We start from the raw sequence: 144,179 nt of genomic DNA on the forward strand, positions 1-144,179 counted from the left end.
GGATCTGCAGTCGCAGGTGCGAGGGTGGTCGGCGCAGAACGAATCCGCACCGGCTCGAGAAGCTCTCCAACTCCGTTGGCGTTGATGACCCATGTGATGGATCCGACTATGAAGATCTGGCCAGGCTACGGGAGGAACGAAGAGCCTGTGGAAAAAGCCATCTTGTTCGATGAGGAAACAGCACGCACACCCCTACCTGGCGCGCCAACTGTCGACAGAATATCATCGGTAGTCCACCGAGGGGTATCCCACGATGGTAGATTGATCGGCAGAGGAGCGTGTAATCAAGAATAAGAAGGCAACAGAGACACGAGTTATACAGGTTTAGGTCGTCAGTATGACGTAATACCTTACTCCTATGGTCTGTTGGTTTGTATTAGCTATCGTATGATTTACCGTGATTTTGTAGGGGGTCCCTGCCCGCCTTATATAGTCTAGGGGGCAAGGTTACAAGACGGTTAGATCTGAGAGATAACCGAAAAGTAATAACAGATTACAAGAAACACGGGATCGTGCATATCCTATCAGACTACGTGACATCTTCCGGATATCCTTCCCATGCCTTGCGGGAGGCGCCGAGTAGAATCATGCCCCGCAAGGCTCCTTCTCATGGGCTAGACCGCCCCTGGAGGCGTAGCCCATGTGGCCTGCCGTGGGTATCCGGGGTCATACCCCCCACAGTGGTCGTGGACCAGTGAACTTGGTTGAACTAATGGGACTAAGAAAGGTTCTTCAAAAAGCCTTAGAGAGCAAAAAGCCTCTCCTCCTTGGAGGGAGCGCACCCCCTTTTATAGATAAAGGGGATGGCTTTACAAGTGAGGGTACGTATGCTACAGAGCTTTGTTACCCACGCCGACAAGTACAAGATAATGGTAGGCGCCCACAACAGTGTTGATATCACTATAGAATGTCGGATGCATGTGGGAGGTTGCGCTGCCTTGTTTAGGAATGGTAGACATCGGTACCTGCAAATATTGTTTGATGTCTAGAGGCATGTGAGGAGTGTCACCATGTTCACCCCATACGGTAAATCTCGGCGCCAGTCAGAGAAGAGCGGTGAGCAGGGTTTCTGCGCACCCCGGTCGGAGACGTGGGGTCGGAGTCGGAAGTAGCGTTTTGGGCCAGGTCTTCCGATCGGAGAGGCCGTTCGGTGGCGGCTGGAGTCCGAAGCTAGCGCTCCGGTCGGAGAGGTGGGCCGAAGTAGTTGACGAGCGGGCGACGTTCCTCTTCGGCCAGACCTTCCAGTCGGTGACTAGACCATCCTTCCGGCCTGTTGTTTTAGACTTTCGGGCTAGCCCACGAGTTGTGTGATGCCTTCTTGGGACGAGCCTGGGCGTGGAAGCCGGTCCCCGAAGGACCCCGGGTTTATTAACCCGACACTATGCATCCAATTCGACAATCTTCACAATATTTTTGTTTTCCCAGGGTTATATGATTGAAGAGGATAGTTAAGCCTCAATACCATATCTAGTGATAGGAGAGGCTCTTCAGCCTTACTTTTTTTTTAATTTAGCTCCTCTTCCAAACTTCAATGACTGTAAAATTATAGTTGGGCTTTAGGAGGGCTCCATGCTTCTGCTAGTGGTAGGGGAGCTCGAGCCTCGGATGCCCTAGCTTTGGATCTACTCCTAAGTCTCATGATACCTGAGTATTTGTTTGGACTGTCAGTTCTAGTATGGATGGCACTTCTGGTGCTAGATTTGTTCGTTGATCATCTTTGACAATAAGGCATGCGACACTCTTTCAATGTGTCATATGCATGATGAAAAGTTTGAATGGTGTTAGCTCATATAGCTTTTCTAAGGTTTGAAGGCTCATCATCGTATATTATTAGAGGGGCGATGCTTAGAAGGTGCCGGTTAGCATCGCTGAGCTTCGATGTATCAGAGATATGTAATCGTTGATGAGTGCACCGGAGTTGAAGAATGTGAACGGAAAGGAGTTGAATATACTCTAATAATTGTTTTATTTTAATAAGATCGAATGCTTGGATGTAAATCATACTCTCAACTTAATACAATTCTTGTCCCCTTTAGAAAAATTGTTAAGGTTAATGATCACAAAGTCAGTTCTATTGTGATAGAGTCCCACCAGGATTATCTTAAGATATTTAGCAATAGAGTTAGAATCAATGGCCAATTTGAGATTTATTTTAAAGTAATGATTCTAAGAAATCCATGCTATTATTCATCGATTGAGGTGCTTAAAATCCTTCCGCCGTCTCAAAATAAATCAACCTTTATGTTTAATCAAATTATAAAAATGAGCTCTATAAAAATGTATTTCATAGTGTATCTACTGATGATAATTTGATATTATAAAGCTTGACATTTTTTCTATAAATTTAGATCCCCGTTTGGATCCAAAGAGATAGTAGGTTAGATGCTAATAATTAATTTCTTGGGTCCAAATAAGTCAGCTAATTGTTAGCTGAATACTTAACTAACAACTCTTTCACTACTTAAACCAAAGTAGCTAATAGCAACTAATAATAGTTGTGACCTATTAGTTAGCTAATTATCAGCCACTAACAATAGATCCAGATAGGCCTTTGGTATAACCTAAAAAAATTAACTTAGAATAACTTTTAAAATCAATTTATTTAGAGACGAGAGAAAATAGAAACAAACGGTATCATTTGAGAAAAGGAGTACCAATTTACTAGTCACATCAAACCGGGAGAGGGCGAGAGGAATTCGAAAGAAAGGCGTCGTTACCCGGTAATAATTGTGGCCTTGTGGGTCATCTCATCAGTGACCGGCGGGTCGCCGTCCATCCTTTTGCAGCACCAAACACTGCCACCTTGCCCCAGCTCTTGTGAACACCACGCTGTCAACGTGGGCCCCTCTATGATTTACTACTTAAACCTGTATCTTCTTACCACAAAAACCGGGGTCAATAATCGTAACCGCCCTGTACGACAGTCCAGGCCAGGCTGTTAACTACCAAACCTCCCCTCCCCACCTATAAATCCGACCCCATGGCCTCCGCCAGCCCCCATTCCTCCTCACGCCGCCTCCACGCCTCCCAGCAGAACCCTAGCAGCAGCTCCCGCTCCGGCGCCGCCGCCAACTCGTCGTCCGTCCGTCCGCATCGATTCGATGGCCCGCGTCTCCGCCGCCGTGATCGCCGCCTTCGTGGCCGTGGCCGCGCTGGCCACCGCCGCCTCCGCCGCCGAGGCGCCGGCCCCGGCCCCGGCCTCCGGCGCGGGCGCCCTCTCGGCGCCGATCTTCGTCTGCTTCCTCGCGGCGCTGCTCGCCGGCTTCCTCTGCCACCACCACTGAGGAGGTGGTGGTGGTGGGCCAGCTGCCCCCGTCTGCGTGCGCGTCTTCAGATCTAGTGGTACGGTGGTAGTGAGAGTCTGCAGCAGTCTAGTAGTGGTAGTAGCAGTAGCAGGTAGGTGGTGACAGTGTTACGAAGAGGAGGCATTTGTTTTGGTCCGCGTGGCGGATGGATCTGAGGGTTTGGAGAGGTTTTTTGATGGTGGATTTGATCTAGGCCTTGTTTAGATCACCTCCAAATTCAAGTTTTTTCACTCTCTCTCCATCACATCAATTTTTAGCCGCTTGCATGGAGTATTAAATATAGGTAAAAAAATAACTAATTGCACAGTTTAGTTGGAAATCACGAGATGAATCTTTTGAGCTTAGTTGGTCCACGATTGGACAATATTTACCAAATAAGACGAAAGTGCTACTATTCATCAGGTTAATATTTTTTGCAATCTAAACATGGCCCTAGTGTGTGTGATTGGTGTGAGATTATTATTACTATTATTTATTGTGTGCGTTTCTGTACCTACTGCTCACCGGCTCTGAGAGGATTATTATTATGGTGTTTTATGTTCGTCTTCTCTGTGCAGTACTCCTATGAAGTACTGGTAGATTTATGTTTGAAGTGCATTAATTTTACTGAAATCTCATACTTCGACCGTTCGTAGAAAATCGTCGCAGAATCTCATTCTCTCCACATGGCGAACGTGTGCAATATCTCAAGTTTGCTCTTCACCCTCCCCTGAGGGTGTGCAGTGTGCTTGGTTAATCATCGGCTCGACGTTTGATCTGCACAGCTAGCTCGGATCTGATAGGTTTGTCTTGCCTCTGTCCTGTTGAGGCACTGTGAGGTGTGTATGGCTAGAGTGATTTGTCTTGTTGAGCAGCATCTGAGCAGATGGGTTCGATTTGATATGGAATCTGTGCTGCGCGTAACGTGTGTTCCGGCAGGAAACGGGAATAGGCGCTAAGCAAGCGCACACACGCTGTGCGAGTGCGATGGTGATGCCTGTACGGCGGTTGTCCACCTGTTAGGACAGCACATGGTTGGGTTCGTTGTGACCACCTGGACACATGGTCCACGCCCCCGCCACCCACCTGTGCACCACCCGCATCGCGATCCAAGTGCGAGATTCTTCCAGAAATTTCTGATTAGTATACACTTGCCAAACGACGCTGCACTGATCCTGTCCTGGGAATAAAATAGAGATGTCAATGATGCCACGGACCCTAGGCTTCGTTTGGCACCGGGGACCAAAACTCACGTGAAAAGCAACTGATGTGAGCTAGTACTAGCATTTGAAAAAAGAAACAGAAAAATATCGAAAATGCTTAAGTACGGCCGTCTGATCTTTCAACGCTGATGTTGCTGTGGGCCACGATGCTAGACGGAACAGTCCAATAAGTGTGCTCCATTATGTATTATTGGGAAATCGTTCGGATGTTGTCCACTCTCCAGACAGAAACCCAGCACACCTGCCTGCGTATAGCGACCGCTCCGCCTCAGTGGCCGCCCACCTCCACCATCCTTCCTCTCCACGGGTGCTGCTCGCGCGCTACAGCTGGCGCTGATGCTGGGGTGCTCACTCCGCCCGTCGCCCGCGCTGCCAGACCTGGCCGAGCCAAGCACGATGCTAGTGGCGCTAGTGGTGGTGCTCACGCCGCCGCTGGTGCTGGTGGTGCTCGCGACTGGTGCTCGTCGCTGACTCCAACCAATGGCTGGATTCGACCAGCCCTGGCCTCCCCATGTTACAAAACACATGTTTCAAGTGTTTCAGATGTTTCATAGGTACGTTATAAGTGTTTCATATGGATGTCGCAAAAGTAGATAGGGATATTGCATAAGTTATAATGGTTATACACATATGTTGCAAGCTTTTATTCCCAATATTTCATCTGTTTTTTTTCACATATATGTTGCAAGTGTGCTTATCTGGTTGTTATATTTTTTCACACATGTGTTGCAAGTGTTTTAACTAGATGTTTCGTATGTTTACAATTGTTTCAAGTGCTTTTTTAGTGTTTTTGCAAGTGTTTCAGACGCATGTTTCAAGTGTTTCATCGATCTTAAGACATATGTTGCAAGTGTTGCATCTAGGTGTTTCGAAAGTAGATTGAGTGTTGCATCTTCCTCCTCGCCTTGATGTCTCATCCACCTCCAACACCGCCAACGAGGTCCGACATGGCCGTCTAGGTCCTTCCCCTTCCAGGTGCTCAAGTTGGGCGTAGGGCAGCGATGGAGGGCCAGTGTTGGCCTGGGGATGGGGATGGCCTACGGATGCGGATAGGCCACATTGGCTAGTAAGGCACTAGGCTTTTTTTAGATAGAGGCACGAGGCTGCGGATGAGTGCGACGTGGACTCTAGAGCAGTGTCCAGACGTGTCGTGCGATTGGACGTCTGGGCGCTGGCCCTTCCAGAAAAATATAGCAACCAAACAATATTTTTGTGAAATAAAAAATAAATAAAATAACTGAGATTTTCATTGAAAAATCTAAAAAAGGTGCAAACAAGGGACAGTGCATGATCTAAATCTGCAAAGACTCATCTTATCTACAATTTAATAGAGCATTTTATACAAAGTTACAAACTAGGTTCATAGCAAAATTAAATATCTTTGTTGATCTTCAAACCACATGCTAACACATAACCTTGCTTCCTTTTCCAGGGCAATATTGCAAAACAAATCTTTCATACCTTCAGCTCCTACAAAGCAAGAATCAAAGGAGACTTAGTGTCACAGAACCGTCCAATTTATAAGAGCACAAGTACAATAGAAATCATCGAAGCGATCAAACCGTCATACTTGAGCCCATATAAACCCGGTAGTCCGATAAAATCACGAAGGATCTCAAACAACCAACATACAAACCAAGATCGTAATGATTCAACATAACCAGTCACATATTACATCATAGTTCATAAATATCTCACATACATCGGAGTTCACATAGTTATTACAAACCAGGTTTAAAGTAGCGGAAGCAAAGTAGTTTGACATCAACATCACACGTAGTTTAATACATAGCCAGTTTCATAGTCATCTCCAACCAAAAGCATAAGGATGAGATGAAATACAAAATGACCATGCACATGGTCCTATTCCTCATCCACTGCAGGAGCAAAGCAGTTTTTGCAGTAGCCGTGATACATAACAGTATCTACAACAATGGGAATAAAACTTTGAGTACGAGAAGGTACTCAGCTAGACTTACCCGTCATCTACTAAAATATTAAGACACCAAGGAGTATGCAAGGCTTTTATCAGTAGAGCTGGTAGACTTTATTTGCATAAAAAGCATAAGTTGTCCAATATCTTTCAAAATATGAATCACCAATTATTAATCCTATCTCATACTACATTAGCAACTATCCTATGCCAAACATGTTGGTGCCATTAAGTCATCATAATAATAACCATATCCAGTTGAGTTCTTTCATAATCTCATAACCAACACTTCCATCAATTACTACGATGAAGCGTACTCCTGTCAAGTTCTCACTATCTAAGAGAGACGATGATTCGAATCGATTCCTACCCAGCTAGGGAAATTATTCCTAACACACACCCTTACTTCTCCCAACTCAAGAAATGTCTTCGTGTGCCCGAAGAAGCTATTGAGCCCGCGAATGTCAAGATTCAGTCGGATTTGACCTATGAAGAAAGACCTATTTGAGTGCTTGAAGAAATGGAAAGAGTAACTTATAGCAAAGTCATTAATTTCTACAAGATGATTTGGAATAATCATAGTGAGAAAGATGCTACAGTGGGAGCGTGAGGACTATCTTTGTGAGGTTTATCCGAGTTTCTACGAGGAATGGTAGGTCGTGCAATCTCGGGACAAGATTTCTTTAAGGGGGGAAGGGCTGTAACACCCTAGGTGTTAAGCATGCATTTAATCTCGACATTGCATGAGCACAAGCATCATTGAGCATGCATGAGCATGAGCATATCAAGTATTATCTCTATGTTAGCTTATATTGCATGTGTTGTTACTTAATTGCCTTACTTATGTTAGGGTTTACATGTAACCCATGTGTAAAATATTTGTGGAACCTTGGGAGTACCTTAAACATGTTTAGAATATCATAAGGAATAACTTTGGTATTCATGACTAAGGCTAGTTTGGTCTCTAAGTCATAGTATTGTGTAAGTCGTCAATTTCAAGTTGTATCTTTCACCTAGGTTGAACTATGTCATAGATTGTTTGCATGGTAGTGCACCATTAAGCAAAGTTGTAGTATTTGATTAGAGCAACAACTTTTATTTTAGGTCATGAGCTAATTCAGTGCCTAGCTTGGTCATTTTGAGCTCACAAAAATTAGCAAAACACTATTTTTCCACAATTAGAAATTTTCCAAGTCATGATGAGTTTACAGTTCGACGTGTGTGGGGGTATTAACCCCTATACCCTTATGGCTAGGCTTGGGCCGGCCCAGATCAGTGGGTTTGGTCCACCAAAAGACGACGTGTGGCCCGGCCAACCTGTTCGGAGTCCCGCGTAAGGAGTCAAAATAGATTTGGCGACCAAGCAAGATCCTGATCGGTTAGAATAGGAATCCTTATCCGGCCATGTATGGCAATTGTAATTGGCTAGGATTAGTTTCCAGATCTGTAACCCTGCCTTCCAGACTATATAAGGCAGGCAGGGGACCCTCTCTAAAAAACATCTCTCATTGACATACAGCAATACAATCAGACGCAGGACGTATGTATTACACCTTTTTGGCGGCCGAACCTGGATAAAACCTCGTGTCTGTCTTGCGTCACCAGTCTTGTTTGTGGCTTGCGTATCTGTCTGCCGACAATCTACTACCTTGGGCATACCCCTAGGTAGACTACCGACCATATTTCATCGATAGTGGTGCGCCAGGTAGGGGGTGTGCGTACTGCTCTCGAAGCGAACAAGACGGTCATCACCTCCGGCCCCATGGCTACGCCAAGCAGACTCACGTTCACCGTCAACCAGATCACCTAGACCACCGGCTCCAACAACTTCATCGCCATGGCCATGGAGGAGGCGCGGATTCAATCTGCGTCAACCACTACCTCACCTGCATTGGCTACAGCTCCGACCACGGTGGATGCGGCTCCGACCACGGTGGATACGGCTCCGACCACGATAGATCTAGCTCCAATCACGGTACATCTGGCTCCGACCACGCCTGCATCATCTTCAACCACGCCGACAACCCGTCATCCGCCTCCCCGCTACAAAGGGAAGCAGATCGACAACACCGACCTGCTTGATTCCATCGATCGGGTCGGCACCAAACTCGCTGAAACCCTAGCTCTGGTAAGTACAATTTAAAGTCAACCTAATGAGCAGGTAACCGCTCCCCACAATAGATCTACCCTGACAAGTTTGGGCCAGCCGCCCTGCACGGCTTGGTATAGATCTCGTGGTCATATCTACTCCTGAAGGGCGCTCCGCTCGTCACCGGCCAGCCTCCATGATGGGCCTCCGGCTCTCCAAGTATGAAGCCTCAATGGAGAACCACCAGGCCCAGCCCTACGGCCTACTAAACGCTGCCTCTAGCTACGCGTATAACCTACAATGTCCGCTTGAATCTGTGTTTTATGCACCGACCTCGACCGAAGCCGTGCAACTTCGTCAACATGATCCAGATCGAAGACTATCAAGAAGGATCCGTCCACACGGTCCAAGACGGCGACTCCAGCTCCTCGCCTGGCATCGTATCTAATACCTCCATCCAAACTGAGCTCTAGCATCACAACAATGAAGGCGTCGAATACGATCTGGATATCCCAGACCACGCCCCGCAGGCCCCACAATTCTCGTCTTTCCCGCCAAGGCGAAGGGATTTGATCAATGTTGTCAGCAATGACAAACCACCAGTAGTTGGCGAAATGGAGCAAGAAAGGACTGCGCGCGAGGCACGCAATATCGACCAGTTTAATCACCGGCAAATCGAAACTGAAGCAGAAGAGGAGGCATGACGCGTAAGGGTCCAGCCACGCGACCTCAACAATGCCTTCGACAGGGTCGGGGACAAATAAGTCTTCAAGACTCCAAGCACCAATGTAGCCATCGCCATGGCAACAATGCAGTGGCTACCCAACACTCCCGAAACCTAGGCAGTTCGCGATGATATACAAGCCTATCTGATGGCTGCTATGGCTCAGATCGTAGAGATGGTGAATCAAGCCCGGGCTCCATCCGTTTTAATCGAATCAAGCCACAACCGCCAATACTCAAGTCGCTCACAACCACTCAACCAACGTCGCTCGCGCAACAACGACCCATCAGACAACCGTCAAGGCGGAAATGGTGGTCATGATGGTGGTCGGGATGATAACCGCCGTCGGGAGGATAACCGCTGCGATGTTTGGGATGATAACCGCTGTGATAACCGTGACAATCGCCGCGATAACCATGGTCGCAGGGCTAATCCAGATGGCAATCGAGATCGCCGCGATGGCAATAACGATCTCCGCCATTACCTCGGTGGACGTGATCTACGCGCTCGCATCAACTAGAGAGCCAACGATCGTGCATCCCATGAAAGCTATCGCCGTATGGAATACGACACTGCCCATGGCCTGCCGGGTTTGAAGCAGTTTACTCCACACCTTCACCAAGTCATATGGCCCAAGAATTTCAAGCTCGAGAAACTTCAGAAGTACGACGGCAAGGAAAACCTAGAATTATGGGTCATGCTCTATGAAACTACGTGCAGATCAGCCATGGCTGATGAGCACGTCATGTCTAACTACTTCCTAGTTGTTGTTGGCCATGCAGGTCACCAATGGCTGGTCAGCTTGCCGGCGAACTACTTTGATTCTTGGCAGGAGCTCAAGTAAGCCTTCATCGACAATTTCATCACCACTTGTGAACAACCGAGCAACAAGTACGATCTGCAACGGATCTAAGATTGGAAAGATGAGCCACTGCATGAGTACGTCTGACGTTTCTTGGAGATGCGCATTAAGGTCCCATCAATCTCTAACAACGAGGCAATCGAGGCTTTCATCACTGGCCTCCGCTTCCATGATGCCCTAAGAGACAAGCTCCTTCGGAAGAGACCTGAATCGGTCACAGCGCTCCTGGCCACTACTAAGAAATATGCGGATGCCGACGACGCTAAGAAGATAATTATTGAAGAAGCAGCAAGGGTTCCACGCTCTGACCACCCCCCACACCGCGACGATTACCGCGGCAACCGTGGTCGGAACGACAATTTTGACTGCCGCAACCAGCGCAACGACTTCTATGACCACCGTGACCAACGTAATCAGCGGCGTAGCCGCCGTGACGATTACAGGAGCAAGCGTGCTCGGGAAGACGACGGCGAGGTCAATACTATTAAAAAGGGTGGCGGACGTCGTAATTATGAAGACGACTACGCCAAAGCATTGAAAGGGCCCTGCCAGCTCCATCCTAAGTCAAACCATACCATGGAGAATTGTCGCGTTCTCAAGTCTATCTATACGTGTTAATAGGCTCCGGATACATCCGACAAGCCTAACGACGCAGGAGAATAGCGCAACAAGGATAACGACGATGATGTAGACCCTCGTCACAAGTACGTCAAGCCAACCGATTGCATGCACACCATCATCAGAGGCAAAGTGTCCATTGAGACCAAGCAAGAACGCAAGCTGCTCGCCCATGCTTGCTTGAACGTGGCCAACGCCGACAACCTCCTCGCCGATCCACGGCTCCCTCAGTGGTCCCACCACAAAATCTCTTTCAGCAGAAAGGACCAATGGGTTGCAATACCTGAGCTAGGACGTTTTCCCCTAGTCCTTGATCCTTGTATCAACAAGGTCCAGTTCGATAGAGTACTGATCGACGGCGGCAGCTCCATCGATATACTATTCAAGAATAGTCTGCCTACCCTGAAGATAGCTCAAGCGGATCTCAAGCCATATGAGGCACAGTTCTAGGGTGTTCTCCCCGGATAGAGCTCTACACCTCTCGGGCAGATCACGCTACCTGTGTAGTTTGGGACCCCCAGACCACTTTCACACCGACTACGTCAACTTTGTGGTCGCTGACTTCGACAGCACCTACCATGCTATTCTTGGTCGACCGTCGCTCACCAAGTTCATGGCCATACCTCATTACAGGTATCTGGTGCTCAAGATGCCTACCTGAGAAAGGAGTTCTAACCCTTCGAGGCAACGTGTACGTAGCTTATACCTGTGAGGATGATAGTTTCAAAATAGCAAAGGCTCATGACCTCTCTATTCACATGGCCAAAACCATGCTCGACGCCAAGAAGACCTCGACCGACCACCTAGAGATCCTAGAGCTCGAGGCTCCTCGCAAGAACATCAAGTCCAAGGATCACAAGGTGATCCAGCTAGTCGACGGCGATCCTAGCAGAACGGCCCTTATCGGGGCCAACTTGGATCCCAAATAGGAAGATGTGCTCGTCAGGTTCCTAAGGAGCAACATGGATGTGTTCACATGGAAACCTACTGACATGCCCGGTGTACCTCGAAACTTGATCGAGCACTCCTTGAATGTCAACGGCAAGGCCAAACCTATCAAGCAGAAGCTACGACGGTTCGCTCGCGATAAAAAGGAGGTGATTAGGGTAGAAGTTACATGGCTTTTGGCAGCCAGATTTATTAAAGAAGTGTATCATCCGGAGTGGTTAGCCAACCCAGTTCTTGTACGCAAAAAGAATAATGAATGGAGAATGTGTGTTGATTACACTGATCTCAACAAACACTGTCCTAAGGACCCCTTCGGCTTACCTCGCATAGACGAGGTCATAGATTCAACCACCGGTTGCGAGCTCCTTTCCTTTCTCGATTGCTACTCTGGTTATCACCAGATCGCTCTCAAAAAGGATGACTAGATCAAGACATCTTTTATCACGCCTTTCGGCGCCTATTGCTACATGACCATGTTGTTCAGGCTTAAGAACGCCGGAGCTACCTACCAACGCGCTATACAAGCTTGCCTCAAAGACGAGATAAAAGACAACCTCGTCGAGGCTTATGTTGATGATATAGTCATCAAGACCAAGGAAGCACATACCCTTGTTGACAACCTGGAACGCACCTTTGTAGCCCTTAACACATTCCAGTGGAAATTAAACCCAGAGAAGTGCATCTTTGGTGTTCCTTCTGGCATACTACTTGGCAACGTCGTCAGTCACGACGGCATACGCCCTAACCCAGAGAAAGTCAAAGCTGTCTTGGACATGAAGAAGCTCACCGGGTGCATGGCCACCCTCAGCCGTTTCATATCAAGATTAGGCGAAAAAGGATTACCGTTCTTCAAACTACTCAAAGCATCCGAAAAATTTGAGTGGTCGGAGGAAGCAGACGCTGCCTTCACACAGTTGAAACAATACCTTACATCATCTCCGGTCCTCACTGCTCCAAGAGAAGACAAAACACTGCTTGCTTTACATTGCGGCTACTAATCGAGTAGTCTCCACGGCCATGGTGGTCGAGCAAGATGAGCCCAGCCACATCTACAAGGTACAGCAACCAATCTATTTCATTAGTGAGGTACTCAATGAGTCCAAGACTAGGTACCTGTAGATTCAGAAGTTGATCTACGCCATACTGATAACATCCCGAAAGTTGAAACACTACTTCGACGGATATCGTGTGGTGGTCATGACTGAGTACCCTCTACGAGACATCATTAGCAACAAGGATGCGAATGGGCGCATCGTCAAATGGGCAATGGAGATATGCCCCTTTTCCTTGGAGTTTGCAAGCCGCACTACAATCAAGTCTCAGGCACTTGTCGATTTCATCGTCGAATAGACAGACTTAAGCACGCCCACCTCTACCGAAACCGACGAGTATTGGACGATGTACTTCGATGGCTCTCTCAACATTGACGGTGCGGGAGCAGGAGTCCTTTTCATGTCACCATCCAAGGAGCAGCTCCGTTACGTCCTCAGGATTTATTTCCCAGCATCTAATAATGCCACCGAGTACGAAGCATGCCTACATGGTTTGCACATTGCGGTTGAGCTTGGCGTTAAATGTCTCTATGTCTACGGAGACTCTACTCTAGTCATCAACCAACTCAACAAGGACTAGGACACAACCAGCGAGAAGATGGATGCATACTGCAAATTGATCAGAAAGCTGGAAGGCAGGTTCTATGGCATCGAGTACATACATGTGGTCCGGGACAAGAATCAAGCAGCGGATGCATTGTCAAAGTTAGGATCATCCCAAGCAAAAATCTCACATGACGTATTCGTCCAAGACCTGCTCACGTCTTCCATCGAAGAGGAAGATTCCACGCCAGACAAGCTTCCAGACTAGCAATTGGTGGCTACGGTTCCTGGCATCAAGCACCGTCAAGCCCCCTTCGACCACCCGTGAGCCCGACTGGAGAATACCTTTCATCAAGTATCTAACATATGGCAGTGGTTACACTGATCGGACAGAGAACGAGCACCTAATGCATCGTAGTAAGCAGTACCTGCTCGTCGATGGCAAGCTATGGCGCAAGAACGCAAAGGAGGAAATCTTGATGAAGTGTATAACCCAGGAGGATGGCGAACATCTCCTAGACCAAATCCACTCTGGCTCCTGCGGCAACCACGCGGCCTCAAGAACGCTGGTTGGCAAGGCTTTCTGAGCAGGGTTCTATTATCCGTCAGCAGTAGCCGATGCAGAGAAGCTAGTCCACCACTGTGAGGGTTGTCAGTTCTTCGCCAAGAGGATCCACATACTAGCACATGAGATCTAGACAATACCAGCCTCTTGGCCTTTTGCATGCTAGGGACTGTATATGATCGGGCCCTTCAAACCGGCTCTAGGGAAATTTACATGTGTCTTTGTGCTGATCGATAAATTTTCTAAGTGGATAGAATACATGCCTCTGGTACAGGCATCCTCAGAAAAGGCTATCATGTTCCTCGACCAGGTCATCCACCATTTTGGCATACCCAACAGCATCATCACTGATCTGGGTACTCAATTCACTGGGAACGCTTTTTGGGACTTCTGCGATGAAAGGAGCATAGTAGTAAAATACGTCTCGGTAGCGCACCCTAGAGCTAATGGACGAGTCGAGCGAGCCAATGGCATGATCTTAGATGCATTGAAGAAGAGGATGTATAGAGAAAATGACAAAGCTCTCGGAAGATGGCTCAAAGAGTTACCAGCCGTGGTCTGAGGCCTCAGAACTTAGCCCAGTCATAACACCGGCGTCTCACCGTACTTTATGGTTTACGGTGCTGAGGCAGTCCTTCTAGCAGATATAGCTTTCAGATCACCACGGGTAGAGAACTGCGACGAAGGAAGGGTCAATGAAGTACGGGAACTAGAAGTGAACAGCACAGAAGAGAAGCAGCTCGATTCTTGTGTACGTACGGCCAAATACCTTGCTGTTTTGTGCAGGTATTACAACAAGAACGTTAAAGAGCGGTTCTTCATGGTTGGGGACCTATTCCTAAAGTGGAAGACGAACCAGGCTAGTGTCCATAAACTCGCAACCCCATGGGAGGGTCCTTTCATGATCAAGGAGGTCACACAACCAACTGTCTTATAGGTTAGCTCACATGGACGGTACTGACATACCAAACTCATGGCACATCGACAAGCTTAGACATTTCTATGCTTAACTACTGAGATATGTACCTCTCTTGTATTTTCGATTTACTTCAATAAAGCTATTATGATTTCTCCGACCACTCTAATGTGTCACTTCGAATTTTATGGTTATTCTAACTTAGCCAGTAAAAGCCGACCACCACTCATTCTATGGTTTTTCGGAGTAGGCCCTGTCTCTGGTTCCTCCCAACATGTGCATGGGATCCGTTCTCTACGTTATGGGTGATCAGCAGGTCCCCCTTGGTTTGACTTGTCCGTGTCTATGTGTGCACAGGTCACGAACCTCACACTCCGACCACATGGCAAACTAGGGCCGCACAAACTTTTCGGGATGATGTGTCGAGCAAAATGGTACAACTAAATAGAATGTTAACATGTTCTCACTTAGTTACACCAACATAAGTTTCAAGCTTAAAAATGTTTTATACAAAGCAAACAAGCTTATAATGATATACAGTTACGTTATTACAAGCTTGCCTGAAGAGGCCCAAGTTTACAATAACACAACTATTCCCTCCTTCTATAGCTCTAATCCTATTACATTGGCTGGTCGGGGGGCGCGACACCTACTACTCGCTGCTTACGATACCCTACTCGGGTCTTGGGGACTCTTGTGCTAGTCAAGCTAAAGGGGATGGCCCCGCCGATGCCTGGCTGGTCGAGACAGCAGGCTTCGTCGGTTGGCTTGCAACTGATGGCGTTTCCAGCTAACTTGTCGATGGCGTCCCCTGTATAGGTGCTGTCCCACCTCCACACAGGTTAATGTTGCCAATTATCTTTGACGACAGGTCTAGCTAGGCCATCCGAAGCTCCTCTGCCTTGTCGGGGTCTACCTCCTTTGAGTATCCAGCTTCCTAGGCGCTTGAGATCGATCAGGGGGTAGTGGGCATGCACCATGCTTAGCACATGGGCACCCGTGTACTCACCCGCCTCCTTCACTGAACTCTTGGAACCATCCCCATGCTTGTCTGCATCTCTTGACTAGTTCGAGCTGGGGCGTCCTTCGCTCTTCCTCTATGAGCGCCGGGTCGATAAGGTCGAGGACGGGCACAATGCCAGTTGCCACTTCCTGGCACCGGTTCTTCCATGTGTCCCGATCCTCGGTGGCCTCGAGGCATCTTGCTTTCCTAGCCGTCACGCTCTTTGATCATGGCTTCTAGATGCCTCTTGGCATTGACTTTTAAAACTGAACACCATACAAGACATCAAATGTAATGGCACAACAAGACAAGGCGGGCAACAAAATGAGAAAGGTGGTCTAGAATACATACTTTTCAGTTCCTCCTTCATTTTGGTGGTGTGGTCCTAGAGTTGAGACTGGTTGCGTGCCAGTTTCTCATTGTCCTCCTTTAGACGACCACACTTTACGGTCATGCGGCTATTCCCCTCTTGGAGGCGGGTTACTTCAGCTTCTAAGCCTGCATTACAGCCGTCACTACCAACAACGCAACAACACGCGTTACACACTTGCTGTAATAAAATGACAACTTACTTGTTTTTTCCCGCTCTTTGTTATTGAGCTGGCCAACCAAGTTCTGGTTCTATGCCTCTAGCTCTGTCCTCTCCTAGTCGGCTGGCTTCAAGTTGGCAGCGCAAGTGTTCCACCTCGGCCGCTAGTTCTTTATTGTTCGCCGTGATTCCCTCAATCTGGTCGAAGCACCTCTTTTGATACTTCACGGTCTTCATCAAGTCCTGCATATAAACAAGCTAAGTCAGATAGATTGACTACATAACAGGGTCAAGTGGTCAAGCCAAACATACCTGGACTTCTGTCACCAGACGCTTTGTCACCCGTTCAACTCTTAGGGTCTCTTCGACCTCTAGGGATTTCTTCATGCATAACCCACTCATCATTCTGCCAGCACGACACATATACATGTTGTCATTTATCTTGGGGACAGCCTAGGATTTCTTCTACTTCATCCTCTTCGACCTCTTGTTCAGGGGGCGGCGCTGGTCTAGAGTCTACAGTCTCCGCAACCACCATGGCTTTCCCACGAGCTATAGCATCGGCTAGCGTGCTCTGCGCCAACCCCCATTGCTGCTCCTTGGCTTGGACTGGTTCCCTTAGTGCCAAGGTACCTACTGTAGTAGGGTTTGTGCTTGGAGCACTTGTACTTTGCTCGGCTGTCTTCTTGACCATCTACTCGGGGATTGACGTCTGGTCGCCCATCTGCTCAGGTTCCGGTGGGATTTCTTCTTCAGGTTCCTCCACAACTGGCCGCTGAGTAGCTCTTTCCGCCAATACTAGCGAAGCCATGCCACATTCGGCTAGCTGGTCGAGATTTTCAGTGGACGCCGACCTGATACACCAGGGAAAAGTTCAGAAGACAATAATATTCAATACAAATTATAAGCTTACATCAAAGTTACAGATACTTACAGCTTGGAAGCATGGAATGATGTGGCAAAGGAGCGTCTCTTCGATCGTGCCTGCTCCACGTGCTCGGCGGGTTCCATCGGGTCTTTTCCGATGACTGATACTGGCGCTAGGGTTTGATGCTCGACACTTCCCTCGCTAGTCCTCTGTGTTACAGTGGTCGGTGATGCGATCACTGCTGGCACAGAGGAGCCACCCTGCTCCATCGACCCCATTTGCCTCCTCCTCTTTCGAGGGACGAGCCTAGAAGATGTCCGCATCCTCTGCTTCGTCGTCTGAAAGGGGGAAGATGGCTTGGCGCCGTTTGTTGGCAGCCGGTCGCTTGCTAGCAGCTCTGGTCGATGCATCCTCCACAACCTCGAGTGCCGCCCAGTGGACGGCTTCGGTCCTGGCGCTGGTCTGGACGGCTGGGCTGGCAACTTGCGGCCAATCCACAACAGGGGGTGGAGACACGAACACTGCTGCCCGGTCACGACCATTACTCTGAGAAACATAAAGGAGACAACAGTCAATTTCTTGTTACAACATGATTCTACAGGTACAAGGAAGTATCATTTACCTTTGGGGGAGGTCGGGCCAGCTTGAAGGTGTGCTCGATGTTGTTTAACCTAACATAATTAGGATCGGCCAGGTTGAATAGCTCCCCAATCCTGGCCTTGACTTCTATCTTGTCGAGCGCCTCTTTCCTAGTCCTTGTTGGATCTACGCTTCCCTGGTACTCGAAGCCAGGATGTATCCTCTTCTGGCAGGGCTGGATCCTTCGGCTGATGAAGTTCCCGACCACGCTTGGATCATCCAGCCTTCCCCACGGGATCATCCCGAGCAGTTCTGCGATCTGCTCCAAGTTCTTAGGCTTCTCCGACCAGCTGTTCTTCTTCTCCAAAATCAACCCCACATCGCATAGGGTGATTGTGTTTGGCTCTTCATGGATGTAGAACCACTTCTTGTACCATTCGTCCAGCGAGGTGTTCTAGGGGCAGTGCAAGTATTGGGCTTTCATACTGTCACACAGATTGAGGTAGACGCCTCCGGCTATCTTCGAGCCACCGCTCCCTTTCTTCTGCAGATAGAATAGGTGGCGAAAGAGGTCGAAATGGGGCTGGAAGCCACCATAGGCCTCGCAGAGATGGATGAAGGTGGAGACAAGAAGAATCGAGTTGGGATGCAGATTGCAAATCCCAATCTCGTAATACAAGCAGAGACCCTGAAGGAAAGGGTGCACTAGAACCCCAAAACCCCATTTGAAGAAATCCTCGAAAACCACAATCTCACTTGGTTGTGGATAGGGGAAGCTTTCTCCTTCCAATGCACGCCATCTCGTGAGTGCCTTGTTGTGGAGCACTCCCATGGCTGATGAGGTCTTCGATGGTCTGCTCATTGCTCCGCGACTTCCACCACTCCTTCGCCATGACTCCGCCTTTCTTTTGGGCGTCTCTCTTCACCATTAATCTGTCCTTACTAAGGGGGTGGATGCGGTGGCGGGGGGATTGGTGATGATTTTTGGAGGAATAGGGTTTGGCAAGGAGAAGAAGAAGGTTGTGGCGGCGAATGACGATGGGGATCGGTACAAGTAACTTACTAGGTCTATATTATAAATAATAAAGAGCTCCATCATTTCATCCGCCTGAGATTCTTGGGAGACGTGCGCACGCGCTGCAGACAGTTGTTCACACAACCTCGAGATCTACAGCCAATAAACGCGCCCCTTCATTACCAGTGTATGCACCTCTTCGTTGATAGTGTAAGAGGGCCCACACTAACGCACCTCCATACAGGTGCCAAGTGACTGTTTGCCAGAAAAGAGCAAGAAGACAGGGTGCCACACTATACCTGTCTGCTTTTTTAACCAGACATGTCAGACTGGACTTGACAGAGAAAGGAGATAAATAAATACACCAAATAATAATACAAGCGGCGTTCGTATTTTCGCTGCATGTCTTGTGCTCAAGGATGGATCAGACCACTGCCGTGCTCGGGGACAGCCTAAACCACTGCCATGTTCAGGGGACTACCCTAGACCACTGCCATGCTCGGGGATTGCTCCGACCACTGCCGTGCTCGGGGACTGCTCCGACTACTAATGTGCTCGAGGACTGTCCCGACCACTGCCCAGAGAATGGTTCTCCTTGGCTACATGTGATTTGTACTCACATACAGTTGAGAGACATTTATTTAGACCTTGCTACAAGGCTCCTACTTTGCCTTCCAGCAAGCTCGGGGACTACATCGGTACGATGCACCTACCGGTGCATCTCGTTTTGCTTGCACGACGATTGGATTCTTAACTTCAGTATAAATTCTTTTTAGACCCTAGCATCACATGCCTGCGTCACCTACTACCAGGCTCAGGGACTAAGTGGGCACACTTCACCTTGCGGTGAATGTGTTTATTTAATCGACCCCTATGCTTTGAATGATTGTAAGGATTACTAAAGTGCTCGGGGACTATCCCTGACCACTGCTCGGAGAATGGTTCTTCTCGGCTACATGTGGTTTGTACTCACATACAGTTGAGAGACATTTATTTAGACCTTGCTACAAGGCTCATACTTCGCCTTCCAGTAAGCTCAGGGACTACATCGGTACGATGCACCTGCCGGTGCATCTCGTATTGTCTATACAGCAATTGGGTTTTCAACTTAACTGGGAATTCTATTTAGACCCTGGCACCACGTGACTACGTCACCTACTACCAAGCTCGGGGACTAAGTGGGCACACTTCACCTTGTGGTAAATGTATTTGTTTTTCGACCCCTACGCCTCTGATGTTCAAGGACGCTACGCTTCAAGACCACTTACATTTCTTTTCAGAAATACAAGTGGGCACACTTCCCAGGATGGAAATCTTTTTCTTTTTTCTTAAGAGCACCATACATTCTTCAGACAACCTATTTCTCCGGCGATGATGATAGGTCAGAGATGTCAAGGACTCGAGCCTTACTTGTCGGAGAAGGTTAAAATGGTGTGTCGCAGCATAATACATGGTGCTCGGGGACTAGCTGTGGGGGTATTAACCCCTATACCCTTATGGCTAGGCTTAGGCCAGCCCAGATCAGTGGGTTCGGTCCACCAAAAGATGACACATGGCCCGGCCAACCTGTTCGGAGTCCCGCATAAGGAGTCAAAACAGATTTGGTGACCAAGCAAGATCCTGGTCGGTTAGCAATATGAATCCTTATCCGGCCATGTATGGCAATTGTAACTGGCTAGGATTAGTTTCCAGATCTGTAACCTTGCCTTTCGGACTATATAAGGCGGGCAGGGGACCCCTCTAAAAACATCTCTCATTGACATACAACAATACAATCAGACGCGGGACGTAGGTATTACGCCTTCTTGGCGGCCGAACCTGGATAAAACCTCGTGTCTGTCTTGCGTCACCGTCTTATTTGTGGCTTGCGCATCTAGTCTGCCGACAATCTACTACCTTGGGCATACCCCTAGGTAGACTGCTGACCATATTTCAGTCAACAACGTGCCTGACTTTGGAGTGATGTATCTTCCTAACCGTTGCGATTTAGACCTTGATCATTTAAGAGATGTTGGAGCTGGTATGTAGATCTTCAACTTTTGTTAAGAAAGTTTTCACTAATGAGCCATGGATTAGGAGCTTGGGCATCATCTTTTGCCGCTGTCAGTCACGAACATGAGCTCTAATGACTGTCGTCGCGTCACCGTGGGTGGCCGGCCATGGACAGAGTCTGGCTGCCGCGTGGCTATCGCTGGCCGACGTCAGCCCCCCATCGCTGTGTGCTGGCGCGCGCTTAAGGAGAACACGCGCGACTTAGTTCATTCAGTCCCTTGCGCTCTCTCCCTCTCTACTACTTCACTCGCTCATGCACCGCCCACAGCAGCAGCCCTCACCTCCAACGCCATTGTCGGCCGCTTGGCTTCGTGCTGTGCTCGCACCGCTCGCTCGCCGTAGTCATAGCTCCACCATGTTCCCATCACCTCAACGAACCCCTTGACTAGCTAGCAGTGCATGGTAAGCCTCCTATGCAACGCTGTGGACATCGGTCGTCTCGCCGCCGTGCCACGCCGCATGTGGCCGGGCCGCCTCCGACCACCGTTTGCCATGCTTGTGTGCGCGCTAGATTCGTCGTAGGATGTAGAATCTCGACCGAACCCTAATTTGGGCTATCTCGACCAACTCTGGTGGCTCACCATCTACCCACACCCGCTATGCCGCCATGAGCGCCGCTGTCACCCTTTGCGTCTGTAATCGACCTAGCTAGCTAGCCATGTGTGTGCGAAAGGTCTTGGGGAAAGTTGTGGTGCCGGTGCCGTCGCCGGAGAGCTCACCATCAGGCGAACTCCAGCTGGTCAGTGCCGGTGCTCTAATTTGTACCTATGATGCGTAGGCCCGGCTGACTCATGGGCCCCAGCTGTCAGCGGCTATAGATTTGAATGCTAGTTCATTTATTTCAGAAATGTATGCAAACCTTGAAAAATCATAAGTTGAGTTGTAGATGTCCAATTTTGGTGAACCAAATTTTGTTGTATTCCTCATGAAGTGTAGTATTTTATAAAAATATGAAATATACAGTTTCTAGTATTTTTTAAAGTGATTTAAATGTATCTAGATAAGTGCTTTTTGAATGTTTACAATCTTGTAAATTATATATCTTGAGCTAGAAAAGTGATAAAATTATGATTCTAATTTTGCTGGTCTTGTGTTGACATGCTCTAGCTAGAAAAAATAATAAACTTGCTGTAAACTTGTTTGGATTAGGGTCTTTCTAGTTATCTATTAATAAATGGTATTTTTTGAGGAAATTTGTAGGGATAAAAATAAGTAACATGTGGCCATGCAAATTTTTGTACAGTATGGCACTAGGATGAAGCTAAGAAAAATATATAATCTGTTGTTTGACACTTTTCTATAGGCTTAACTATTTTTACTAAAATAGACCTTGCTAGCTTGTCATTATTGTAGAGGGTGTTATACATATTCAAATGGTACGAAATTTTTACAGTAGTCTATTGGGAGCACTTGGAATCCACTGTAATTTTCTGAGAATTTATTGTGCACATTTGGTACATATTTGTTATTTCATCTAATTATCTAATTAAATTAATAAACACATTTAAATAAATAGATTGGGTTTTACCATTATGTTTTCTTGGGTGTATTTGATATTCCTGAACTGTTGGTATGCTTGGTTATGTCCAATTTTGAATGCTCACATGCAATGAAAATATTATTGCTCTATAATTCAATCTAAAGTTGTTTTAGGACAGATTCTGTTGTTGGGTATGTTATGTAGTCATAATGATGTTTATTGTAAAAATGGTTAATAACAAAGTTGTAGATAACTTCTTTATCTATCTTGTGTTAAAATTTTAGGGCAATAGACCAAATGGTTTAGGAGTTATAGCTGTTTAAAGTTGGTCTTCCGAAATGCTTATTTTCTAGACTTTCTGGACAGAGCCGATAAGATTGCCTATTTTAGTTAGGATAGAGTTTGAAATAGCTTTTTGTGATTGAATTAGAGTTGTAGGCAATTTTATAAGCTTTCCAGAAAGTCCAAGATCACAGCATTTGGATAGGTAGAACTTCAGTTATGATGTAAACTAGTAGCTGCTTTGTGTAGCTCTGAAATTGTCTTGTGTAGAATATCGGAAATGAATAGAGAAGAGATATGCACCTACTCAGTAAGCAAGGAGTTAGCATTATTATCATTGTGTAACTTAACATCATTATCGCAGTATATACATTCCCTTATCACATCATCCATGATCCTTCTCATGCATTCATGGGACTTACTTATGCATATGCATGCAATAGGTGCAATCGAGGAGATCACGTTGGTGGAACTCGATGTCGATCCACAGGAGGAGAACCAAGAGGTGCAGCACCAGGAGGTTCCCAGAGAAGAAGAGCCTGAAGCCGATCATCTTCCCGAGTGCTCGGATCACCAGCCTGCAACGTTCGTGAAAGGTAAGCCCCGGAGCATTATAAGTCTCCCTACTTTATTAGTGTCACCTAAAGTTATTCGTATTGATGCATTACGTGATAGGAGTTGTTTGGAAACATTTGCTGCATATTACCTTTTCTTGTCCAGAAATATCTACCATGAATCATATTTAAGTCCAGGAACGCTTATTATGCTTAGCTATGCTTAGACCGGTAGAAGTCGGGTGATTTCTTGTCACCTACGAGCTATAGGTGATAACTTAATCACGGTTGTCTATATTGTGCTATCGTGGAACATAAACTGATGATGTTGAATAATTGGAGACCGGGCGGAGTCTTATGTTGTGATAATCATAGTAATTCTGTCTGTGTCATTTAAGGACCGGTCGTTGGAGGTCATCTTGTCATGTTGAACGCATGCCTCTCACATAGTTGGCCGGATAAGTCGTTCTGACCGTGAAGCCGAGTAGCTCAGCTCAAGCCGGGGACATGAGCAGTTAAAGTGCGCACCCTAGAGATAGTAAGGATGTGCAGGAGAGCTAATGGCATAAGCCTAAGGGCGGGTTAGAGTTCCGAGCCTCCTGGCAGATTGGTTATATCTTTGAGGGTGCGGTGCTGGTCTTACCCGCGATTATATTTGAGTTGTCCCAAAGGTGACCTAATGCAACCCTGACGGGAGAAGTATGGATGTGTGTTAGGAATAATTTCCTAGCTGGGTAGGAATCGATTCGAATCGCCGTCTCTCTTGGATAGTGAGAACTTGACAGGAGTACGCTTCATCGTAGTAATTGATGGAAGTGTCGGTTATGAGATTATGAAAGAACTCAACTGGATATGGTTATTATTGTGATGACTTAATGGTACCAACATATTTGGCATAGGATAGTTGCTAATGTAGTATGAGATATGATTACTAATTGGTGATTCACATTTTGAAAGATATTGGACAACTTATGCTTTTTTATGCAAACAAAGTCTACCAGCTCTACTGATAAAAGCCTTGCATACTCCTTGGTGTCTTAGTATTTTAGTAGATGACGGGTAAGTCTAGCTGAGTACCTTCTCGTACTCAGAGTTTTATTCCCATTGTTGCAGATAATGTTATGTATCGCGGCTACTGCAAGAACTGCTTTGCTCCTGCAGTGGATGAGGAATAGTACCATGGGCATGGTCATTCTGTATTTCATCTCACCCTTATGCTTTTGGTTGAAGATGACTATAAAACTGGCTTTGTATTAAACTATGTGTGATGTTGATGTTAAACTAATTTGCTTTCGCTACTTTAAACCCAGTTTGTTATAACTATGTGAACTCCGATGTATGTGAGATATTTGTGAACTGTGATGTAACATGTGACTGGTTATATTGAATCATTACGATCTTGGTTTGTATGTTGGTTGTTTGAGATCCTTCGCGGTTTCATTAGACTACCGGGTTTATATGGGCTCAAGTATGACGGTTTGATCGCTTCGGTGATTGCTATTGTACTTGTGCTCTTATAAATTGAATGGTTCTGTGACACTTAGACCCTGTTTGGTTTCTCATGACTAAAATTTAGCTACTAAAATCAATGATTAAACTTTAGTCACTTCTATTTCGTTTTAGTGACTAAAAGTGACTAAAGACCATTAAAATAGTTCAATAAAGACCAAACTACCCCTAATGAATGCACAAATCAGGGTGGAGGACTAGTAATAATGAGGAGCAGCCCCTGTCCACTGGGCACTTTAGCATCTCCTTGGAGTACTAATGTGACTAAACTACTTTAGTCCCTTTTTAATCAGTTTGTTTGACAGTTTAGTAACTAAAGTGACTAAAGTTTAGCAGCTAAACTTTAGCAAGGGAAATCAAACAGGCACTAGATATGGCACTTGGATGAGACCGGGATAGGGATTGGGATAGGGATATCCCACCCTCGAAAGGGTAATATTGTATTTTAGCCATCTATTCTTTACGCCTCATTTAATCTTAGCCGTTCATTCATTTCCTTGTCCCTATCCTACCCCCTATATCTCTCCATTCAAACGCCACCTAACTTTCTTTACACAAACAAAAAGGAAGAAAATTCCCACTGTTAACTTTTCCTGTTTGTAGCCTTGTTAAGATTAAGATAAATAAAAAACAAACTAGCCTTACAGTTAACAAGAACTACAATTATTTAGAGTACAGTAATTGTGAAAACTAATTGATAGTGCACTTCATCCCAAACTTATCTTAAGCCCTACAGGTGTTACTACACACTACCAATGGCTGGCCACACGGCAATGACTACACAAAGCAGATGCCAGGCAGCGGAGAGCTGAGCCCTGCATTAGTACATGGCATGTCAACTGCCTACTATTGATCAGGAGCCTCTAAATCCTGTTTTGCGAAGCAAATAAAGTCGTCTCTGCTGATGTGATTGTGCCCCGTGGTCTGCAAACAAACAACACCGTCCAGCAAACCGTTTCAAAAAAAAATTACCGTCCAGCGAATCATTTCAAAAAAGAAAAAACATCCAACGAACACTCGCAGCAACAGAGCGGTTTCTGCAACTACAGAATAAACTGGGCTGATTCGCTTATGTTTGATAGTTTTTACCTTTTCATATGCTACTGCAAGCATTCAACATCTTATAGTTCCAAGCATTCAACATCTTATATGCATATCTGTGAAAGAAAGTCCCTGAGCATCCGTAACTCTGTTTCTACAATGTAAGTGTAGTGCATTTTTAGCTAGTAAGTCATAGACTAGTACATACACAATGATGAACTCACAAGAGAGGCTACCAACAGTGCACATGAAGATTTTTTCTAAAAAAAATAAGCAGGAACATTCAAAAGCTGAAAGGATAAGTAGGAGCTTCTGTTCAGACAAAGGATTTTTTTTCTTATGCTTTCCTCAGAAAATACATACAATGAAGTTAATTATAATACTATCTTTTCAACCAAGCAATGAGACATAGTACACAAGATGCTTAGAATTTGTTCTTCAATTGGCCGGCCTACATACAATGTGTCAAGTATGCAGGGATCTTAGATTTGGATAGTTGCCAGATTTGGACAGTTGCCACAATAGTACAGTGCAAAGAAAAACAGACATATGTGAAACATTTTTCACTTCATTAGACATATTGAATGCATCATCCACTGCGGCTGCCGTGTCCAACTGTACAAATGTACTAGCACATGGCAAAATAGACTACACATTTCAACTTCCATCATAAGGCATCAGTATATACAGCTTCCATCACACAAGAAAATACATTTCTGAATCTATGATCCTATCTTGTTCATGAAACACACAAGTCATAATAGGATAATCAGATCAATACCTTCTAAGGTTCAATTTATCTAAAACAGAGGATGGTGCCTAACCAATCAAGCACATAGATTTCACATTCCTGCTGTAACGTAACATCACTGTGCAACACATCCTAGTTACTCACAAAAAAAGACCCGCCTTCAGAACTCGCTTCTAGTAATAAGTACTGTACTGTAAAGTGGTTCACAGCCACCACCTAAGATTCATGTTTCCTTCTTTCCCCATCTGACGATGAGCAGAGCAGAGGCACCAATTAAAAAAATAGCAAAATATTAGAGAACATGGAGAAACTAGTTCTGCTAGCTACCTAAAAGTTTCTCCATGTTCTTCTTCCATTGCATCTGTGATATGTTATTAAATTGGCTTAAATCTTTCTTCATCCATGGACATGGCAACTCATGACATAAACGTGAATACATGGTTTCGTTTCAAAAAAAAACATGAGTACATGGGTTAGATCACTGCTGCTAGAGTTGAAAATAAGGGCAATAATACAATCATCCCAAAAAACAAAGAGTCGGTGCAAGTACCAAGTAGCAACTTTAATTTCGCGCCCAAAATAAAAATAGCTCTGAATCTAAAAGTAGCCCAAAAACAATATAAAGCGTCACGACGGTGAATTGCAACAGCTTTGGGCATGATTTGTTTGTGCGAAGTCATGGGGTAAGCCTTCGTGGGTCACGTGGGAAGAGCGAAGTCTTCCTGATGTTTTTCAGGGCGCAGAACAGCATCACAACCCTCTCCAGGCCCACCCCAAAACCCCCATGAGGAGGCGCACCATAACTACAATAGAAAGCAAATACTAGAATGAGTACCAGATACAGAAAGGGATCCAGAACATAACTGCGAGAATGCAACAATATTGTGCATCTGGGATAAGAAGACATATACCTGAATGATTCAAGGTACGCTGAGATAGTATTTACATCAACTCCACACTGTACTGCACGATTTACCAACAGGCCAGGTATATGTATTCTTTGTGCTCCAGAAATGATCTCCTCACCTATGACATTAGCACATTGCTAAGTTAAGTTTGGGCTTCGAAAGGAAAAACACATTTGCTTAACTCAACACTGGTCCCAAAAAAACAGCATCACATCTTTGATAATGAAATTATACAAGCATAATGCATACCTCGAATGAAGACATCAAAAGAATTGCTGTAAGCTGGGTTGTCATAACAAGGCATGGTGTAGAATGGACGGACAGCCAAAGGATATCGATAGAGAATGAAGAAATCTGTGCCATACCTACAAATAACACAGAAGGTTCGCTTACAAAATAAAGAAACATAGTATCTCCACTATAATTGAAAACTTGTCTCTATCAAAATCAAAGGGTTCATAATAGATCTACGTCAAATCCAAAGGCCCAGAAACGATGTTTGATGGAGGCTTCTCACACCCCCTCACCTCCGCACTCTCCCCGCCCGCATCCTCGTAGCTCTCGGCAATTAGGATCCAATCACCGATCATTCAACCATCAAAAAAGAAAGTCCGGGAAAAAAAGGCATGACAACCTCCGCACCGCAGCATCCTCCTGTTGACGCTAGACTCCGGACGACTCTCGCCACCATCGCCGACCTGTTGATGGTCGCCGCCTCCTGCTGACTCACTTGGCCGCCGCCGCCGATGGACTGCACTGCGACTACTGCTTCGAGCCCTGGACGCCGTGCTAGGGCCGCGTACGCGCGTACGTGGCACCGGCATCCTGCAAACGGCGGCGACCGGACGGCACAGCTCCGTCAGACCCGCAAACGACGGTGGACGACGACGTCGTACGCGGCGACCAGGACACAGAACCAGTGCCGCGAACGCCGTGGCGAGACCTGCCGAGCCTGGCATTCAGATCAGGCGTCGGCAGGAGGCTGCAGTCCGTTCGCGAGGGCACTTCTCCAGCCGACAAGGTCACGGTGCCCACGACGAACGCCGCTCACAGCCCGGCGACCGTCGAAGACACCTACATATGGCGAGGTCATTTTCCTCAATATAATAAACCTAAGAAGGCGAATAATGCAAAGGTCCTGCCTCAAGGTGAGTCATTTTCTTCAATAGTATCTTATTTTTTATATTTTTTTGAAATTAATTAATTAATAAAATTATTTTCAACGCAGACTGTGAGTGTACAGAAGAAGATGTCAAGGTAATTCACTACATGAAAGGAAAAAAGGAAAAAAGTTTACTTGTCCGAATTCACGATGCTTGGGTAATTAGAGATGACATGGATTGCCTATTAAATGGTGATGTGCAAGTGAATGGCGCTGTAAGCATTTTTACACTGCTTTTGCATTAGCTGATGTCCATGCAAAATATATGCCAATTTTTAATTGACAAATTACAAACCTGCAGGTCATAAGTGCGTACATCCAGTTGATGCGGCATGAAGAACACCTGCTCCATAGAGAAGGTGGAGATGTTTACTTAGAAAATACCTTTATTACTCAATTGCTACATCGTGATGGAGAGCCCCCTGCAACGACATGGAACTATAGCAGAAATGACGTGGTTGAAACATGGGTCCAAAATTATTTGAAGGCTGATATGGTACGCTTGACCACAAACTCTAATAGATGCTACTTTTTGTTGATTAAAAGAAATATAAATAAATTGGATAAAACTCTATTATTGCAGGTGTTCCTTCCTATAAACATTGTGAAGTTTCACTGGTACGTAGCGATTGTTAATGCTTCAATAGGCGAGATACATGTTTTGGACTCTTTCGGAGACCAAATGTCAAACTTTCAAGATCTCAAATATACGGTGTGGCTTATGATTGATATACATACATACATATTGTTTTTAAATTTTTTAATATTCCCTTTCTAAAACTTGGTGTTTCGGTAAGTTAATAGGAATGGAAAGAATGATAAAGCATGTAGCAGAGCATATCCAACTGGACTGACAAAAAATGGAAACACGGTATCGAAGTGTCATCTTGGCCAACTAAACATATGATCACTAAAAGAGCGCAAACAGATGGGTAAAAGATCAACTATACCTTGTAATATTGTCACACCAGCAACAGTACCTGTATCACTCATATTTTACTTGTAATATTTGCACAGTGTAAGTTGTGGTTTATGGATGCTTAATTATATGGAGTACTGGACTGGAACAACTTTATCTGACGCTGTGACCCAGGTAATTTCATAAGAATATTTCTAAATATTTTTTATTTTGGTTTGGTTAATAATCACGACTTGCTCATATTTTTAGGACGATATAAGTAACTTTAGGTTCAAGCTACCTGCGATCTTGTATAACTCCACGCTAAACACAGCGAGAGGGTTACAGGATGATGAGCAAGATATGGAAGACAACAATAATCTTGATAATGATGTTGTAATGCTCGATAATCCAGATGAAATAGATATGATACTGTCGGGTACAACAACATGGACAAACAAACAAGACCTATTGTCTGCATTTCGTGCATGCATCCTGTTGAATAATGACCCTGAATCTTTAGAGTAAGTCATTCTAAAGTAAATTATTTTGTTCTAATTTAAAGATTTTTCATCACCCCCGCTACAACTGCTACGATAATTCATTTGTTTGTTGTCCTGGTTTTTTAGCAAAGAATGGGTCCGAAGCACATGACCGTATCCGATTTCTTTAACTCGTAGAAAAATTGGCGATATTTTAAACGAGAATATGGAGATGGATCATAATTGCTTCAACCTTGCTGTTTGATGGCTGCATCCAATAACGCCTCTATGTTGGAGAAAGACAAATACCACTATATGGACCTCCAGTTTGCTGTAAGTTGATATAATTTTTCACTAATGTATATAAATCATTTGTTAGTTGTATCATTAATTAAATAGTGATAATTGTTGCAAAAAAAACAACAGTCGAGAACTCAGTTTGGACGAGATCCAAGGTGTTGCGACTGGATAGACTATGAAGAACTAGCAAAATTGCTTCAATGCGGGCCTGATAGGGACTACAAAATACAAAATTGCAGCACTGTAAGATATATGTTCATTAAACTCCTTTGAAAACTTATATTTTGTATTGCACTTATGGTTTTTTTTGTTTGTTTACAGATTCTATAGCCATATTTTCGAGATAGGAACTATATTTTATTCATATTTGACATGGGTAACAAAATTGTGCACATTCTAGATCCGCATTCTCCAAAACTATGGTACTCAAGTCTAGATCCAATCATGCCATATAATGGTATATTAGAGATAGTTTTGAATTATTTCAGTTTCTCCATGACATTGGTCAATCCTGCATGGAAAGAGAATGTTTACCTCTGGCGTCGTCAATTAAAACTATATCTTCCAAAAGCTATGGACTGGTAACAACTTATATTGTGTTTATCTTATCTTACCATCAAATAAATAGTGATTTGATTTAACTACAACAAATAAACACTTGGGCTCTTCTTCTCCAGGAAATTGGCAGGCTTCCTTGTCTACAACTACCTAAAGTTGTGGAATGGCGAAAGATTATCATCGTTTGTCAACATAGTAAGCGTAAAATATTTCTATGTATATTTTATATGTTATCTACCAAATCAGTAAGTTAACTTATTATATATTATCTATATCATTCGCAGAGGTCAGATTCACTGAGGACGGAATTTTTAGTTGACATTTTGAAGAGCAGCGCAAATGAATGTACATATGACATCCCTGGGGAACTGCAAGATCTACTTAAACTCATAAATTAGTAGGATAGATATGTCAGACATGACTTTATTATGCCTTGTTATGCATGCGTGTTTTCCAGATAAATACATCGTTATGTACCATTGCGTGTGACTTAAACTATCAAAAAATTTCGTTGTTTGGTTATTTTCATGTGATTTTCAGAATAAAGCCGTAGCGTTAGCACAGGCACTATACTAGTAGTTAATAAGCAATTGACTGGAAACAGATATATAACATAAAAGTAGGCGTCATCTTAGGCTGTGCAGCAAGGCAACAATAAAAGTGAATATAACTTATGCATATCAACAAGAATTAGTGGAGTATAAGTGGTGGAAAAATATAGGTCACCATGTTCGTTCTCAAAGTGGAGAAAAGATGATTCAGGACTTTAGCTGCAGATCTAATATCACTATACAAAGGGAAGAGGAGCAAAATATCAAATAGAATACCAGTCTTGGTACTTCCCAAATTGCACAGAACCAGATGGCCAAGCTGGCCCATGATAGCCCCTTGTTTAACCATGGGACAAGTTCACAACATGCCTACATAGACCTTCTGACCCAACATATATAGCGCACGTATATTTCAAGATTCAAACTTCTTTGACAAACAATTAGTCGAACAATATGAAAAGTTTGTGCGCGCTATAGAAGTGGCTACCAGGGCTGGACGAAAAACTGAAGCTCATCAGCTCAGCTAGTTCATGGCTGGCTAGACTTGGCTCGTTGCAATTACCTAAGCCAGGCTTAGCTTTCAGCTCATTAGAGATAATCTAGCAGGCTTGTGAACCTCTCCAGGGCCAAACTAGCAGGAGCATCTAGCAACGGCAAACCAAAAACAGGCCCACCCAAACAGCCCAATAGCCAGAAAGCCTAATCCTCCCCAAAACACTAAACTATCCGAGACCATGGGCCACCGCACGCGTGTGACGCAACCAGCTGCCAGCTCTAGTCGTTTCTATTACCCCTTTGGGCGTCCCACGGCTATCCTCAAGTCCTGCAAGTGGAGCATGCATCCACAGAGGACGATAAAAACGCACTTTTGATGCCACCAAATTAAAAATAGAGAAGCAAGCGCAAAGGCTGCAATTGAGGATATGCATCTGCAAATCGCACATCACCAGCTAGGACTCAATTGGCATCCTTGTCTCTATTCCCTGGCTCACGAGGTGGCTCAAGTTGGCAAACAAGCCGAACCAAGCAAAACTTCGCTCATTGGAGCGGAAGGAGCACTTGGCATAGGATGGATCGTCCCCACCTTGTCGTTAGAACCAAACACTACCTTACAGTGTTGCCCACGTTCTACCATCGCCAAACAGAACACTAAATTATCATTTCTAAAAGTGGGAGCAACAAGCAGCGTATGATAAACTTACTTTTCCTTGACAAGTTGACCAAGCTTTTTCTCAGCATCAGTATTGAGGTCACCCTGATAGGAGTCGTTTCTGTTCCAGCATCCTGTCAATTGGGACAAATTAGTCTACTTTTGTGTAGTCAAGTTGATATGTCAGGGAAAACAGGCCTAGAGTTTATACCTTCAACATTTGAATTCCTTCCTCATAAGTGAGCTTCAAGGTTTGATCCAGATACTGCACGAATGGTTAACGTATTTCAAGTCATTAGCTTGAGCAACAAAACCAGATGACTGCATCATGATGAGAACTATAAAATAAGCACGAATGTTTTACCTTCAGAGGTTCAAATGGATACTGCTTATTTATTGCCTCGAGTTCCTCCTTGCAGTTCTCATTCAAGTGTTTAAATATCGACAAGAATAATCCATCAACAATATCACAAACCTACATAAAGAACCAATACTTGTAGTAAAAAGAAACTTCAATAAATGAAATGGATCACTATTATTCTAATCTTACTTCAAAATAGTGCTCCTTAATCTCCATTTTAGCATCAAGACCAATAAACTCTGAGAGATGCCTGTATGTGCGAGAACTTTCTGCTCTAAACACAGGACCAACCTCGAATACACGTTCAAATCCACCACAAACAGCCATTTGCTTGTGTAACTGTGGAGATTGTGCTAGACAAACAGGCTGACCATTGTATAAAAGATTGAATACAGCAGCACCGCCCTCACTGGATCCTGCAATCAGTTTTGGGGTATGGATCCCAACAAAGCCCTTGGACAACAAAAATTCTCTGAATTTCTGCATATGAACAGAAAAAAAAAATAAGTTAACAGTCCAATGAAAAGATACATATACATAAATAAAAGCAAACTAAGGGCGCGTTTGCGACCCTGGCCCGACGGCCTGGCTGCGCCCTCCGTGTGCAGCTTCCCGTGTTTGCGAGCTAGGGCCCACCAGCGAGCCAGGCCCAAACGATGCAAATCGCACTCTCTCTCATGGCTCCCAGGAAACGCGACTTTCCTTCGTTTCTTCAGAGCCTGGCTTGTTGAAGCGCGTCTTGGGCTCGCGTGGGCTCGTGGTGGGGATGGATGTTAGATTGATCTCCTAACCAATAAGCCCAACGGCTTATTGGGCCTTAGTCACGCGCCCTGATCGGGGGCACCCAACCCTACATGGTTGGTGGGTCCCCGTCGCACTGCGCTATATAAAGAGGTGGGGGCCGGCGGCTCAAAGCACGAGGTTCACCATGAGCCGCAAACCCCACCGACAAAACCCTAGACCGATCTAAGAGGGCGCGCAGCCAGCGACGGGAAGCTCCGCTGACCCTCGTCGTCGTCACTGCTACGCCCCGTCTGCACTGCATCGATGTCCGTGCAACCTCTACTCCACCCGTCACTGCCTGTGTGCTGCCTCCATCACCAAACTAGCGATGGCCAGCACAACCGCGACTTCATCTGAAGGCTCAGGTTCATCACCAGCACCTCTCTACCCTATCTCCCTCTCGGTGTAGTGTTCTAGGTCTAAATGTGCATGTGCTTCACGGATCCAAGTGTTCATCCGCCTAGATCTACCCTAGTCGATCCACAGAATATTAACAATGGTATCAGAGCTTATTCTAGCGGTAGATCTGGCTCGGGGAAAGAAATTAAAAGTTACCCGAGAAGAAAGTTGATTAGATCCAGTGCGGATCTAAGCAGAAAAGGGTCGGCCGACGTTCGGTTGAACCCTAAACTCGATCCATCGGATCTGAGAAAAGATATGGTTCGGATGAACCCTAAACCTAATGAGGTTAAAGAAGAACCCGAAGGCGATTTGGGGAAAAACAAAAAAAGTGTCGTCCCCAACCCTAACCCTAATCAGGAAATCGTGCAAAATCCGAATCAAAGAAACCGAAAAAGGATGAAAAGGATCCCGATCTCGGATCGGATCAGAAAGAACCCTAACCCGAGAAATGAAACCCTAACCCTAGATCGGGTTTTGGGGAAGGAAAAGGATGAAGAGGGGAACCTACCCGGTCCTCCCGACACCGCCGTCGCGTGGAAAGCTACCACCGTGCGGGCGGTGATCACCGCCACCATGGTTGGCGCGCGGACAGAGGCCTGGCTCGGCCGTGGCTCAGGGCAGCGGTCCAAAGCCGCTCGACGGCGGCGCGCTCTGCCATGGGCGAGCGCGCGCACCGGCGAGGGGCTTGGCACCGGTGTCGTCCTCCCTTCTTCTCCGGTGACGAGGTGGCCGCGCGCTCCCTTCGTCTTCGCTAGCGTCGCCGTGGGAGAGGAGAGGAGAAAGCAAGCAGAGAAATGGGCTAGGGTTCAGGGAGCGACGGCGTTCGCTGGTTTTGATCCAGCGACATTGAAGGCCAACCGTCCGATCGACGTGAGCGGCTGAGATCAAATGGGCCAGCGCCGCAGCCCAGGCGGGAAAGGGCGCGAGGCCGAATTCCCGACCTAGGCCCAGGTTGCGGCCTGGGCGCGGGGGAGCGCTGGAGCGCGCGGCTGGGCCACAAGCGGCTGGGTCGGGAGAGCTGGCGCGCGCGGCTGGGCCGCGGGTAGCTGGGCCGAGTTTGCTGGCACACGCGCGCGTGAACAGGCCATGGGCCGTTTTCGTTGGGCCGCGCAAACTGATTGCTGGATCGGGCCGAAATGGCCAAATAAATAGTAAAGTCACAGTTTTGATTTTTCTTATTTTCCAGAAAACAATTTGATCAATTTAAATTGAATTTTTTTTGTGATAATTTTCTGTACAAAAATTTATCCAACGATAATTTTGTTCAGTAAATAGTAAAGTTGCTTCTGGAAAATAGGAAAATGATTATTGAATTTCCGCTGCGTATTTAAAGTAATTATGGACTTTTAATTAAATTCGAACCAACGGGAGAATTTGATTTTAAGAGCCAAGAGATTAAAAATGAGTTGATTATGATATTGTTATTTTCTGACCAACGTTGTTAATAGCAATATTATAATTTTAAATGATTATGCATTATTTCTATTTCTGCCCAACGGTGATGTAGATTTAATGTATAAAATAATTGTATGTTTTAATTTTGACCAACGTTAAACTAAGGCATGCAATTATTGTTGTTATTTCTGTTCTCACACTATTTGAATTGTGTTTTCAGGATGATACAACTTAATGAGTTGTATCAAAGAGATCCCCACTCTAAAAGGTGATAACTATATTGAGTGGAAAAAAAAGATAGACCTGGCTTTTATCCTTGCTGAGGTGGACTGGGTTGTCACCACACCGTGTCTCAAAGAACCTGTGGCACCGGTGAGGGAGACAGATGAGACTAATGCTGCATGGCAGAACAGAGAGCGGGATTTTGCTCCCGTAAAGATGTCCTATGACCTTGAGCATAGGAAATAGGTCACTGCCAACAAGAAGTGTTTGGCAGTGATAAAGAACACCATTGAGTCTGCTATTGTGGGCTCAATTCCAGACTGTGACACGGTCACAGAGTACCTAAATAGAATAAAGAGTCAGTTCACTGGCTCTTCAAAGACATATGCAACCCAGCTGATCAAGCAGCTGGTTACAGAAAGGTACTCTGGTGGCAGCAGTGGCATTAGAGAGCACATACTGAGAATGAGCAATCTGGCATCTAAGCTCAAACCAATGGATTTGACACTCAATGATGAGTTTCTTATTCATTTGATTTTTGCTTCTTTGCCCAAAGAATTTGACACCTTTGTTGTTAATTACAACATACAACCTGAAAAATGGGATAGAAAAGCTCATAGCCATGTGTGTGCAAGAGGAGGATAGAATAAAAGTTTCATAAGGTGGTTCTGTCAACTACCTAAAAGATAAGAAAAAGAACTATAATAACAGCTCTTCCTCTAAGTCATCTGGAAAAGGTCCCATGCAACAGTCTCAGAACCAGCAATTCCCAGTGGCTAAAGACCAGTGTCTCCACTGCAAGAAGACGGGACATTATAAAAAGAATTGTCCTGATTTCTTAAAGATGATTATGAAGAATAAAGGTGAGAACATTATTATGTTCGTAAATGAATCCTTGTATGTAAAGTTTTCAAAATCCACTTGGTAGATTGATTCAGGTGCAACTATTCATGTTGTTAATTCATTACAGGGATTCTGTTCGATGAGAACTTTGCAAAGAAGCGAAAGTTTCATTAAAGTCGCAAATGGAGTACAAGTAGATGTTGAGGCCATTGGAGATCTTCCTTTAGAGCTTCCAGATGGCTTCATACTTTTTCTTAGAGATGTTCTTTATGTACCTTCTTTGCAAAGAAACCTTATTAGTGTATCAAAGTTGGACTATGATGGTTATGATTGCCATTTTGGAAATGGCAAATGTCAGATATTGTTTAATAATAAATGTGTTGGTCTTGCCTTCTGACAAGACGAGCTTTATTTGTTATCACTTCGTGAAAATGTGAATTCCGTATGTGATGTGAATGAAAATGTATCCTTATCGAACAATGGAAACAGAAAATGAAAGAGAGCTCATGATGCGTTGTCGAAATTATGGCACTGTTATTTAGGCCATATTTCGAGGGGGAGAATAGAAAGACTAGTTAAGAATGATATTCTTCCTCCATTAGAGCTCTCAGAGTTAGAACAATGTAGAGATTGCATAAAAGGAAAGTATGTAAAGAAAATTAAGAAAGATGCCAAACGAAGCACAGGAATCCTACAGATTATTCACACAGACATATGTGGTCCTTTTCCTGTGAAAAGTGTGGATGGTTATGATTCATTCATAACATTCACAGACGATTACTCTTGGTTTGGCTACATTTATCCAATTAAAGAAAGAACAGAAGCGTTGGATAAATTTAAAATATTTAAAGCAGAAGTTGAAAATCAGCATGATTTAAAGATTAAGATAGTCAGGTCTGACCATGGAGGAGAGTACTACGGTCGGCATACCCTATATGGACAAGTTCCTGGACCTTTTGCAAGGATCTTACAGGAGAATGGTATAGTCGCCCAGTATTCAACACTAGGCGAACCTCAGCAGAATGGAGTAGCTGAAAGGCGTAACCGTACCATGATGGATATGGTGCGTAGTATGATAAGTTACTCCACTTTACCCATGAGTCTGTGGATGGAGGCGTTAAAACCGCCATTCATATTCTCAATAGAGTACCAAGTAAGTCGGTGCCCAAAACACTGTATGAGTTATGGACAAGAAGAGTACCCTCACTTAACCACTTGCGTGTGTGGGGGAGCCCTGCTGAGACTAAAGTTTTTAACCCAAACATTGGGAAGCTAGATCCCAAAATAGTGAGTTGCCATTTTATTAGCTACCCAGAAAAGTCAAAAGGTTTTCGTTTCTACTGTCCTAACAGATATACAAAGTTTGTGGAAACGAGACACGCTGTCTTCCTAAAGGATGAAATGATTAGGGGGAGCATGGTAGCTCAAGAAATTGACCTTGAAGAGAAGTGGGTGTATGCACCCACTCCGATCATTCATGAGCCATTTTTCTCACTACCTGTTGTTGCTGCACCAACAGTACAAGACACTGTGGTGCCAGCACCTGTTGTTATTCCGCCTGTGGCAACAATGAATAATGATGAGGAACCTGTGCCTCAGAATCCTATAGAACCTATTGCCACACATGAGGGGGAGTAACAACAGCCTCAAACAGAAAATGTGCCAATTGAGGAGGCCCCTAGAAGGTCTCAAAGAGTTAGAAAATCAGCTATTCCTGCTGATTATGAAGTGTACAACACTAAAGAATTTTAAATGAAGGATGATCCCACCTCATTTGAAGAAGTCATAAAAAGTGATCATTCATCAAAGTGGCTTAAGGCCATGGAAGATGAGATGAGATCAATGAATGTAAATAAAGTTTGGGATTTGGAGATAATTCCTAAAGAAGCCAAAACAGTAGGCTGTAAATGGGTCTACAAAACAAAACTTGACTCTCAAGGGAATATAGAGAGATATAAAGCCCGACTTGTGGCAAAAGGCTTTACACAAAGAGAAGGGATTAATTACAATGAGACCTTTTCTCCAGTCTCATGTAAGGATTCCTTTAGAATCATAATGGCATTAGTGGCACATTACGATTTGGAATTACATCAGATGGATGTAAAGACGGCATTTCTCAACGGAGACTTAGAGGAAAATGTTTACATGGCACAACCAAAAGGTTTTGTCATGGAAGGAAAAGAACGTTTGGGATGCCGCCTAAAGAAATCAATTTATGGATTAAAATAAGCTTCAAGACAGTGGTACTTGAAGTTTGATCAGATAATAAAGAATTTTGGGTTTAAAGATAATGTTGAGGACAATTGTGTCTACGCAAAGTTTAAAAATGGGAAGTTTATCTTCCTTGTCTTGTATGTGGATGATATCTTACTTGCTAGTAGTGATGTCAGTCTACTACTGGAGACAAAGAAGTTTTTGTCCTCAAAATTTGATATGAAAGATCTTGGTGAAGCTTCGTTCATTCTAGGGATCGAGATTCACCGAGATAGAAGTAAAGGGGTATTAGGACTGTCACAAAAGGCATACATAGAAAAAGTCTTAAAGAAATTCAGTATGCACAAATGTAGTCCCTCACCTGCTCCTATAGTCAAGGGCGACAGATATGGGGATTTTCAATGCCCAAGGAACCAATATGAGATCGATCAAATGAAAGTGGTTCCATATGCTTCAGCTGTCGAAAGCTTGCAATATGCTCAAGTGTGTACGCGCCCTGACTTGGCATTTGTTACCGGGTTATTTGGCAGATTCCAGAGCAATCCTGGAATAGAACACTGGAAATTAGTAAAGAAAGTCTTGCGTTATTTGCAAGGAACGAAAGGCCTCATGATGACATATAGAAGATCTGATTCACTCCATATAGTAGGATATTCAGATTCTGATTATGCGGGAGATAATAGAAAATCCACGTCTGGATATGTGTTTACTCTCGCAGGGGGAGCTATTTCATGGAAAAGCTCAAAGCAAACCGTCACTACATCATCCACAATGTATGCCGAGTTTGTAGCGTGTTATGAGGCAACGGGGCAGGTGAACTGGCTAAAGAAGTTCATACCCGGTTTGAAGGTGGTTGACGACATCAATAGACCACTGAAGTTATACTACGATAATAATCCAGCAGTACAGTATGCTCACAACAATAGGTCAAGTGGTGCTGCCAAACACATTGACATAAAGTTTTATGTTGTGAAGGATAAAGTCCGGGATCAAATGATAAGTCTTGAGCATATAAGTACCGAAAAGATGCTCGCGGATCCGCTTACAAAAGGCTTACCACCCAACGTGTTCAGAGAACATGTAGCCGGCATGGGTTTAAGGGAAAGCCTATGATTCCTAGACTATAAAGGGCCCAAAAGTTAAAGTAACTATTTCAGATCAGAGATGTGCATTGTAGCTGTTAAATCTATCGGCGATTGACCGTGACGATGAGACATGCTCTATGCATCATCTGTGAAGAAATGAGTAAGGATAAAAGGATTGAAGTTTAAAGTTTAAAGATAAAAGTAATAGTGAGATCAAGGGGGAGAATGTTAGATTGATCTCCTAACCAATAAGCCCAACGGCTTATTGGGCCTTGGTCACGCGCCCTGATCAGGGGCGCCCAACCCTACATGGTTGGTGGGCCCCTGTCACACTGCGCTATATAAAGAGGTGGGGGCCGGCGGCTCAAAGCACGAGGTTCGCCTTGAGCCGCAAACCCCACCGACAAAACCCTAGACCGATCTAAGAGGGCGCGCAGCCAGCGACGGGAAGCTCCGCTGACCCTCGCCGTCGTCACTGCTACGCCCCGTCTACACTGCATCGACGTCCGTGCAACCTCTACTCCACCCGTCGCTGCCCGTGTGCTGCCTCCATCACCGAACCAGCGATGGCCAGCACAACCGCGACTTCATCTGAAGGCTCAGGTTCATCACCAGCACCTCTCTACCCTATCTCCCTCTCGGTGTAGTGTTCTAGGTCTAAATGTGCATGTGCTTCACGGATCCAAGTGTTCATCCGCCTAGATCTACCCTAGTCGATCCATAGAATTTTAACAATGGAATCACCTCCGACTCCTTTCTCACCCACTGCGGCGGAGCGGCGCGTCCTGGTCGAGCGGCCTGTCGGTGGTGGCGGAGCGGCGCGTCGGTGATGAGGCAGAGGAGGATGAGGAGGAGGCGTGGGCGAGGGGAGGTCGGAGGTGGAGCGGCGCAAGCAACTCGAGCCGGCGTCGTGTTCGCTGTCGTCGTGGGAGTCCTCGCGCTCGCCGTCGTGGGCGTGGCTCGCCGCTGGCATCTTCGCGCTCGCCGTCGTCGCGGGCGTCTTCGCCGTGGGCCTGGCGGCGCGAGCGGCCGCCGCGAGCAGCAGCAAGCGACGCGGCGCTGCGCGGCGACGCGAGCAGCAGCAACGACGCGGCGCGGCGCGACCGGTGGGCGCGAGTAGCAGCAACGGAGCCTGGCCATCGTCGTGGATGACGCAGGCGACGCCGGCCACCACCACCCAGGCCATTGCAGCAACCTGCGCTTCGCCGTGCCCACCAGCTGCTCGACGAAATGCCTGTGAGGCATTCTCTGGTGGTAAGGCTACCAACCCACACTTCTATGGTATAGGCACGCAAACACGTTCTGAATGCAGCCTGGTCCGTTTTGTAGGTGGAGGCAAACAAGATGAGTTGCAGCGGTTGAGGCCGGCCAAGACTGGCCTGGGCGTCATGGGCGGGCCGAGCCGGCCGCAACCACCCTCGCAAACGCGCCCTAACAACCCGTGGAAATGCTGGCACACTTACGTTTTCAACTTGACACTGAATTCGAAATATTGCTTGGTTGGACGGTATTCGTAGGTCAATAACTCTATAATTCAATCGGGTATCTTGCCCAACACGAATAATGTTCTGTTGTTGTCCATCCTTCAAACATAGCAATAATCAAATCATAAGATAAGATTGTAGAAACCACAGGCAAAACAAAGCTCGAACATAAAGTTGCATTGTTCATTAAACAGAATGCGGACAATTCACATAATTTAAAACAGTACACATGTTCAACCTTTTCAATCTCGATTTCACTCCGGGCTGCGTCCTCAAATTTCATCGGAAGGTTCGGTATAGCCCTATTGACACAATAGATCTTCCTCACTTGAATCTCAACCTGCAAAGGCACCAAAAACCATCGATCAACGCGGTTCCCTTTTTTTCTGATGCGGTTCCTGATGATGACAAATGCCCACGAATATATTGCAAAGGAGGAAAAGGCGGTGGAACCTGCTGCGTGCAGTCCTTTATGGGGTTACTCGGGAAGGGAGACAACACCCTCGACTTCGACGATTGACTCTACGCTGAGGGATGCCGTGAATCGCACCATCTGCGTGCTGGTCCCAGCGTCGGCGCTAGCGACAAGCACGCACTGCACGGTGCTCATGCTCTGGCGCAGAACGAAGAAGACCATCTTATTGCCAACCTCGCGGATCGCTTGAGTGGCCGCGCGTACCAGCACGGAGCGGCCCACGGCGGCGGCATCGAGGCGCTAGCGACAAGCACGCACTGCACGGTGCTCATGCTCTGGCGCAGAACGAAGAAGACCATCTTATTGCCAACCTCGCGGATCGCTTGAGTGGCCGCGCGTACCAGCACGGAGCGGCCCACGGCGGCGGCATCGAGGTCGCAAACATTGGTCCACGAACGACCGGAGATGGCCTTAGACTGGATCTCCTCTAGTGGTATATCGCCATAGTTGGCTTCGAACAGATCGTCGGAGCCATGAGTCGGGTGCTGGTGCTGGTGCTGCCAGCGCGCCAACTTCTCGGCTTTTTTGAGCTACGATCCAAATTCAAGCCTGGCCCAAAGCGAAGCGGTCCATTAACGTTAAAAAGAATTACACCATCTATTAGTTCCGTATTGCTAATAAACAAAGGTGTGATATTTTTTCTCCCTATATATACGGACCATCTTCCTCGTAGGCATCATATACTTGTATACGGAAAGGCCCCTAGGTTAGGGTATCTCCAAGTTGTAAATCTCCGACTTTTGTAACCTTATCCGATATAGTGAAGATTTATTGGCCGGTGCCCGTGGTTTTTTCCCTTCCACCTTAGGAGGATTTTCCACGTTAAAATCTCGTGTCTCCTGTGTTTGATATACTGTTCTTCGTCGTTTATATTGCCTATCGTTTATAACAAGTGGTACCAGAGCTTGGTTTGACCTTAGGGTTTTCACGATGGTATCGATGAAGTTTGATCTACCGCTGCTGGATTACAAGACGAGATTTACACTGTAGCAAGTCAAGATGCGGGCGATTCTGGCACAATCTTCGGATCTTGACGAGGCGTTGGACGGTTTCGGAGGAAAAGGACAGAAGTCATGGACCGCTGAAGAGAATCGGAAGGATCGTAAGGCTCTGTCTCTGATTCAACTTCATCTACATAATGATATTTTGCAAGAAGTGCTGCAGGAGAAAACTGCCGTAGAACTTTGGCTCAAGCTGGAATCGATCTGTATGTCCAAAGATCTAACCAGTTAGATGCACGTGAAGATAAAGTTATTCACGCACAAGCTGCAAGAAGGTGGTTCGGTGATGAACCACTTATCGATCTTTAAGGAGATCGTTGCCGACCTAGTGTCGATGGAGGTAAAATATGATGATGAAGATTTAGCTCTTCTACTGTTATGCTCACTGCCTACTTCGTTTGTAAATTTTTGAGATACCATAATATTAAGCCGTGATGAACTAACTCTTGCAGAAGTATATGAGGCCCTCCAGACGAGGGAGAAGATGAAAGATATGGTTCAGTCTGATGTGTCGTCCTCTAAGGACGAAGTGTTGCAAGTTAGAGGCAGGCCCGAGCAGAAAACCTACAACAACAACAATAATCGAGACAAGAGCAAGAATGGTAAAGGTTGTTCTAAGTCCAGAGGCAGAGATGAGTTCTGCATGTATTGTAAGAAAGATACTCATGTCATTGAGGATTGTTGAAAGCTGCAGAATAAGGAGAAAAGAAACAGTACGTATAAACCAAAAAATAAATCTGATGGTGATGGTAAGGCCTCTGTTGTCTCCGCTGTTGATAATTCTGATTCAGGAGATGTTCTGGTTGTTTTTGCTGGTTGTGTTGCTGGTCGTGATGAATGGATACTTGATTCTGCATGCTCGTTTCATATATGCTCTAACAGAGATTGGTTCAGTTCTTACGAGTCTGTGCAGAGTGGAGATGTCGTGCGTATGGGAGATAACAACCCACGTGAGATTGTGAGCATTGGCTCCGTTCAGATCAAGATGCATGATGGCATGATATGCACACTGAAAGATATGAGACACATACCAGGAATGGCCAAAAATCTCATTTCCCTCAGCACACTTGATGTCGAGGGGTACAGACACTCTGGTTCAGGTGGAGTGTGTAAGGTATCAAAAGGCTCTCTCATTTATATGATAGGTGATATGAACTCTGCAAAGTTATATGTTCTTAGAGAAAGTACTTTACATGGTTCTGTCACTGTTGCTGCTGTTTCTAATGATGAACCAAGTAAAACTAATCTCTAGCATATGCGTCTTAGGCATATGAGTGAACTTGGTATGGCAGAATTGATCAAGAGAGACCTGTTGGATGGCTGCACTGTGGGTAAGATGAAGTTCTGTGAGCACTGTGTTTTTGGTAAGCACAAGAGGGTAAAATTCAATGCATCTATTCATACCACCAAAGGTACACTTGATTATGTACATGCTAATTTGTGGGGACCGTCTCGTAAGCCCTCTTATGGTGGTGCTCGTTACATGCTTACCATTATTGATGATTACTCTAGAAAAGTGTGGCCTTATTTTCTAAAAAGTAAAGATGATACTTTTGCTGCTTTTAAAGAGTGGAAAGTTATGATAGAAAGGCAAACTGAAAAGAAGGTAAAATTACTTCATACTGACAATGGCGGTGAATTCTGTTCGGATGCTTTTAATGATTACTGCAGGGAAGAAGGCATTGTTAGGCACCACACCATCTCGTACACTCCTCAGCAGAATGGTGTGGCTGAGCGCATGAACCGAACGATCATCTCGAGGGCTCGTTGCATGTTGTCCAATGCTCGTATGAACAGGCGTTTTTGGGCTGAGGCTGCTAACACCGCCTGTTATTTGATCAACCGGTCACCATCTATCCCACTTAATAAGAAAACTCCCATTGAGGTATGGTCTGGTATGTTTGCTGATTATTCACAGTTGAGAGTTTTCGGTTGCACTATTTATGCTCATGTTAATAATGGAAAGCTAGAACCTAGAGCCATTAAATGTCTGTTTCTTGGTTATGGTTCTAGAGTTGAAGGATATAAGTTATGGAATCCTGAAACTAAAAAGACTTTCATGAGCAGAAGCGTTGTTTTCAATGAATCTGTTATGTTTAATGACAGCTTGTCCACAGATGTTTCACCAGTTGGTTCTGATGAGGAGCAGGAACATGTTAGCGTGCAGGTGGAGCACGTAGATGATCAGGAAACTAAAATTGTTGATAACAATGTTCATGATATTGTTCAGCACTCACCTCCTATTTTGCAGCCTCAAAATTAGTCTATTGCAGATCGTAGAACAAAGAGGAGTCGTGGACCTCGTCCATGTTTAATTGAGGAATGTGATATTGTTCATTATTCCTTTAGTTATGCTAAACAGGTTGAGAACATTCATGAGCCGGCTACGTACACTGAAGCTATTGTTTCTGGTGACCACGAGAAGTGGATTTCCGCTATGCAAGAAGAGATGCAGTCACTTGAGAAAAATAGCATATGTGATGTTGTGCGCTTGCTTAAACATAAGAAGGCCGTTCGTTGCAAATGGATCTTCAAGAGAAAGGAAGGTTTGTCTCATAGTGAGCCTCCAAGATTTAAGGCAAGGTTAGTAGCAAAAGGTTTCAGTCAGATTCCTGGTGTTGATTATAATAATGTGTTCTCTCTAGTTGTAAAGCATAGTTCAATTCATACATTTTTTGGTATTGTTGCTATGCGAGATCTTGAGCTTGAACAGTTAGATGTAAAGACTGCGTTTCTATATGGAGAGCTCGAGGAGGAGATATACATGGACCAGCCAGAAGGGTTCATAGTACCTGATAAGGAGGATCATGTTTGCAAATTAAAGAGATCCTTATATGGTTTAAAACAATCTCCTCGACAATGGTATAAAAGGTTCGATTCTTTTATGATGTCACATGGTTTTAAGAGGTCTGAATTTGATAGCTGTGTGTACATTAAATTTGTTGATGGATCACCTATATACTTGCTGTTATATATTGATGGTATGTTGATTGCTGCCAAGAGCAAGAAAGAAATCACTACGTTGAAGAAACTGTTGAGTAGTGAGTTTGAGATGAAGGATCTTGGTGCTGCTAAGAAGATTCTAGGTATAGAAATTACAAGAGACAGAAATTCTGGTTTGTTATTTCTTAGTCAGCAAAGTTACATTAAGAAAGTTCTTCATCGTTTCAACATGCATATGCAAAGTATGTTAGTACTCCTATTGCTCATTTTAAATTATCAGCTTTACAATGTGCTAGTACGGATGAGGATTTTGAGTACATGTCAAGAGTTCCATATTCTAGTGCTGCTGGTTCTTTGATGTATGCCATGGTTTGCTCTCGTCCTGATTTATCATATGCTATGAGTTTGGTTAGTAGATACATGGCTAATCCTGGTAAAGAACATTGGAAGGCCATTCAGTAGATTTTTAGGTACCTTCGTGATACAACAAATGCCTGTTTGAAGTTTGATAGGACTGATAAGGGACTCACTGGCTACGTGGATTCAGATTTTGCTGCTGATTTGGATAAGAGGAGATCTCTCATAGGTTATGTGTTCACTGTTGGTGGTTGTGTTGTGAGTTGGAGGGCAACATTGCAGCCCGTTGTTGCCCTATCTACCACTGAAGCAAAATATATGCCTATTGCTGAAGCATGTAAAGAATCAGTTTGGTTGAAAGGTTTGTTTGCTGAGCTTTGTGGAGATGATTCTTACATTAATTTATTTTGTGACAGTCAAAGTGCTATATGTCTCACTAAAGATCAGATGTTCCATGAGAGAACGAAGCACATTGATGTCAAATACCATTATGTTCGCGATGTGGTCGCGCAAGGTAAGTTGAAGGTATGCAAGATAAGCACACATGATAATCCTGCTGATATATTGACAAAGTCAGTTCCTGTTGCTAAGTTTGAGCTTTGCTCAAGCTTAGTTAGTATAACTGTTTAGCCCAAGAGGCTATTTGGCACCAGAAGTATTTCTTTGTTGTTTCAGGGTGAAGGTTCGTTTAATGCTACAAGAAGGAATTTGTCTCAAGATAGAGTTTGTTGAGCTATGATCCAAATTCAAGCTTGGGCCGAAGCGAAGCGGCCCATTAGCGTTAAGATGGACTAGACCATCTATTAGTTCCGTATTGCTAATAGACGAGGGTGTGGGGTTTTTTTCTCCCTATATATATGGACCACCTCTCTCATAGACATCATAGACTTGTATACAGGAAAGCCCCTAGGTTAGGGTATCCCTAAGTTGTAAATGGCTGGTGCCCGTGGTTTTTTCCCTTCCATCTTGGGAGGGTTTTTGTCGGTGTTTCATACGAGCACCGGCAAGTAAATTTATAGTAATGCGCGTTGGGCTCGGATGGTGCGCTAAAGGACACAAGATTTATACTGGTTCGGGCCGAATGTCCCTACGTCCAGTTTGTTGCTGCTCATGTTATTAGCACCATAAACGGTCTGTAGTAAGGGATACAAACGATCGAGAGAGGGACTGGTCCCAAGTCTCTGATAGAAGGGTCAAAAGGAGGTCAAGAGCTTCGTAGCTGCTTGACTATGTGTATGTGTGTGTTCTTGTATTGTTCGATCAAAAGTCCCCCCTTGATGGGAGAAGCGCATCCCCTTTTATAGATGAAGGGGTTGGCTTTACAAGGATGAGGGCTTTACCTAATCTTGTGGCTCACGTCTACCCGGCCTCGTTTTTCATCCTGATGAGTGCGAAGGAAGATAAGTGCCTACAATACTATCGATGTCTCTGTAGAATGTCAGGTTGATTATAGAACGCTGCCCTGCGTAGGGTATGGGCTGTAGTACAGTGGTTTTGACTTATTAGCCTCTCCCAGCCTTGCTTCGCACGCCTTCTGGTTTCTGTGAGTCTTCGTCGGAGGGACGAGGGGTCGGGGTCTGGCGTAACGCCGTGGTCAAGGCCTTCTGACTTGGCGGACCTGAGGGGTCGGGAAGCGGGCGCCGCTCCCTCGGGTCCATAGCGTGGTGACGAAATATCCATCGTTCATGGAGATAGCAAATCCTTCTCTAGAGCATAGTGGTTGTCGTATATCTTCGTCGGGTTCCATGTCCCAGGGCTGAAGGCGGCGCCTACAACTCTACAGGGTGAGGAGCACGCACCTATACAACCTTTCGGGCTCTGCAGCGCCTAGAAGGGTCTAAAGCACCTGTCTCGTCATCCCCTGGCAGTACTTTTCCTTCTAGGGCGTAGGGTATGGTCCTTGGAGCCATGGTTGACCCTAACGTCTTGTCTCGCCCTATACCTATCATCTTGAGGGAACGGGGAGAAGTTGTCAGGTAAGATGAATCCAGTCTTTAGATATGGAGCAGGGTGAGGCCCATTCCTTGCCGTCGGGCAAAACGGAGACCAATCCCTATCTCTTGGGCGAGACCGACCCTGCCCCTCCAGGGTCAGGCAAGGCAGAATCTATCCCTCAGCCCTCGAGCGAGACCGAGCCCGCCCTAAAGGCGTCAGGCGAGACGGAGATTAGCCCTGAGCCCTTGGGCGAGGCAGAGCCACCTCAAAGGCGTCGGGCGAGACGGAGTCTATCCCTCGGCCCTCGGGCGAGACCGAGCCTGCCCCAAAGGCATCGGGCGAGGTGGAACCAAACTCCTGTCATTCGAACAAGAGATGAAATGGCGCTCTCATGCGACCAGAAGTTTTTAACATTTGGTGGTTATTGGTTCCACCTTCTGGGGTACCCCGGTATTAGGTCCCCGACAGTAGCCCTCGAGCCTCTAGGTGATTCGAGTAGAACTGCCTGGAGGGTGTTTTTTGATTTCGTCGAAGTTACTTTGCCGAAGGGTGCGCGCGAGCACACCTGATGGGTGTAGCCCCCGAGCCCCCGGGTGATTCGAGTAGAGTCACTTGGGGAGTAGAGTCACTTGGGTGAAGGACTTAGTTTTTCGTCAAATGGATGTTTTCTCGAGGGGATCGTGGCATCCCGTTCACGGGGAACTTATTTAGGGCTGACCTATCTGGTGCTTGCGCCCTTGATTTCGGATCGTTCATGGACCCTTTCTTAGTTGGGTCGGCCACCGAGCTTCTGGGCCCTAGGTGGGCCAAAGAGAAAAAAGGTCTTCTTGGCTTGTGTTTCCCAGGCGGGTAGAGAGTCCAGATTCGCCTGGAGAAGGCGAACCATCCACCGTGATTTTTGGGGTGAGAGGATAGGGACTGCGCGCATGTCCCGTGACATGACGCGGCGGGGCGCGTGGCAGGCCCGGAGATCAAGGCGGACGGTTGCCCTTCTTGCGTCCGTCGCCCCTATAAAACCACGGGGTTCACCCCCATGGTTCCGTATTTCACTCCCTTGTCTCTGCATCTCGAAACACCCACCGCCAATCGCCCCAGCCTCCTGCGCCCATGCCACCACCATCAGCCACCTTGCATCCATGTCGCAGCCGCCGTCAAGCTTGTGCCTGCCCCGTAGTCGCCGTCGAGCTCGCGCCCACCTTTCTCCCTAATTGCTTCGATGGAGTTGTGGGGCAGATCTAGCATTACCCCATGGCGTTTGGAGGGCCTTGTCCGCCGCGGCCTTCTCCACCCGCTGTCCGCCGTCTAGGAGTGGCTGCTACCTAGCAACGAGGGTGAGCTGGTGCCGCCCGAAGGGTATGTTGTTTCTTTCGCCATCTTCCATGAGCGGGGATTCGTGGTACCCGTGCATAGATTTCTTCGGGGGCTGCTGGATTATTATGAGGTGGAGCTGCAGCATCTAACTCCCAATGGGGTTCAACACATGGCGGCATTTGTTGTCCTGTGCGAGGGTTTCCTAGGGATCGATCCCCATTTTGATTTGTGGCGGTATTTCTTTAACATTAGTTTGACGAAGAGGAAGATTGGGGGGGAAGATGTGAACGCACTAATGGGATGTGCCAGCATTCATCTGCGCCATACCCGGTTGAGGGGTTATCCATACATGCATCTGGCGACATCCAACAAGGCATGGCACTCGCAGTGGTTTTATGTTAGGGACGATGCGAGTGCCACCCTTCCGAGGTACACTGGACGCCTTATTCAAGAGGCTCCGGAGTCATGGAGCTAGGGTGTCTAGTCCAAAGACAAGAAACACCTCTCCAACCTTCTTTTCGCCCTTAAAGCCCTAAAGGATCGGGGCGTAAAGGGGACGGGGATTATCGGCGCCTATCATGCAAGGAGGGTGGCGCCGCTGATGGCGCGCGTGGTCCCCCTGCATCGGATGACGCCTGTAATGTCATTCGAGGGGACGGTGCTTGTTGATGAGGCACTCCTTTTTTCAGAAGTGGCACAGTGTATGAAGGAGGCGACGAAGCCAACGAAGGATTCCAAAGGCAGCATCCTCGACATTGTGTATCCGGTGCCCGGACATCCCCCAATGCGGCCAGAACCTGGGTTCTTTGAATTCGTAAGCCCTCTTCTCCCATGCTCTTTTCTTTCTCCTGAATCTCCATTTTTTAATACTTGCTTTTGTGATGTTGGGACCAGCCGAGGGGGCTAGTCTTCAAGGATAGTCCAGTTCCGCTACCGAAGGACAAGGCCGTGGTGGCGGCGAATCGACTCGCGGCCGAGCGGGACAAGAAAGCAAGGGAGGAGATGAAGAAGGCGAAATGACTGAAGCAGAAGGCACGGGATCGAGGGGAGGACGTGAGCAGTGAGGATGACGACGATGACGACAAGGTAGCCATCGGCATGGATTGGGATGTCTTGGAGGACGAGGACACGCTGACAAGTGGCCACCCATCCATGTAGGGACCCTTCCTGTTCCACGCGGAGGGAAGTGAATCGGTGAGGTTGGTGGAGGCCGGCGAGTCCGCCGCTTCGCACGACATGCTGGCCGAGGACCGGTGGATGGAGGAAAGTGGGCCTACCGCTGCCGACCCCAAAGCGATGGGGGAGGGAAGTGGCTCTGGTGCCGCACCCCATGAGACGATGGAGGGGAGCGGCTCTGGTGCCGCGCCCCACGAGGTGATGGAGGGGAGCGGCTCTAGTGCCGCACCCCATGAGGTGAGCCCCTTGCCCCAGAGCAGGGGGTAGGCTTGAAACGGTCCCACCTAGACGAGTTGGGGTAGGGATCTAGGGATCCATCCCCAAAACGCTTCCACTGGCCAAGGACGTCAACGTGAGCTGCTGATTCCCCTGTTTTCATCCTTTTTCCACTTCTATTTTGATCTAATGATTAATACCTTTGTGTAGGTTCTTGCGGACGGGTCACCCCCTAGGGCTGGCGCCCAAGAAGAGTCTCGCCATTCAAGTGGGATAGATGGCGTCGCCTGGCATCACCCTTGTTTTGGGCGGGAGTGGTGCCGACGTTGGATCTGCGTTGGCCAACCCGACGGCGTCTGTGGTGGCACCCATGCCCACGGAGGTTACTGAGCAGGCAGCCTCCTCCATGGCAGATGTGGTACAGCCAGCCGAGGGCCGCATACCGCCAGTGGAGGTGGTCGTGACCGTGCCAAGCCAGGATCAGCCGGGCGCGGTCGTGGTGGCGCTCGAGGGCGTAGTGCAATCCATGCCACCGGGGGCCTAGGTGGATCTGCCCGTGGCGCTCGAAGCGGCCCAGATGGAGGAGGGTCCAGTCGAAGGGTCCTCGAGTGCGATGGTGGTGCCGCATAGGGTTAGGAGGGAGCCGCCCCCGGCCCCTTTGTCGGGAGGAAGCCGCTCCCCCGCACGAGGGGAGCCGCCGCTTCAGTGGATGGCCACCCAGGACCCGACGTCAGCTCTTTTCTCGCTCGATGATCATTCTAAGAGCATGGAGCGGGAGGGTCTTGACATTAGAATTTCGACCATGCTAGAGGCCCTGGACCAAGCCAGAGGAGCCCTGCATGAAATTGTTGTTCCTACTACCCAGGTATCCGCTTGATTTTCTTCCTTCTTCGCATGTTTTTGTGTTTTCGCATTTTTGATACCAGTCTTCTTCCTCTTCAGGTTCTTGTTGCTTGTAGCCAAAATAAATCCCGATTTCTCCGCGAGCAGAAGATGGAGTGGGATCGCCTCTCCGAGGAGGCTCGGCTGCGAGCAGACATGGCCGCACAGCTTGTTGCCGCCCAGAAGCGGGAGGCCCAGGCGTGTCAAGATGCGAAGGAGGCCCATGGGATGTTCGAGGATTTGTCGGTGAGGTCCAAGCTGGATGGGGAGGAGATCACTAGGCTCCAAAAGGAGCGAGACAAGCTGCTGTAGAGGAACGCCGCGGCTAATGAGAAGGCCGGCGAAGTCCTGAAGGAGCTAGAGATGGAGCGGGACCTCCAGCAGAAGGCCGAGAGTAGGGCCACGGCCCTTCAGCAGAAGGTGGATGAGGACGTCGAGGTGGTCCGCTCTCTCCAGGCGGAGCTCAGTGACGCGGTGAGCCGAAGGTTGAGCGCCGAAAATGTCTCCGTCAAGCTAGAAAAAGAGGCTGCCTATGCACGAAGGGCCCTTCAGGTTGAGAGCGATGAGCACGATCTTCTACAAGCTACGGTCGGGGTGATCCTTAATGCCCTGAAGGTGGTGGAGCCGGTGGAGACCAGCCCGCTCGTGGCTCGTGCCGTAGGTATCACGGCTCGGGTGGGCCAGCTTGAGGAGAGTGCTTTTCACACCGGGATCACTCAGGCCTTCACCATCGCCCATGCCCATTACAAGAAGGAAATCAACCTAAAGGTGATGAGCGAAGGTTTCCCCTCCACCTACGAGGATGATGAGCTAGAGGAAATGGAGAAGATGGTTGCTCCCCTTGCGAAAAACCTGGCGGATAATCTGAAAGAGATGGTTCTCCCTTCGCGGGAGTAGTTAGTCAAATAATTTTGAGAACAACTTATATGTAATATGTGGACAAGTGTCGGTATTTTTCGAGTCTGGACGCGGTTTCATGATTTTGCGTCGTAATTTCGTTTTGTTTGATTTTTTGCGATCTTACCAATCTGTTCCCCCGAATCTTGCCGCTGGTCTTGATGCGAGGAGATTGTTTCGAAAGAAAGAAATGAGGTAGCCATACCTTAACCAGCCCCCGAGTAAGGTCCGACCCTCTGCATTTGCTAGGGTCAGGGGTTATTGGAGATTAGAACTGTGGTTTTGGTGACAGGGTCGATGAAGTCCTTGGATGACATTGCAATATTCCCCGCCCTGTCTTCCAATAGAAATCCCCAACTGGGGACTCTATGGGCTCGGCAAGGTGGGGCCTTGGAACCTGTGTCCCTGTATTGATTGGCTCGAGCCCGTGGGCCTTGTTAGGGTCTGATAGGGGTCAGTCATAATTTACGTGTTGCCCCATCCTCGATTTTTGCAATCGGAGGGGCTAAGTAAACGACACTTGCCTCGACGGCTCGAGTATCGCGCTCAATGAGCTCACTAATGGGTACGTTCGTGTGGAATCCGGGTCCATCATTTGCTGATGGGGTCGGTAGAGCCCTCTGGTGGTACTCCACAACTTCTTAACATGCCTCCTGGCAGATGCTCGAGCCGTTCGATAGGCTCAGGCGACCCAATGGCCTCTCCTCGATGGAGATTCTGTGGGTTTGGCTCGGGGTTAGAATTGAACGAGAAAAGGTTGAGACGTCCCTGTCTGCTTCTGAGCGGGGTAGGGTAGGGCTGCTGGGGCTTGTCTCGGTTATTTCTCCCTGGCTCTGTTCGGCATGAGGCGGCCTTGAGCCCTTCGCGGGCCAACCTTCGAACCTTGGCCTGTGGTCGCCTATATCAAATGAGGCGACGGCCGTTTCGTGATGCGACACGAAGCGTTGGGATGTTTTGCATATGTATAATATAATCAAAATGAAGGCGGGGTCGGTAACGTTACCTTGGCGGTATGAGTGACGAAAAGCTCCTACCAGATGTGTCCATGCGAGGTTCAGACCCTGATGTTCGCGAAGAGGTTGGAGTAACCTGCATAAGAATTGCTATTCTTTGTTTTTCGTATCTCGGTGGCGGTCCGAGCCATTTAATTAACTTGGGCAACCTAATAGCTTCTCCTTTGGGGGAGATTCTATAGGTGGACCCCTCCAAACCCTTCTTGAGAAGGCAGACATCGAAGCTGGAGATGCAAGGGGCGTTGAGCATGATTTTTCTGGCGAACAGAAACACCGTAGCTACCGAGGCGTAGGGTCTGCTAGTTTGTCTAGTTTTACTCAAAGTTGTATGCCCGTATTTTGTGTCCTTAGTTTCAAGCATACGCTGTCAGGTAAGGAGGATGTCTAGATTGGTAGACATCCTCGGTAGCCCCCGAGTGATGTTCGTGTTCCCGCCATTTGACGGGGTCGGAAGCTAGAGAATGAATTTTAACGCATAAAGTAAGAAGGCTGAGATGCTTATCTTTCTTTGGACGTTCGTTTGCCGTCTCTTCTGGGCCGAATGGCTGGCCCAGGAGATCCAAAAGGTCCTGTCGTCGGATCGTCCCGTGGTCCTGCATAGGGAGGCAAAGGGTTGTCTACCTATGTGGGTGCCTTAATTGCCGCGTCCAGACCAAGTCAGTGGCGGGCCATACCCAGGCAGTGTTCAGTTTGACCAAGGGGGGATGCCTCGTCGACTGGGGCATGTCTCGTCAGTTCTGGTGCGTCCCCTCAGGTATCAATCGGCATTGATTCCGTATTTAAAGAGGGGAAGGGAGAGGGTTTTTCGTCCAACCTTTCGCCTTTCCTTAGCTACAGCGCCTCCTCTTTAAATAGGGAGGGGGAGGGGAGTTCTCGTCCTACCTCCTCTTCTACCTCTGAGCCGCTATTTCCCCTTATCCTTCCTTTCCGCCGAATGCGTCCGTGCGTTGCGGCGGTTCCTAAGTGAGGAAGAGTAATGCCAGAGAGAGAGAAAACTCATAGATTCGCTCATGAATCTGGAGCGTGATGTCGAGCCAGAGGTTATCCAGCGTAGATGAGATGGTGTGTGCTGCCCTTGCTAAGGAGTCGCTGCTGTCGAAGGAGAAGAGGCGCCGGTGGGCGTCGTACGTCGTCGACTGCGCCGTCGTCCGCTATGCTCCTCCTTTGGCGGGAGGCATTTCCTGCCCTTACACCGTTGTCAGGGTTGTGGCTGGTGATGATGGCGTAGTCCCTGGATGCCCTGGCGGATGCGTCGCTGTCGGGGTTGCGGCTGACGACGATGGCGTAGTCCCCAGACGCCCCGGCGGAGGTGTCGCTGTCGGGGTTGCGGCTGACGATGATGGCGTAGTCCCCGGACGCTCCGGCGGAGGCGTTGCAGATGGCGGCACCTTCGAGGATCCTACGAAGCGGCGGGATATCGGGATGTCCCCGATGGAGAGCGTGGCACGGCGACCGTAGTAAATGAGCTGGCCCATGTACACGCCCTGGGCGTCGCCGATGGAGAGCGTGGCATGGCAACCGCAGTAGACGAGCTGGCCCATGTACACGCCCCGGGCATTGTCGATGGAGGGCATGGCGCGGTGATCACAGTAGTACTTGTAGTAGAGCTAAGCAGAGACTGTAATTGAATAACTTTGTGGAGAAGCCCCCAAGTAAACAGTCCTCTGAATTGACAAGTATATTGTTCCTTTTTGTAATGAAATCGCTTTGTAAGTGACGAATTTGTGCAAAAAATGAACAAATTTACATCTTTTGCTTATGGCAAGCAATTTTTTTTATCTTTCTCCTTTTTGCAGAAAAGATTTTAGTGCTTTCTGACCCCTCTCACGGTCTAAGTCATAATAAACTAGGAACGTGGGCGAACTAATTCTGATTGAGCTGGTGAGCAAAGAGGTTGTAGCCGCTGGGGCGTGGGTGTCCCATAGTCCTACCAGTCGTATTCAGAATTGGTTCCCAAAATCTTAGCCCTTAGGTCTCATTTATGAGAGGAATGGAAAACTTAGAGAATGTTTATAAATATAACACAGGAGGTTTTTGCAAGCGCAATACTTGTATTACATATGTCACATGTTATGATCACATGCCAGCCCCCGAGTGAGGTCTGACCCCTCGTGACTTGCAGGGGTTGAAAGTCACTAAGGATCGGGGTTTTATTATGACAAAATCTGATAAGGAAGAGTGTATGCTTATTTTAAGGATAGAAACGACGTAGCTGCTCAATGTTCCAGGCGTTGGTGAAGACCTCGCCGTTGATGGTTTTCAACCGGAAGGCGCCTGGGCGAAGTACTTCCGCGATGATGTAGGGCCCTTCCCAGGGTGGGGAGAGTTTGTGGCGGTCCTTGTTGCTCTGCACAAGGCGGAGGACAAGGTCTCCGACGTTGAAGGCTCGACCCCGCACCCGTCGGCTGTGGTACCGTCGCAACGCCTGCTGGTACTTGGCCGAACGGAGGAGGGCGACGTCGCGGGCTTCTTCTAGCTAGTCCATGGCATCTTGGAGGGATGCCTCAGCTCCCTGTTCATCGTATGCTCTGATTCTTGGTGCTCCATAGTCAAGGTCCGTTGGAAGAACGGCCTCGGAACCGTAGACCATGAAGAAGGGTGTGTAGCCGGTGGCCCAGCTAGGAGTTGTCCTTAGGCTCCAGAGCACGGCCGGGAGCTCAGCGAGCCAGCGTGCGCCGAACTTGTTCAACCGGTTGAAAATTCTAGGTTTGAGGCCTTGAAGGAGCATGCCGTTTGCATGCTCGACTTGCCCGTTCGTCCGGGGGTGTGCGACGGTTGCCCAGTCAATTCGGATGTGATGTTCATCACAGAATCAAATGAATTTCCTACCGATGAACTGCGTGCCATTGTCTGTGATGATGGAGTTTGGTACTCCAAAGTGATGGGTAATGTCGAGGAAGAACAGCACCGCTTGCTCGGATTTGATCGTGGATATTGGTCGAGCTTCAATCCATTTTGTAAACTTGTCTATGGTGACAAGCAGGTGGGTGAAGCCCCCGGGCGCCTTTTTGAGTGGCCCAACAAGGTCGAGCCCCCAGACCGCGAAGGGCCATGTGATGGGGATCATCTGGAGAGCCTGGGCCAGGAGGTGTGTTTGCCGAGCGTAGTACTGGCACCCTTCGCAGGTGCGTACAATTTGCTTGGCATTGGCTACTGCGGTGGGCCAGTAGAAACCTTGTCGAAATGCATTCCCAACCAAAGTTCTTGGTGCGGCATGATGACTGTAGACTCCACCAGTGGATGTCACCCAGCAGGAGTTTTCCCTGTTCGCCTAGGGATACAGAGTTGTAGAATCCCGATGTGACTCCGTTTGTAGAGTTCGCCCTCTACAAGAACGAAGGACTTGGCACGTCGTGCGAGCCGTCGGGCTTCCGTCTTGTCTGCCGGTAGTATGTCGTGGAGGAGGTAGTCGAGGTAAAGCGTTCTCCAATCATCGAGAGGGTCAGACTCCGCTCCTAGGTCCTCTTCAAGCTCCATGACCTCAGGGTCGGGCAGAGCAGTTGGAGGATCGGCCCCTGGGGTCGGACTAGATGGGCCATCGTTGGCTTGTTCTGACCCCGTGTAGCATACCGAGGGTTTTTGTTGGTCACTGGCAAAGACTGCCTTGCCAGGGACTGGCTCTCGACCGGATGCTTCTTTCGCAAGCGTGTCGGCTGCTTCATTGAGGTGCCTTGGGATGTGATTGAGTTCGAGGCCATCGAACTTGTCCTCCAGCCGTTGGACTTCTTGACAGTATGCCTCCATCTTGGCGTCATGGCAGCATGACTCTTTCATGACCTGGTTGACGACCAGCTGAGAGTCGCCCCTAACATCGAGGCGTCGGATGCCTAGCTCGATGGCGATTCATAGGCCATTGACGAGCACTTCGTATTCTGCAGTATTGTTTGATGAGGGGAAATGGAGCCAAACCATGTACCTCATGTGGACCCCGAGGGGAGATACAAAAACTAGTCTAGCCCCGGCGCCCTTCTTCATCAGTGATCCGTCGAAGTACATTGTCCAGTACTCTTGATCGACGGCCGCCGGTGGCATCTGAACCTCAGTCCACTCCGCGATGAAGTCAGCCAGTACCTGGGATTTGATCGCTATTCAGGGGGTATAAGAAATACCCTGATCCATCAGCTCGAGTGCCCACTTTGCGGTTCTTCCCATAGCATCATGGCTATAGATGACCTCGCCGAGGGGGAACAACGTCACCACTATCACGGGGTGTGACTCGAAGTAGTGGCGTAGCTTCCTTTTGGTGATGAGGATGGTGTAGAGGAGTTTCTGGATTTGGGAGTAGCGGGTTTTGGAGTCGGATAACACCTCGCTGATGAAATATACAGGGCACTGCATCTTGAAGGCATGCCCCTCTTCCTCTCATTCTACCACTAAGGCAGAGCTGACTACTTGGGTGGTGGCCGATATATACAGTAGGAGGGATTCTCCGTTACATGGAGGAACTAGGACCGGAGGTTTAGTTAAAAATCGCTTAACCATGTCAAGCGCCTCCTGAGCCTCGGCTGTCCACTCGAAGCGATCAGATTTCTTCAGGAGTCGATAAAGGGGGAGTCCTCGTTCGCCGAGGCGTGAAATGAATCGGCTGAGGGCGACAAGGCACCCTATGATCCGCTGAACCCCCTTTATGTTTTGAATCAGGCCCATCCTTGCGATGGCTGATATTTTCTCCGGGTTAGCTTCGATGCCACGCTCGAAGACGATGAAGCCGAGCAGCATGCCCCTCGAGACCCTGAAAACACATTTTTTGGGATTGAGTTTGATGCCGTTTGCCCAGAGTTTCGCAAAGGTTTGCTCAAGGTTGGTGACAAGGTGGTCAACTCGTTTGGATTTGACTACGATGTCATCGACATAGGCCTCAATAGTTCGCCCGATGAGGTCTCTGAAGCAACTAAGCATACAGCGCTGGTACGTTGCCCCAGCATTCTTTAGACCGAAAGGCATCGAAATGTAGCAAAACGATCTGAAGGGGGTGATAAAAGATGTCGCGAGCTGGTCAGACTCTTTCATCGCGATTTGGTGGTAACCGGAGTATGTGTCAAGGAAGCAGAGGGTTTCGCACACTAAGGTGGAATCAACAATTTGGTCTATTCGTGGCAAAGGAAACGGATCCTTTGGACACGCTTTGTTGAGGCTGGTATAATCGACACACATTCTCCATTTCCCGCTCTTTTTTCACACAAGAATGGGATTCGCCAACCACTCTGGGTGGTATACTTCCTTAATGAATCCTGCTGCCAGCAGTTTGGCTATCTCCTCATTGATGGCCCTGCGTTTCTCCTCGTCGAAGTGACATAGGCGTTGCTTTACCGGCTTGGAGCCCGGGAGGATCTGGAGAGTATGCTCGACGACCTCCCTCGAGATGCCCGGCATATCCGAGGGTTTCCACGCAAAGATGTCTTTGTTGTCGTGGAGGAAGTCGACGAGCGCGCTTTTCTATTCGGAGGAGAGCGCGGTTCTGATATGGACTTTTTTGCCCTCAGAGCTGTTGGGGTCTAAGAGGACCTCCCTGGAGCCTTCTACTGATTTGAACGACCCGGTTGATTTCTTCGCGTCGGGTGCCTCTTCAACGACCTCTTCCCTAAGGGTGGTGAGTTCTTCGGAGGCGATGACTGCGGATGCGTGTCCGTAGCATTCGACCTCGCACTCATAAGCGCGCTAGAAGGAGGTGCCGATGGTGATGACCCCGCAGGGGCCCAGCATCTTTAGCTTAAGGTACGTATAATTGGGGACGGCCATGAACTTCGCGTAGCATGGTCGTCCCAGAATGGCGTGGAAAGTCCTCGGGAACCCCACTACGTCGAAGGTGAGGGTCTCAGTCTGGTAATTGGACCGATCCCCGAAAGTGACGGGCAGGTCGATCTGCCCTAGTGGCACGGCTTGCCTACCAGGCACGACGCCATGGAAAGGCACTCGGATGGGGTGGAGGTTTGTTCGATCGACGCCCATCTCGTCGAGAGTCTTGGCGTACATGATGTTGAGGCCGCTGCCTCCGTCCATCAGTACTTTTGTGAGCCGCTTTGGTCCGACGATCGAATCGACGACAAGCGGGTACCTTCCCGGATGTGGGACGACATCCGGATGGTCGGTCCGGTCGAAGGTTATGGTGGATTCCGACCACCGGAGAAAGGCTAGCGTGGTCGGTCCAGCTGTATAGACTTCGCAGCGTGCGAGCTTCTAGCGACGCTTGGAGTCATAGACCGTCGATCCTCCGAAGATCATGAGGGCGCCGGTCGGCGTTGGGAAGGCGCCATCCTTCTCCTTTGCGTCGTCTATGGTGGGAACAGGCTCCTTCCCCTGCTCCCCTTTGTTAAGGCCCCCGGCCAAGTATTTGCGCATGAGGCCGTAATCCTTGTATAGATGCTTGGCCAGGAAGGCGTGGTTTGGGCATGGCCCCTTGAGCATTTTCTCGAAATGGTTCAAAGTGCCCTCCGTGGGCTTCCGGCCACCTTTGCGGTCGGCAGCGGCCACGAGCAAGTTGTCATGCCGTTGCTTCTTATTTTTCCTTTTGGCGGGACGGTTGGAGGCGCCTTCGCCGACGTCCTCATCCCACCTCATCTTTCCATCGGAGCAATCAAAGATGGCTCCGACCGCCTCCTCTCCAGAGGCGTGACTGGTGGTGATGTCTAGGAGTTCCTTGGTAGTCTATGGGCCCCTGTGTCCTAGCTTGTGGACCAGGGATTCGTAGGTTGTTTTGGACAGAAAGGCTCCTATCACGTCGGCGTTGGCGACATTAGGGAGCTCGTTGCACTACCGAGAGAAGCGCCGAATGTACCCGTGAAGGGTTTCATTGGCCTTCTGGCGGTAGTTCTTGAGGTCCCATGGGTTTCTAGGGTATTTATACGTGCCCTGGAAGTTGCCCACGAAGATCTCTATCAGATCCGCCCAACTCTGAATAGCATTGGACGGTAGGTGCTCCAGCCATGCTCGCGCCGAATCGACCAAGAACAGCGGGAGATTGCGAATAATGAAATTGTCATCACTCGCACCACCGGCCTGACATGCAAGCTGATAGTCTTCAAGCCAAAGCCAAGGCGGTCGATACCTTAGGGGGAACACGGCGTTGAGGATGTGCCGACCGAAGGCCTGAGGACCTAGCAGGCCGGGGCTCGGGCTTCGGTCTTCGTTGCTATCGTAGAGTCCGCCATGTTGGGGATGGTAGCCGCGGCATGCTACTTCTCCATCGTCGCCATGGGCATGTTTCCGAGCGTCGATGATGTTGCGTACGTCGTGGCCATGGCCGAGGCGTTGATGTACTAGGACGGCGAAGGGCTGCCTGCCGGCTGGCGGTGTTTGGTGAACGGACGCATCCCTGTTGGGACGCACTGAGGGCGTGCGCTGGCTGGTGTCGGGTTCACGTCGCCGAGACAACGAACTTTTCGCCTACTGCGCCGCCGCACGCTCAAGCAACGTGCGAATCTCCTTGTGGGCCTGGCGATCTTCGGCTGTCGCGGCCTCCGGAAGGCCATGCAGCAAGGCGGTTGCTGCGGCGATGTTCTGGCTAGCTCGGGCAAAGTGAGGAAGGGTCCCATCGTCGGTGAGGATCCTTTGGTGTACGGTGCAGGCCGTGGCGCGCGCGCTCCCACCATCTTTGCGGCATTCAATCTCGCTATTGATGTCCGCGTACTCCCGGACGAGCCCTTGCCCGGCCTCATCGATCTCTTGCTGACGGGCCCTCAGCTGCTCCATCCTGAGGTGAGATGGGGCTGTCGTCTCTTCCTCGGATCTGCTGTCAGGGTTGTTCGTAGGGGTGACCTCTTCCCTGGAGACACTTTCGATGTGACCCTCGGGGGTTTGCGTCATAAAGCATTCCCAGGAAGGGTGGTGGCCCCCCCTACTAGAATCCGAGCTGGAGAATGATCCTGGCTCCTCGTTGAGGAGCCCGTAGAGGGTCTCCGTATCATGCTCAATCGCCCCCACGAACTCGATGTCCGTGGGTGACTGAACTACACATAGTGCCAGAAGGTGGCCAGCGGTCGCCGCAGCGTTGTGGAGATCGAATGGAAACGCTATCGGGGCGCTCTGTACGGGACCTTCCGAACACAGGGTGACATTGTGCGAGGCCTCCCTTGATGACTGGGGTCCAGGGAGTTGCCCGGTGGGGCCTCAAGCCTAAGACGGCTGAGGTCGATGGAAGAGAGAGACCGGGCGGCTGTGTGAGTCAGCGCCAGCTCTCCTTCTAGTGTGATGATGAAATCTAGGTCGCCGAAACGCACGTGTGCGCCCGGGACCCAGCTGATTGCGTGGGTGGCCATCCGAGGCCTTTTCTAGAACGCGCAAAGCACCCCTACCTGGCGCGCCAAATGTCGGTGTTTCGTACGAGCACCGACAAGTAAATTTATAGTAATGCGCGTTGGGCTCGGATAGGTGCGCTAAAGGACATAAGATTTATACTGGTTTGGGCCGAATGTCCCTACGTCTAGTTTGTTGCTGCTCGTGTTATTAGCACCGTAAACGGTCTGTAGTAAGGGGTACAAACGATCGAGAGAGGGACTGGTCCCAAGTCTCTGATAGAAGGGTCGAAAGGAGGTCAAGAGCTTCGTAGCCGCTTGACTGTGTGTATGTGTGTGTTCTTGTATTGTTCGGTCAAAAGTCCCCCCTTGATGGAAGAAGCGCATCCCCTTTTATAGATGAAGGGGCTGGCTTTACAAGGATGAGGGCTTTACCTAATCTTGTGGCTCACGTCTACCCGGCCTCGTTTTTCATCCTGATGAGTGCGAAGAAAGATAAGTGCCTACAATACTATCGATGTCTCTGTAGAATGTCAGGTTGATTACAGAACGCTGCCCTGCGCAGGGTATGGGCTGTAGTACAGTGGTTTTGACTTATTAGCCTCTCCCGGCCTTGCTCCGCACGCCTTCTGGTTTCTGTGAGTCTTCGTCGGAGGGACGAGGGGTCGGGGTCCGGCGTAACGCCGTGGTCAAGGCCTTCTGACTTGGCGGACCTGAGGGGTCGGGAAGCAGGCGCCGCTCCCTCGGGTCCATAACGTGGTGACGGAATATCCGTCGTTCATGGAGATAGCAAATCCTTCTCTGGAGCATAGTGGTTGTCGTATATCTTCATCGGGTTTCGTGTCCCAGGGCTGAAGGCGGCGCCTACAACTCTACAGGGCGAGGAGCACGCACCTGTACAACCTTTCGGGCTCTGCGGCGCCCGGAAGGGTCTAAAGCACCTGTCTCGTCATCCCCTGGCAGTACTTTTCCTGCCAGGGACACAGGGTATGGTCCTTGGAGCCATGGTTGACTCGAACGTCTTGTCTCACCCTGTACCTATCATCTTGAGGGAACGGGGAGAAGTTATCAGGTAAGATGAATCCAGTCTTTAGATATAGAGCAGGGTGAGGCTCATTCCTTGTCGTCGGGCGAAACGGAGACCAATCCCTATCTCTTGGGCGAGACCGACCCTGCCCCTCCGGGGACGGGCGAGGCGGAATCTATCCCTCAGCCCTCGGGCGAGACCGAGCCCGCCCTAAAGGCGTCGGGCGAGACGGAGATTAGCCCTGAGCCCTTGGGCGAGGCAGAGCCACCTCAAAGGCGTCGGGCGAGACGGAGTCTATCCCTCGGGCGAGACCGAGCCTGCCCCAAAGGCGTCGGCGCGAGGCGGAACCAAACTCCTGTCATTCGAACAAGAGATGAAACGGCGCTCTCATACGTCCAGAAGTTTTTAACGTTTGGTGGTTATTGGTTCCACCTTCTGGGGTACCGTGGTATTAGGTCTCCGACAGTTTTCCACATTAAAATCTCGTGTCTCCTGTGTTTGATTTACTGTTTTTTATCATTTATATTGCCTATCGTTTATAACCGCCTTTCCTACAGATTTTCTTCTGTTGCTTCTTGCTGAGGGTGGCTGCTGATATGCGGGCTGCGAGCTCCTCGTCTGCGGCGGTCGAGGGGGCGGGGAGACGTTCCACCGACATCCTAGCGGCGGGCCGGCGGCGATAGACGATCAACAACGATACGGCGGCGGCGTGAATGAAACAGAAAAAGAGGGGTTAGGGTTATATAAGGCGACGGGGCTGAAAGTCTGCGTATCCGAGACAGTCACGGACTCACGGTCGGCCCTGTGTGATGGAGACGGCTGTACGGCAGCTTGTCCACCTGTTAGGGCAGCTTCAGTGTGCAATCGAATCAAAATCTGTGAGTGCGCCATATGGCAGACTCACAGTGCTAAATCGTTTGCTGGACTCCACGGAAGAAAAAAATATGAGAAAAAAATATCACCTCTTGGCTCTTGCTGCACTGTGCACTTTCTCATGCAGCGTTTCCTCTCCGTCGGCGGCGTATATCCTATTTTTTAATTCGTCTTGAGTTCGAACTGTCTGAAATAACCGATTTTGCATGCTGACACGTGGTTTCGACCGCTCCAGTGTGTTCTGTTCGACTTATACCAGCCACGGTTCGATTTTGCTGAACACTGGAGCTGCTCTAGGACAGCACATCGGCAGAGCGGTTGGGTTCGTTGTAAGTTTGTGACCACCTGGACACGGGGTCCACGCCCCGCCACCCACCAGTGCAGCACCCACATCGCGATCCAAGTTTGAGATTCTTTCACAAAATTCTATGTATAATACAGGTACTTCCTCCCTTACAAAATAAATGCTACGTGTCCGAGACAGTCACGGTCTTGTGCGATGGAGATGCCTATATGGTGCGGTAGTCCACATGTTAGGCGAATCTCCATAGAGTTATTTTTTCTGAGAATTTCTCCATAGAGGTTTTAAGAAAGTTTCATGAGTATTAAATGTACTCTTCGTTCTGCTGAAATTTAGCTTATGTTGATTTGTTATATGTACTCTTCGTTCCGCTGAAATTTGGCTTATGCTGATGCTTATGCTGATTTGTTATGAGAGAAAAACACAATTCTTTCGCTGAAGTAGTGCTACAGAATAGGGTGAAAAGTTTCATAGAAAGTAGAGAGAGTTTCATAGGATAAAACTCTTCTGCACTATTTTCAAAAATATGGATTTAATGGAAACTGGGACATGAAACCCCATTAAAATTGGCCTTAGGATGGGCAGCAGGTTAGGTTCGTTGTGAGTTTGTGACCCACCTAGACACCTGGTCCACGCCCTCGCCACCCACCAGCTAAGTCTATGCAAAAATAACCAAGAACTGAAAACCGAATCGAAATAACCGAAACCGAAACCGAAACTGTAGTAACCAAAACCGAAAAAATCAGTTCCTAATTTGGTTCCAGGTTTGTACTAACCGAAATTACTACGGTCAATTCAGTTCCTAGGCTTGGTTAACAGAAAAACCGAAAAAAGGCCTGATAGATAGAAGGCCCATGAATGAAAAGCCGGTCCAATAGGCCATCATATATAATGCACCCTTCAAACCCTAGACACCAGCTCGTCCACATCCAACTCCCCTGTGCGGCCGTCACTACACCACAGGCAGCTCTCTCGTGACCTCTTCTCTGTCATCCACTTCCAGACCATGGCTTCCCTCTCCGGTTCTCCTTCTCCTCCGCAAGAACGAGCACTGCAGCACGCGAGCAAGGTGAGCTGTGACGGGCAGCGGCATGGGAGCCGTGTGCTTGCCCGCTGCCTAGACTGGAGGCCGAGGCATCGAGCTGCCACCGCTCACCGACTGCGCGGGCGTCCGTGGGTTGCACCGTTGCGGGGCTTGGATTGGAGCTCTCCACCGCATCTTGCTCCTGCCTGGAGTCCTCCTCCGCCGCCTCTGCTGCTGGCGAGGGCTGAGGAGTGCTGGATCTGGAGAAGGGGCGACTGCTGCCGTGTTTTTTCACGATTTTTTTCTTTTGTTTCGCTGTTGTAATGGAAGGCTCGGTTAGTTCTGTTCTAACCGGAAATCGAACCTGATCTAACCGAATTCGAAATTCCTCGGTTCCGTAGTTTTCTTAGGAACCGATCGGTTCCTAATTTTCTGCTAACCGAATTTCATAAAGAACTGAGGAACCGAACCGATCGATTTCGGTTAACCGAATGCCCAGGCTGATCACCAACGCACCACCCGCATTGCAGTCCAAGCTTGAGATTCTTCAGAGAATTCTGCGTATAATAGGAGTACTCACACAAATCCCAAAATAAATGCACAACTCGCTTATGAGAAGTCAACGCTTTTAAGTTTGACCCAAAAAATAATATCAATGTTTGTCGGCTTGTTCGGCTACCCACATTTTGCTGGCTGGCTAGTTTTTATTTTAGCCGAAGCAGTGTTTTTCTCTCTCGCAAAAAAAAACCCCCAGCTGCTACAGTATTTCTTGGCTGCTACAGTGCGAAATTAGTGCCAGCTTCTGTATCTTTAGATAAATTTATTATGAAGTATGTTCCAATAGTAATCTAGCGATATTTGTTACACATCATAAATATGATTATTTTTTAAATATATGTTTGGTCAAACTTAAAAATGGATGCAGTTTATAACAGAGAGAGGGTTCCTGGCTTCCTGCAAGGATAAATTTCCCAAACGGGGATGAAGACGAGAGAAGCAGCTCTCCCATAAAGCGTTTCCAGGGACGGGAGGGGGATGTGGATGGAGACAAGAGAAGCAGCTCTCCCATAACCATAAATGTTCGGCCCTAACCGCGGCCCACGAGAGAATGGGGGATGCGAAATCATTTCTGGACAAGCACCATCTTCGGACCTAACGGCGGCCCACCAAACATGGTCCAGAGGTTGATATTTATTTATTTACCGAAATCACTCTTTTAAAGATATAATAATTATGATAATACCCACTTGAAAAAGAAAATTAAGTCATCAATCAAGATAAAATTTCATCAAATAAAAAGTGGGAAAAGACATAAAAGACGTGGAAAAACTGAAGCACGAACTAATTAATTATTATAAGCCTGAGATCAACAACAAATAAACTCCAACTTATAATCTTATTCCCTTCGCTGACAAACTTGGCATATCGACAAGATTATTGGTTCCTTTGTGACAAGAATCAAAACAATGGGCGAAACAAAATGGCTTTCTCCTCCAATGGAAGGTCACCGCACCACCTATCCAATATATTTCGAAACTAACTAAACCGTTCAGCTTGCTTTTTATCCCCCCAACATTAGCCTACGCCACGGACAAAAAAAAGGAGACTAGATCCCTGCCGGAGGAGCTAATCCAAGTAGAAGAGTGTCACGATCTTCCGAAGGTTTTTGGCCTCCTGGCATGTTTCCATCAGCAGCTTGCTGTCATGGAACGCGAAGCAGATCACCTGTTGGACCTTAGAGATGATGTCCATATTGCATAACCTGAAGATTGCAACAGTTGCCATTAAGCATAAAGGTGATATTCTAGTCACAATACGTATTTATATAGAGATAAAAAGAAAAGTGACTCGTCTTTCAGTGTCCTTCTGAGCCGGCTAAAGGGGTAGTGGAAAAGGTACAAGATATTTATACACTCTAACAAATAGGCAAAAAGACAGACGCTGGTTTTCTAAAATAAAACTGATTAACCAAAAAAAGATATAATAACATTTTTGTCAAGGTAACAGTACAGTATCTACCCTTGGACAGACCCCAATCTAGAGTTATTAAATATTAATCATGGCATCAAACCTGTCCACTGCTGGTTTTGATTCAGTGTCTTTTATTCATGAGATCATTCTGTAAATGAGGCAGGAGAAACTATTGCAAAATCTACAGAACATAGTGTTTGATTCAGTGCAGTGTAATGAAGTTCTGGATTGTGCCCGAACTATCAATGATCTATTTGAATTAAACAAAGTGCAATCTGTTTTGTCCAAAAACAAGGATAGCACCTGCATTTGTGCAATCTCTGAAACGAGCTGGAACTAAATGATACACTGCATGGAGCGAATAGGTATATATGCACAGTGCCACACCACTGGTGACAAAAATATAGAGTATAGGAAAACTACCAGCAGTTTGAAAAGGTAGCTCACTGACCTGCTAGCCTCAATTAGTGGCAAATGATCATACTGCGGTTTCTCGATCAAGTTTTGTACCTATAAAAAATTTACAAAATGTTATTGAAGCATTTCAAATTTATCATATGGAAAAAATGCATCGGCAGGATGTTATTAAATTTGCAAGGCATGTTATTAGAACTAACACATATGACAATGAATGCTTAATGATATGGCTTTTGTTTTCTAACATGCAGGAGAGCTGCATATATCTTTATATTCTAGCCAGAATCCCAGATCATAGAATAATGCTGATGGTTTCTTATTTCTGAATGATTCAAATGCCACAGTGAAACATTCCTAACCAAGTGATCACATTGATTTTTAAGCATACTCATGATCAAGCTTGTTAAGGTCCTAAGAAATCTTTCCACAACTTGAATATGCTGAAAATATTGTGATGACTGATGAGCAGTCTATCACTCGATACCGAAATCACTAAATGCCTATACTAAATATATAGAACAAAAGGTAAACTGGCGTGTATCCCTAAATCACTAAATGCCTATAGTAACAGGTCTGGAGCTAAGTTTGACTAGAAAATGACCAATTCAGAATAGAAACATCAGGAAGTCTCATTTCAGAATAGAAATATCAGGAATTCTTACTTTAGACAACAGTTCTTGACTTTCAGGAGGCTGCTTCTTTAGACTTTGAGGTAAAATTACAGTAAGCAACTCTGGCTTTTCAGCTCTTAAAGCACCCCTGATAACAGCGGCATTTGTTCCAGAAGCCCCAGATGTGAATATATGATTTTTCTGCAAATTATACACAAACATTATTAACAACGCTAGAGGGATCAAAGACCATATGAAACACACTAGCATATAAATCAGGGAGATCATATGAATGACAAAGGCACATAGGAACATACTGTTATGACCATAGCATAGCTCAGGATTTCAATAAGCTGTTGATGCATAAATCCCATGTTGCGGGTTCCAAAGAAACCTATGGCACGAGGTCCTTGCTGCTGAATAGCCAGCAGCTCCTGCATGACCACAAAATAAATGAGACCAGTTCATAGGATAAATCAATTCATAAAGCCCATATATGCTAAGTAGCATTCATTATTGAAATTCTGATTGTATTACACTAACTTTAAAAGGTTTAATAACCACTAAAGTTAATTTTAATAGAAAAAATTAGTTCAGTATAAAATGATCAGAAAAAAGTACCTGTAGGTAATCTAGATCTGGGATCGCCTTGTATTCTGGTTCAGCAACCGTTGCAGTGCCCTTTACAAGAGTCTCTACCTGAGTAGGAATCTTTACACCATCATCATCTGGCCCAAACATAACAGCATCATCCCTTCCTTGACTGCTTGCATCACCTTCATGCCCATCTCTTCGCATGTATCCGCAGAGCAACTATACGAGCACAATAAAAACAGCCCTGGCAGTAAATCATTAGTGAAAAACAAATATATTGTAGTATATGGAAATAAAAAGCCCAGTTTTTTTAAAAAAATAGGTTGAACCCATACCAATTAGTCAAAATTAGCTATGAAGTAATCCTGTATCTAGAGTAGCACCATAGCACAAGAGAGGCTGCAGCCATTTAAGACACAACCTAAATTCACCAGGTGGATTTATATGTGTGCTGTCAATTTTAAACTCAACTGTCCAGGGACATTGCTGGAAAATATTGAATAAAAGACAACAACAAAGCTGATAAGAATCCTGGATTCTGAATAAATGAGGTCAAGCTGATTCCAATGGAGTATCAAATAGGAACTCTACTTTATCCTCTGAGCTACATTGTCCGCCTTTTGAGGCATGCTACAGAAAAGCTATAGCACAATCACTTTTCACATGTAATGAGAGTAGCCCACAGAATATATGTGAAAAATGGTCAACTTTCTGAATGGTGTTTTTTTATCATTTCCAGCCATCAACTGATGTTGGTATTAAACCGAAGCTGCTGTATGATTTATATTGATATGGGCATATAGCTCACATGCAGGGAAGGTGTGAATGCCACTGTCCAAACTTTAGGCACAGGATCTAAGCAGAAGATACCAGCAACACAAGTAGGACTAGCTGTTACCATGGACCGCAAAAAGATCAAATTTTGACTGAATTTTTCTTTTCTGATAAGAATTTTGGGTGAACATTGGAGCTACGGTGATACAGGCTGATATGGCAATTTTGATGCGACTGCAAATCTTGGTTATTACACATTGTAGAGATTCAGCATACGTATAGGCTTGACATGAAAAAACAAGAATAAATCCTTTGGCACACAAGGAATTACCATAGAAACCAATACCGATACATACTCAATTTGGGACCATATAATCTGTCATCTATTAATTGATCTTTGAAGGTGTAATAATAAACATCACAAAATTGTCATCACAGCAGCAATACAATCGAGAAACCGTTTAACAACAAAGGCAGAAAAAGAAAAGGTTCTAGTCCAACCTACGAATCATGCAGACCAAACAACAAATCAAGTTTATCTGTAGGAAGCAAGTACCCGGTTCAGAACACCCGGCGTGTGCTTCTTGGCCCCCAGAGCGCATCCCAGCACGGCGCCGCCGCGACTCCGCGCGGCCGAGGAACAGGGCAAGAAGCCGCCAAGTCTGAGGTGAGTTGGCGGCGGCGTCCTCAACGAGGGAAGACCGGCAACAGGCGGCGCGGCGCTCAGACTTGGCGGCGGCGTCCTCAACGAGGGAAGACCGGCAACGGGCGGCGCGGCGCAAGAACCCGCCATCGTCATCCACTTCCAGCCGTCGATTCCAATCCACGAGGATGAGGGACGGAGAGAAGCGCTTCAACTGGTGTGCGTGGCGGCGTTCTCGTGACCAGGCAAGGGTGGCTGCGCGGCGCGGCGCAGGTCATGTGGGAGGGGCGGAGGAGGAGGAGGAGGGCATTGCTGGGTGGGCTGGGGATGAGACGAGAGAGGAGAGGAGAGGAGACGGCACGGCACCAGTTGGCCGCAACTGGCTGGTTTGGTGGCTTCCTCTGGCGGCCTCGCTGGCTGCCTGGCTGCCTGGCCGCTGTGGTGCGCGTGTGGGGAGGAGCTGGACGCCTTTGGATAACAGGTGGCGCACCATCTTTGCTGCCGCCTGCTACAGCACTTCTTCAAGTTTGTGTCATCCCTCTCGTAGTCTCGTCTCTGCCGGCTGCCGCGGTATTCTACGTTTGTTCCCCTGCTACAGCACTTCTTCAACGATACCTGTTTTCCTCTCGCAACATTTTAACATAAGCTAAATTATCTTGTACATGTTTGTTTAGTGGAGCTAAGTGCTTTCGGTGTATCCAGTTCTGATCTAGGTTTTTTTTTTTAAGCTACAAGTCCTACTCATGGTGGAGATAGAGCTATGCTAAATGGATCTTAATATTTTTTTTGTTCGACTGTTTTGGGGTTTCATTTAGAATGGCCATAAGCTTTTACTAACATACTAGAACAAATAGCATCCCTTTAGTCCTTTACCGTAAAAAAACAACCTAGATGGGTTTGGAAGGTCTAGTGAGCTAGAGAAGCTGTGTAAGGGTCTGTTTGTTTCATGTTTTTGCTAGCTTCTGTCAGTCAGAAGTCAGAGAAAAACTGAAAAACTGGCTTTTGCTTTTCTCATTTTTTATGTGCTGAGAAGCTTAAAATATATCACAAATCCAGTAGCAAAAAGTGAAAAGCTAGAAACCCAGCTTTTGACCTAAAAGCCTAAACGTTATAGCTCATACAAATAGTCTCAAGTATTTGAATATTACATGATCTTGGCATGTCCAGTCACACGGTTTTTTTATGTTGTGCAATTTTCTGATTCGCAGGTGGGATAATGTAACTGCTGAAGGCATTTGTGCTGCCTGAGCCTTTCTTGGTGCCCCAATTTTGTTATTTGGTTATGTTACTTTCTTAATTCCTCGTGTGCACTGCGCATAAGCAATCACTGACAATAAGAGTACTACCAAGTTCGAAGAACAATGTTTCCAAGATTATTTGCTGACTGAACATCACGCCAAATAATGCCTGATCCCACAATTGATCAGCATTCAGCAACCGATTATTACCAAAGCATGGAGATATCAATATGTACAGCCGTGGAATAACTTGGCAAAGAAATTATTGCTCAATCTAATTTCATTAACAGAGTGAAGCAAACATAGACCTGTTTGGCACGGCTCCTCCTGAGGGGCTCCTCTGGAGGAGCCGGAGCCGTTTTGGAGGAGCCACAAATTGTGGCTCCTCCAAAACGGCTCCGGCTCCTCTGTTTTTTACTGAAAAACGGCTCCTCCAAGAAAACGTTTGGCAGGGCTCCTCTGGAGGAGCCGGAGCCGGAGCCGGAGAGGAGCCCTGCCAAACAGGTCCTATGTATCTACAGCTCATCATGGGTTTTTGCCTTATCAGTGGTAGCAGCAGGTTGCTGATGCTCGAGTAGATAGCGAGCCGCCAACGCCGCTTGCGCTGCCGCACCATAGGGGAGGGCATCTTCGTTGATGGTGAAGTAGGGGGAGTGATGGGGCGCCTGCGGTCCACGAGTCTCGTTGTACATGCCCACGAAGTAGTAGTAGGTCGAGGGGATCGCCTCGGCATAGAACGAGAAGTCCTCAGCGCCCATTAGCGGTTGTCTGTCCCTCACATTCCTCGACCCAACCATCTCCCTGGCCACATTCACGAAGAAATCATGGATTTCAGGGCTGTTGATGGTTGGGGGGAAGAATGGACGATCCTTTGTGAGGAAGTCCACGCTAGCGCTGCAGCGCTGCACGGATGCTTGAGACACAATCACCTGAGACATGAAAAACAAAGTAGCTGAGGTCCTCTATCCTCTGCAGGACAATCCACAGTGAAATTTATATGTAGAGATGTTTATAACTCCAGAGGTGAATATAGCTGGGAACTCAGTGCATGTGTCAAGAGTTCTGACCATTGTGGCCCAGATAATTCCATCTACAAACCTACCAACCCATAATAACTATGAGGAAACTGGTTTTGTAAGTTCTGTAATACCATTACAAAGGTGAAAGCTACAAGCCTACAGCTATATCTGTAATTTTCATTAAAAGTAAAATGTGAAAGAAAAAAAATATTACAAGTAATCAAACAGCAAATTACATGTGGGTCTGTATCCATGCAACTTTCCAAAAATTGAGTTTATTCATGAGAATAAGTGTCAGGAACTGTTCTTGTGCTCAAACTGACAGCAGTACAATCTAACACAAAATCAGAATAACGGAATGCACCAACTTTTAGATGTGCATCAGCTTATTTGTTTACAATATACCCTTGGTTATAGTATATATTTAAATTATGTGACAGCACACAGGATGTCGTGCCAGTGCCACTTGCAAGTATCCACTTCTCTAAAGCTATCGATGAAATTCACAGATCAATCTATTTAAAATTACTATTGTAGTTAGGTATAGTGACTGATTATCTTAACAGCAACTTCAAGTAGCCATATATTGAGGCAATTTTGAATCCTTTATTCTCGTCTAAGAGAACCTAATCGCAGAATATAATTAAGAATTGACTACTGAAAAAGTAACACAAAGTTCCCAAACAAATGCTCTTACCTCTTCAATTCGCTGCTTCAATTGATTAAAACTCTCTTTCAGAAAGGCTCGGAAGGTGCCACCTATAGTAACTGAATCAGGGATCACATTGAAGGCTCCACCTCCTTGAAACTTTCCAACTGTTACAACCTGCAGAACACAGCATGGGTCCAAATAAAAACTCATAAAGTGGACTACTGGAGTATAAATAAGGACAAATTGCCAAAGGTTCAACATAACAAAAGTACAATAGTCAGTGCACTGAACAAAATGATGGGAACCTGGGAGTAATGTATTGAATAAAAATTTGTATAATTCTTGTGATGCCAAGTCATTTTTGCATATGAAACTACAATTTCTATATTGAACAATTTAAGAGTTTAGAACTTATGTTTTGAATAGTATATAGCAATGTATAAGAAATACTCTGCTGCCTAGCTATAAAAAGTCCAGGAAAATTCAGGCTGCCCTCCTTGGTAGTTTCCGTGTTAGGACCAGGATAAAAAGTTCAACAAGATCTTGACGAATTTCAAACAGATCTCACAACACAATGGCAGAATAATTTTATATAGTTTGTTCTATTATGGTTCTGTAATTTAGACCAACAGTACAGGACAGAACTTCTATGGAAGAGAACTATGTAGATCATAAAAATGGATATAGACAACGTCAATCAACAAATTGCTTCCATGCTAGGAAATTTATGGCATATAAGAACAAATTAAGTCATCCAAGGATAGGGACGGTACCTGTGAGTCCAAGGGATCAGCTTCTCGGGAAACAAGTTGCTGAAGGCTCACAATAACATTTGAGGCAGCCAATATCGGGTCTATAGTGTGATGAGGAAGTGCAGCATGCCCTCCCTTTCCACTTATTACAGCCTCAAAGAATCCACTCCCAGCCATAATAGGCCCTGGCCTGGATGCCAGTACACCAATAGGCACAGAATCAGCTATATGAAGCCCAAAAATGGCATCTATGTTTTCCAGAGCTCCAGCTTCTATCATTTTCTGGGCCCCACCGCCACCTTCCTCAGCTGGTTGGAAAACAAGAACCACTGTACCCTACATTAATAAACAACAAAATTTATGACCATAGAAAACTCAAGGGTGATTAAAATTCAAAGATTACAAGACAGTTCATATAACTGATATGGAGGAAACAGAACTAAGTGATTTAATCGTCGTTTGAGAAAAAAAAAACTAAGCAATTTCATAAGATCGCTCAATGTGGACTTCTAGGATTAGTTGTGTGCTTAAACATAATTACTTAAGCCAATATTGGCTGACCAAATGTGGATGCACGCTTTCCCTACAAAGAGAAACATAAGCAATTGATTAAAAGCATCTATTGTAACAAATAAAAAGGCAGAGAAAAAGCAGTGTATTGCATTTCATAGATCTACACCTGAGACAAAAAAAATGACTTCCATAGACTAAAAGAAGCTACCTCTTACAAATATAGCATCCATTTTAAGTTATATAAAATATGAGGAAGCTACTAGTAGATAATATTATGATACACTCTGTAGTCTTGGGATCATGACATTAAAAAGTAAAATTGGGTAAGAACTACTAGATGAGATATTTCTTTTTAAACAAACAAAAACTCCAAAAAAAAGAGAGTCTGCATCTTTATCATTTTCCCAAATCTACAAAGGATTGAGAACATGTAGCTTAATGCAATGAAAGCAAGGAAAGGATTGCAATATACAAATGTTAAACATCTTATATAGTTTTTTAAGGCTATTCTATCATTATTTAATCAACAAATCTCTCTTATCATTGTCACAAATACAGAACAGGTGCAAGGTAAACCATCAAAATTAATACGGAGTATATACCACTAAGAACAATACATCAAATCAAATAGACATCCATGTTTGCCAAAATGAAGGATTGGACATCCAAATAACTCTTGCTAATATTCATACTTTTAACAATCAATGATTTTGTCATGTGGGGCCAGACGTACAGCAGGCGACGGCGCACCAGGGACGTGCGGCGTGCTGCCGTGCGCGTTGATCGCGCGAGGTTGGGCCAGGTCGAGCCAGCCACCGGTGGTTAGGAGGAAAGATAGGATTAGTTGCTATTCTTAGTCCTTAATTCTAGGAGCCGATTGGCTCTAGTCAGTTAGGCCTCAGGCTATATATATTTGTACTGGAGACAATTGAAGGGAGAAGAAGATATTACCCTTCCAGTCTCTCCCTCTCTCTAAACAACCAAGCCTGCGGCGGAGGGGAAAACCTCGCCGGAGAAGACGGGCCGCGGCTACGAACTACGTAGCCGAGGTCTAGCTACCCAAGGGCTCGACGCCCTTGACAACCTGGTATCACGGTCCCGGCAATCCTCGTCGTCCCGCCCCACCTCCCCACCAACCGCCTGCGCCCTCTCCTCCACCACCACCAGCCGCCGCGCCAACACTACCACCAGCCACCACGCCAGCCTCCCCGGCCTCGTCCTCCGCAGCCTCCTGTGCCGCAACCATGGGAGACAACGGCGACCTCAAGACCACCGTCGAAGCCCTTGCCAAGGCCATCGCGGCCCTGCACGCCACCGCTGAGTCCAATGCCAAGGCGCTGGATGCCAACACGATTTATCCATATTTAAATTGATTCAGATATCTCACTCGAAGTTTGAAGAGAGAATTTCAATTATTTCAAAACTTTTCATTGTACAGTGAGAAATTCGCATTGCTTTATATACAGAAAAATATTTTAACCAACCTTCAACTCATCACGATGCTCCTGAAGAATCTTAGCAGATCCCAACAGCATAGCGACATGTGCATCATGTCCACATCCATGCATCTTCCCGGGAACTTTGCTCATTGTGTTCCCATTCCACACTTTCCTGTAAAAGAGGACATCAATTTTAACTGGTAGACAAATACAAGATAATCATACTTCTTTGAGCAGATGTAGTTTACTATAATTAAATTATCAAGAAAATAATTGAAATTTGATCCTACAATAATATTTAATTTTGGAGATTAGTACATTGAGAAGCAACTCTCAACATGTAATCAATTGACCCTGTACGAAATATGGACCTATGACACCAGAAAAATACATACAGAACATATCAATAGCAGGCTGTTCGAGAGCTGGCAAAACAAAAAAGAAAGAAGATGTTGATTTTCACATTCACCAAGAGAAGAGGTCATGCTCATGTGCACAATAAATTCAATCATATCAATCAGGTTCAAGAAGAACAAAATGATTATGCAATACACACAAATTACATATTTGTCTTGTCAAATGTCAATCACCACCTGGAACATGACCGAAGGCTCATATGACTGTTACAGATACACATAGGTAGCCCATGTGATTCATTTCAGTAAGAAGCCAAAGTTCTTTTTCTGTACTGCATGTTCCTAATCAGGAAGGGCAGCTAGGGAACTACCTAGGAGTAGGTGCAGACCTGTTCCTCCCTTTTCTTACCCCGTTACCAGGATGTCTGCCATGGGTGAACTATATATATGCATACTCGATCGATACTTCAATAGATCATTTCCATGTCGCACGTGCTGGCCTTGATGGTCATTAGTCCTTACTTTGTATTGCGCCACAACAAATTTCAATGGATAAGGAATTGTAAAAAATAATCAATGAGCAAATTTTAGCTTTCTGGTGACCACAATTTCTTTGAATCCCTGGCGTTCCTCTTCCCTTGACTAAGTCAAATTTAGTTTTGTGGCCACTAGAAGTGTGCAGGTCGTTTTTATAATCCAAGCTCTTGGTTGAAACAGAAACGGATTGGATAACCAGAGCAGAGACATTTGCCTCTATCCTTAGGAAAAGCCAGCAATAATTTATTTTCCAGAATCCACAAGCGAAATCAAGAAGCAGAGGAAGAGCAGCCAAGGGCCAGCGTAACAGGAGAAGAAAAAGGAAGGCGGTTACAGTTACAGACCTGCAAGGGCAGCGCGTCCATGTCCGCCCGCAGGGCGACGAAGGGCGGGCCGCCGGTGCCGACTGTTGCCACGACGCCGGTGACGGCGAAGGGGTGCCTGTAGGGGATCCCCAGTGTGTCGAGCTCCCGGCGCACGAGCTCGCTGGTCTGGAACTCCTCGTATCCCAGCTCCGGGTTCTCGTGGATCCGCCGCCGCACCCCGACCATCCAGTCCGCGAACGCCGGCTCCTTGGCCCTGCGCAGGAGCTCCGCCGGGTCCTGCAGCGCCGCCGCCGGCCCCGCCGCTGCTAGGGACGGCCATGCCGCGGCGGCGAGGACGGCGAGGGCGAGGAGAAGAGGCGCCGCGGCGGCCATGGGTTGTTGGCTCGGCTGGGTCTGGTTCGCTCGCGGTTCGCTGACGAGGCGGAAGGAATCAGGTGAGCCGGCCTAGCTTCTGACGCAAGCGCGCACGAGGGCGGCGCCAGGTGCCTTTTTATTTTGATCACGTTTTTTTTTCTTGGCTTTTTCCAGATTCATGCAAGTGCGTTTTTTTTTTTTGTGCCGCTCTGTGGGCGTGTGCGATCATTTCTGCTTTTGTTTGTCTGTCCCTCTCGGGTAGTCTTTTGTTTCAAGACGTCTACGACTCCTGGTTGTACATGTACTGATGGAATGTGTGGTTACGAGTCTCAGGTCTCGATCGGAGACCCGTGCAAGTGGAATAGTACAACGGTTGGTTCTTGTCGTTCAGCCATTTGCAGGAACAACATGGTCCAGTGCCCCTTGCGTAGTAGTTAGGCACCTCTCACCAGGTGCGCTTTTGAGCATCGTGCATCTCTGCATAATTAGAGCTGGAAATCGGGAAGATTTCTTTCTTCTACAAAAAAGTTTGTCACCATCTTTAAACATTATTTATATATATAGGATGGTGGTGTAGAAGTAGAACAGAACTCGATATCATGCGTTTTTTATGGAACCTTTTTTTTACACCGATTTTGTTTTCCTTATCTCATATAAACAACTAACTGTAGCGTATTTGTGGGATTGTTATGAGCATTTATAATATATATCCTAAATTCAACATACATACATTCGAAACCTATCATGTTTATTTAGACATATCACAAATAACAACCCTATTCTCTAACCGATAGTTACATGGTAGCCAATCGTACCCCGCCCCTCTCCACCCAAATACAGCCTCGGCGACTCTTTGCGGCCTCGCCCACTCACCATTGGCCAAGCCTACTTTCAGGGATAGAGTCAAGGAAGATGCAAAGCCTAACCCGCCTCTAGCGAACGTAGCGAGAGCATGGCCATCATGCATTAATTAGAGTTCAACCTCTCCGCCCTTCGATCATTATTACTTGAGGTCTCTTACAAGTTACAACATAATAATGTAACTAATTGCAGATTAATTAATCCGTGCCAAACATCAAGTAATATTGTTTGAGAGGAGCTAGTACAACATATAATGCTCGGTTGGTTCTCAAAAGCTCTCTTGAATCTTGATTGAAGGCACATAGAGACACCTGAGGATGAAAACGGTACGGAAATATCCCGTATCGAACCGTATCGTTTTCTACATTTAATCTGATCGAATTCGTATTTTCGGACAAATTCAAATTCGGTTCAAAATTCAGAACACCAAATTCGAAATCGGAACGAAAATGGTTTAGACATTTTTTTTTTGACCGTTTTCTACTTTTCTACTTTTAATTTGAAATATCCCGAATTCGAAATTCGGTTTAAACCAAATTTGGCCCACTATAAGTCCAACCTTAGAAAAATTATATCTTTTTCATACGATCTCGGATGAAGATTATTTTTATATGAAAATTGTAGCTCTCGACGAGATCTACAACTTTTTAGTTCTTAGTTTTTTCATTTGATGTCTTGAAGATATTCAAAAAAATTAAACAAAGTCAGCGATATATTAATCGCGTACAAGCACTTGTTGCCTTAAAAAATTATATCTTCCTTATATCTTGTCGAATGGAGATACTTTTTAAGAAAGTTGTAGGACTTGTTAATTATTATATACCTGTTAATTGTTATGCACTTGGTCCTACGGGCTAATATTCCATATTGATTTTTCGTATACCGACCGTGTTCGACATAATTCCGCTCAAATTAGTTCGTTTTTGAATTTGTTAATATTCCGTAAGTTCGTGTTCGTTTTCATGTCCGGCTTTACCGCTTTTGTTTTTGTTTTCGTATTCAAATGTAGAAGTAGAAAACGGTTGAGAGATTTTCCGACCGTTTTCATCCCTAGAGACACCATGAGCACGAAGCAATCTATCGTCCAAGGATTGCTGTAGAGATCCATTATATCTTTTTGAGTTAAATGCATGGGTGGTCCATCAACTTACGCTCTAGTTTCACTTAGATCCATCAACTCTGAAAGTAGGTTTTTTCTATAATCTTTGTTAGTGGTGTATTCCTAGCACATACCCCCTTTGTTTCAATTTTTTAACCGATGTGGCACCTCCGGGTCCATGTGGACGCCGCACACACGCATGCATGTGCATGCATGATGCATGCACGTCGGCGTCTTCCCGCAGCTGGACAACTCTTGCGGGTTTTGCTTGTGAGCATGAAGACCGAAAGCGTAATAGGAATCGTGGAATACGTGATATATTACTCAGGGGGCTTATGTTGTGTACATATAGGCACGATGGGGAGCCGGATACGGTAGGGCCATGGGTCGTGTCACGTTTATAATCTAACACTCCCTAGCAGTCGGAACTGGGAGCACCGCGAACATTGAGACTGGACCTAAACTCCACGAAGACGGACGTCGTAAGGCCCTTGGTGAAGATGTCGACGTACTGAGATGTCGTGGGGACATGAAGAACTCAAATTTCTCCAAGGGCGACACGGTCACGAACAAAGTGTAAATCAATCTCCACATTCTTGGTCCGCTAGTGCTGAACGGGGTTGGTGGACAGATAAACGACACTGACATTGTCATAGTACACAATGGTGGCTCGCCAAAGAGGGCAATGGAGCTGATGGAGGAGTTGATGCAACCAACATGCCTCCGCAACTCCATTTGCAACAGCGCGATACTCGGCCTCTGCACTGGATCTAGAGATTGTCGCCTGACGCTTGGAAGACCAGGAAATCAAATTATCACCCAAAAATACACCGTAGCCAGAAGTGGAACGGTGAGTATCGGGACAACCGACCCAATTAGCATCAGTGTACACAGTGAGATCAGCAGTCGAGGTGCGAAGAAGGTGAAAACCGAGGTCCAGGGTACCCTGAATGTAGCGCAGAATGCGCTTTCATAGCGGCGAGGTGTGGCTCTCTCGGATCATGCATATAAAGACAGACCTGCTGAACGGCGTAGGCGAGATCAGGGCGCGTGAAGGTGAGGTACTGAAGCGCGCCAGCAATGCTGTGAAAATGTGTCGGATCAACCACTAGGACACCATCAGCAGACATCTTGGCATGAGTATCGATAGGTGTACTGCAAGGCTTACAGTCATGCATACCAGCACGATCTAGAATATCCAACATATATTGTCTCTAAGAGAGGAATAAACCATCAACTCGACAATCAACATAGAGACCCAAGAAATGATGAAGAGGACCCGTATCTGTCATAGAGAATTCCCGCTGGAGAGCTGCAATAACCTGCTGGAGAAAACTCGGTGACGAGGCAGTGAGAACAATATCGTCCACATAGAGAAGCAAAAAAGATGTGTCAGCACCGCGGTGGTAGATGAACAGAGAGGTGTCTGCCTTGGCCTCAACAAACCCGAGAGAGGTGATGTGACGGGCAAAGTGACTGTACCACGCACGAGGTGCCTGCTTCAGTCCATATAGTGATCTGTTCAACTTGCACACATAGTTGGGTCAGGTGGAGTCAACAAATCTAGACGGCTGCTCACAATAAACAGTCTCAGCCAATGTCCCATGGAGGAAAGCATTCTTGACGTCCAACTGGTGAATCAGCCAAGAGCGAGACATAGCCAATGTAGGAACAACGCGGACTATGGCCGGCTTGATGACTGGACTAAAAGTCTCCTCATAATCAATCTCCGGGCGCTGAGTGAAACCTCGAAGCACCCACCTGGCCTTGTAACGATCAAGAGAGCCATCAGCCAAAAACTTGTGACGATAAACCCATTTACCGGTGACGACGTTAACACCGGGCGGACGGGCAACTAAAGTCCAGGTGTCGTTGGCCAAGAGTGCATCAAACTCGGCCTGCATAACATCCGAAAACTCAAAGATGAGTGTAGGAAGGATGAGTACCGTAGAGAGCAAAAAACGGTGTGAGGCCGCTGAGGGTCTTAGTGGGATGACGGTTAAGGAGATAGGTGGCAGTAAGTAGGGAGTTAGCCCAATAGATCGATGGAAAGCTAGCCTAAAAAAGAAGAGAGCGCACAATATTATTAATGGTACGAAGAGCGCGCTCGGCTTTACCGTTTTGCTGAGAGGTGTATGGGCACGACATGCGAAGGACGACACCCTATGAGAGGAAGAACATGCGGGCCAAGGAGTGTCGGACTCACGGCCATTATCGCACTAGACGGCCTTGATAGGAGTGCCAAACTATGTGCGCACATAGGCAAAAAAGTTAGAGAGAGTGGCAAAAGTATCGGATTTAATACGAAGCAGAAATGTCCATGCATAGTGGTAGCAATCATCAACAATAATGAGATAATATTTGTAACCCGACACACTAGCGATAGGGGATGTCCAAAGATCACAATGTATTAAATCAAATTTGTTGACAGCTTGAGAGGAAGATGTCCCAAAAGGAAGACGAACATGACGGCCTAATTGGCAAGCATGACATATGTGATCATGTTTGGGTTTATTACATGGAATAGCATGAGAGGTAATAAGCTGGGACAGGGCTTCGAAGCCGATATGACCGAGGTGACGATGCCATAGGGTTGAGGTGGAGGTAGGAGCTACGAGTGCAGGTATGCTGCTGGTGAGTGGGAAGAACGGGTAGAGGTCACCCGTGCTATTACACCTGGAGATCACGCTCCGTGTTTAAAGGTCCTTCATAGAAAGGCCAAAAGGATCAAACTCTATAGAACAATTATTATCAGTGGTAAACCGGCGTACTGAAATTAAGTTCTTAATAATGCCAGGTGAAACTAAAACATTATTTAGAACAAGAGGACGACGCGGTGCAGGAAAAGAGAATGAACCAATAGAAGTAATGGACAGCAAGGCACCATTATCGACAACGATGGATGAAGGACCAGACAAGGAGGGAGGCCGAGGAGAAGAGATAATACCAGAGTGGGCGGTCATGTGAGAACCAGCACCAGAATTAGCATACCACTCGGCAGGGATGGTAGGCAGCATTAGGGACATCGTGTTGAAGTTATTAACGAGTGACGCTTGCTCCCAAGATCCACCAGACATGGGGTTCCATGACGTAGGCAGAGGTGGTGTACCCGACGAGGACGTCAAAGACGGGGCAAACATGGGAGCTACGCCTCCGTACGTGAAGCCTCAAGGTGGCGGTGCGAACCCTAGGGCCATCGCTGGGTACTAGGGTAGCATGTTGAATGCAGGCTGGGGGTGGTCGTACGGCGCGGATGGAGGATGCAGCATGTGGCCAGGTAGACCACTATAACCGTGCGGCCATAACTGCACAGTACTAGACCAGGGATTGGTGTGACCCGTGCCTGGGCCAGATGGTGCGCCACCACCATGTCGAGGTCCACCAGTGCTGCTACTAGACTTGCCACCATGTCCATGGTAGCGCGGGTTGCTCGATCTAGCAGGGGCGCCGGAACCAGCGGGGGCTGGTGTAGGAGGGCGCTGCGGAGGTGGCGTTGGTGCAGTGACCAGGGCCGGTGGCGTCGGTGGTGTGGCATGAGTGTAGTCGGCAGTGATGTCGTTGAGGTCAATCTCCTTGAGGAGCAGCAGCGTGCGTGCCCCGTCGAACGTGGGGAAGGGCCACTGCATCTTCATATTCGACACCATGTGGCAAAATTTCTCATTGAGGCCACAGAAGAGGGTAAGGACGAGTTGCCGATCACCGATCGGATCACCAAACTCGGCGAGCGAGGTGGCCATCGTCTTAAGGTGGTGGTAGTAGTCCATGATGGAGAGGATGCCCTACTTGGAGGAGTGGAATTTAGCCTCCAGTAGTAGGGCGCGAGACTCACGCGGCCCGAGCAATTCATCCTTAAGGTAGAGCCAGGCGGCGCGGGCGTTGGGATCCCAAATCATCAACGATTGCTGCAGATCATTGGACACAGTGCCATAGACCTAGGTGAGGACACAACAGTCCATGGTCGACCATGCGGAGCACTTGGGGTAGGAGTCATCGGAGAGCATGTGATCCTTGAGATTGTACTTGCCGAGGACGATGAGGAAGAGGGAGTGCCAGCGGCCATAGTTGTTGCTTGGCTTCTCTAGGGTCATGGGAATTATGATCTTGATGTTGATGACGGCGATGGCCTACGTATGTAGGGTGGCATTGGCGTGCGAGCACCTGGTCATGAGCAGCACAGGCCTCGTCCTCAAGGCGCTTGGCCTCGGTGGCACGAGTAGCAGCAGCGGTGGCATCATCATCACTGGGCGCCATCAGTAGCAGCAGTAGATGCCTGGTGATGGATTAGCAGCAAGCAACGGCAGGAAGGTGGCCCGGTGAGGATGTCAGCAACGGGCAGTGGAAGGGACGGTGACGTGAGTCAACGGCGGCTAGGGTTTGCGGAAGCGGCCATGGGAGCGAACCGTCTGTGATACCATGAAAGCATAATAGGAATTGTAGAATACGCGATGTATTACTCAGGGGCCTGTGTTATGTACATATAGGCACGATGGGGAGCCAGATACGGCAGGGCCATGGGCCGTGTCACGTTTATAATCTAACAATGACTTTGCTGACAGGGTGGTAGGGTGAGCATAATGACGTGGGGGCGCGGCGACTGGCGAGGCACGCGAGCATGATGACCTTGCTAAGGCTGAGGCGCCAGAAGTCACAGCTGCCAGGAAGGTGGAGGCGTTCGAGGAGCTAAAGGGCGTGGTCAGGGCGCTCTAGGACGGCGGCGGAGGCGGTGAAGGTTGCATGTCCCACGTCGAGGTGGGCAAGGCCATGCGGAGGAAGGCCAAGGACGACGCTGACGCCACAGAGATGCTCGTGATGCTCGGCGCCATCCCGCCGCTCATCATGATGCTAGCATGGTCTCCTAGAATGGTAGGCTCTTGGAGGTGGAGGAGGCAGTAAGCACCTTGAGGTTCTCAGTCATTACCAGAGTGAAGTCCTACGGCAGCCGCACGCGCTAGACAATGCGCCGCATGTTGCTCTACAGGCTCTGCTGAACCAGCTGCCGCACGATGCGCTTCTTGGAGCTCATGCCGGCGTCATCGAACTCAATGTCCATCGACTCCTCCTCTCTTTGGCACCTGCGCTCTTGCGGCGCTGACACCGTCGCCATGACGCCTGAGACATCGTCCACGACCTACTTGCCCTTTGTCGGTGCGGAGGATCTCTAGGATCCTAGACGCGCGCTTCTACATGAGTGTCGTGCCCATGAGCGTGAGCTCTAGGAGAGCGGACGAGGCGGCGGCCTCGGCCATGGCCGCACAGTCACCGTAGCTCTGGTGCGTCAGGACCATGAGCACGTAGGCCACCTTCTCCTGGCACCCGGGCTCATCGGCCTAGTTGAGCACGTCGACCAGGGACGGCACCGCGTTGGGGGCATGGGCACCGCGCGGTGGCCCTCGGGGCAGGCCACCACGAGGTTGTAGAGCATGGCGAGCGCGCGGTCCATCATGGGGGAGGCGTCCCCCACGGCAGCCACCAGCGCCAGCGCGAGCCCGACCGCCAGCAGGTGTGGCGCGTTGGCGGGCGCAATGGAGAGGTTCAGGAGCACGTGCAGCGCGTCATGGCGTGCCTGCTCGATGGAGGAGCACGTGGCGAACAGGAACACGCGCACAAGGAACGGCTTGACGCCAGATGCACCGATGACGGGCTTGTTAGCCTTGAGTGCGCTGAGGCAGAGGAAGTTGGCAACCACGACCTCCGTCAGCGCGTCGGATGCGCCGCCGCTGTTCGTAATGCGGAGCATCTTGTGGACCGTGCTGCCTGTCGGCGCCGACATCTACTACTTCTCGTAGGGCCACGCCGAGCACGCCGGCGCCGCCGCTGTGGTCCTGCACGCCGCCGGTACCTGGCTCCCTGGATGCCTGCAGCAGCAGCAGCAACGAAGCTTATGGAGGAATTTGCTAGTTATCCACCTTAGCGACGAGGAAGACGCACTCGCCGACGCCGCGCTTCATCACGTCCACGTCCTTGAACTACTGGCGGGGCTTGTCGTTGTCCCCGTCGGTGGTGGTGGCGACAGCGTCGGCCTCCGTGGATGAGTATAGGATGGCGATGCACACGCGGTTCGCTGGTTGTAGATAGGTAGGCGCTCGATGGCCGCCCAGCGAAGCGCCTGATGAGGACATCAACACCGATCATACATCCACGCCGTCCACGCCGACACCTGCTGGTCCTATTACTCGTGCTCGTGCTCGAAAAGTTAATCATCAAGTGAGTTCCTTCTTGAGCTCTTGTCTATCCTGTTTAGATCTTGGAGACACGTGCACTCTTGTTTTGATTAGGAATCAAGGAGAAGACCGAAAGGGAAAAGGACTCGCGTAGGCTGGATTCGGACTGCAGCACACCTCCAACTTGCGACGGTCGCCACGGTTACATACGGAGTCGGATTGGGGTGATTCTGGACTTATTGGAAAGCTAATAAAGTCTACTTTCATACGGATCTGACCTCATACTCATACCTGCTCAGAAGCGGCGTCAACAGTCCAAAAATCACCGAGAGGTCTATTCTGTCCAGGGTGCTGCGCCACCTTAAGTTAGCCCAATGGGCTTGTATCGTTTAGAGTCCAGTAGGGACGCGTCCTAGGGTTGGAGCACGACCCAACCTCTCTTGTGGTCGTCCTCCACACGTCATATACCCCTTAGCCGCCACCAGGAACACTGGGGGTTTTTGTTTAGATCAAGTTTAGCCTTTGCTACTTGCTTGTAGGCGCGCGTGCTGATCTAGCCGCCCGTCTCCTTGTCTTCGGAACCCCACTCATAATAAGATTCAGTTTGAGGTTTTCAATTTCATCTTGCAAATTCAGTGCTTGTTTCGTTGTTCTTGCTAGTTCTTCGATTGCTTGCAGGACGGGAGCCCTAGTGGCTGGTTGTTGCGCTCCACAAGATCGTGACGGCCTTTGGAGGTGGTGTATCAGTTGCTAAGGCGCAGTCTTGGAAGGCTGTAGTTGGGCCGTGAACGTCATCTCCATCCACCAAATCGAGTTGTCTCACGCCTCTCATCGAAAGATCATCCATAAACCCTAGCGGGTTCATATCAATTGGTAATCAGAGCAAGGTTTATCGGTGAGAGACTTCCAATCCTTCACTGTTTTATTTTTCCTATAGTCCAGAAAAGCTAAAAAAATAGTAGATTAGTTTCCTGCAATCCTATAGACCTTTGAGCCGTGGCTAGTGCTACCTAGTTAGGGCTTGTTGAATATTCGGTTGCATCGGGTGTGTCGGATTGCTGGTCTTAGTTTATTCCCTTAGAGTTTCGAGTTCTTATCACTTTCGTATCACAACACGCGCTATTATATAGTCTCTCTGTTGGCCGAATCCAAGTAGGGTTTGAAGTTTGAATCGGACAAAGAATCGGCTGTTCCTCTCTGTTGGCTGAATCCAAGTAGGTTTTCAAGTTTGAGTCGGATCAAGGAATCGGTTATTCCTCGCTATTGGCCAAGTCCGAGTAGAATTGGAAGTTCCAATCGGATGAGGAATCAGTCACCCTATGCTACAAATATCAAACTAACCACGCTGCAAGTATTCATATCTAAACGAGTGGCTTACTCTAGAGAGAGAGAGAGAGAATATCTTTTTTTACCGGAATACCCCTGCCCTTTCGGAAAAAGTGTGTGTGCTGAGTTACTCTTTGGGAGTGTTCTTGTTCATATAATCAGTTTTGAGTGCCCCCTGAAAAAAAAATATTCAAAAAAAAGAAAAAAAAAAGAAAAAAAAAGAGAAAGAAGCAAAAGAAAAGAAGAGAAAGGGGCTGATCTTAGAGATTTTTCGTTCACTTTGGGTGGTGTGTTGTGCTCTCCTTTGTGTCCAGGCTCGCGTCTCTAGCACGGTCTAGACTAGGACCAGCACAGTACCGCCGGTTGAACGATTATTCAGCTTGCTTTTTGTAACTAACGTGGTGCTAGTTCGTTCCTTGTTTCAGCCCACCTATAGCTCCACATATTCTACAGCTTGACAGGTCTCGTGCTGCGGCACCGATACACTTCATCCATTGCTGCAGACTTGTTGGTAGACGACCCCTCCTGTCGAGCAAGGTAAGAACTGGTAAGAACTTGTGTAACAGGTGGAGAGTGAGCGACTTGCTGTAGCTACATCCTAGTAGTTGTAGGGCTTTTATTTCTTCACTTGTCTTCTTGTTGTCTTTGTCTTTGAACCATGCCAGGGTCCGACGAAGATAACCAAATTCCACATTCGCCTCGCACAAAGGGCATCATACAACATTTTGAAAGGAAAGTGAAGCTGCACACGGAGGGACTTGATAATGACTTGCAGGTGACAAATGACAAACTTGGGCAGTTGGAGGCTACGCAGATTGCCGCAAACAACAAGCTTGCAGGTTTGGAGAAGTCCATTGCTAGTGTGGACAAAAGCCTTGCTGCTCTGCTGAGGCGTTTTGATGACCTCCACAACAATGATAAAGACTAGCATAAAGAAGAAAAGAAGGAGGAAGATCAAGAGGATGGTAGTTATGATGAAGAATACACAGGTGATACTGAACATGATGATCGAGACACTCGTGATCGACGTCGCCTATGTCACAACCGTAGAGGTATGGGTGGCCGCCGCCGACGCGAGGTACACAATAATGATGATGCTTTCAGTAAGATTAAATTTAAAATACCTCCTTTTGATGGTAAATATGACCCTGATGCATACATTACTTGGGAGATTACTGTTGATCAAAAGTTTGCATGCCATGAATTTCCTGAGAACACACGTGTTAGGGCTGCTACTAGTGAGTTCACAGATTTTGCTTCTATTTGGTGGATCGAATATGGCAAGAAAAATCCTAATAACATACCTAAAACTTGGGATGCACTGAAACAAGCCATGAGAGCTAGATTTGTTCCATCTTACTATGCCCGTGATATGATAAATAAGTTGCAGCAATTGAGACAAGGTTCTAAAAGTGTAGAAGAATACTATCAGGAATTACAAACAGGTATGTTGCGTTGTAAATTAGAGGAGGATGAGGAACCTGCTATGGCTAGATTTTTAGGTGGGTTAAATCGGGAAATTCAGGATATCCTCGCTTACAAAGAATACAATAACGTAACCAAACTGTTTCATCTTGCTTGTAAAGCTGAACGGGAAGTGTAGGGACGACGTGCTAGCGCAAGGACTAATGTTTCTGCAGGGAAAGCTAGTTCATGGCAGCAGCGCACGTCTACAACTCCGTCTACACGTACTCCTACGCCATCATCTAGTGACAAGACTCGAGCTGCCCCCACCAATTCAGTAGCGAAGACAGCGCAAAAGCCGGCTGCGAGTACTTCATCCGTGGCATCGACAGGGTAGAACAAGCAACATACAATGTCATCGGTGCAAGGGATATGGCCATATGATGCGTGACTGCCCAAACAAGCGTGTTATGATTGTCAAAGATGATGGTGAGTGTTCATCTGCTAGTGATTTTGATGAAGATACACTTGCATTGCTTGCGGCTGACTATGCAGGTAGTGAGGAACACATAGAAGAACACATTAATGCAGGTGACGCGGAGCACTATGAGAGCTTGATTGTACAGCGAGTGCTTAGTGCACAAATAGAGAAGGCGGAGCAAAATCAGCGACACACTTTATTCCAAACAAAGTGTGTCATCAAGGAGCGTTCGTGCCACATGATCATTGATGGAGGTAGCTGCAACAACTTGGCAAGTAGCGACATGGTACAGAAGCTCGCCCTCACCACCAAACCACACCCCCATCCCTACTACATCCAATGGCTGAACAACAGTGGTAAGGCAAAGGTAACGAGACTTGTGCGAATCGATTTTGCCATCGGATCATACAAAGATATTGTTGAATGTGATGTTGTGCCTATGCAAGCTTGTAATATTCTGCTAGGTAGACCATGGCAATTTGATAGAGATTCGATGCATCATGGTAGATCAAATCAATATTCATTTCTATACCATGATCGAAAAATTGTGTTGCATCCTATGTCTCCTGAAGCTATTATGCAATCTGATGTTACTAAGGCTGCAAAAGCAAAGAGCGAGAGCAATAAAAATGACAAATATGTTGTTGATGACAAAGATGAGATAAAATTGAAAGGACGTTGTATGCTTGCTACAAAATCTGATATTAATGAGTTCAATGCATCCACCTCTGTTGCTTATGCTTTGGTATGCGAGGATGCTTTGATTTCATTTGAGGATATACAACGTTCTTTGCCCCCTGCTGTTGCTAACATTTTGCAGGAGTATTCTGATGTGTTCCCCATTGAGATACCAGCGGGGCTGCCACCAATACGTGGGATTGAGCACCAAATTGATCTTATCCCTGGAGCATCTTTGCCAAACCGTGCGCCATACAGGACCAATCCAGAAGAAACGAAGGAAATTCAGCGACAAGTGTAAGAACTACTAGACAAAGGTTATGTGCGTGAGTCTCTTAGTCCTTGTGCTGTTCCTGTGATTTTAGTGCCTAAGAAAGATGGAACATGGCGCATGTGTGTTGATTGTAGGGCTATTAATAATATCACTATTCGATATCGACACCCTATTCCACGATTAGATGATATGCTTGATGAATTGAGTGGTGCTGTTGTGTTTTCAAAGGTTGATTTGCGTAGTGGGTACCACCAGATTCGTATGAAATTGGGAGATGAATGGAAAACTGTTTTCAAAACTAAGTTCGGTCTATATGAGTGGTTAGTCATGCCTTTTGGGTTAACTAATGCACCTAGTACTTTCATGAGATTAATGAACGAGGTTTTGCGTGCTTTCATTGAGAAATTTGTTGTCGTCTACTTTGATGATATACTGATTTATAGCAAATCCATAGATGAACACCTTGATCACTTACATGCTGTTTTCAATGCTCTACGTGATGCACATTTGTTTGGTAACCTTGAGAAGTGCACTTTCTGCACCGATCGAGTATCGTTTCTTGGCTATGTTGTCACTCCACAGGGAATTGAGGTTGATAAAGCCAAGGCGGAAGCTATACAAGGATGGCCTGTACCCACGATGGTCATGCAAGTGCGGAGTTTCCTAGGACTTGCTAGTTTCTATCATCGTTTTGTGAAGGACTTCAGCACCATTGCTGCACCATTGAATGAGCTTACAAAGAAGGGAGTGCCCTTTTCTTGGGGCAAAGCACAAGGGCACGCCTTCCATGTGCTGAAAGATAAGTTAACACATGCACCTCTACTCCAACTCCCTGATTTTAATAAGACTTTCGAGCTTGAATGTGATGCGAGTGGAATTGGATTGGGTGGTGTTTTGTTACAAGAAAGCAAACCTGTTGCATACTTTAGTGAGAAATTGAGCGGGCCTATTCTTAATTATTCTACATATGATAAGGAATTATATGCTCTAGTGCGGACATTAGAAACATGGCAGCATTATTTGTGGCCTAAAGAATTTGTTATACATTCTGATCATGAATCTTTGAAGCATATTCGTAGTCAAGGAAAACTGAATCGTAGACATGCAAAATGGGTTGAATATATTGAATCTTTTCCTTATGTTATCAAACACAAGAAAGGGAAGGATAATATCATTGCAGATGCATTGTCTAGGAGATATACTTTGCTGAATCAACTTGATTACAAGATCTTTGGGTTAGAAACAATTAAAGATTGATATGCTCATGATGCTGATTTTAAAGAAGTGCTGCTGCATTGTAAAGATGGGAAAACGTGGAACAAATTCATCATCAATGATGGGTTTGTGTTTAGAGCTAACAAGCTATGCATTCCATCTAGCTCCGTTCGCTTGTTGTTACTGCAGGAAGCGCATGGAGGTGGCTTGATGGGGCATTTTGGAGCGAAGAAGACAGAGGACATTCTTGCTGGTCATTTCTTTTGGCCAAAGATGCGACGAGATGTGGAGAGATTTGTTGCTCGCTGCACAACATGTCAAAAGGCTAAGTCCCGGTTGAATCCACACGGTTTGTATATGCCTCTTCCTGTTCCTAGTGCTCCTTGGGAGGATATTTCTATGGATTTTGTGTTGGGATTGCCACAGACTAGGAAAAGGCGAGATAGTGTTTTTGTGGTTGTGGATCGATTCTCTAAAATGGCACATTTCATACCATGTCATAAAACTGATGATGCTACAAATATTGCTGATTTGTTCTTTCGAGAAGTTGTTCGCTTGCATGGTGTGCCAAATACAATTGTTTCTGATCGTGATGCTAAATTTCTTAGCCATTTTTGGAGAACTTTATGGGCCAAATTGGGGACTAAGCTTTTATTTTCCACCACTTGTCACCCCCAAACTGATGGTCAAACTAAAGTTGTGAATAGAACTTTGTCTACTATGTTAAGGACTATCTTAAAGAAGAATATTAAGATGTGGGAAGATTGTTTGCCTCATATTGAGTTTTCTTATAATCGTTCGCTGCATTCTACTACGAAGATGTGTCCCTTTGAGATTGTTTATGGCTTGTTACCACATGCTCCTATTGATTTAATGCCATTGCCAAGTTCTGAAAAGTTGAATTTTGATGCTAAGAAACATGCTGAATTGATGCTAAAACTACATGAAACCACTAAAGAAAACATAGAGCGCATAAATGCTAAGTACAAATTTGCTGGAGATAAAGGTAGAAGGGAATTGATTCTTGAACCTGGAGATTTGGTTTGGTTGCATTTGCGAAAGGATAGGTTTCCTGAATTAAGAAAATCTAAATTGATGCCTAGAGCGGATGGTCCTTTTAAAGTGATGCAACGAATAAATGAGAATGCATATAAGCTTGATCTTCCTACAGATTTTGGGGTTAGTCCCACATTTAACATTGCAAATTTGAAGCCTTATTTGGGTGAGGAAGATGAGCTTGAGTCGAGGACGACTCAAATTCAAGAAAGGGAGGATGATGAGGACATCAACACCGATCATACATCCACGCCGTCCACGCCGACACCTGCTGGTCCTATTACTCGTGCTCGTGCTCGTGCTCGAAAAGTTAATCATCAAGTGAGTTCCTTCTTGAGCTCTTGTCCATCCTGTTTAGATCTTGGAGACACGTGCACTCTTGTTTTGATTAGGAATCAAGGAGAAGACCGAAAGGGAAAAGGACTCGCGTAGGCTGGATTCGGACTACAGCACACCTCCAACTTGCGACGGTCGCCACAGTTACATACGGAGTCGGATTGGGGTGATTCTGGACTTGTTGGAAAGCTAATAAAGTCTACTTTCATACAGATCTGACCTCATACTCATACCTGCTCAGAAGCGGCGTCAACAGTCCAAAAATCACCGAGAGGTCTATTCTGTCCAGGGTGCTGCGCCACCTTAAGTTAGCCCAATGGGCTTGTATCGTTTAGAGTCCAGTAGGGACGCGTCCTAGGGTTGGAGCACGACCCAAACTCTCTTGTGGTCGTCCTCCACACGTCATATACCCCTTAGCCACCACCAGGAACACTGGGGGTTTTTGTTTAGATCAAGTTTAGCCTTTGCTACTTGCTTGTAGGCGCGCGTGCTGATCCAGCCGCCCGTCTCCTTGTCTTCGGAACCCCACTCATAATAAGATTCAGTTTGAGGTTTTCAATTTCATCTTGCAAATTCAGTGCTTGTTTCGTTGTTCTTGCTAGTTCTTCGATTGCTTGCAGGACGGGAGCCCTAGTGGCTGGTTGTTGCGCTCCACAAGATCGTGACGGCCTTTGGAGGTGGTGTATCGGTTGCTAAGGTGCAGTCTTGGAAGGCTATAGTCGGGTCGTGAACGTCATCTCCATCCACCAAATCGAGTTGTCTCACGCCTCTCATCGAAAGATCATCCATAAACCCTAGCGGGTTCATATCAGCGCCCCGTCGTCGTCGACGCTGCCGTGAATGACTGACCAGGAGCCGTGCTGCATAGCTGTAGCATGAAGACGTCGTCGACGCCCCATGCCTCCATGCCCATGCCATGGCCGATGCTCCGACTCATCCGACTCCCGAACAACACGACACGGGCATGGCGCCGTCGAGCGCGCCTTGTCGAACAGGTCGTGGACGTTGGACTTGCTCTCGCCGTACCACATAGTCAACAGCTCGGGGCATAGAAGAGCATGCCACACGACGACAACATGCAAGACATCTCGAACATCTCCAGGAGATCCATCGGGCATGCAGCACATACACGTACTGAACCATCTCCTGGAGCTTAACTTCTTCTACCTGCAGAAATCATGGACTTGTAGGATTCCAAGTGCAAGTCGTGCTGCCTCAGCAAGGTCATCATGCTCGCGCGCCTCACTGGCCGCCACGCCCCCGCGTTGTTATGCTCACCCAGCCACCCTGTCAGCAATGTCTTCATGCTCACAAGCAAAACCCGTAAGAGTTGTCCAGCTGTGGGAAGACGCCGACGTGCATGCATCATGCATGCACATGCATGCGTGTGTGCGGCGTCCACCTGGACCCGGAGGGGCCACATCGGTTAAAAAATTAAAACAAAGGGGTATGGGCTATGAATGCGTCACTAACAAAGATTATGGACCCAAAAACCCACTTTTAGAGTTGATGAACCTAAATAAAACTAGAGTGCAAGTTAATGGACCACCCATACATTTAACTCTATCTTTTTCTACCTAGTGTGTACCAGAAAAGAAAGAAAAAGGGGACTTCCTACGAAGCTGAGCTGTGGGGGATATAAATAACGGATAGGCTAGCGCCTGGACATCCGAACGACTACACCTACTGTGTTGACATCCGGACGCCCACGCCTACTGCATTCATTTCCCGCGTGCACGTCCGCCGGCCCCAGTGCGCCTTGTCTGTCGGCCCCTGGGCCTGACTCGCTTGTCCGTAGGCCTCTGGCTCGCCGCACCCTATCCCCCGCTGCTTGGGCTATGCCCCCATCGCCCACAACACTCCCATGACTATCCGAACATACCTCTAAAGCATGAAACACTTGAATGCAATAATATATGTCTAAAATAAATGAAACATTAGGAACATACAATTACAACATATGTGAAACATGTGCAACATCCAGATTAAACACTTGCTGCAACATATGTTTGAAAACAGATGAAACATTTTTATATACGTATTGCAACATATGCAACATCCAAAAGTATTTTTACAACATCCGGATAAACAACTTGAAACATTAGTTTGAAACAGTTGAAACACCTAGAACATACACTTACAACTAGTTCATAATTAATTTATTTTAAATTATAAAAATATGAAACTAGTTCATGTTTTCTTCTAAAAATGTTATATATATGTTGATGCTATATTTAAAAATGTTTAGACCTTACTTGTTTTATATAAATAACAAGAGTGACAACGAGCAACAAAGCAGTAGGAACATAAATAAATCAATTCCAAATACCTATATATAGACCATAAATAAGTAGAGAACATTTTTAGAAAAAAGTACTAGTTTCATATTTTTCTGATCTAAAATAAATATGGACAGGGGATAGCAATGCTACTGTATATATTAATACAGGGCTTGGCGCTCGCAGCCGGACTCTTAAGTTGTTTTTGGCTAAAATCAAGCGGTGCGCGCGGAGACGAAGGCAACGAACTGCCATGTAAAAGAACGGAAAGCGAACAATTTAATTTTGTGCGAAATTAAAAACAATTTTAAATATAGCATCAACATATATATAACATCTTTAGAAGAAAACATGAACTAGTTTCATATTTTTATAATTTAAAATAAATTAATTACGAACTTCTAGAGATAGAACCAGTTTTTTTTATTATTAGAAAATAGAAAAACACTTTTGAAACTAGCCGAGCACCAAATTTGTCTAGTTTTAACAGTTGAAGGGTGTTTGTTACTCGATTTAGTTGAAGGTTGAAAATTGAATTTCAATGCGAGTTGGAGATTGAAAAATATATTTTACCCTAATTTTTAAGACAAGAGAGATTAACAAAGTTGAACACACATACATTCAAAACCTATCGTGCTTATTCAGACATATCACCAATAAGAACCATATTCTCTAAATGATAGTTACATGGTAGCCGATGAGCATCCTCCGCCCCTCTCCACCCAAATACAACCTCCGTCACCATGGTCGGCACGTGGCCACCGTTGAGCCAGCTACCGTCAGGAATCTAAGGTTAGGTCATGTTTAGTTCTTCCCAGTTCCTGAATTTGGCACTATGCAAAAAGAAGATTCCTCATCACATCAAACTTACGGTATATGCATGGAGTACTAAATGTTGACGAAATCAAAAACTAATCGCACAGTTTGATTGTTGAAGGGACCGTGACGCCTAAGAGGGGGGGGTGAATTAGGCAACTTATAAAATCTAACTCTAAACTATGGCCTCTTTTTCTTACCCTAGCAAAACCTATGCAATAGATAAACTATATAGATGTGCAACTATGGTTTTGCTAGTGTGTTGCTATCTCTACCGCAAATGTATTAAAGTAATCAATGTAAATGCGGAAGCTAAAGAGCAAGGTAGAGATATGCAAACTCCCGTCGATGACTCCGGTATTTTTACCGATGTATCGAGAAGCGCGCAAGCTTCCCCCTAGTCCTCGTTGGAGCCCCTCGCAAGGAATCCCTCGCAAGGGCCAAGCTCCCGGTCGGGTAACTCCGTGGATAGCCTCGGGCCTTCCCCACGCGCAAGTGGGTCTCCGATGTGCCTCTCGGCAAGCCTCTCCCGGATGCTTCCCGCCGTCTTCACTATCAAGCTTCTGGCCGAAACGCCGCGGGCCTTGTTCCCTCCTGTACACGGTGGCGGCCACACCACAAACGCGGTTGGTGTGATCTCGCAAGACTTCAAGCCCCTCCAATGTACAACACTTGTGCTAGCAAGCACGGGGTGGCAAGAGGTATGCAAACCTCACTTAAACACTAGGCAAACACCTAGAGCAAGCGCATGAGCGGTGGTCTAATCAACCTAAGCACTTCGCAAAGCACTTATGCTAATCACCTAATAAAACACTAAGTACTATGTATGTGGAGATCACTAAAATGGTGTATCAACACCCTTGGTATGTTTCCTCAGCTCCACACATATCAAATGGCCGGTTGGGGGTAGTATTTATAAGCCCCACTGAGAAAGTAGCCGTTGGGGTTGAATTCCCGCGAAACAGCTATTGACCGGACGCTGAATCGTCCTGACCGGACGCGTCCGGTCGTCCCGACCGTTGCAGCCGCGAACTGCCGATCGGACGCTGCCAGCGTCCGGTCGCCTGCCACCGGACGCGTCCGGTCGCAGTTTCGCGCGCCTGGAACCTCTCTGTACTCGATCGGACGCTGCGTTTCTATGTCCGGTCAGTTGCCGCTAGCGTCCGGTCCTCGCGTCCGGTCGCCTGTCTACCGAGCCACCGGTCCAGCGTCCGGTCGTGCTTCCAGCGTCCGGTCCAGCGTCCGGTCGCCTCTGCGAGCTCGTTTCTTCGTGATCTTGCGTACGGCTTGGTTCCTGTCTTCATGCTTAGACTTTGCTTGATATCTTGGGTCTTTTCTTGTGCTCCTAAGGTCTTTCTTAAGGTGTTGATCATCGGATCATCATGTCACCTACGTCCAAGTCATGTCTTGCACCCTATTGAACTACAAAATAAACACTTGCAAATTCATTAGTCCAATTTGGTTGTGTTGGTCATCAAACACCAAAATCCAAAGTAAATAGGCCAAGGGTCCATTTTCCTTACAATCTCCCCCTTTTTGGTGATTGATGCCAACACGACCAAAGCAAGCAAATAATTAGAATTTGGAAGTTAAAAACTACCTACTTGCTAGGTTGCAATGCAAAGGGCAAGGTTATATGATACTAATTGATAGATACCAATTAAAACTTTACTTAAAAGCATGTCTTGCCCTTGCAAATGTCCCTATGTGATATTATGGATTAAAGCCTATCTTTCTAAAAAAATTTACCCATTACTTAGACTAATCCATAATTCACTTTCCTCCCTTTCTCGGACCATTACCACTTGTAGACATCAACTTGATGCTTGCCTTTGGTCCTTCAAATTCTCCCCCTTTGGCATCAAACACCGAAAAGTAAGACATTAGTAGCACAAGGGAGGGTCAAATTTCATGATCCTTTGTGTATAGAGTGAAATGGATCACAAAATTTGACTCTCACATTATATAGACTAAGCTCCCCCTAAATGTATGCATACATATGGTAGAAAGCAAAGCATATGCATAATTAGCAATTTATTGCATAAGATAGTTTAATCTATATAATGCATGGAGAAAGCATATTAGAAAGAAAAGTAAACAACATGATGATGCCAATTGAAGAATGATGCTTAACTCCGGAGACTCCATTTTCCATACAATGAAACTACAACACACAAGATAAGCTTGAAAAGGTGTTAGTCTCAAAGCATCCAACTTGTAGATTAAGCTCCCCCTAAATTTGTGCACATAAGTGTTGAATACATATGAAATTTGTGCGCATTGATTTAAGTATCAAAATACCACTTGAAAGATGATATTTGGGAGAGATTATCTACAATTTGGACTTTGGCACATATAAGATAAATATTTGTAAAACAAGCTATGTGCCGTGCTTCTAAACAATTTTTAAACCATGTAGGTTTGCTCTAAGGGTTGATAATGAAACCGAGCAAGCCTACCATATGATGTACCTATTGAATGCCTGACAAAAGATTTAAGCAAGTAAATGCAAACATAGGTATGAAAGATAACTAGATGCTTTAAGAGTATATCAATTGAAGGACAAAACCAATTGAAATGAATACTAATTGAAAGTAATGACATCTAGTTACCTAACATGGGAAGGGGAATTTGGATCCATAGTATTCACTAACCTACTTGGCAATGACTATGTCCATCAAGATGCACCCCATGAAATGCACCCATACTTTGCCAAGTCTCCAAATTCCCCAATTTCCGATGGACTTCTTACTTCCCTTTCAGAATCCAAACCTTCTTGGTGCTTTTTATGTTGGAAATGATTTCCTTTGGCACCCAAAAGCGTTTGACCCCATCGTTGGCTTGCTTGTTCACCTTGATGGCCACCACCTTGTCATTTTTCTTCTTCTTCAAGAGATAAGGTGTGGAGGCCTTCTTGTCCACCTTGTTGGTGTAGGTGTTGGAGAGCTTGCTTGTTTGCTTTTTCTCCTTCTTCTTTGCTCCTCCCCCATTCTTCACCTTGCACTCATAGGACTTGTGGCCTTCTTTGTGGCATACGTAGCAAACCACGGTTTGTCCTTCATCAAGCTTCTTCACTCCCTTGATGGTGTTATCTTGATAAAGTTGGGTTTGCTTCGCCTTGCCTTTCACTTGAGTCAAGTCCTTGGTGAGGCGAGCTACTTCTTGCTTGAGTTGCTCATTCTCTTTTGCAACCTCTTGTGTGCATGTATCTACAATCACTTTCTCAACACAAGCTTGGTTGCATAAATGTGAGTCTAAACATAAATCATTGCAAGAGGTAGATGCATCCTTTTTAATTATGTCATTTCTTTTAGATGCCTTGGTGGGGGTATTTTTGACGGCCTCAAGATTAGCAACTTTATTTGTTAGCTCATCACAATGTTTGCACATGATTTCCATTTTAGCAAGCAAACTTTGATAATCATTTTGTGAGCTAGCTAACTTTTCTTTTAATTTTTCATTTTTCTTTTTAAGTTGCTTATCATTAATTGTGCATGCACTTGTTGTTGCATTAGCCTCAAGTCGCTCAATTTTAGTAGATAGTTCAACATTGAGATTTACAAAGTTTTCATATTGTTCAAGCAAATTCTTGTATGCTTCTTGTGAACTACCTAGTTCTTCTTTTAAAGTTTTGAGCTTCTTTTGTTGACTAGTGCAAACTTTAGCATATTTAAGATTTTGTTGCACAATTGTATTGTAAGAAGGCAAATCATCATCACTATCACTCTCACTAGAGGATGAGCTTTTGTTACCTCATGCCATAAGGCACACACGAGAAGAGCTTGATGATGAGTGCTTGTGACCTCGCCTCTTGTGATAGTTTTCTTCTTCACTTGAAGAATCATCCCATGACCTTATTGTTGTGAGGGCTTTGTTCTTGCACGCCTTCTTCTTTGTCTTGGGTGTGGGCTTGTTTGGACAAACTTCCACAAAGTGCCCCAACTCGCTGCATCCATAGCATCCCCTCTTTCTTTGCTCGTTTCTTTGATTAGTGAAAACGAGGTCTTGAATTTGGATGGGCACACCCTTGACATTGAGCCTTTGGATCATCTTCTCCACCTTGTTGATTAATTTGATTGATTATTCATCAAGGTCGGAGGTGGAGGAGGAAGATTGATCATCATCACTTGAATCTTCATCATTATCATCATCCTCATCTTCTTCTTTACTTGAGGAGCTTGAACTTGAGCTTGACTCAACTTTCTTGCCCTTCATCTTCTTCTTCTCGCTACAAGCGAGAGCTTTGCCTTTGCTTGATGAAGATGCTTCTCCTTGACCCATCTTACGTGACATTTCAAATGCCACTAGCTTTCCAATGATAATGCCCGGGGTCATGGTGTTCAAGTTCTCCATGTTGTGAAGGATGGTGATGATGCTTGCATATTTCTTTTGTGGTAGAACGGAGATGATCTTTCTCACTATGTCCGCATCATCTAGCTTTAATAATCCTATTGAATGGAGCTCATTGATGATTAGATTCAATTGAGAGTACATATCACGAATAAGCTCATCATCATTTATAGCAAAGGAGTCATAATTTTGCTTGGCTAGATAATGTTTTTGCTCACGGACATTACTTGTGCCGTTATGGAGCTCTTGGAGTTTTAACCAAATTTCATATGCCGTATTTAAGGTGAACACTTGGTTAAACACATCCATGCTAAATGATTCAAACAAGCAATTCTTAGCTATAGCATTAAAATGTATTTCTTTTTCCTCACTCTTTGTGGGCTTTTCGGGATTCTTAATGGGTTTTATCCCGTCGCGAGTGACTCTCTATACATCCAAATCAACCGCCTCAAGGTGACAAGCCATTCTAGCTTTATAGTATGGGAAGTTAGTACCGTCAAATTATGGAGGCCTAGCGGTATCCATCCCAACCACTCTACAATAGCGTCGGCTCAACGGCGGTTAAGCCAAAGGTCCAAATATGAGCCAACCGGCTCTGATACCAATTGAAGGGACCATGACGCCTAAGAGGGGAGGGTGAATTAGGCAACTTATAAAATCTAACTCTAAACTATGGCCTCTTTTTCTTACCCTAGCAAAACCTATGCAATAGATAAACTATATAGATGTGCAACTATGGTTTTGCTAGTGTGTTGCTATCTCTACCGCAAACGTATTAAAGTAATCAATATAAATGCGGAAGCTAAAGAGTAAGGTAGAGATATGCAAACTCCCGTCGACGACTTCGGTATTTTTACCGAGGTATCGAGAAGCGCGCAAGCTTCCCCCTAGTCCTTATTGGAGCCCCTCGCAAGGAATTCCTCGCAAGGGCCAAGCTCCTGGTCGGGTAACTCCATGGATAGCCTCGGGCCTTCCCCACGCGCAAGTGGGTCTCCGATGTGCCTCTCGATAAGCCTCTCCCGAATGCTCCCCGCCGTCTTCACTATCAAGCTTCCGACCGAAACACCGCGGGCCTTGTTCCCTCCTGTACACGGTGGCGGCCACACCACAAACGCGGTTGGTGTGATCTCGCAAGACTTCAAGCCCCTCCGATGTACAACACTTGTGCTCGCAAGCACGGGGTGGTAAGAGATATGCAAACCTCACTTAAACACTAGGCAAACACTTAGAGCAAGCGCATGAGCGGTGGTCTAATCAACCTAAGCACTTCGCAAAGCACTTATGCTAATCACCTAATAAAACACTAAGCACTATGTATGTGGAGATCACTAAAATGGTGTATCAACACCCTTGGTATGTTTCCTCAGCTCCACACATATCAAATGGCCGGTTGGGGGTAGTATTTATAAGCCCCACTGAGAAAGTAGCCGTTGGGGTTGAATTCCCGCGAAACAGCTATTGACCGGACGCTGAATCGTCCTGACCGGACGTGTCCGGTCGTCCCGACCGTTGTAGCCGCGAACTGCCGATCGGACGCTGCCAGCGTCTGGTCGCCTGCCACCGGACGCGTCCGGTCGCAGTTTTGCGCGCCTGGAACCTCTCTGTACTCGATCGGACGCTGCGTTTCTATGTCCGGTCGGTTGCCGCTAGCGTCCGGTCCTCGCGTCCGGTCGCCTGTCTACCGAGCCACCGGTCCAGCGTCCGGTCCAGCGTCCGGTCGCCTTTGCGAGCTCGTTTCTTCGTGATCTTGCGTACGGCTTGGTTCCTTTCTTCATGCTTGGACTTTGCTTGATATCTTGGGTCTTTTCTTGTGCTCCTAAGGTCTTTCTTAAGGTGTTGATCATCGGATCATCATGTCACCTACGTCTAAGTCATGTCTTGCACCCTATTGAACTACAAAATAAACACTTGCAAATTCATTAGTCCAATTTGGTTGTGTTGGTCATCAAACACCAAAATCTAAAGTAAATAGGCCAAGGGTCCATTTTCCTTACAGTTGTACTTTGCGAGACAAACGTTTTGAGCCTAATTAGTCAACGATTGGATAATTATTACCAAATAAAAATAAAACGCTACTGTACCTACAGTAGCTCCAGAAATCGGGCGGCGCCGATTCGGTGGCCAACTAAACATGGCCTTAAGGAAGATGCAAATCCCAACCTGCCTCCGACGGAGACAGCACTGACACAGAGTCATCTGGTCACGCAAGAGCACGATAATCATGCATTAGCCCAGTGTCAAGTGGATAGTTTCGTAACATTGTTTTCAAGACATATAAGATGAAACGAAACTTGATGAAACACTCATTTTTAATGTAAAGTTTTATTCTATAACTTCATAAGCATTTAATTTTATGATTCATAGAGAGTTGGTAATCGTGTCACCAAAGTTTCTAGATGAAACTCATTTCTCATCTCTCTTTTCAAATAGTATGTCATGTTATGTCTATATGATAACCTATTTAATACAAATGAAACCCACATGAACCTCCCACTGAGATTAGCCTTAGAGTTCACCGATACCTCTCGGGTACGATCCTGTTTTGCAGCACTACTTTAGCCGTATTTTTCAGCGAACGAGCAATGCTTTCCTCTTACAAAAATCAGCATAAATATCAGCATAAGCCAAATTTCAACGATGTTTTCGCTGAAATTTGGCTTAGGTCTCTTACAGCATAATGTAACTAATTGGAGATTAATTAATCCGTGCCAAACATCAAGTAATATTGTTTAATAATAGGAGCTAGTACAATAATGCTCCGTTGGTTCTCAGAAGCTCTCTTGAATCTTGATTGAAGGCACGGATAGAGACACCATGAGCACGGAGCTAGGTCTTTCGAAGAATTATTATGCTGCAGATGGATCGTCCAAGGATCGCTGTACAGATCCATTATCTTTTCTACCCAGCGTGTACGAGAAAAGAAGGGGAAAACAAACTTCCTACGAAGCAGCTGTGAGGGATACAAATAATAATTGAAATTATCCTTAGGAGTAGGATTGGGTTTTGCGTAAAGGGTTAATTTGAACCATGCCATTATAAATGTCGTGGTTTGGAAAATTACCATTATTATCTATCTCTTTAGAAATATACCATTATAATTGGCTGTGCACTTGAGTGGCGCCATTTTCTACGTTTGACTCATCCCTGGGTCCATTTGCAGACATCTATACAAAGCAATCTTTTTGTATGGACTACTTTACTCTAGCTCTCCACCTCACTTATAAGTGGACCCCACGTGTCATCCCTTCCCCTTACTCACTAATCCACCTTCTTCCTCACCCTCTTGCGCCATTAGTCGTCGCCACGACAACCCATGCTGCATCTGTTTGTGCCTCGGCGGCACCCATGTCTCAGCCGGTCACCAAGGTTGCACGTCATCCGCCACGCCCGCGCTTCCATGAGCTAGCTGGCCCACGCACCCACACCTTAACCAGCAGCTCACGTCATGCCCGCGCCACACACCAGCTCCACAACCGCGCGCCACACCTAGATATGTGGCCACATTAGGTGAGCTCAACTCGCCATGGCCGACTCCCTAGGTCCTTCATCCGGTGAGTGATAGCAGGGACAAGGACTCGAGGTCGTAAGATGGTGGCAGAGAAAGAGCAACGGTGGTGGTTGCACCCGTGTGGCGCCCTTGCCATGGGAAAGTGGGGCGCGGTGATTGAGGATGGGGATAGCCGTCACCATGTCCGCCGACAACAATACCTTCATGTCTTTGGATCAAGGAGAAGAAGAAACAGATGAAAACAAAAGGGGTATTTTGGGCAATATGACAGTACGATTGTTTAAAGGCATCTATGACGTATAAAATGGCATGCTTCGTGGAACACAACCAATTGTAATGACATACTCCCTCATTCCAAAAAGAGTGTCTTTATTTATTTTTAGATATCCTGTTTGGCCATCTGTCTTATTCAATTTTTTTATATAAATATCATCGATTTTGTTATGACTTATTTTATCATTAAAGATACTTTAATAATGATTTCTTTATTATATAATTTACACATAATTTTTGAATAAGACGAACGGTCAAACACGATGTCTGAAAGTAAAAAACGTCACTCTTTTTGGAACGGAGGGAGTATTTACAAATAGATAAATAGTAATGGTAGATCATCAATCCGTGATGTTTATAATGGTGTAGTTCAAATTAACCCTTGGTGTGTTTGGCAATTATTTGGGAAGGGACATGAAAATTAGTGGTGGGAGTTGACACAATGAGCTAAGGTGAGAATTTGAATTTTGGTCTCAATGACTCGTTTGTGTCGTGAAAGGAAATAAGAAAGAAAATTCATATCTCCTATTTGGTGTGGGATTCTGAGTAAGAAATTATATGACAAGTCATGATATGTGGTGAAAATTTATTTATCTTTCATTAAAAACATAATTCTCATCGAAGTGGGAGTTAATCCTCTAAACTCCTATTCTCCTACCCAACAAAACTCTCACGCATAAAAACAAACAAAAGATTTATATTTTTTTTATCTCCAAACTCTCAATTCCTCCTTCCAATTTTACCCCAAACAAATAGGTCGCTTGGTTCGTTAGCTAGCAACTATATTACCTCGCGAGCGAGGATATAGAGTTAGCTTATTTATTTACTCTCCTCGTCCATAAAAGAATGTAATTTTTAGATTTTGAGGAGTTAAACAAACTAAATTTATATAAAAATATAAACAGTCATGATACAAAATAAATATTATTAGATTAGTTATAAAATATATTTTATAATAAATTTATTTGGCAACATAATTGCGAATACTATTTACTATAAATTTGATTAAACTTTAGCTCGATTGATCTGCACGGATACCATAATTAGATGTCTAATAAAAACACCTTTGCCACCTTGGGACCTGTGTGGGCAAGATTTACCTTGCCCTTGGGAGCGAGCCAATTTGGCTGTCCTGGGTAAAGCTTTTTTTTGTTGGCCGCGCTAGAGAGGCGAGGGCGCGAGGCGAGGCGAGGCGAGGAAGGCTAGCCCCACCACCAGAAACCATCGACTACTTGTGTCCTTCCCCATTTCTTCCTTGCTTCGACTCGACTCCTCTCGACGCGATCGCTCCAGAGAAAGTTTCGAGGGTTTAGCCAGACGGTGATTGGGATCGAATTCTGGGCGCCATGAGCGAGGTGTTCGAGGGCTATGAGCGCCAGTACTGCGAGGCGTCCGCCTCCCTCACCCGCAAATGCACCGCCGCCGCCGCCCTACAAGGAGGTAATCCCCCACCCTTCCCAAATCTTGCAATCTCGGTTGTCCCCCCCTCCGAATCGTCTATTCATTGGATTTTTGGTCGCGCAGAGAAGTTGAAGCAGAAGGCGGCGGAGATCCAATCCGGCATCGATGGCGCTGAGGCACTGGTATCCCCTCGCCTCTCCTTTTTTTTGTTTTGTTGTTTGTTTTATTAAACATGCCGATTCGTCCTTGTTACCAAGTAGCCGAAGGATACACCACCCTCACGAAATCGCACTGGATTTGGCTTTGGAATTATACAGCTGTAGGTAGGGAAAAAAAAACAAGGAAAGATCCTTCTTGAGAGCTGTATTTTGTATCGATCGTGGAAGAATTTCAATTCTACGGATTACATAATTGTGTAAATTTAGGGACGTTTCCTTCTTTTAAGATCAGGCTAAGCACCTAAGCAGTGATCAAATGAAAGTTTTCTCGTCTGGCGCAAGACATGTACTATTGTATATTGGTAATGTTGTTTTGTTTTCAGATAAGGAAGATGGATCTCGAAGCAAGGAATCTCCAACCGAGCATTAGAGCTGGGCTCCTAGCAAAGATCAGGGAGTACAAGTCAGATCTTAATAACCTCAAGGGAGCGCTGAAGAGGATTACCAGTGGTAATGCACAGCAGGGGGTGAGGGAGGAGTTGTTGGAGTCAGGAATGGCAGATGCATTGGGGGTATGTTACCTTTTTCTGGATTCATGGATCATTCTCATCTGGAGTGAATCATGCTCTTTTTGGTTTGTTAACAAGGTTGTGCAAGGCATGTCTATATCTGAACCATCATTTTCTATTGGTTATTTGTCAGAAATGACACATAAACATACCTGTTTGGTTGGTGTTAATTTGGCTTAAGTTCTGGGATTTTAGCTCTGTGATCAGGATACAAGTGTCTATGGCTCCTCTCAGTACTGCAGTGAGTGGAAGCATTGAACCTTCCAAATTACAGATGTGGAGCTAGTTGGGACAAAAGCAATGCCTTGCATGAGTAGCTAATGTCAGGATGTGTTCTTTGGTTGTTTCATGGACTTATAGTGAATGAATTCACATTTCATCATAAACACACTCTGAATGGCGAAGCACATGTTTTCCCATTTTGTTCATCGAAAATATCAATCAATTTTTGTTGAGGCAGCTCTATACCAATCTAGAAAATTCTAAATACTACCCCTGTAGCATGGATAAGCCAAAGCTATCAATAATGCCTGCAAGGTGATAGTAATGTGTCCTTCATGCTATGGCATATGCTGTCCAGAATCCATTTGGCTAGGGTCTAACCATATCAATCTGGCAACATTCATATTCTGATGAAGTATGAGGCCCTTGTCCTTTTGCACGCACATATTTCTGATTCATCATCAATCTTAGATTTGTTTATTTGTTAGTTACATGGGTTTATCCTTCAACCTGCAAATAAAAAGTTGACGGTCTCCATGAGAGTCTAATGTTGTTTTTTGATGATCACACAGGTCTCTGCTGATCAAAGGTCAAGATTGCTCAGGGCAACCGAGAGACAGAACCGAACAACTGATAGGCTCAGAGATAGCCATAAAACTATGCTGGAGACTGAAGATCTTGGTGTCTCCATCTTGCATGACCTGAATCAACAGCGCCAATCTCTCTTGCGTGCTCATGATGTAGTAAGTATCTGTTTTTCTAATTCTGCCGGTTTGAACTAATTGTTTTGGTTTTTGTGTGCCATTTAGTTTTGTTTTAAATTAAATTATCTTAAACCTCCAGTACTATGCAATTTGTTGAAAGGAAATCACTCACAAGTCGCAAGTTTCTCTCTATCTTATTCTGTTTCTGATTAGATGAAATGTAGCTTTCCATAGTCTACTGTTTAAAAAATGTTATGCATACAAGTTTTATGTGGATAATTATGTTTATTATGCCTTTTGGTGTCAGCAAACATTAAAGGAGATAGTGTAGAGCCTGACCTACTATCTTCAACAGTTCTTTTTCCTGGTTATCCGTAGTATCTATATTGGCTGAGTTTTAATAACTCTTCAATGTTTTTCATTTCTTGTCATGCATAGACTTACTTTTAATTCCATAGAGTGCCCCCCCCCCCCCCTTCCATTTTTATGGTACTTGTGACTGATGTAATTGATAAGCATTGCACATGTTCATTAAGTGAACCTATTTTCACATGCCTAAAGACATACATACCACTGCAGGGGCACATGCCTGAAACACTGAGCCCTATCAATATGGAGTCTTTAGAGTAATTAATTGCTGAGTGGGGATGACTTGCATAGATAATAGATAGATGGATATTAATATAAACTTATTATTAATTGAACCGGACGTCACCAAGTTTCGATGGTTATCAGATCATCTAATGCATCAACTTGGATTAGAAAAACACAGTATAGCTTGTTCTTCACTACCAACTCGTAGTCCATAGTTTATGTTCAAACAAATATGGGCAATAGTTGATGCCAGAGTCCATGCTGCCATACACCAGTTAAATACAATAACTGGTATCCACAATTACCAACGTGCGGTTGCTGTCTGTTTGGTTCAAATCTCCTGTTTCCTATTTAACCCCGTGTTGTGTAATCCTTATTTGGAACTGCAGTTGGATGAGGTGGATAACAATGTTGGCAAGAGCAGGAGGATCATCGGAGGCATGATGAGGAGAACGGATAGAAACAAGTGGATCATCGGTCTCATCATAGCAGTCCTTGTCTTGGCTATCCTTGTGATCCTATATTTCAAGTTCGTGCACTAGAGGATTGCTTTGCATTGGACAGTAGTTTTCTACTGTAACCAGGACGAAGAGGAAGGCAGCTGTGATATTTTTTTTCTTATATCATGATTTTGTGTTTTTCTTTTCAATTTCCTTTTCTTTTTAGATTAATATTTCTGTAGGATGTGCTTGTATGGTATCGAATGTGTCAGTGTGAGTAAACATGTTCAGGCCGTGAAGCAGAGTTTTGTATATCTGATTGGTTTTTATTTGAAAGAAAAACTGAACGGATAGGCAATAAGTAAGCAAGCATATTTGAGAATGTTACTGCATTTTAAAAAAAAATTCAAGCCCGATAAGAGGCCAGGTGAAAGCCTCATTTTATATGATCATTTATATACCGGAGACCCATGGGCGTTGAATGTTACTGCATTTTTTTAAGCCCGATAAGAGGCCGGGTGAAAGCCTCATTTTATATTATCATTTATATACGGGAGACCCATGGGCGTTGAGGTGTTTGCTTTCATGGCATTTGCGTTCTGCTTAATACAGGGTCGTATGTGGTATACTCCGACCTAATATTATCCTAGCAATTCTAGTACTAGGCACATATTATATACTAAGGTCTTGTTTGCTGATTTGTTTGTTGTGAGAGATGGATAAGTTCAAGCGAACAGAAATTGTATAGTAAAGCTAGTCTAGAAATTTAGTAAGTAGTAGGTAGCTTGCTCTTAACCGCGAGGAGAAAGCTAGTACTAGGAGGTAGCTCTTAATCGCGAGGAGAGGATATGTTGTGAAATTTGTGATCATCGTATTTAAGTGGGTGATACAATAATGTTATGTTATGTACTCCCTCTCCCTGATAAATAGATTCCTAAAGTTATTTTGAGTCAAACTTTTTAAACTCTGACTGAATTTCTAGAAAAACTTGCCAAGATTTATGACATCAAATTAGTATCATCAGATATACGATATAATATATTTTCATAATGTGCTTATTTTATGTTATATATATTGTTACCCTTTCATATAAAGTTAGTCAAATTTAAGATAATTTAACTGACACAGATTCTATGAATTGATTTATTTGGGATGGAGGGAGCATGTATACAATGATTGTTTTCAAAATTAAGTTGGAGCACGGTTATTTCACCTCTATCATCTCTTATAGTTTGGAATAAATATTTGAATGTCTTATATTTCAAGAGAGTACGCGATATGTGTTGGGTTGGGTATCCCAAACCAACATGGTTCTAGGAATGCCTGGTGAATAGCCTGTCTACTAATTCTAGGCTTCTAGCAATAATCTGTTCTGAGTTTCAAAAAAAAAAAAAAGAATCTGTTCTGTCTCCCGCCTATTGGATGGTGCCGTACGTAAGATACATCAGTCCAGTTTTTCGTAGGCATCATCCACATGCCGATCCGTGGTTCCATTCTCTGCAGTGCAAAGAACAGAGGAGGAAGTTGCATCGTAAGTGATGGATGATGCTGTAATTACTTTCATATCGCGCACAGACCAGTCTATCTACTTGTCTTGCCGCTTTTGCTCTCGCTTGCATTGAAAGATTCCCGAGTGCAAACACGTGCTAATCACGTTCTCGGGGAAAAAAACCCCCGCGTGTTGTTAGGACAAGGACAGGGCCAGGGAAACAGCTCGGGGCTTTCTTCCTCCTTAGCTTGACCTCGAGTCTGGTGGCCCGGCGGTGAGCTGAACCTGAACGAGGTATTTGTCTCATTGCCTGCCGTTTTTATTTCCCTCCTCGCCTATCGCCATGGCGAGCATGACGTCGTTGGAAGCTTCAGTGGAGGCGAAGCTGAGCACCCTGCGAGAACAGTTGCCGCAGTGGATGGATCAGCCGTTCACCATCTTCCGCGTCCCCGCCTACGTCCGCTCGAGCAAACCGACTGCCTACGAGCCGCGCATGGTGTCCATCGTCCCCTACTACCATGGCGACGTCGTGCTCCGTACCATGGAGGACTACGCTCCTACTTTGGAAAGAGAGGAACGCCAGAGTTTTCAGAAACACGACCAAGACCCCAGTTCAGCTGGGCAAGAGCATCGTCGACGAGCTTGAAGAATGGATGCATGCCGGCTTCTCGGACCTGGCAGTTCTGTTGGCGCGGAGGTCGCACAATAGTTTGGCTATTAAGCTTTCATGTACTCCATGCTGGCTTGCACCTGCATGAATCTCGCTAGCAGGGCGGCCGACATTCTGTGTAAAACTTTAGGGCCTTTGGAACGGAGGAATAAAAAATGTAGGAATGAGAGAAAATACAGGAATAGGAAAGGGATGTGGTGATAAAACAAAGGAATAGAAAAACACAAGAATTTTATAGGAATGAGCGTTTGAAATGCAGGAGTGAGGTAGTAGAAGAATATGATTTTATTTGGACCAATGATGTGCCTGTTTTGCTAAACTTGGTAGCTTGAGATTAGCTTTGGTAGATCATTAATTTTTTTTCGTGATCGGGCCATTCACCTGTTTTTTCATTAAGAGGAAGTTAGTTTGTTAAAACACAGCACGCAGTTACGTTGGCGAGTAGCCTTCGTAGATCAGCGCAAACACCTAACTACTGGGAAAGCACATGTCCTATTACATAAAAACGGTGTTTTGCGACCAAATCGGACAGACCACGGCGAGCGTCTTGAAGCCTGCCTGCACCCAGTCTTCAGCCTCCTGCACGACCTTCCTGAAGAGCTCTTGAGTTCCTGCCACCGTTCTGGAGAAAGTCCTATTGTTCCGTTCCTTCCAAATGGCCCACGAAATGAGCAACATCAGGGAGTCGAACGGTGGCCGTGCATCGTTGTCCAACCTCCGCCGCTGCCGAAGCCACCAAGATCCCAGGTCATCTGCGCCTTCAGGCATCGGCGCCGTCAGGCCAACTGGAGCCAAGCAAGGAGAACCAGAGCTCTCTGGTGAGCACGCATCCCAGAAATAGGTGGTCGACTGTCTCTGGTGCTTGGCCACAGCGGACGCAGGCATCGTCGTCCTGCAGACCATGCCTCTTGCGCCGCTCGGCGGTCCATAAGCGACGGTGGAGCGCGAGCCAGAAGAAGAACTTGACGCGAGGCGGTGCGTTTGTCTTCCACAGTTCGCTGGAGCCCAACAGCGACGTCGAGCCAGCAAAGAAGGCTCGGTAGGTGGACGACGCCGAGTACTTCCCACTGGACGTCCATTTTCCAGACGAAGCGGTCCGCTTGCACGGGATCAAGCACCACACCGCGCAACAGCTCCCATACATGGAGGTATTGGCACAACACCTGAGTGGTGGGCGCGCCCACAATGTCGCACGCCCAGCGGTTCTGAAGCAAGCTGTCCCTCACCGACCTCTTCTTCCCTGAGGCGGAGATCGCCGCGTACAAATTTGGAGCAAAGCGACATAGCGGCCCGACCTGCGCCCAGCTGTCCGTCCACAGTCTGGTCAAGCACCCATCTCCCAGGATCACCGACATGCTGACGGCGGCCATCGCCGCCACAGTCTTCTCCGCCTTTGATGGCAACGATGCCCAGCAGCTCCCCTGCGCCGTCCTGCTGAGCCATTCCCATTGTAACCTGAGAGCGAAACCAAAGAAGCGCAGATCAAGGATAGCGAGGCCACCCAGGCACGTCGGTCGACAAACTTTGGTCCAGGCCACCTTGCACTTCCTGCCATCCCCTGGCCTTGATCTGCATAGAGTTATAAACAAATTCAGTTACAGCCAACATATTTTCAGGGCATATCTTAGACTGTGTTCTGGAAGATTGACAACTATGGTGTATAGCATTTAGTCCAATCATCTTCAGAACTAGAACACATACAATTGGAACGAAAATCTGACCTGTCAGTATAGTTTGCGGCTGTTTTCCGTCCATTATCTCGACGAAGTTTCTAAATGTCCATTCGAAGTCTTCAGTTCTTTCGTGATTTAGGAGCACACCACCAAATATTATTGATTGGTAGTGGTTGTTCACCCCAACAAAAATCCCAAAAGGCAAGTTGTACAGGTTGGTTCGATAAGTAGTGTCAAAAGTAACTACATCCCCAAAGTGCCTGTAATCGATTTTATTTTCCCAGTGCACCATAACATCGACTCAATTCTGCCATCTGGATCTGTCTTGAACCTGACTTCCATTTCAGGGTCTGCCTCCTTCATCTCCCCCAAGACCTCCATAGTATTCTTCATATCGTCTTGTATATCTTCTTGTGCCATCCTTGCACAGAGGCTTTTAACTGATTGTTTTCTGATTGGCACTACAGACTCTGCTGAGAGCACCCCAATTATGCTGCAGACACGCCCCAGTGCAACATTATTTCTCCTCAACCTCTTTATAAACTCCTTTGTCATTGGGTCTACGTATCCATGGGACCCCCACTGCTTCTTCTCACCACATGTCGATGAAAGTGCATGATTGTGTTCAGAAATAATTCTAGTGACTATCCATGAATGGTTCTCAGTTCGATGCAGGCGCAACATTGCTTTGCATCCTGATCTCGCTGAAGGTGCTCTTGGGTTTTTTGCAGAAACCCTGCAAGCATGAAGATAATTAGCCAAAAATTCTACCATTGAGCCTTCTTCGTATACTTCATCCCAGAATAAGGCCATAGTTGTATGCATACCTCACAGGAGCACACTATGTCTTTCCTAGTTGTGTAATTGTTCCCATTTTTCTTCGACCGTGATTCCCTTATTCCGAATCCGATCTCCCAAGAATATAGGTTGTAGAACTCCTTTGCTTCTTCATATGAACTGAATGTTGTCCCTTCGTAGGGGTAGAATATAGGCTCACCCTCCCTGTCCTTGGCTGTTGCTATTGCTCGAGTAATCGCGCTGTTAGCTGTTGGCGCCAAGCACGCGTCTGGCCCCTCCTTCCCTCGTTTCCTGCCAAAAAATCTTTAAAATCACAGATCTACTATATCCCAAACTCTATCGATCTTTTGAGCATCAGATAGAGTACGATGGATTCAAATGTAAACAGATTCACCTTTTCTTGAACGAGAGGGAAGTGAGAACATCATGTCCGGGCGGCGATGGATCCCTACTCATATCTCCATTCGATGTGCTCCCAGTTGCATTACCTGTTAGCTCTAGGGATGCAGGGATGACCTGCTGACTATCACGAACTGAATCTGCCATGCCAGCGCCCTCGATGCGATCGGGATGTGGACTACCCTCACCATCTACCGCAGCAGCCGAATGTCTCATGCTTTCATCCATGCCACCCGCTCATCCGTTTTTGAACGGATTAAGTCCACTTTTGATCCCTCAACTCTCATGTCGGTCTAATTTTAACCTCTAAATACAAAATTGTCTGGTCTGGGCACCAGAACTTTCAAACACGTTCAGTTTAAGCCCCTCGGCGCGATTGAGGTGGTTTGCGTTGACGTGTTCCCGGTTTTGACTGGCCACGCTGGCGTTGACGGACACGAAGGATCATCGTGCGGGTTAAAAAACATGAGCCGGCCCGTTCAGCTCTGTCTCTCCCTCTCAGTTCCTATCCCCCGAACTCTAGACGCCGCCGCCGCCTCCATCGCCGTAGCCGCTACCGCATCCTCTCCTCCGGTGCCTCCACGTCCGCAGTCTCCCATCCGCCTGGGAGTCCTCCGCCGCCATGGCGACCTCAAGCGGGTCCAACCGAAGTTTGGGGACCCAAGAGTCACGATGGCGTCGCCATGGCGATTCCCATGGTGATTCATCCTCACCCATCCCCTATCGTGAAGGACCACTAGAGTATACCCCAGCTGTGCTATGCAAATGCGGTGCAAAAGCTGCTAGGTTCATATCTTGGAGTGATTTGAACCCAGGATTGCGGTATCTGAAGTGTGCACGGGCTCGTGTAAGTTGTTCTCTTCGTGATTCATAGTATGTAGATGCATCAGTGATTGAGTGTGTCTCTGATTTGTTGGTTATTGGTTTGTTTGATAGGATGGTGGTTGCGACTTTTATAATTGTGTGGATCCGCCAAACAGTAGTTTCAAGAAGCAACTTTTGCTTGATTTGCGAGATGCAGTGAAGTACTGAAAGCGTGCAACTGGAGTAGCTGAACAGAGTTTGGAAGATGCAAGAATAGAGACTGCAAGACTCTTGGAAGGCGCAACAAGGGAGAATCAAGGACTGCAGCTTCAGCTGAAAGGCACAACAAGGGAGAATCAAAGACTGCAGCTTGAGCTAGAAGGCGTTGTCAGGTACAATGAAGACAGAGGGGCCATGTTTGTTGCAGCTAGGAGAGATGTGGCCATTATGCAAGCTGAATTGCAGTTGGGAGCTGAATCTAGAGTTGAGTTAGAGGTGAGGATAGGGACATTAGAGAAGGAGAGGAAGTTCTTGTTTGGTGCTCTATTTGTGTGTGTAGGATTAGTGGCTGCTTCTTGGATGGCTTGGATCATGTAAGTCAATGCGGTGTTAGCCTTGGTCTAGTTGTAGTTGTAGTTAGTATGATCCATGTTGGTACTGAAAACCTATTCAGGTTCTATTATGGGTTGTGTATCAGCTTAATGCATGAGCATAATGCTTAGGACCATGTATAAGTATCAGGTTAATGCTCATGTCCTAATGTTTTAGTGAAATATGGTTGCATGAATCCTTTTATATGTGTAACCAGTGAGCTTTGTCAAATTTTATATGTGCAACCAGTGAAATGCTCAGGACCATGTATGAATCCTTTTATATGTGTAACCAGTGATCCATACAACACATGTTATTCAGTGATTAACACAGATTCAAGTTCATTACAATAGTTCAGGTTGCACACACACAGACTCATGAAGTAAGGTAGAAGGATAGAACCAAGTTCATTACAGTAGTTCATTACAATAGTTCCAGATAGCATAGAAAAGACAGATCCAAGTTCATTACAATAGTTCCAGATAGCATAGATAAGACACAGACACACACATGGGCTCAAGGATTTGGGCCTGTCAGCAGTAAGGTAGAAGGAGTGGTTCCCTTGTGATCAGCTGCACTTGGTCTTCCTTCCTCTGGATAAATCTGCTTGGCTGGTCCTGCAGCTGACACAACAACCCTAGAGGTAGAAGCACCTAAAACTTGGAGGCTTGCTTTACTGTGCTTTCTAGACATCCCTGGTATAGTCGCCTCTAGGGCGACCTTAGCCCGAGCCCCTTCCTTCAGCGTTGTCTTCACTCTTGCTGATGACTTCATAGCTTTTTGCCCATCCTACAAGATAAAGGAAGTATATAGCTAAGACAAAGAAAGTATATTACTATTAAGGATGACCACATGGAATAAGCAGTTAAACTTACATTGCAGTGTCTTTTGCTACTAGCCGCAGTAGATGAAGGGCTTGACTTCCTTTTTGATGAGCCTCCTCTACCAGACTGTGAAGCACCATCACCTCCTCTCACAGACTGTGAAGCACCACCACTTACATTACCAGACTGTGAAGCACCACCACTTGCATTACCAGAACCTGTCCTCCTGCTACAAGTTGTCCTGTTGTGTCCAATCCCTTTACATACTCTGCACCTTATAGATACCTTTCTTGGATAGCTTACCCTGAGGTGGCTTCTTCTTCTCCCCATCTTGCTTTTTTCTCTCCTTCTTTGGTCTTTCAGGCATATTTACATACCTGGGAGGCAATGGCTTTTCTCTATTTGATACTGGCTAGAAGGCCTTGCCTTCCACTGGTTGCAGGCAATGTGCATATGTCTTGTTGTACTCCTTAACTGAATAACACTTGGCTATGAATTCTTCTAAAGGCCTAGATGCATAGTAGATGCAAGAAATAGCATGAGGGCAGGGCAAACTAGACAACTGCCAGAACCTACAGGAGCAAGTTCTCTCATCCAAATTCACAGTGAATCTATGATCCTAGTAGGTTACTTCATAGCAATTATTGCCATTGCTGATAGCATGGCAGAATCCACTAGCTATGACATATGTCCTTCTTCACTTGTTCTGGTGATGGCATGTTCATTATAACCAAATCCTCAACCACCACATTGTCTTCATGAGGTGTTTCCATCCCAATGCTTTCACTATCTGCCTTTTCACTCTTTATTTGGGCATCTTCCTCCTAGTCACTACACTAGTCCTCCCCATCCTCTTCCTCCTCAGTCTCCATGCCATCAGCTTTCACTTCAATAAGCTCAACAAATACATCTGCAACCCCTCTATTAGTAACACATTCAGACATGTCCAAACAAGCCTTGTCATCTACCAAAACTCTAAGCCCATTTAGTAAATCCTTGCCAGGGAACAACCAATGGAGAAGAACATGCTCTGAAGCATTGTAATGGTCTTTAAGATGTCCAATTACTTCAGGCAAATATATTTTGCCACGCTCAATGAATGACATCTCCTCATTTCCACCTAGATAATGAAGCTTCTTCCCATCATTGAAAAACTCGCCACCAAAGTGAAATCGAACACAAAGAAATTTCAAATGGTCCATTCCTATAACAGATAGTACAGTCTTAGGACTACGGATCCGAGGTAACTAACCTAAGAGTACTTCCATCCCTACATCCAGAAATGCAGAAGGATTCAATCGTACCTGAGCGTGTTCGTTTCAATCATTCCAAGCCCATACGACTGCGAAGGCGACGGCGACGGCGGAGGACTCCCAGGCGGAGGGGAGACTGCGGACGCGGAGGCACCGGAGGATCGGATGCGGTAGCGGCTACGGCGATGGAGGCGGCGGTGGCGTCTAGGGTTCGGGGGAGAGGAACTGAGAGGGAGAGACAGAGCTGAGCGGGCCGGCTCGTGTTTTGACCCGCGCGGTGATCCTACGTGTCCGTCAACGCCAGTGTGGCCAGTCAAAACCGGGAACACGTCAGCGCAAACCGCCTCAATCGCGTCGAGGGGCTTAAACTGAACGGGTTTGAAAGTTCCGATGTCCAGACCAGACGGTTTTGTACTTGAGGGTCAAAATTAGACCGATATGAGAGTTGAGGGGCTAAAAGCGGACTTAATCATTTTTAATCTGAAAACTATCTTTCTGCGTTGGGCAGCAACTGTGAGTACAAGCTGTTACATGTCCGCCTTCGCGCTGAAGACTTTATTCAAACCGTTTGTTACTGTAGTTCACGGCACACTTCATTCGTCACCGTTACTTTTATTAGGCCAGTCTCAGTGGGGATTTTATGGCCCTGTTACTAATGTATCTGTATTTTGGAAATAGTACAAGAGAGTTTCATCCCCATGAAACTCTCTCTACTCTCATGAAACTCTTATCATCTCTCTCTTCATCAATACGGTGCTACATCAGCCTATTTAATGCCCATAAAACTCTGATGAAACCCATTGAGACTAGCCTTACGCACATTACTCCTTACGCACAGCCTTTCTAATTTCATCTGATGAGCGTTCCGTTCTTTCATCCGAGCCGTCCGTTCAGGGGGGACACATCAGCCCCGAGGCACCCGTTTCGCGTCGGGCGACCAACGCAACAGCGAGGAGGCCGGCGCACGACTGCTCGTCATGCGATGCTGTGTTCGCGTGCGGGCAGGCGCTCGGTGGGCACATGAACTGCCACCGGCTGCTCCCAACCTTCCTTGCTTCTTTTCTTTCCCTTTCCCTTTCCCTTTCCCTTTCCCTTTCCTCCTCTTCTTCAACCTTCAGACAAACGAGAACACGAACCAAATCAAGCACCAAGTCACCAATACGATACGAGTATAGGATGATGGCTAATCGCATCCATCAAGAAGCTCACGCCTCCTACACTTCAACTGCAGTCCTGCAGTTCCTGTGCTATTCTGTATTGAGGTTCAGTTCCATGTCTGAATCGCATGGAAGAACACTGTTCAGGCTAGTAGGGACTCAAATCGAGGAGCACGAGGGCAATTTCGTATGGTAGAAACCGATTTGGCACTGGATTGAGAGGTTCTTGCTTCTGCGGCAGTCCGTGAAGGATAAGTCACGGCGGCAGAGTGTGGTGGAAGGCCGAGCTCGTGTCACTCTCGCCGGTGTCGTCCAGGAGGGTCGTCACGGCGCTGCACTCAATAATGCCATCGCTCCATCAACCAGTGCATGTTGTAGTACGCGCTCTGCTTCGTCGCCATCGTCGTGGCTCCTTGGCCCCATCACCGCCATGGACTCCTCGCCTCAGAGAGCCTGGGCACCATCAGCAGTACAGGTGGTGGCCAGAACCCGTGGAAGAGAGCGGGTCAGATGGCGGCACCGCGCGGCGTGCGGACGGCGACCTGAAGGGGCGCACAAACAGCGGGCGCAGTGCATGGGGCTCGCGGGCGGTGAGCGTGGCCAGGTGATGGCGGCGGACCTGCGATAGAGATGGCGTGCGCGCGTAGGCACAGCAGCAGGGTCGGTCGTCGTCGTAGAGAGGAGAGATGGAGCTGATATTTGGACGTACAGGAAACCCAAACTGAGTTTAAGTTTCAAAATGACATAGTTTCTAAGTAAGGACCGGGATCCTACACCCTCGCAAGTTCGAGGACCGGGCATACACTTTACATTACGCTTCCAATAGTTTCTATGCAAGAAATGTATTCCACTACGTGCCCAGCTTACCAAAATCTGCAAATGGATGAAAATGAAACACAGATGAATACTACAAGCCTCAACAGCGGACCACCACTGAAAAGTTACCTTCGGCCGCAGTAGGTACTGCCTCTGTCCTAAAGAACGTAATTCTAGAGCAGAGTCATGTTTTAGTATAAGTTCGGCAGAGTCATGTTTTAAGTATAAGTTCGACCGATTATAAATAAAAAAATATAAATATTTATAATATTAAATAAATATTATTAAATTAATCACGAAACATATTTTTATAATAAATTAATTTAGAGTCATAAATGTGAATAGTATTTATTAGATACTTGATCAAGTACCTAAACTAACACATTACTCATAGTTGCATTCTTTGCCAGAGGTACTAATAAGGTAAAGGAGAGACAGGACTGATTTTTGGCCACCGGCTTCACCGGACAATCCTAGTCAGCCAGCGCTTACTTCGGAACAGGATACCTAGCGTAGCCAGCTGCATTCGCTGCCTTCGATCAATAGGCAAAGGCAGTACGGGGTCACCTAGACTTAGGCCCGGTTGAGTTCGACCCAAATCCAAACTTTGGCACTATGCAAAAAGAAGATTTCCCGTCACATCAAACTTGCGGTACATACATGGAGTACTAAATGTTGACGAAATTAAAAACTAATTGCACAGTTTGGTTGTACTTTGCGAGACGAACATTTTGAGCCTAATTAGTCAACGTTTGAACAATTATTACCAAATACAAACAAAATACACAGTAACTACTGTAGCTGCAGGCGCTACGGCGGCGCCGATTCTGGCCTCAACTAAACGAGGCCTAGCCGAACACCGATTTTTATGCAACGTCCATGGGCCAATCCTAGCTGCAGGAGGGCAGAGCCCGGCTATACGACCAACGGGTGTTGTTGCTGACAACAAACAGTGCCCCACCACCAGCCCTCGAGAACCTGCCATCTGAAGGAGGAGGAGAAACCAATGCAGGTCAGCCCATTCCTACAGCTCCTTCAATGGCCGCACGACCAAAGTCTGCGCTTGCCGGAAACAATGGCACAACATCGAGCAAAAAACAGCGCGAGGGTAATTTCTGCGACCGCCTGCTTTCTTGCTTCGGCCTTTGCTCATGATCCCTAAACTAAGGAATGGAAGCAAGCATCTGAATCAAGATCAGAGGAATCAACACCTATTGATGTCTGTTCTGTTCTGTTGTTCTACCAAAATGCACAAGCATCAAATCTTTTGTGAGTTAATTAATAACGGTACCTAAAACTAGAAGTCATAGCAAGCAAAGGTTGCATCATATTCATATCGACAAGTGGCAAGTCGTCATTAGGAATTCAGAATGCACATATCCCCTTGAGATGTCTTCAGAGCCATAAGTCACAAAAATCAGCTGCATGTTCAAGCATTAGTAGAAGATAAAAAGATCAGTTCGGATGGCCTCAGACCACATAGAACAATAGCAATCGGTTCATGGCAATGCCCCTGTGGACACTATCACTGAAAGCTTCACATGGTTCACGGCATCCACAGAATCAACAGATAGAAAAAGGACATCTGATTATGCACAACCTTTAGCCCAAATGTACCATTTATACACCTTCGATTCCAATACCTGACAGCCTCCAAGTCACTGGATCTAGACAAATTTAGTCTTGCCACCCTTCTCAGACTTCTTCACCTGTTGTCAATTACAATAATGTCAAGCTTCCATGGAGGAATAGCAATGATGATAAATATGGAATATATCATGATTGCAGGTGCAGGAAGCAAGTGCCTGCTTACCACTTTGAATGTTGACTGCAGCTTGCTTAGCTCAACGGGGCACTCTCCCTTCTCATCATACTCAGAAAATTCACCTTCAGAGCAGTCAATTTCAAAAGGAGTCCCATGCACCTTAAAAAAGATGGCACACTGTTAGCACATCACACAACAAAAACTAAACAATTGTGACATTGAGTACATGCAGAACTAGCAATAAACTAAAATCCGCAAAAAGATGGTTTTAAATCAAACTCCCAATTGTTCAAAAGGTGAAACTTTCTAGATTTGGAAAAACAATTTAAAACAAGTCATAGACTTGTTACTGTGAAAGAAATCAAAGACATTTTATTTCTTCTTGGAGAAAGAAGACAGACAATCAGTGTGTGAACTATGAACATAAAGAATCGGTGTGTCAACTTAAAGAATAATACATTCGTAGGTCAGATGCCATACAAGCTACACACACATGGGAAACTCTATGCCACTTCAAAATAAAAGCACATATACACTTTAACACTTCTATGCTTAAGTAATGCACGATGTGAAAACAGATAACTGTAATATACCCTTGTATTAAGTAATGTGCAATGTGAAAACAAATAATTGTACCAGAGTTATGCCATACATGGAAAATGGAGTATTGAATATAACAAATCAAGCACACAGAAATGACACTCACATAGAATAGAATACCAGAAAGAGCTCAATTCTAGAATGTGTGAATAACTTTGAAAAGATTAATTATTTACAACTAATGTGTTGGTTTGGTATATGTAAGCAGTCATTAACATTCATGATATAAGATCAAGAAAAAACATACAGATTCAGTCTTCCAGCCAGCACCAAAAGAAAACTCAACAGGTTCATAGCCTCTGCAGTCAAACACCATCAAACAAGTCTTCTCTTCTTTCTGGCTCCGCTCAATAGTAAGTGGCGTCCCATGACCAGGAATCATCACAATTGTTCCATCTCTCCCACAAAGCTTGCACTGAGAGAAGACAAAACATCATACACAGGAGGACATAGCTTACATGGTACAACAAAATATACAAAGTCGATACACAATTACTGAAACAGTTTGTGTTATCCTTTACGCCTTTGTTAGAAACCTCATGGAAAAAAGTTAAACAAAGAACCTTATTATATGTATTGAAACAAGTTTTTCCTCCTTTATGCCTTTGTTAGAAACCTCAAGGAGAAAATTTAGATAAAGAACCTCGAGATATCAAATTGATTATTGGACAGAAAGTCATTCAGAAAGTTGTTATCGCTAATCAAATCATGGATTGCTAGAACAAAAAGGCTATTTTGACCAAAAAAAGGTGAGGATCCTACATATACTGTCAAGGCACAAAATAAGAATTTTTTAAGCTTCCAGGTCAAAAATGGCATTATGAGGTCTGGTACATATTATGAGCATATACATAACTACAGCAATAGAAAGGTGCACAGTACCACGAAAGAGTGCTGAGGCTAATAGTTTGCATTTGATCAGTAAATAATATAAAATAATTGGAAAATGAAATTGGAAAAAAAGTTCTTTTAGCATTAAAAATGGGACCATTTACATCGGGTCACATTTGATGTCCATAGTCTCACACACAATAAGTTTTATGCAAAATGTTCATGATAGTACATATTCATCTTGATGGCATATGATAAACCTCAAGTAAGGAGACATAGCAATCATATTCATATATATATATATATATATAAGTGCACAACACAGAGATGATAAGACATAATTATTGACTTCTTACATTGAATTTAGGTAGAGCAGAAAACTATTTTTCTACCATGGAGATAAGGAAGACAATAGTAAAGAACATGAGCATAATAGACAAAATAACTGCATTAGATGCCTACACAAGGTCAAAATAGATAGTGAGGTGCTTTCCCATCATGAGTAGTGGCAAAGGCACCTTGTTTCCTATGGTTCACCGGTGGACACTAGACTTTTGCATCATAAGATTTTTTTCAGTGTAGAATATTTAAAGAAAGGTAGAAAAAACCTCATGGGGGATTAATAAACTATATTATCACAAAAGAACCGACAATGGAAAAATCATCACCCTGCCAATGATCACAATTCACAAGACAACAAATCATATTAACAAAAAAGAAACCCCATTACTTGTGAATCCAAAAGCATATATTATATTTTCATGGGCAACCTATAGTTTGCAAAATAGCATGACCCTTGAGAAGGAACAAATGAACAATCCTCTGTTGTTGCCTTTTTACGCAAATATGACTCCCGTCCACCCAATTCAATCCCCAGTTTTAATAATGAAATCAGTACTCCACATTGAATCCATTCCCAGCCTACTAAATAAATAACATACAAGAAGGAAATCCAGAAGAGTAAAGGAATATCAACGAACTATATCATCAGTCATCTCATTTGCTGTCCTCATACCATGCAAGTTCATCAAACAACCTAACAGAAAGTCAGCTGATATCAATTATCATCAACGACACTAACACGCACTGCACGTTCATCAAAATACAAAAAGCACAGGAAAATAGCATTTCCTGTAAAAAAAATGCATTTCTTGCTCACTTAAAAGCATATATAACACTAAACAGAGTTTACCATTGTATACAAATATAACTCTCCACAGCCAATCTAATGCCGCTTTTACTTTTATCCAAGGAAAGAAAAATGGAAAAAGTCTACTTAACCCCCCACCTATCATACTGTCTACTTCACCCCCCAACTATGAAACCGTCTGTTTTACCCCCTGAACTATCTAAAACCGTCTGTTTGACCCCCTGGCGGTTTTCCAGCGGCGCTTTTGCTACAGTAACAGCGAGTTTGCTACGGTGACGGTGTGATTGTTACTGTGGCAAAACCGCCGCTGAAAAACCACCCGGGGATAAAGCAGACGGTTTTAGATAGTTCAGGGGGTAAAACAGACGGTTTCATAGTTTTGACGGTTTCATAGTTTTGGGGTGAAGTAGACCAAGTATGATAGGTGGGGGGTTAAGTAGACTTTTTCCAAAGAAAAATCGTTCACCAAATGTACTCTAAACAAAGGCAAATGGATGTATGCAGAAATGAGACTCCATCTACCAGAGCAATAAAAGTGTCCAGTAATAAACATCTAAACTATGTTAGCCCCTTATAGACATACTAACATGCTGATTGATCCATCTTGCATGCTAACAAACACTCCTCACGGGCCAGTCTTATCAAGCACACCAACATTACAGCAGAGGGAAGCCGAATCCATCCGGCCACAGAGGTATGCGGAGGAAGGTGATGTTTACGAACGAGGGTGGGTACCTTCTGGACGAGGTGAGCGGTGCCGTGTCCTTTGGGCAGGTCGACTTGCTCGCTGAGGGTGACGTAGGTGGACTTGGCGGTGACCTCCCCGCAGTTCTCGCACTTGAGCTGCGATCCAGCACAGAGAAGCGAGCGAGCAAACCCCGCGATCAGCGCCTTTCGCGATCGATGTGAGGGGAACCGGAGCCGATCAAGCCAAGGGAGGAGAAGGGAATGGGGACACGGACCTTGAGGTAGTAGGGGAAGTTGGGGTCGTCGCAGCCGCGGCGGGGCTGCAGGTTGGTGAGGCCGTCCAGCTCCGCGCCCACCAACAGCGCGTAGTACACCATATCCGCCGCCGCCTGCTTCCTAGGGTTAGGGCTCCGGGCTCGGGTTCGGTCCGACGCCGCCGACGGAGACGACGAGGGGAAAGGGGAATGGGGGTTTTGGTTGGCTTCGCTTCGGTTCGCCTTGCGGCTGTACGAAGGGAATACGAAGGACGGAAGGGGAAGGAAGTGCTTGTGCGGTGCCATCGCCATTTGGACGAGAATGGCCCTAGAGTTCGCGCGTGGGTTGGGGGCTTCGGAGGGTAATTTAGTCATTGGGCACTGGCTGAGTGGCGCCTGAGGCCTGCGAATAGATTCGACCGGATTTCCTACTTCTACGGCCCGTTTCGTTGGGAGAAATCCACTTCATCAGAATTCAGAAACAAAACACGAGCTCATTCTAAACAAAAAAAAACAGATCATAGGAGAAGACTCGCCTATGTTATTGAAATAAGAAGGTGCCAGGCTCCGAACCCGGATCAGATGGGAGAGCCCCGAGCTCACTGCTCTAACCGGTCACATCACGAGAAGCTTGGCCACGAGCTCATCCTGACTTCCTCAGTCCTCCTTACTTTTGAATTTTGACTTTTTTATGTGCTAATTTCGAGCAAAAGCAACGGAAAAAAGCACGAACCCAGCCGTCGACTATGAACAAAAATGAGCATGGGAGGACAACACAGTAAAAATTACTGTGAGAGTGTTTGTGCTTTCATGAGAGTGTTTGTGCTTTCGGAGCTAAAACCTAATATTATGTTTGGCTGTTTGCACGAACCCAGCCCTTTCATTGAACAAGTAATTTTTAGCTCCGAAAATATATTGAACACAGTAAAAATCACACTTCATTGAACAAGTGAACACCACCACCACCCAAATATTATGTTCAATGATTTTGAGCTAAAACCTAATCAGCCATAAGAATAAAAAGATACAGTACAACTCGTCTGAGCTTGCAAACAGCCTTTCTGAACATTTCTGAACTCTGAGCTAGAATAAATGCTATCCATAGGGCCGGATCACAGTTCCAACATCTTATCGCCGATGAGCTGCACTCCAGTCACGATCGCAAATTCGCTATAAACTAGAACGAAAGTTGACATAGATTTTGTAATAAGGTGTTGTATCAATCAATCCATCAGAAGCAAAATACCCATACTCCCATTCTGTTCTGCTCACATCAGTTGGGGCCGGCACGGAGGGACCGGAGGCGGTCGAGCCACTGGTCCTCGGGGACGCTGCCCGCCCACGCCGGCGGCGCGCCGGGGAACTCGACGCCGCGCATCGCGTCCACGATCCGCGCGGCAGCGCCCGCGGGCAGCTGAGTGCGGCGGCGGCGCTCGTCCTCCGAGAAGGCCCGCGCCGCCGCCTCCGCGGGCCGCAGGTCCCCGTCCTCATCCTCCGCTTCCGCGTCTTCCGCCGCTTCGTCCTCGTCGGACGCGAGATCCAGCGCGGAGATGCCGTTTCCTGCCTCGTCGAGGCGGTGGTGGGGCACGGCGGCGTCGAAGTCGGGGTCAGGGTCGGATTCGGAGTCGGAAACGGCGCCGGCGATTGGGCGGTAGTCGGATTCCGGCTCGGCGTCGGAGTCAGAGGCGGAGGAGTGGTCGGGGAGGGAAGCGGAGGCGGGAAGGTGCCTGTTGCCGGGGATGGACATGGCGGCCGCCGGAGAGGAGACGAGGAGGAGAAAAGCCAAGTGGGTTCGGATTTTGTAGGGAACGGCGAACCAACCAGCTCAACAACCCAACAGTTAAGGTCTGCGACAATTGGTGATGGCAGCAGCAGATTCCTGATGCGAATTAAGGCCTATAATCTATACTCAATTAATCTGCTGCGAATTAAGGCATATAATCTACACTTAATTAACGCAGGGCACTGTACTTAATTAGCTCAATACCAGGACAGGCGGTGATTATTCACAACAATGAACACACTTTTGCCCGTTTGTGAGCATTTGGATCCATTAAGCGCTACTTCATCTTTGCTTGCTGCCATTGGAATTGATTATTAAAACAAATTTGGTTTGATTTCGTATTTCAATATCCAAACAACATCTTCAATCAAATTATATAAAAAATATCAATTTCTCTTCAAACTAATTGTTGGAATCTAATTGCTAGAGTCAGATTTTTTTCCTGTCAATTCGGGGGGAGTTTCCCCACCTACTTATCATTGAATTGAAGGAGCCAAAAGCTCGAACAAGTACAGCGTACTTCCGGCATACCAGAAAGTGTCCATAGTATAGGAGAGGGGGTGTGGATCGACATAGCAGAGAGAGCAAAGGAAGAGCCAGTACAACAACTCAGCCCAAGCCACAGGCAAGGCGTGGCACCACCCGTAAGGTAACCACCGATCACCAGAACGCCGCCGCCGCCGAATAATATACTCGCCGACGCACCTCGATTATTATAACACCTAGTGTTACGAATTACTTAGCACCTAAGTTAAGGTCAACGAAAAATAATTTCTATAAACAAAAATAAAATATAACTTGTGTATAGTGTTTATATAAAAATGATGTGCAAATAGTGTAGATAAGAATGCAACTTTAGGTTTGGAAAGAGAATAGTGTTAACCAGTGTTTTGGGAGTTCACACATCAAATCCAAAAATTAAACTAGAACTTTTCGTTGAATCGACGAGAAATTGAACTTAGGTTACGAACATCATTTTTTGTGAATTATATTGAGCAAAATAGTTAAAAGGTGCTTAAATATTTTGCTCCTATGAGTTAGCAAGTAGTATGGGCTATTGAGTGAAATATTTATTGGTTGACTGTGGGGGATATACCCCGGGTACCACAAGATGGTACATGGGCCGCACCATCCGAGGTAGCCCGGCCCGTAAGATCGAGGCGTGCACGGTAAGATTACAAGTTGTACTAGATATTGTAATAGTACAAAATAGGATACTTTACTTGTAACATTGTCCCTTTGAAGTATATAAGGAGGGGCAAGGGTCCCCCTAGGGGACGGATCATACAGATCATAACAGATCACACCTCAATCAATACAGAATAATGAGACACATGACGTAGGTATTACACCAACACGACGACCGAACCTGTATAAATCTTGTGTCTTGTGCTTCTGTAACCATCTGGTTCCTGATTACACGCACCGTCTACCGACAATCTACCATCATGGGCATACCCCTAAATGGACTGTCGACCATATTTCGTCACCAGTGGCGCGCTAGGTAGGGGCTGTGCGCGCTGATTCATGGTGAACTAGATGGCAGACCTCGATTCCACCGTACGGTGACAACTCGGCGACGGAATCAATCTACTACGGCTACAACTCAGCGACCTCCGTTACATACCGACGTCCATCTGATCCTCTCCTCGGCTGAACTACATGGCGGCGCTTCGTCGAGATCCCATCGGGCTCACGACGGGCATGCAGGGCTCCAGTATGTACGCATCTGCACGGCAAGCAACCATGCATGGCTTCGGGATCCAATTCCAAGAGATCGACACGGATACGTTTGCTGGCCAGGCCTGTGATCTACAGCAACATGCAAGGCTAACTTGCATGTACGGGCGTATGCACATATACAGCATATGCATATACGAAGGATGCAAGCCAATACAAAACAAGCAAGCTGGTGACGCGTGCAAGCCAACTTGCACGTATGTATGCACCATACACGCAAGGCGATTAATCAACCAGTTAGCAATCAAGAGCACATACGCATCTACAAGATCCAACCGGCTAGAAGTCATACTGCATGCTTTCACGTACAAGCTAGCAAGCAAGGTCTTGATCAGGATCCGGTGGCTGCGTCTCTCTATCTACCTCGCTCATCACTGCGTTTCTGACGCGTCGTCTGGAGGACCTGCAACGATGGCCGAGCACTAGCGTGCGTAGTCTCGCGGTGCAAAGGTCGTATCTGAGGAGTGCCACACTATCACCGACATCGCAGTCTGGCTCAGGATCACGGTCACGGTGGGCGTGCGGGACTGTACGCTGCAGGACTCTATCTGACTACGTCCGTTCTACTCCAACACGAGATCAACTCTGTTCTAGCCATCAAGCAAGCTGCTAACCGAGCTCCGGCCACGTCAACCATGGACCACGTTGACCATGTCCCGAGTGGCTCCGCTGAGCTCCGACCACGTCGACCACGGACCACGTCGACCACGTCTCGGGTGGCTCCGCTGAGCTCCTGACCACGTCGACCATGTCTCGAGCGGCTCTGCCGAGCTCCGACCACGTCAACCACGGACCATGTCGACCACGTCTCGAGCGGCTTTGCTGAGCTCCGACCACATCGACCACGAACCACGTCGACCATGTCCCGAGCGGCTTTGCCGAGCTCCGACCACCTCGACCACCAGACCACGTCGCAATGATGATCGCCGTGAAGAACGGCGCTACGACAACCACGACCACCGTCATGACAACAGGTCGGAAAGCTCGAGGACCAGACAACTTCATCACCGCCGACCAGATTTCTATCCAAAGATAAGTACACTTCTAATATTTATATTTAATATAATTTTTCATTACGACGTTTCTCCACAAACGTCCTCGTCATGATTATTCTTCAAATAACATTTGTCCATGTATATAATCTTAAATATAACATATAGCTATACTTAATGCAAATCCTCGACCAGTCATGTTGACGCTCGATGTCTCCAGAAATGGCCCTGTCTCTGGCTCCTCCCTACACGTGCACGAGCGTCTACCCTCTGCGTTATGGGTGGTCGGCAGCGGCTCCTCAGCGACGCTTTGTTCTTCCTACACGTGCATGGGCTCCGCGCCCCGCGTTATGGTTAATGGGCTAGCTAGGGCTAGAGACTTAGCTACATACTAACTGGTCGGGTAGTTTATATTAAGTATAAACACAAACTTCACATTAACACTGATGTTTACAAAGCACCAACTGCTTTATCACATCATGCTCATTTGCAAATGACTGCTGAGCGTCATACGCTATTTCTTCACCGCTGATTTTTCTTCATAATTTATTATTTTATACATTATGTACTACCATTCTACATATTTATATTGCAGGAATTTCGAGCTATGCTCGGGGACTTCGTTGCTCGCTTCTCGACCTACGCTCGGGGACTGCCACGATCACTCTCCGACCACAGCTCGGGGACTTTGTCGCTCGCTTCTCGACCTACGCTCGGGGACTGCCTCGATCACTCTTCGACCACAGCTCGGGGACTTCGTTGCTCGCTCCTCGACCTGTGCTCGAGGACTGCCTCGACCACTCTCTGACCACAGCTCGGGGGCTTCGTTGCTCGCTCCTTGACCTATGCTCGGGGACTGCCTTGACCACTCTCCGACCACAGCTCGGGGCCTTCGCGTCTCGACTACATGTGACTGGCGACTCGCATACAGTTGGGATATTTTTTCTCACTTAGACCTTGCTACAAGGCTGATACCTCGCCTTCCAGCAAGCTCGGGGACTACATCGATACGATGCACCTGCCGGTGCAGCTCGTATCGCTTGTACGATGGTTGGATTCTCAACTTAACTAGGAATTCTTTTTAGACCCTAGGCACCACGTGCCTATGTCACCTACTACTAGGCTCGGGGACTAAGTGGGCACACTTCACCTTGCAGGTGAATGTGTTTGTTTTTCAACCCCTATGCCTCTGATGATCAAAGACGCTACGCTTCAAGACACCCTTACGTTTCTTCACAGAAACCCAAGTGGGCACACTTCCTAGGACGGAAATCTTTTTCTTTCTTCTTAAGAGCACCATACATTCTTCGGACAACCTACTTCTCTGGCGACAACGGTGGTCGGAGATGTCAAGAACTCAAGCCTCACTGTTCGGAGAAGGTTGAAAATGGCAGTGTCGCATCAAAATACATGGCGCTCGGGGACTAGCTGTGGGGGATATACCCCCGGAGTACCACAAGATGGTACATAGGCCGCACCATCCTGAGGTGGACCCGGCCCGTAAGATCGAGGCGTGCACAGGCAAGATTACAAGTTGTACTAGATATTGTAATAGTACCAAATAGGATACTTTACTTGTAACCTTGTCCCTTTGGAGTATATAAGGAGGGGCAAGGGTCCCCCTAGGGGACGGATCATACAGATCATAACATATCACACCTCAATCAATACAGAATAATGAGACACAGGACATAGGTATTACGCCAACACGGCGGCCGAACCTGTATAAATCTTGTGTCTTGTGCTTCTGTAACCATCTGGTTTCTAATTACACGCACCGTCTATCGACAATCTACCATCATGGGCATACCCCTAGATGGACTGCCGGACCATATTTCGTCGACATTGACGATAATAAGGTTTTAGACATTTTAAAAATGGTGGCAACAAGTATTCATGGAGGTCAAGTCCAAATTGAACCCTTTCGTTTCTAAGTCAGGAAAAGAGTGTTCGACAATGCTATTTTGGCATTTGAATTCTAATAAAATTTCTTAGACCTCAGTTTCATGTTTTGGTACGATTGGTTGCATCAAAGAGAGTACTTGGGCAAGGCATATGTGGTTGTTGTGTTGCGTGTCATGTTGCTCTCGTAAAAATTTCCCAAACTTCGTTGAAACACGCGGTGAACTATGTCATTGATGTTCTGTTCATGAACTGGCACTTTGGGAACGAGCTCAGGTTGGCATTCATCTATCTCCCTCCCTAACTGCTCTTTGATCTTGACAATTGATTTCAGTTAGATAATCGGTAGTGTGGACTTTAGAGTAGTGAAATTGGTCGAGTTCCAGACGTGAGGATCAACAACTCTTGAGTCACTTTAAAATGCGTATGCGACACTGGTGGTGGTCGATCGGCCTGAGTCCGCAGTCACCACGCGTGCATGTTGCCGATGCCTATCCGCTTTAGGCCACGATCGTGCTCGTGGCCGGCCTTGTTGGCTGTCGGCCGCGCGTCGGGCTAGGGGTTGGCCGCAGTCACCTTCCGTGACGCCGGGCTACTGCTGCGCGACCATCGCGTGTGCACTGCCGTCCTAGACGTGCGTGGGCCAGACCGATGTCACGGGGGCCTTCGTCTAGCGGACATGGCACTCTTTCTACCGCTCGAACCACCTACTCGCCAAGCCGCTGCCTGCCTCCTTAGTCACATTGCACTAATGCCCTTATCGCAGTGTCACTGCCCTCCCTCGTGTCATTTTGTTGCACTGGCCCTACAAGACGGCCCTCGCGCATGATCGCTGCTTCACTGCAGCCGCCCGTGTCTTGCCATGGCAGAGTAGTCCCATCACAACGCTCCACGATGCTCTCTCTCTAAGTCTTCCTCGTGCAGACACCTCGCTTCATTAATGCAGTCTCGATCAAAGCAGGTACAGCCTTGAAGAGCTACCACCCCCACCTACCCTTGTCGCCAATAGAATCGCCCCAATTCACATGGACAAATACGTGTGATTCGGGGAACCACACCTCAATTCGGCATTCCAACAGTTAGACAGGAAAGCCAGCTAGCAGCCCGACCCTCACCTTAGCTCAATCGAGCACTACTGGCCGCCAATTTGACTGTTTTTCTCACCGCCGACCAGGTGCGCCGCCTGTGCTAGTGAAATTGGGGTAAGGTCCGAATGGGTTCAATTGTTTGTATCCACGAGCTCGCTTTGACCTCCTCTATCTGGTCTAGCACCATTTGGCTAGGGCGCTTGCCGGAGACATGGCGATGCATGGGTGTCCATTTCGAAAGCACCACCGTCCTGGTGGCTCGCACGTGGCCAGGCCACCTCGGCACTCCTCTGCCACAACCGTCACCACAACATGAATTTTAGGGAGCTACTGGTGCTTACCCGCTATCTCTACCACCCCGATAGTATCTTAGGCCGTCCGAACAGTCGCTCCCATCGTCGAGACCAGGCCTCGGTAGTGCACCATTAAGCTCCCAACCGCCACCATCATTGCGCGTTTGGCCATAGAGCTCAGTTGACCCCGTGGTCTCACCAGAGCAGCCACTAGGTTGCTCGGTGAACCGCCGTATGCCATCGGTGAGCTGCGCCTGTCACGTGCACGTGCCCAAGGGCATGCCAGTTGCAAAGACTGAGTTTTTACATGGTGTTAGGTGCGAAGCGTGTCTCTTCTACAATAGTGCGCATAGTGCCACGTAATAACTTGTTAGACCGAGGACTCTTTTACAAATGCATCGGAGCACTCCCGTAGCGGGCCAATTGGGCTAGCCTGCTAGCGCCCGGCCATGCTCCACGCCGATCGCAATGGGCTGCTGGGACGAATGCTTGCTGCCAGCCCTTTTTGTTTTCTGAAGCATTTTTCTAATTTAGTTTCTAAGCAAACTTGTAATTTCAATATCAATTTATGTACCTATCCAAAAATTTTGAAACTAATTTGTTAGGTTCCTAAAATCATGACCTATCTGCTAGTATGTTTTGTTTGCATAGTTCCATAGTATTTTTAGGAGTTATCTAATTAATTTGATATGCTTAATATTGTTAAGATAGAAACTTGTAGGAATTTTTATGATTAATCAGTGCTAGTGTTAAATCTAGAAATTTCACAGTAACTTTCTAATATTATGAGGTGCTCGCTGTAATTTTTATAGCTCCATAATAATTAGTTTGCTAAGATAGCTAAGGAGCCCTAGTTCGAAAATATATTTTAAATCAATGAAATAAAGAAACACCTTAAGAGTTTAGAACTAAAACACTTGTTGAGAAATAATGCCTTATTCGACAACAGTGGACACGTAGCCTAGTACGTTAGTTATTAGTGCTAGCTCATTAACTTGAGAGTCGTAATCATATTTTAAGAGTTGCGGTTGTCGTTGATTAATTACGTCTCTGCGTTGCATCCACGTATATCATAATAGGAATAACGATGGATCACGGAGTCATCTGGAGTAGTAGAAAAGATGGTGCCTTGATGATCATGTCACCACGATGGGATGCTAACTTTTGGTTATATCTTACCCAGGCAAGCCCTCGATGCATAACCCCTATTATTCTGTACTTTATTTTATGCTTGTGCATTAAGTTTTAAGGAGTTGAATGAAAACCACTTGCATATATATATCCTTATCCAATGAGTCCTACTAGTATGTTAGGATCATGTAGTTTGCTATGCTATAGGATCCGGTAGAAATTGAGTGATTACCTGTCACTCGCGAGAGATAGGAAATATATTATTGCTGTTATTATATTACTATCACATGGAACATATATGGAGTATAATTAGAGACCGGGCAGAATGGTACTTTGGATCTAGACTTGGTTAGGCATTCGAGCGAGGCTCAGATTGCACTTGTTCCGCCTATGACGATTGAGGATCGTCTATTGCTGTGGATGGTAGTCTGGTCACAGACTTGTTATTCTGAGCACAAACTTGCTCATAGGAGTAGGAAGGCTCGTTACGCTTTTGTCGTGGGTTCCGGTTCTTTTTGAACCGATTGATTGGAGGTGGGGAAAGGTGGAGGTCTAAGCACCATGCTGAGACCGGATCTCAAGTGTGGGGGCTTGGAGTCCAAGTTTGGGTGAGGACCTGGACCCCTCGATAGGAGTGAAATGGGTTGGTCTCGTTTGTGCCTAGGGTATAAATGGGGTGTGTGTTTCAGGGTACACTGCTGGGATACATTGATTCGCAAATCACCGTTTCTCTAAGATGGTACCGACTTGGCTATGGTCTAGCACCGTAGTAAGAATTAGAATATGAAAGATGGTAAAATGGTTCTAATTGCTTACCACCTACTTAAAAGTAGCATAGGTGCTTATATAGAATGGTTAGTTAATGAATTAATGATGACTGCTAATAAAATTGAATATAAGGACACACGTTTAGTAATGCTTCCTGTAGATGCAATAACCTACAAGCCAGATAGCCTTGCATATCCTTGGAGTCTTTTATTTTTCTCCTGTTGGGTAAGTCTTGCTGAGTATAATCGAGTACTTAGGGTTTTATTCCTTCTGTTGCAGGTGACCGATGGATGGTAGATGACTTTTGTGTATGGAAACCTCCTGGTGGGCTCAGAGAGAATTCCTTCTGCACTACGGTCATAGTGTTTATTTATAACCCTCACTAAAAGTTTTTAGAAGAAAAGTTTTATGATCTGCCATCATATTTGGTTTATAAATGTTCACTACGTTAATGATTCACCATTAATCTTTATTTCTGCTGTAACTCTGATCATATGTTGTTCTCCACTGCAAGATAAAAATATAAACCTAAAATGTATAAACTCTTTTACATGTAAAATTGTCTTAATTCTGCTATTGCATTCAACTTGTTTAAGTACTCTAATGTTGTAATAAAGTGATGTAAGAAATGGTTAAGAATGTTGTAAGCTTTATTCTCTCATTTATGATCCTGATGAAAAGATATGGATTTTTGAGTTCTCTCTCAGGGTGTGCTCGACAGAACTGCATAATTTTGTGTCCTCGCTTGGGTACTTAGTATCTAGTAGAAGACAAGTACCCTTGAGAGAGCATTAGATTAGGTGATTCTACCACAATTATTGTGCAACCACACCACCTCTTGTAGCTACACCGATCTAAGCCATTCATAATGGAAAGGGGACTAAAGGTGGTGGGTAACACCCCAACAAAGGGTGCACTGAAGATGACGACCTCCCTTTAAGCTGAAGACAACACCTTTCGCAGCACATCCGGGCTCCATGTTTCGTAATCCAGCGCCAAAAACAAGGGGAGGAATCCTTGAAGGGGGATGACAGAAGAGGTGGGACCGTCCGGCATAAGATTTGATGAAACCACCAACAGGAGACCATCGACAGAGCAGATGCACCGAAGACGGACACTCACCAGGTCATGATAGGAGGCGAACTTACAGTTGTAAGTGCATCTAGCCCTTTAGTGGGTTTTGGTGAATTGAATGACAAAACCTTTAAAAGGTCTAACAAGTTTGCTAAGTGTTGAACAGGAAATTGAGTTTATTGCATACACTTGTGGATTGTGGAATGAGAAGTGTATATAGGTTCAACAAGAAGGCAAACTTGATATTCCACATAATGTTCAAATCAAGGCCAAAATTGTGTATTGTTGTGTTGGAAGATTATGGGAACAATCTAGTTTAAGCAAAAGACAACAATGCAAATGGAATCAATGAAATGGATTCTATATTGTGGGATATCATAGCATCATGTGAAAGCAAACATATTTGGCAAATGGCAAATGAGACATGAGTTGATAATTTTGGATTGGTCTCTGTAATGGCTTACTTGCATGAACAAGAAGAGTTTGATAGTGGACTAGCCTTGATCAAGGATTGAAGAATGAATCAAGGGTGCATAAGTGAGGAAATGTCAAGCAAAGGTGAAATGACAAAGGAGACAATATATAATGGATATAAGATGTTCTCTACATTGGTTTGCTTGTATGGATAAAGATTTGGAAAATCACTTTGCATTAATATGATCAAACTAGAAGTATGAAGATAGAGATTGAAGTGAGTGTTAGGAGTGTCAAGCCAAAATTAAGAGGATATAAGGAATCATGAATTGGCTTGACCATATTGATGTTGGTCTATATATGTCTCTATGTGAGTCAAACTGAAGCTTGATTGATCTCAACATTTATATCTAGAAGATATTCAAGCAAGGATCACAATAATGAAGAAATGGTTTTTTCAATGGATGCTTAATATGATGTGACTTGAGTGTGGCTCGATAGAGTGAAGATAGCAAAGAAAGGGCTTCGAGGGACTAAGCGAAGGTGAAGGGCAAGCGATGGCTTGAGGACCAAGGTACCATGGCTAAGATGAAGAAGAGAGTACTTGCATTGAGTCAAGGAACTAATCGAGCTATGAGGAGTCATATTATGTTGAGAATCAAATCATTAGTGAAAGTGACTTGAAGCCATTGAGGTGAACTCATATGTGTGAAAATGGTTCAAATCACATGCTCAAGATATGTTTGCTCAAAGAGAGGAAACAAAGTTGATTGCAACCCCTTATGAAGTGATATTGAGAAGAAATGGCATATGAAGACATTGAAGACTCAAGTGGGTGAAATGGTTATATTCTCTTGATCTTGAGTATAGGTATGCCATACTATCAATTGGGATGCAATACTGAATCATAGACAAGTCTCAAGTGCTCAAACTAACCGAACCCAAGTGCTAATATGAGAGAAAACACTTAGCACTGCACCTGCACTTGTTGATCTTGGTGCTTTTTCTCTATTGGGTTGGATAGCCCTTGAAACAAGCTTTCTGAAATGTCCAAGATCACTGAAAACGGAGTTTGGAGTAAAAAGTTATGGTATTTTATGCGAGATGACCTATGCTGTTTCTGTGAGCTGCGGCAGTGCTGTGGGTCAGCGCGATAGTGCCACACCTGTACAGGTCATAATGGCTAGTTTTTGAATTGCAATGGCTAGTTTATGTAGGGGTGAGTTTAAATACCCATCCCATGCCTCCTAGTCATGCGGCTGATGTTCTGAACATTTCCAAACCCTTTCCAAGCCTTGTGAGAGCTTTCTCTAACCCCTCTCTTTGTGAGAGTGAGTGATTAGTGTATGATTAAGAGTTAGAGACAAATTAGAGCAAGGCAAACCTTGAGCATGTGTCGGGCTTCAGTCAATCTTCATTGCGCATTTGTTACTCTTAGAGGTGAAGCCTCCTAGATGGCTAGGCATCGCCCGGCGAGCTCCCAGTGCTTGTGGTGAGCAATAGGAAAGTTTGTTAATCACCCCCATTGATCTAGTGGAAACCCCTCATCTCAAGAATTCACTCTCTTGACTTGAGAATGAGGATAAGGGTTGCAAAGCCTAAGCCTTAGTGGCTTCCTCAACAATATGGACATAGGAAAGCCTTGGTGGCGAGCTGAACCATGGAATAAATGTTGTGTCTTGTCTCCTCTATGTTTTGAATTACATTATCTATGTTCCACTCGATCTACTTGGTTGTGCTGTGTTTATGAGTGCTAGTACATAGTGGACTTGCCATTGGACATCTCCATGCACATCTCCAAGTTTGGGTTCTAGGCATAGCTACTGTTGAAGCTCTCTACACAGGCGTGATAGTGTTGCATTCTTAGTGAGGTAGTGCCGCGCAATGGAGCAGCAATGTCGCGCACTCTACTAATCCGCTGCAAGTTTTATTTGTTATTAATTTTCAGTAGCACCTATTCACCCCCCCTCTAGGTAACATCAAGGTCCTTTTAACAGCGCTAGCCATGTCCATCGCCAGGCAGGCACTAAGGGATGAACGAATGAAGGGGGAAGCAAGAGTAGCATAGCTCAGGCCACAAGCATGCCATGGCACCGCCTATAAGACAACCACCAATCATGGAAGAAAGCCACATGTGAACAACATACTCGTCGACTGCACCACAGTTATTGTGCAACCACACCACCCCTCATAGCTACGTCGATCCAAAGCCATTCTCTGTGATGGAGAACAATGGAAAGGGCACTAAAGGTAGTGGGTAACACTCCAACCAGGGCACACTAGATACAATGACCTCCCTTTAAGCTAAAGGCAACACCTTTCACAACACATCTAGGCTCCACGTTCCATAATCCAATGCCAAAACAAGGGGAGGAATCCTTGAAGGGGAATGACGGAAGATGTGGACCGCCCTGACATAAGATTTGATGACACCACCAACAGTAGACTATCGACTAGAGTAGAGGCAGCCGAAGGTGGACACTCACAAGGCCATGATAGGAGTCAAATTTGCAATGCCAGCCATGTCCATCGCTAGGTAGGCTTGAAGAGATGAAAGACTAAAGGGGGGAGCAAAGGAGGTACCCCACATAGGTAACATGGGGTGAGAATCTATGGGAGCGGGAGCTTGTGCGGAGGTGGAGCAACTCCCCACACACCTAGCGTGGAACTTTCATTGCACATGGCTCATGGATGAGCACCAGTCGCTAGAGAACCAAGTGGAGATGCAGCACGACAACACCTCCCCGCGCATCGGGCGAGACGCTTTTGGTACTTGGTCAAGCATGCTAGGCAAAAAATAGTGCCATCACAAATCAGACCAACAGAACCAGAGTAGGCCGCAGCCAGCCCTGGCCTCCCATAGGGGTAGCCCGGCCCCTACACTAGGCACCACCAGCCCACTGTGGGTGAAAGCCACCATAGCCCCTGGCATTGCTCTAGTAGGCCACAACCACATGCGGAGAACATATGGGGTCAAGGTTGCCTGTTCGCCTACCCGTCGGCCACCATAGGGCTCTAGCACTAGATCTAGGCTACCCGACCACCTGATCCAGCCAGCCGTGATCCCTAGACCATAATCTAGCGTAGCACCGGACCAGCCCCTGCAAGTTGTGACCCAGCTAGAGCTGGCGGTGCCAGGTCTGATCCCAGTGAAAGGTCCTAATATAGCTAGAGGGGGGTGAATAGCCTATTGAAAAAGTTTACAAGGCACTAGAGTAATTGATTAGTATGACAAACAGCGTAATGCAATTTTGCTTTAGCTCTACAAGGGTTGCAAGCCACCTATCCCAAAAAATCTAGTTGCTATGATCACTAGTGCACACATGAGCTAAGTTCTACTCACTATGCTAGTGTGCTCTCACTGGACTAACTAAAGAGTCACACTAACCAAACTAACAAGCTCTCAAAGACTAGCTACACAAAAGAGCTTGACAACTAGTTTGCAAGAATGTAAAGAGAGGATATGATGATTATACCGCCATGTCAAGGAATGAACCAATCACAATGTGTCAAAAATCCAATCACCGGGAGAAATCCAATCACACAAGAGACAAGATTTTTCTCCCGAGGTTCACGTGCTTGCCGGTACGCTAGTCCCTATTGTGTCGACCAACACTTGGTGGTTCGATGGCGAAGAGGTGTTGCACAAACCTCAGTCCACACAATTGGACACTATAAGAACCTACCCACAAGTGAGGTAACTTAATGACATGAGCAATCCACTAGAGTTACCTTTTGGCTCTCCACCGGGGAAGGTACAAGACCCCTCACAATCACCGGAGCTGGCCACGAACAATCACAACACATGTGCTGATGATCCTTCGCTGCTCCAAGCCATCTAGGTGGCGACAACCATCAAGAGTAACAAGAACTCTATAGCCACAACAATCCCCAAGTGCCACTAGATGGCAATCACTCAAGCAAATGCACTAGGTATCACTCCCAATCTCATGATGCTAATGAATCAATGATGGAGATGAGTGGGAGGTGTTTGCTTAGGCTCACAAGGATGTCAAGTATGTCAAAGTGCCTAAGAAAGTGAGCCCCAAGCCAGCCAAACACTATTTATAGAGTCAGTTAGGGTCAAGAGAGGGGTCTCTACGTACTAACCGAACACGCCGGTCGGGTTGACCGAATGCGCCCGCTGCCAGCGTTCGGTCATTGATCTATCACCATGTGTCCTTGCTTTCGAACGAGCGCCATTCATCTCCAATGGCTAAGTCCCAAGTGCATGATCAGTTAAGTTATGACCGGACGTGCCTGAGCAGCGATTAGACTTGGTGCCACTCAGAGTTCGGTTGTTTCCAATAAGCTCCCCGAGGCATTTTCTATGGATGTGATGTGTCTGGTCATAAGTGACCTAATGTGCCACAGCATCCGGTTAGCTCTTCATTCCTCTCCACTGCGCTCGCGATGCTGACGCCATCATACGTCATCACATACCTAACATGGACCCTGCGTGTCTGATCGCACCAAATTGACCCCTCGCTAAAAGTGACTGGTCACGCCGGTGAAGCCTAGGCCAGCATTTGGTCCTTCCTCGGCCTTCTCGGCCAGTCATCGCGTCACGGCTATAATTGACCAGGACTTGGCTACCAGCGTCCGGTCAGGACGTGGCCAGGGTCCGGTCATAGTGCAGCTCCTCCTTCTTCTTTTTCTAAGTCCACAACCACTTCGTCCTTGTGTCCAACTTGCTAACCACAAAGTGTAGAACTTGTGTGCATGTGTGTTAGCATTTTACCAGGGTCAAAGTTAGCACACTAGGCTTCTAAATGCATATGCAAGAACAATGTCACCTAGTGGCACTCGATAAACAATTTAGCCAAAGAATTCCCCTCTTTATAGTACGGCTATCGATCCTAAGGCACGCACACCATTTATGGTGTCTTGAGTTCAAACCAAAAATGGCTCCTATCATTATACCTTTATCTTGAGCCCATTTTTGTTTTCCCTTTCTTCTTTTCCAAATGTGAAGCACTTGATCATCTCTTTTGTGGCCATCACCTAGCTTCACCACTTAGATTGGACTACCTCATCTAATTCACACACTTCGATCAAAGGTTAGTCCTAGGTTTCATCAATTATCCAAAACCAAACTAGGGCTTTCAATCTCCCCCTTTTTGGTAATTGATGATAACCTTTTCACAAATATATTCAATGAAATATTTTTGGATTCATGTTGCTTGCCCAAGCATATTACCATGTGTAAAGGTTATGGGCAAGTTTCATAAACCCAATTTGGTAGTATTAGCTCCCCTTACATATGTGCTAAGAATTTGGATTTGAAAGCTTGCACATATGCATGGATTGGAAGTGTGGGAGAGTAGTGTCTACCAAATTATGCTAAAGTGTAAATAATGGACCTTTGAAGCATGATACCAATCGGAGTTGCCATTTGAACACCATCCTTAGCACTATGATTTGCTAGATATCACTTGAAAAGCAAAGAGAAACTAGATACCTCATGAGATCAACATTAGAAGCAAGGTTCTAGTACCACTTGTATAAAATCAAGGTATATCTAGCTATCATATGCATGCTAGTTTTCATTGCATCAATCATTTCCCATAATCTAGCATACACCACACAAGCATGGATATGGAATTTAGAACTTGTGGCATGCAAGCAAACATATGTAATGCACATACAAATACAACATACAAGTTTATGAGCTTGCTCCCCCTACTTGTGTGCTTCAAATTTTAATTGATCCCCTTACAATGTCATTTCATTTGTTTGCTCCCCCTATCTTACTATCTTTGTGAATTTCTCTCCCCCTTTGTCAACAATTAGCACAAAAGGTGAGCTCAAATTTTAGATACGTTGGGGTGAAACCATGTGAAGTGAGGATCATTTTTCCATATTTGGTTCAATCTAGATTACTTGCCAAAGATATTTAACTCGGTTTGATCCAAGGACAAGCATCTTCACACCTCCAAGTAAGGGTTATCTTGTACCATGTTGAGTTAAACATTTATAGCTCATTTTCTAGATTAAACACTAGGTTCACAAGCCCATAAACATGTCATATGCTACCACTAGATCACTTCAAGCATACAAGCTATAGTGGTACCATACAAGCATCAAATTCATTTAATTTTCATGAATGAGCCTAAGACATGATAGAAATAACTAGATGCACTAAACAAGTCCTTAGCAAAGGATGAATGACATGTCAATCAACTTTACCTTGCTTTACTTCGAAGGAGAGGCATGTCATATAATGGGGGTGCATCAACACATATTTGAGAAGTCAAGTATGTTCAATTCATTCCTTATCTTGCAAAACCTTTTCTCATCAAGTGGCTTGGTGAATATATCGCCAAGTTGATCATCGGTGCCCACACTCTCAATGCGAATCTCCCCCTTTTGTTGGTCATCTCTTATGAAGTGATGGCAGATATCTATGTGCTTTGTTCTTGAATGTTGAACCGGGTTGTTGGTGAGCTTCACGGCACTCTCATTGTCACATAGCAATGACATTTGTTTGAATTTGATTCCAAAATCACTTAAAGTAGCCTTCATCTAAAGTAATTGAGCACAACAACTACCGACCGAAATGTACTCCACTTTGGTGGTTGAAAGTGCTACACTATTTTGCTTCTTTGATGACCAAGACACAAGTGATCTTCCTAATAATTGACATGTGCCCGATGTGCTCTTTCTCTCAACTTTGCATCCCGCATAATCGGAGTCTGAATATCCAATCAACTCAAATCTTGCTCCTTTGGGATACGACAATCCAACATTTTGTATATGCTTCAAGTACCTCAATATCCTTTTAGTTGCTTTCGAATGACTCTCTTTTGGTGAGGCTTAAAATCTAGCACGCATGCATACACTAAACATCACATCCGACCTTGATACGGTCACATAGAGTAGGCTTCCAATCATAGACCGATATATCTTTTGATGCACCATGTTGGCACTAGCATGTGGTAGAACCTGCCCTAAATAACACGCTTCCGGAGGCACTCAGTCTTCCACTAGACACTAAGCACCCCAAAAATATGCTACATCGGAATAGTTCCGTCGAGCACACCCCACATGAGAACTCGAATCAATCCACATTTTACCTCCAGAATCTAATAATGAGTATGAGCTTACAATACTTAGTCCATTTCATACAACAAGAGTCCTTGGAAATTATTTATTACAATACCTAGGGTTTAGAGTGTGATAATTAAATAGCGAAATAAACATCTAGCGGAAATGATACAAGGATCCATCTGTGCCCACCAAAAGAATCCTCCACACTAGAGCTAACTCCTCAAGCTTGCACCTGCAATAGGGTAAAATAAACCCTGAGTACACTATATACTCGCAAGACTTACATGACTAGTGGGAATAGTTTCCTGACTCCAAAGGGTATGATAGGCAAGATGGTTTGTTGTTTTCTTTGTTTGTGAAAAGCATTACTAATAGTACATCCTTTAGATCATGTTTTATTAGCAGTCATGATTACTTCATTAGCTAACTATTCTAGGCAAGCACCTATTCTACTTTCTAGAAAGGGTTGAGCAATTAGAACAATTTTACCATCTTTCATATTCTAGTTCTTACTATGGCGCTAGACCATAGCCAAGATGTACCGTCTCACAGAAATGGCGATTAGCAAACCAATGTATCATAGCTGGGTACCCTGAAACACTTGCCCCGCTTGTACCCTAGGCACAAATGGAGGGAATAATTTCACTCCTATCAAGGGGTCCAGGTCCCCGTCCAAACTTAGACTCCAAGCCCCTACACTTGAGACCCAGTCTTGGTATGGTGCTTAGACCTCCACCTTTCTCCGCCTCCAATTAGTCGGTCCGAAAAGAGTCAAAACCCACGATAAGAGCGCAATGATCCTTCCCACTCCCATAAGCAAGTTGTGCTTAGGATAATAAGTCTATGACCTAACACCATCCACAGCAACAAATAGTCCTCAATCGACACGGATAGGGAAAATAGTGTAACCAAGTTAAGCCCTGTTGGTCGTGGGACACAACTTGTTACACCCACCAATATCCCATGCCATATCCCTGCCCGGTCTCTATTTTCTTTTCATCATTTTATTATGAGAGTAATAATAATCACCTATTGTGAGCAACGATAGGTTACTCACGCTACCGATGACCTAAGCATAACATCTACTCACGCTACCGATGACCTAAGCATAACATCTACTCGAACCTGCACTAGTAAGACTCTTAGGACAGGTATATCTGTGCATGTGGTTTTCACAAAATTCCTGTAATGTAAATGCACAACACACACACATATTATATATATATATATATATATATATATTATAAAATAGAGGTTATGCACTGGGGCTTGCCTTAGGCTGGCGCGGTGTCAGCTGAGTCAGTCAGTGGTGGCTTCAGGACCTCCTCCTGCACGAGAATCTTCTCCTCGTACTCCTCGATGATCTCCTCGAACTAAAGGCTCAAGTGAATCGGCTGAAATAGCCGATTCGGGTGAAAAGGGACTACAACTTGTGAACAATCAACTATTTTACATGGACAAACCTATGGACTCATTAGACATAACCTACTATCTCTAACAGTGGGGTTCGACCAGATCGATGCAGCCATGATAAAGACAACAAATCAAACCCTTAAAGTACATAGATCTATTCACGCTTAATAGAATCATGGATGCACACTGTAGGCGTTAAAGCATAGGCGATCGGCTATTTAGCCGATGCAGGCATAGCAAACAGTTAAGGTCACGCCTAATCGAGAACAAACCTACTAACTAGCATCCTCCAATCTACAGTGCCATCAGTGGGGATCGACCAGATTGTTACAGCCATAATAGCGAACCATAGACCAGATTTAACTAACCAACAAACGTCTTCAAGATCATACATGCCTTAACCGTGTACTATGCATGATCAAGATCAAAATAGAAACAATCGATGAAACATAACCCATCGCTCAAAGTAAGAAACATCATGTTGTGACAAAGCAAACGATGGACTAAAAGGATATGAGGCCGATCTAGATTGATCTTGATCGGGCAGATTGATGTTGCTGCAAACTAATAGCAATAAGAACATTAGCAAGATCGGTAACTTAATGAATCTATCCGAAGGACACCACCCTTAGGTAGAGCCGATATCTTGACCTTAATCTAATTCGAGTAGTGGAGGTCAACTAGATCGATGCAGCCATACTTGAACTAGACAAGAGTCGATAACTAGCTTATACTAGAGTTCGTAGTGGAGGTCGAACTTAACCAATGCAACCATTCAAACGAAAGTATAAGCCATGATGGTACTTACAGACAAGCCAGAGGTCGGCCGGACCGATGTAGCTCTGCTTGTTGAAGAATTCACCGAGATCTACACTACACCTACTCCTAAGGGTTGGCACAGAGCCAAAAAAAGTAAATTGTATTTGATTGATTGGATGTTCTTTACAATAGTCGGGGTCCAATATTTATACCCGGAACCTAAGCATGAATCCTACTTAAGTATGACTCATTACAATCTTTGGTATAAGATAAAGCTTTCCTAATTTAAGATAACTTGGACCCTAATCTTTCCTTTTTTGTAGAGTCCGACATGTTTTGCCCCGATGCCAACCATAGCCTTTTGTCGTTATCTGTTGGCGTCATCTGAAGAGAGCCGATTCCAGTGCCACATCTGAATCAGCTGATACCGATTCTTATGCAATCAATTCCTTGACTAACACTCTTGGAGGCTTCAAGTTCCCACATTCTCCTTCCCAAATTTTGGTGTAAACAGGCATAACACCGAGGGTGTTACATAGCATCACTATCCAAGCTTCTATTTATTCCCATTGGTGTACTAATAGCTTTGCTCTCATCCATGCCAAACTTCTTGAGCATGTCCTTGATGTACTTGCCTTGACTCACAAATGTGTCATTCTTCATTTGCTTGATTTGAAGAACAAGAAAGTAACTCAGCTCTCCAATCATAGACATATCAAACTCACTTGCC

At 46.1% G+C, this 144,179-nt stretch overlaps 5 protein-coding genes, 1 long non-coding RNA gene and 4 pseudogenes across 8 annotated transcripts; 3 read left to right on the forward strand and 7 right to left on the reverse strand.

Moving 5' to 3' along the window:
- Nucleotides 1–27,096: 27,096 nt before the first annotated feature.
- LOC136458370 (aspartate--tRNA ligase 2, cytoplasmic-like) lies at nt 27,097–63,340 on the reverse strand (annotated as a pseudogene).
- LOC136458369 (uncharacterized) lies at nt 28,575–29,346 on the forward strand. The gene is made up of 4 exons (XR_010759978.1): nt 28,575–28,705; nt 28,792–28,986; nt 29,074–29,137; nt 29,288–29,346. It is a non-coding gene; the product is annotated as an uncharacterized lncRNA (long non-coding RNA).
- A 2,870-nt stretch (nt 63,341–66,210) lies between the features above and the next one.
- Nucleotides 66,211–70,348, reverse strand: LOC136458371 (uncharacterized). 2 transcript variants are annotated; one of them, XM_066458315.1, is made up of 6 exons: nt 69,804–70,348; nt 68,501–68,692; nt 68,197–68,313; nt 67,931–68,080; nt 67,303–67,361; nt 66,211–66,642 (listed from the first exon to the last, which is right to left on the reverse strand). In XM_066458315.1, exons 1-6 carry the CDS (start codon nt 70,044–70,046, stop codon nt 66,507–66,509), a joined length of 897 nt encoding a protein of 298 aa, XP_066314412.1. In that variant the 5' UTR covers nt 70,047–70,348; the 3' UTR covers nt 66,211–66,506. The 2 variants fall into 2 exon arrangements, with proteins under 2 accessions (XP_066314412.1, XP_066314413.1); XM_066458316.1 differs by having other exon boundaries at nt 68,501–68,717; nt 69,804–70,347.
- Nucleotides 70,349–71,531: 1,183 nt separating this feature from the next.
- Nucleotides 71,532–77,292, reverse strand: LOC136456133 (IAA-amino acid hydrolase ILR1-like 1; annotated as a pseudogene).
- A 4,950-nt stretch (nt 77,293–82,242) lies between these two features.
- Nucleotides 82,243–82,773, reverse strand: LOC136460690 (uncharacterized). The gene has a single exon (XM_066460294.1). It carries the CDS (start codon nt 82,771–82,773, stop codon nt 82,243–82,245), a length of 531 nt encoding a protein of 176 aa, XP_066316391.1.
- Nucleotides 82,774–83,891: 1,118 nt separating this feature from the next.
- On the reverse strand, nt 83,892–84,806 carry LOC136460691 (U-box domain-containing protein 45-like; annotated as a pseudogene).
- Nucleotides 84,807–104,346: 19,540 nt separating this feature from the next.
- LOC136458372 (vesicle transport v-SNARE 13-like) lies at nt 104,347–107,663 on the forward strand. Its single transcript, XM_066458317.1, has 5 exons — nt 104,347–104,633; nt 104,718–104,776; nt 105,136–105,324; nt 106,116–106,286; nt 107,231–107,663. The coding sequence occupies exons 1-5, from the start codon at nt 104,540–104,542 to the stop codon at nt 107,381–107,383; spliced, it is 666 nt and encodes a 221-aa protein (XP_066314414.1). The 5' UTR covers nt 104,347–104,539; the 3' UTR covers nt 107,384–107,663.
- A 5,269-nt stretch (nt 107,664–112,932) lies between these two features.
- Nucleotides 112,933–113,836, forward strand: LOC136460692 (uncharacterized; annotated as a pseudogene).
- A 5,276-nt stretch (nt 113,837–119,112) lies between these two features.
- LOC136456134 (uncharacterized) lies at nt 119,113–123,547 on the reverse strand. Of its 2 annotated transcripts, none has more exons than XM_066455916.1 (5): nt 123,064–123,547; nt 122,837–122,944; nt 120,407–120,535; nt 119,569–119,679; nt 119,113–119,464 (listed from the first exon to the last, which is right to left on the reverse strand). In XM_066455916.1, the coding sequence occupies exons 1-5, from the start codon at nt 123,415–123,417 to the stop codon at nt 119,423–119,425; spliced, it is 744 nt and encodes a 247-aa protein (XP_066312013.1). In that variant the 5' UTR covers nt 123,418–123,547; the 3' UTR covers nt 119,113–119,422. The 2 variants fall into 2 exon arrangements, with proteins under 2 accessions (XP_066312013.1, XP_066312012.1); XM_066455915.1 differs by having other exon boundaries at nt 120,368–120,535; nt 123,064–123,410.
- A 129-nt stretch (nt 123,548–123,676) lies between these two features.
- LOC136456135 (uncharacterized) lies at nt 123,677–125,046 on the reverse strand. The gene has a single exon (XM_066455917.1). It carries the CDS (start codon nt 124,787–124,789, stop codon nt 124,316–124,318), a length of 474 nt encoding a protein of 157 aa, XP_066312014.1. The 5' UTR covers nt 124,790–125,046; the 3' UTR covers nt 123,677–124,315.
- Nucleotides 125,047–144,179: the final 19,133 nt, after the last annotated feature.

The sequence above is a fragment of the Miscanthus floridulus genome, chromosome 6, assembly GCF_019320115.1.
Source record: "Miscanthus floridulus cultivar M001 chromosome 6, ASM1932011v1, whole genome shotgun sequence".
Classification (NCBI taxonomy): domain Eukaryota; kingdom Viridiplantae; phylum Streptophyta; class Magnoliopsida; order Poales; family Poaceae; genus Miscanthus; species Miscanthus floridulus.

Coding starts and splice junctions, on each gene's coding strand:
- LOC136458371 (XM_066458315.1), bottom strand. CDS start 70,046: ATGACGATGGCGGGTTCTTGCGCCGCGCCGCCCGTTGCCGGTCTTCCC. Junction 68,693..69,803: donor CGCCGGGTGTTCTGAACCGG/GTACTTGCTTCC, acceptor GTGCTCGTATAG/TTGCTCTGCGGATACATGCG. Junction 68,314..68,500: donor CAGATCTAGATTACCTACAG/GTACTTTTTTCT, acceptor GTGGTCATGCAG/GAGCTGCTGGCTATTCAGCA.
- LOC136458372 (XM_066458317.1), top strand. CDS start 104,540: ATGAGCGAGGTGTTCGAGGGCTATGAGCGCCAGTACTGCGAGGCGTCC. Junction 104,634..104,717: donor CGCCGCCGCCCTACAAGGAG/GTAATCCCCCAC, acceptor TTGGTCGCGCAG/AGAAGTTGAAGCAGAAGGCG. Junction 106,287..107,230: donor TCTTGCGTGCTCATGATGTA/GTAAGTATCTGT, acceptor TTGGAACTGCAG/TTGGATGAGGTGGATAACAA.
- LOC136460690 (XM_066460294.1), bottom strand. CDS start 82,773: ATGGCCACCTCGCTCGCCGAGTTTGGTGATCCGATCGGTGATCGGCAA.
- LOC136456135 (XM_066455917.1), bottom strand. CDS start 124,789: ATGTCCATCCCCGGCAACAGGCACCTTCCCGCCTCCGCTTCCCTCCCC.
- LOC136456134 (XM_066455916.1), bottom strand. CDS start 123,417: ATGACTAAATTACCCTCCGAAGCCCCCAACCCACGCGCGAACTCTAGG. Junction 120,536..122,836: donor CCGCTCACCTCGTCCAGAAG/GTACCCACCCTC, acceptor GTCTTCTCTCAG/TGCAAGCTTTGTGGGAGAGA. Junction 119,465..119,568: donor TGCAGTCAACATTCAAAGTG/GTAAGCAGGCAC, acceptor AATTGACAACAG/GTGAAGAAGTCTGAGAAGGG.